The sequence below is a fragment of the Hemicordylus capensis genome, chromosome 5, assembly GCF_027244095.1.
Source record: "Hemicordylus capensis ecotype Gifberg chromosome 5, rHemCap1.1.pri, whole genome shotgun sequence".
Taxonomy (NCBI): domain Eukaryota; kingdom Metazoa; phylum Chordata; class Lepidosauria; order Squamata; family Cordylidae; genus Hemicordylus; species Hemicordylus capensis.
Genome location: NC_069661.1, coordinates 4,547,441 through 4,673,424, shown reverse-complemented (window position 1 = coordinate 4,673,424; position 125,984 = coordinate 4,547,441). Strand labels below are relative to the sequence as shown.

Sequence of the window (125,984 nt, the reverse complement as noted above, 5' to 3'; positions counted from 1 at the left end):
TCCTCTCTGTCTCTCTGAAGAACCCCCAGCTGCTTTTCACACACAAACTCCCACTGGCCCACCCACTCCCTGTGGCGGGGGAGAAGGTCACCTCCTCTCATTTCTGATCAGCAGCCCCCGAGCACCTCACAGGATCCAAGGAAGCTGCTGCCTTCTACTAGGCGAGTTCTGACAACTGAAGACTGGGTAGGACCAATATCTGGCCCCGCGGCAGCAGGAGTTGTGCTGTCAGAGCCCCCCTCGGGGAGCCATCTGAGCCCGGCAAACCGGAGGGCCCAGAGACCAAGGAAGGCTCGGAGGACAAAGGCTGGGGCCACAGGAGATGCCACAACCCACGTGGAGCAGGCTTCCGAGGAAGGCCCCGTTCCAGGATCATCTCAGGACTTACCTGCTCTCTCCCCCAAGCACAGACTCACTGAGCCCCCAAATGGCCATCCGGGAAGGGGCTATCGAGGAACTGCCCTTCCCAACTCCAGTTAGCCCTACCAGAGAAACACCTTGCTCCACCACCACCACCACCACCACCACCATCTCCCCAAACACAGCCAGAACCTGGGACTCCCCACAAGCCCCCAGACTTACTGGGACCCCCGATCTAACCCCCTCACCAACACATCATTGCACTCATGCGCATGAGGCCTTCCACCAACCCCTCAGGAGTGCTCACCTCGCAGCCAGACAGCTGGAAGCAATGGGGTCTCCTCGAGAGGAGGGAGAGCAGCTGGACTCCTGGTGAGTAAGCTCGGTTTGAATCCAGCCTCCAGGGAAAGGGTGTGGCTCTTTCCTCCCCCTGACCAGTTGCTGGCCACAACTGCTTGACTAGGACCTGGTCCGCTGAGCATCTTTGCCAGCTTGGGGCTGGAACCTCTGTGCTCCGGTCTCGGCCTGACCAAAGCTTCCCCTCTTTCTGCTTTGCTCCTTTGTTGAGAATCTGCTTCTGTTACCTTTGGACTTGGGCTCTTGACTTCAGGCCGCCACTGAGACCTCTGTTCCCGTGGAACTTCTACCTGTGCCATCTGCCAGTTAATCCATGCCTGCTACCTGGTGAGTCCTCCAGGGCTTGGCATGTGACATGGTCACCCTTCTGCTTTTTGTCCGTGTGTCAGCAAGCAACTAGGTAGGCAGGGCTGGATTCATTGTCCACTGGGCAGCGTAGGCAACGTGCCTAGGGCCGGTGAAGCTCCCAAGGGCCTACAAAAAAGGGTTTTAGGCCCCCCCAAATCACAGATGACTGAAAAATCGCAGATGAAAAGAAAACTGCTAAATCAGACTTAATAACTTGTTTTAACTGAGTTACTCTGTGTAACAAAACAGTACAATATGCCTTCTTGTGAGGAAATAATCCTAATGAATAATCCATCCACATGGATGCCCATTCTGACACATTTGATGTATTTGGGGACATATTAGGGGACCGCACCTATATCGGGCAGCAGCAATATAGGAAGATGCTGAAAGGCATCATCTCATACTGTGTGGAAGGAGGCCATGGTCAAGCCCTCCTGTATTCTACCAAAGACAACCACAGGGCTCTGTGGGCGCCAGGAGTCGGAATAGACTTTACAGAACACTTTAACTTTACCCATTGTACACAATGCAAATATTTTTCTACAGATCTATCTTGGTGGGGGCTACAGTGATGAGGGTGCCTCGGCCTTTAATCCAGCCCTGTAGGTACCTGACCTATCCAGCTTTCATACCCAGGGTTTCAAAAAGGAAGGAGGAAAAGCCATCTCCCCCACCTCCTGCCTCTCACCCAACCACTCCCCCCTCTTCCTACCACACTGAGGAACCAACGTGGTGTAGTGCTTAGAGTGCAGAACTAGGACTGGGGAGACCCGAGTTCAAATCCCCATTCAGCCATGATACTTGCTGGGTGACTCTGGGCCAGTCGCTTCTCTCTCAGCCGAACCTACTTCACAGGGTTGTTGTGAGGAGAAACTCAAGTGTGTAGTACACTGCTCTGGGCTCCTTGGAGAAAGAGCGGGATATAAATGTAATAATAATAATAATAATATCTAGCTGTTTGCTCACACGTGATTGAAAATTGAGAGCAGGCATAGCTCCTGAAGCCCGACCCAGTTCTTGATCATCAGAACCAGCCCACTGAGTCAAACCCTTCTGGCAGAGAATTCCACAAGTTGATTATGCGTTGTGTGAAAAAGTACCTCTGTTTGTTAGTCCTAGATTTCCTGGCAATCCATTTCATGGGATGACCCCTGGTTCTAGTGTTATGGGATAAGGAGAAGAATTTCTCTCTATCCTCTTTCTCCACACCATGCATGATTTTATAGACCTCTATCATGTCTCCTACAGTCTTTTTTCCAACTAAATAGCCCCAGGTGTTTTAGTCTTGCCTCATAAGGAAGGTGCTCCAGGCCCCTGATCATCTTGGTTCCCCTCTTCTGCACCTTTTCCAGTTCTACAATGTCCTTCTTTAGTTGTGGTGACCAGAATTGTATACAGTACTCCAAGTGGGGCTGCACCATCGTTTTGTATAAGGGCAAGATAATATTAGCATTTTTATTTTCAACCCCCTTCCTAATGATCCCTAGCATGGAATTGGCCTTTTTCACAGCTGCCACCCATTAAGTCAACACTTTCAACGTGTGTGAACACTGACCCTTAGGGGACAAGTCCACTTTGGGAAGAGCACCTGTCTGCTTGAGTGCAGAAGGTCCCAAGTTCCCTCCCTGGCAACATCTCCAAGATTGGGCTGCGAGAGACTCCTGCCTGCAACCTTGGAGAAGCCGCTGCCAGTCTGTGAAGACAATACTGAGCTAGAAAGACCAAGGGTCTGACTCCGTATATGGCAGCTTGCTATGTTCCTAAGGGTGCCAGTGTCAGGCCAGGCAGGAGTCTCAGCACCATGGACAGCTCCAACCAGACCAGTCACTCAGGCTTGTTCACACTCCTGATTTTTTTGGCCCTGTGTGAGTTGAAAGCTACGTCAGAGGAGGAGAAAGTGTCCTACCCAGCACATGGAGGAGGAAATGCCATTGGAGCCTGCACCAGCCTCCCACCCAATCACCTTCCCCTTCTCTAGCCTAGCTTTTAACTCATGCATGACTGAAAATCATGAGTGTGTGTGTGCCACTCCCAAAGGAGGGTAGGATGCTATTCTATGTAACGTCATGTGAACAATCTTATTGTGTTGTATGTGCATACTGGTGTCTGCACACAGGTGCACATATTTTTGCATGGATGGTGTATGTTCATTTGAAAAGTGAAGCTGGGTACAGGCCCTTCAAACACAAGGCACAAAGCAAATATCTAGGAAGGAGAAGGAAGATAAAAATGCAAAAGGGGAAAGAGAGAGAGGAAAGGTCAGCTGTCTAAATAGAGAGTTGGATGTGCAAAAAAAAGGATGTCTGAGCAAAGGAGGGTCTCCTCCTCTTGCAGGCGGGGGTGAAAAGGAGGGTTTGGGAAAGCTGAAGCCGACCAATCTGCACCCATCCCAAACCTTGGCCAGGCAGTAAACATTTCCAGCGACTCCCAAACTTCCTGTGGGCAGCCCTGCTATTTAATTTGCATACCCACAATCAAGTGGGGGCAGGTGGGGGAGTAACTGGCCAACATCCAGGGCAACATTGGGCTGCTGCACCCTTCAAAGGCAGCATCAGGGCTGTTGAGCAAGCAATGCTTCTGCAGATTTGTCCATTCAGGACAATAGCAGGAGCAGCTTGTCCTAATGAGCGGGTGCGGAGTGGGTGGCAAAGGAAGCACAAATGCCTCTCCTTCCCGGCAGTCCGTTTGCTCCTCTCTCTCTTCCATCCTGCCTGGCCCCAGCATCAATGAGAGCTGTACTGCCTGCAGGCTGGTCAATCATCAGGGAGAGCTTGCAGTATACAGCTCTACCTGATGAATGGCCAGCTTTCAGGCAGCGTGGCTGTAGGCAGAGCAGAATGGGGGCGGGGAGAAAGGAGCAAACAGAGCTCCAGAAAGGAGAAGCCGTGGCACCTCCTTTGCCTACACCTCCCCGACTCATTAGGACAAGCCACTCCTGGACAAAAGGCACATCTGTGGAACTACTGCCTGCTCAACCAGCCATTTGGGGCACAGCAGCAACACACCACAATGTGACAGGCATCTAACACTGCCCTGGAACCTGGCCAAGCAGGGGACCAAGTGCAAAATCTGGGCCAAAGCTCTGCAAATCATTATCCTCTTGTTATGGTTATAAGAGGCCAAGTCTACCAGGAGCATCTGTGTATCGGCATCTGGCAACCCAGGATCCAAGATTTCTGTAAGTGCCCATTGATAACCACCCCAGCATGGATGGGTGATGTTCATAGTGTTAAGTATTTCCCCCTTACTTCAAATTCAAGACAGCCAAGTTGTTTCTAGCAACCTCTCTGTTCCTCTTCTGAATTATTCTGAAGCGTGTCTCATTCCCAAGGCAGAAGAGAGATCCCAGCCATTAAAGCCATTACATTCCTTGGTTCCTTCCCTGATCACAACCAAATGTATTAGGCAAAGCCATAAGATGGGCCCATTCCTGCTAATCAAGACAACCCAGCTCATAACCCCAGTTGTGGATGGATATCTATTTTAAAAAATCTTGTTTTAAATATTCAACGGAGAAACTGGCAACCCAGGAAGGAAAGAGCAAACAGGCCTGGGTGGTCTCCCTTGAACAGAAAGTCCCGAGTAAGCACCAGGTTGCTAACTGGAGGCAAGAGGAGAATGCTGCTGCTCCATGTCAGGGAGAATTACGCGAAGAGTTTGACATACAGATGTAGGTCAGTAGGCATATATTGTGGTTTCCAAGAGCAACCAAGGCCCAGAAACAAAATACAACCGCAAAGACAGTTCCCAAAGGAGTTGTGCCCACCATGCCTTCAACTTCACAGTTAGAGCCATTCTAAGAAGGCAGGAACCCAGGCCGTAGTTCCGAAATTGTGTCCTAGGGAGCACTGGGGTTCCTGAGACCAATGATGCCACGCAAGTTATTATTTTATTTTTATTTTATTTTATTTTTACATTTTATACCGCGCTCTTCCTCCAAGGAGCCCAGAGCGGTGTACTACATCCTTAGGTTTCTCCTCACAACAACCCTGTGAAGTAGGCTGGGCTGAGAGAGAAGAGACTGGCCCAGAGTCAGCCAGCAAGTATCATGGCTGAATGGAGGATTTGAACTCGGGTCTCCCTGGTCCTAGTCCAGCACTCTAACCACTACACCACGCTGGCTCACGTTAGCTACCCTGAAGAACAACTTACCCACCATGGTTGATATACCTTGCAACAAAAGGAGGCAGGGAAGAGCTGGATGTGTTCTCAGTTCATGCAGGGCAAGGATGAGGCCCAACAGACACAGGAACGTAGGAAGCTGCCTTATACGGAGTCAGACTCTCAGCCTATTCACACGAGCAGTCTAACTCAGGGTGGGGCAACCCAGGACTGCCCAATGCCAGCACTGCCCTCCCTCCCGGCCAGCCTGACTTACCTCAGCGCCGGGGATGTGTGAGTTGGTGCCAGGGTAACAGAGTTGGGCACAGAGTTGGGTGCCTAGAGCACCCAACTCCCAGGGGAATCATGGGATTCCTGGAGGCTAGGTGTCCTTCCCCTGGCCTCCGCGCTGCTGCACTGCTTGCCGTAGTGGCACCCATATGGGGTGGCAGCATTCCTCATGTGGGGGAAGGCAGGAGCAATCCTGCCTTTCCATGCCCCCCCCCACTCCAAGCACAGTGGTCATGTGCACAACCACCCTTAGTCCATCTGGCTTAGTATGTATGTAAGTATGTATGTATTCATTCATTCATTCATTCGATCTCTATATCGCCCTTCCAAAAATGGCTCAGGACGGTTTACACAGAGAAATAATAAATAAATAAGATGGCTGCCTGTCCCCGAAGGGCTCACAATCTAAAAAGAAACATAAGATAGACACCAGCAACAGTCACTGGAGGGATGCTGTGCTGGGGGTGGAGAGGGCCAGTTACTCTCCCCCTGCTCAATAAAGAGAATCACCACATTAAAAGGTGCCTCTTTGCCAAGTTAGCAGAGCTTAATATTTGCTCTGACTGGCAGCGGCTCTCCAAGGTTTCAGGCCCAGGGGGGTCTTTCCCCATTCCTAGCTGGAGATGCTGCCAAGCAGTGGTGTCTGATGTCAGACGCCGGGGGTGTGGCAGGGGAGCCAGATGGCGGCTCAGGTTCTTTGAACCCCTGCGCAATGGTGCCTCCTTCCCTGCTGTCAAAGATTGTACCTGGGACATTCTGCATACAAATCGTGTGTGTGTTTCCCCAGAAGATGCCAGCATGCAAAGGGTGCCCTGAAGGCAGAATAACCATAAATATTCAAGTAAGCGGAGACAAACAGCAAGCGCTCCTGCCAAGCACCAGATCTGCTCTCTCATCTCAGATCCTAGAAAGAGGCTCTCCAAACTATTTCCCTCCCTCCCTCCCTCCCTCCGTGCTTCTGAGAGGCCACTCCTCCTTCCAAATTGTGGTGGCTTTTCACACATTCCAGAGCACCTCTGTAGGTCTCCCAGGCAGCTCCCATTGAAGAAATGTCTCCTGGCCCGTTCAGGAACAATCACTCAGCATCCTGGTTCTTAAACGTGCCTTCATCTCCTGGCTGTGGGCTTCCCAGAGGCATCTGCTGGTGGGCCACTGTGGGAAACAGAAGGTGCTGGACGGACCAGAGAGGCCTTGGGCCTGATCCAGCAGAGCCATTCTTATGCTTTGCAAAAGAAGTGGAGAGCCAGCAGTCCGTAACACATTTGTTTTAATCAAAACTTGACCCCTAATTCAATGAGCAAAACAACAACAACAACAGTTGAATGTTGCCAGCTTTACCCACAAACTAGGCAACATGACCTAGGCGTGATTGTTATGGGAATGTGTTTCCTTCTGTTGAGAGTCATGCAGAGGCACAAAGCCATGGAGGGAACGAATGAATGCCTGGCTTCCTGTACACTGAAATTCGTGCAGCAGCTCTAAGCTCATGCTCTGGCTGCTCCTATTTCCGCTGGCATTGCCTGAATTCCAGGCTGGTTCTCAGGACCAAAGGCTGGGATGGAGGAGCTTTCCGGCCAGGCTCTCTCACAGCTCCAGAGAAACAGTTGTGGGTCAGCAACAATTGAGGGAGGAGGAAGTGACAGCATCCTTCTCAGGAGGGGCTATTTGGCCAGACGAGTGTCAAGGTTCGCAATGAATATGAAAGAAACAAGCCTTTTAACCCACACACACAAGAGCCATCTGCCTGCAAGCCATTTGCGGAGTAGCTCACTTGTCCTCTTCTCTGCAGCTTAAAGATGCTAATGGTTTTCTTTGTCAGAAGTTTATCACCTCCTTAACCAGCAATAGCCCTTAGCCATGAACAAGGCAGGACTTGCAAAGATTACTGTGTTTTTAAAGATGGGTCTCCACTGTCTCCTAGTCTCATAGAGAGAAGAGCTGGTCTTATGGTAGCAAGCATGACTTGTCCCCTTAGCTAAGCAGTCTCTGCCCTGGTTGCATATGAAAGGGAGACTAGAAGTGTGAGCACTGTAAGATATTCCCCTCAGGGGATGGAGCCGCTCTGGGAAAGAGCATCTAGGTTCCAAGTTCCCTCTCTGGCACCTCCAAGACAGGGCTGAGAGATGTTTGCCTACAAACTTGGAGAATTCGAGAAGCCGCTGTCAGTCTGTGTAGACAATACTGAGCTAGATGGACCAATGGTCTGGCTTGGTATATGGCAGCTCCCTGTGTGTGAGGGGCAATGATCTTCAGTTTCTTGTAAAAATAGCATGCTTTTTCAGATTTTTCTCTTGCCATATATAAAGCAGCTTTTAAGTCATGCACATTACTGTTGAGGAGATGGGTTAATTAGGTGAACTTAATCAGATAAAGGTTTCTCCAGCTTGGACAAACAGTAAGAGGGAAGGCATGATCAAATATCAAGGATGAGAGCGCCTCTGAGCATAGAGAAAGCTCCTAACAGAAGCAGCAGCTTACATGCCCTCATGTCCGCCCCCAAGCCCTAAAACAAGGGCCCCCTCATAACGCCATTAGGTCCAGACTTTGAAATTATCAAGGTGCACCTCTGCTCTGAGCCTACTTGCTATTCTGTCTTGGAAGTCTTAAGGACTAGAAACTTGTAGGTTTTTGTGAATGGAGAAATGGTTCTCTGCACTGCAAACTTCTAAAGTATCATGGTGCAGCCATAGAATACTCCAAGTCTAGGCTGTGTCAATCTTACCTAGTTGTTCTTATGACAATCCTGGGAATGAGATAAACCAAGCAATAGAAAGGTGTGCTGTCTATATCTGCTCTGTTGGCAAGGAGAAGATCAAGAAACCAGGCACCTGAGATGCAAAACTAAGCACACTTCTAAAAAAATGTGCAGGCAGGTATGGATTTTCTCTGCTGATGGGTGGTTTCCTTGGTTACCTTCTCCCTTGGCTGAGCACTGCACCACACTTGCCTGAGCTGAACACCGATCGAAGGTTGCCACTTGCCAGTGCAATTAAAGTCTCAGCTGTGACAGTCTCCACCATTCCTTCAGCAAACGGATGGGATGCATCTTTTAGCCCAAGTGGCATGCCAGCACCGAGTGTGCCCAGGGCAGGCCTCGGAAATAAAAGCTGCCATGAAAACTAAAATCAGGGAGCAGAGTTCCTCCATTATGGCAAAAATAATGAGTCCAGAAAGACATCATCCTTCTTAAGAGGCCCAAGGGTTTCCAGTGCACTGAGGCAGGAAACCTGGTCCTAAACCAGGCACTCTCCGTTCTGGGGCCACAGGTATTGTAGGATTACAACTCCCACCACCCCAGTCACAACGGCCTCTGGGGACTCCAGGCTGAGGACATCTGTTCTAGAGAAGAGGTTACCTAAGAACAGCCCTGCTGGATCAGGCCCGAGGTGGCCCATCTAGTCCAGCATCCTGTTTGGCACAGTGGCCCACCAGATGCCACCGGAAGCCACAGGCAGGAGTTGAGGGCAGGCCCTCTCTCCCGCTGTTACTCCCCTGCAACTGGTACTCAGAGGCATCCTACCTTTGAGGCTGGAGGTGGCCCACAGCTCTCCGACTAGTAGCCATTAATAGACCTCTCCTCCATGAAGTTATCCAAGCCCCTCTTAAAGCCATCCAGGTTGTTGGCTGTCACCACATCTTGTGGCAGAGAATTCCACAAGTTGATGATGCATTATGTGAAAAAGTACTTCCATTTGTTGGTCCTAGATTTCCCGACCTTCAGTTTCATGGGATGACCCCTGGTTCTAGTGTTATGGGAGAGGGAGAAGAATTTCTCTCTCTCCACTTTCTCCACTTCATGCATGATTTTATAGACCTCTATCCTGTATCCCTGCAGTTGTCTTTTTTCTAAACTAAAAAGCCCCAGGTGTTGTAGCCTTGCCTTATAAGGAAGGTGCTCTAGTCCCCTGATCATCTTGGTTGCCCTCTTCTGTACCTTCTCCAGTTCAACAATGTCCTTTTTAAGATGTGGTGACCAGAACTGTACGCAGTACTCCAAGTGTGGTCGCACCATAGTTTTGTATAAGGGCATTATAATATTAGCAGTTTTATTTTCAACCCCCTTCCTAATGATTCCTAGCATGGAGTTGGCCTTTTTCACAGTTCCCCACCAGATGTTGCTGAACTACAACTCCCACCATCTGCAGCCACAATTGTTGCTGGGGTGATGGGAATTGTATTTCAGCCACATCGGGAGCACCCCAGGTTAGGAACCCCACATCTAGACAATATCACCTCAGGTCGCTAACAGCAGTTCACCTGTTTGAATGGTCTTCCATTCAAAGCAAATAAATCCCTGCAACATAGAAAACGTTGGGGTCTACAGCTTCTCATCACATGCTAATTTGTTATGGGCTGGTGAATTTGGATTTTTGTTATAGGGAAACATTCTGTCACGTGAGCCTGGCACCTGAAGCATATCCGCCCTGAGGTTGACCACCTCTGGGAGGACTCGGCCTTCCTCAGGCTGGTTGTGCTAGAAAACTCTGTAAAAAGGAAAAAGCCACTGTTTGAATACAAGTGTGATGTTATTTTATCACATATGTACAGTACCCCAAACTTCTGTGTGTGGGTGGTTTAGAGCAGTGTTTCTCAACAGCCGGTCCGCGGACCGGCAGCGGTCCGTGGAGGCTTGAGTGCCGGTCCGCGACTAGGAAGGCAGGGCTCCAAACTGAATACACTTGTTTTTCTATCCGCTTTTCTCTCCGCTGTAAAAGTTTTTCTCTCCCCGGAAATTCCGAGGCTCCTGGAACGTCAGTGACCAATAGGGGTGGAGCAGGGGCGGGGCTTGTGCCGAGGCGGGAAGATAGCCCAGTCAGTGAGTGAGTGAGTGGAGAAATTGGGTGGTTGCTGGAAGGTGGTTTTTTGAGATCTTTGAAGGTGAGCTGCTTAAACTTACTGGGCTAAAAATAAGTGAGGTGCTGAGGCTGTGAGTGTTTGCTTTGACCAACTGCAGGGGGGGTATATTTAGGAGGACGGGAGGGTTTACTTACCCCTCCCTGCCGCTTTCTCGCTTGTCGCCCACATGGCCAGATCAAGGCCCAGAATCGGCAGTCTGGGCCCAAATCGGCCCAGACTGCCGCCGCCACCGACCGCCCACCCAGCTGCCCCCACAGAAGCTAAAGAAGCCGCCGCCGCCGCCGCCCCCACACGACCGAAGACGGCGAAATAGGCCCAAACTCCTGCCTGCCCCAAACAACTGCCGCGGCTGCAGCCGCCGCCCAGCCACCCCCACAAAGGCCCAATTTCAGGCCAAAGAAGCTGCCGCCGCCGCCCCCACATGGCCGAAGACGGGCCAAATCGGCCCAAAACTACTTGAAGAAGCTGCCACTGAGATTGCGGTTTTTTCCCCTCTGTGCTGCCAGGGGGATGCTTGGCGCCTGACTGTGCCTGTGCCGCCGCCGTCGACTGCTTCTCCTGCTCTTCAACTATCGGGGACTCACGCGAGGGAGTGGAGAGCAGAGCATTGAGGATAAATAAGCCAGTAGTGCTGTGCATGGCCACAGAGTTGGGATGCTGCACAGAAACACTGACCTGCAAACGGAGGCAGTCCCCGGATCCCATCCCATCCCCCCCCCCCGGGAAAATGGCCCTGTTCCAAGTTTCTTCGCTCCGCACTCGACAAAAGTTGCTCCCAAAGTGCCACTCCTTAATCTGGCTTTCCCTGGCGCAGACTCCTCACCCTGACTCCGCTCTTTGCGGGCTTTCCTCCCTCGGCCCTGCCCAATCCCTGCCTCTTGTTGCTCCCTCGCCTCTCTGCCCTCAAACCCCACTCCGACCTGCTAGCCTCTCCCTTTCGCCCGCCCTCGCTCGCTCTTACTCCTCCTAGCCGCTTCTTCTGTTCCAGCCCTTTCTCTGTTTTGGCGACGCCTCGCTTCCCTCTTCTTCCGCTACAACTCTGAGTCTCCTGCAACTTTTCTTTTGCAGTCCCACGTTACGTGGGCTTAAATAAGCCAGCAGTGCTGTGCATGGCCACAGAGTTGGGATGCTGCACAGAAGCACTGGCCTGCAAACAGAGGCAGTCCCTGGATCCCATCCCATCCGCCCCCCCGCGAAAATGGCCCCGTTCCATCTCCGAGCCGCGCGGTCTGAGGGCTGCGCCGACCTGCTGCGCCTCATAAAGGAGCTTGCTAGATATGAAGAAATGGAGGATCAAGTAGTACTGACTGGGAAAGATCTGCTTGCTTGAGGATGGCTTTGGAGAACACCCTTTCTACCACTGTCTTGTTGCAGAAGTACCAAAAGTTTGTCATCTCTTTGCCATTCACAAATACAGCCCCAATATTGCTTTTGGGAGAAAGTAATGCAAGCATTCAAATAGTGCTTGAATGTGTTCTATTTTAATGATTCTTTTTTTATATGCATGTACTAAGAGTCTCCTTGGAATTTGGGAATGCATACTTTCCAGTAAGCAGACATGGCTCTTATTTATGGCTACATGGAAAGGAAGAATATTGTTGGTTTTCATACCAAGGTTTTATTTTGAATATCTCATTATCAGACTTCTTCCTCTGCTCCTAAAATATTTGAATATAATGTTCACATTAACATTGTGTGCATTTTGATATGTAAATAGTATGTAAATAAAATACAGTTTATTGTTTAACAAATTTTATTTTATGACATTATTTAATTTCTTAATTAATTTCTTGTGTAAATAGTATGTAAATAAAATAGTTTATTGTTTAACAAATTTTATTTTATGACATTATTTTAATTGCAAGTAGATGCAAGTTTTGGACCGGTATAAAGTCTTAGATATATAAAATAAAATTAAACTTGAAACCCCTCTACTAACTGCTGGTCCGGGAAACTGCACACAAAGAATGTAGCGGTCCTTGACACTCTGCACAAATGATTTAGCGGTCCTTGAGTCCAAAAAGGTTGAGAAACACTGGTTTAGAGCATACTACTGTGGATATTTATATACCACTCTTCAACCAAAGTTCTCAAAGCAGTTTAGATATAAAAATGAATAATCCATTAACATGGTCCCCGTCCCCAAAGGGCTCAGTCTAAAAAGAAGCACAAGGTAGATACCCGCAACAACCACTAAAGGGGTGCTGTGCTGGGGTTGGATAGGGCCAGTTGCTCTCCCCCTGTGAAAATTGCCGCTTGAAAAAAGGTGTCTCTACTCAGTTATCAGGGGTAAAACAAATTTAAATTGTTCAAAGGCTTTAATTTCTGTTTTAAACTACAAGCCTAGTTAAAAAGCTTGGGTAGGGAAAAAGAAGTCTTTAAGGACTTTTTTACAGTTGTCAGAGATGGGAGGCTCTTCTTTCAGCAGCGAGTGCATTCCAGAGTCTTGGGGCGGCAACCGAGAAGGCCCGTCTCTGTGGGTTGGTCCAAACTTCTGTAGTCCTGGACAGAGGTTTCACAGCCATGTACTGGATGTAGGAGTGGTGAGGTCAGGAGAAGATCTGTTCTTGTGATATTGAGCATGGATTGTCCCCTGTGTTAAGCAGGATCTGCCTTGGTTGCATTGTGGATGGGCAGCTACATGTGAGCACTGCAAGGTATTCCTTTCAAGCAATGGGGCCACAGCTCAGTGAAAGAGCATCTGCATGCAGAAGGTCCTGGGTTTGATCCCAGACATCTCCAGGTAGGGCCGAGACTCCTGCCTAGATCCTTGGAAAGGTTGCTGCTAGTCAGGGTAGACAATGCTGAGCTAGATGCACCAGTGGTCTGACTCAGCATACGGCAGCTTCCTCTGTTCCTATGAGCGCACTCCTGGTTAACCCCACACCTCTTGCACCTGCTTGCCCAGCCCAAGTCACCCCTGCATACATTTCAGGCTCTTTTCTGTGTACTGAACCACTGTTGCTCACAGTTGCAACTCCACCCCCACCTTCCTGGTGGTCTTCACCACAGCTGCAGCACCATGTGTATGCTGTGAGGGAGGGGTCCTTCCACCACCCCTCAATACTAGCATTCCAGACACTCTGTATGGAAGAGGCTCCCGAGTGCAATTCCCAACTGCATGGAGTTCACTACCCATCCACTGTGTATACAAAGTCCTTTACAGATGCTGAATGTGCAGGTACCAAAGGGTATAGCCAGTGGGTACAATCCTGCTCCCCTCTCTGTGTTGTGAGAGAACAGGCAACAAGTAAACAGGTTACCCTCACATCTTTAAGGTGCCACAAGCTACTCGGGTTCGCTTTAACTGCAGCAGCCTAACACAACTACCTTGGCACCAAAAACCACCTATGGGTGGCAGAGAAGTCCTCTTGGGGGCTAGAGAGAGCAAGTTTGGGGAGTGATGAGCATAGGTCAGGTGTTCTGAAACCCTGGCATTGCTGGAAGGATCTCAGTCAGAAACCCTGTAGTGACAGAAAGCATTGTCTTGATTCAAGCCTGAACAGACACGTTTCAATTCAACTGTCTCCTTAGGAACAAGATTTGGGGTTCATTGATTCAACAGGAGCCAGGCCTGCCCTGGCTTCTGAAACTTCATAATACACAGACTAAAGCGTGTATGTTCTTTGGTTTCGAGCATAATGATGATGAACAGAAAATTGTCTCCCAATTGACCTGTTTGTGCCTATGGCAAAGTTTGTCATGCAGATATGGCATTAGTGAAGGAGAGGGGCAGTGGTGGGAGGGACATGGAGTGCTGGCATTCTATGTTCACACTTGTGTATGTGATTGCCAGGGCAGTAGAGTTAGAGACATCTTTCTCCCCTGCACACTGTTAACATCTAGAGATCCAGGAAAAAGAAAGATCTGGAAAAACTAGTGGAGGCACACACTTTGTGGTGGTAAGGAGCGGGGGACACCTATCTCTCCCCCAAAAGCAGGGGGTGGGGTTGGTTTTCTTTTTTGTCAGAGACAGGTACAAGGAAAAGCAGGACCGCTGGAGCTTGTGCAGTTTTCCCTGTGGTGAAAGGGCATGTTGCTTTTCCAGGCACTCCCCTTTCATCCCCTGCAGCACGACAGCATATCATGCCCAACCAGACCCGCATTGAGAGGCACGGCTAATGTGCTGCAAGAACACAGCCTAAATAGAGCTTCATTAGCCAGAGCACCCAATTTTAATGACCTGCCAAACTCAGGCATGTAAGGAACTCAAGAAAGAGCCTGGAATTGATTAGATACAAATTGACAATTAGCACAGACAATTTGCCTTCTAAAGCAAACAAAAGGCACAGGGGGGATAGAGAACAGCTACTCAAGATCTGGGGAAGGGACTTCAAGTCCAGAACAAGGCAGCAAGTTCCTACGAGATACAGAAGCCCCTGCTGTGATTTAATTTTAAGAGGATAAGTCTGTAGTCCTTGTGATTGTAAAAGAAGTGTGTGGCATCTCTGGTTCAACATTAGCTCTGCGGGGGGGGGGGGGGGGCAGGGGGTTTACCAGTGGACAGAATGAGGCCCCTTTTATCAACCCCATGCCCTGTTCCTCCCTATGGCTGCAAATTCCTGCCACTTCACGCATTTTCATTAAAAAATGCTTTAGGATTTTGAAGTCCCAATCATCCTTTGGCAGTCCCCAACCACAACCAGACCAAAAGTAAAATCTCGATTTTGGGGCCCAGCCACATTTCAAAATCCCAATGCTTTTTATCATTTCCCTCTAAAGAAGAATACTCAACTCTCAAGAACAAAGCAAACCAGAAACAAAATACAGCCAAGGATGTGAAACCCACTTTTTATGTTGTTTTGTTCATGCCTGGGTTCAAACCCGCAGCAGAATAACCAATAAATACAGTCAACAGCCAACCACCTACACTTTCCAGCACAATGCCAGCATCACACATATCTGGGGGGCCCAAAGCTTCAGAGTTGAAGGACAAAAATAAACCACAAGAGGAAAGCTTGGCACCACCTCGGGGACTTGGACGTGAGTGTTCAAGGATGTAGGACCTTCCCTCTCAAGAGAGAAATCCACCCACTGGACACGGAGCACCCCTGGGCACACACCTCCCCGCCCCCAGATGTAGCAGAGAATGGCCCTGTGAGCATCAAAAGTGGGGTCGGTCCTCCGACGGTAGAACAGACTCAAGTGAGGAGTACCGAGCAACAGTGTCCTGATCTCCTGCTTGGGGTCCCCGGATCCTGTGCGGCTGGCAGAGTGTGCGGCCCTCAGTGGTTGTGTGGCCGGCCTCGCCCTCTGCCACGGCCTGCAGGAGGGGCATCCACTGTGGAGCGGGGATTCTTGATGGTCTCGTCCACAGACACGATGAGGCAAGCCGCCTCCGACGCTGCCGTCAGGGCATTGATGCGGACAACAGCCGGCTCCCACACGAAAGCCTCAAAGTTGTCAGTGATGTCTTCATTGTTCACATCCACGCCGTACCACTTCCCACCCTGAGAAGGCAGACACAATGCACTTACTGCAAGGTGCACCTTGCACCGGGGTCACGCGAGAAGACCTCCCAAAGAACACCCTGCTGGATCAGGCTAAATACTCATCTCAGCGGGAGGCAACCAGGGCTCTCCAGCTGCTGTTGAACTACAACTCCCATCATCCCCAGCCACAATGAACCATGGCTGCAGATGGGAGCTGTAGTTAAGCCAGGGGGAGGCAACCTCGCCTTTCCAGCTACTGCTCTTGATCTAGTCCAGCATCCTTTATTCCAGTGGCCAGCAAGCACTTCCTGCTTCTGCTGCCCAGCAAATGGGTATGCAAGGGCACAGACGGATACTGAACATGGAGGTTCCATTTAGTTCTCATGGCCTTTGGTCAATTGGACAGATTTTTTTTTTTTGTAAAGTGAAGTAAAGGGCGGGGGTGAGGGGTGGCCTCTGACCAGCTAGGATTCCAAGTCAAATGACAGTAACAGTAACTTTGCATTTCAAAACATATTTCAACAGTTGGAATACCACAAGGTCAACTCTAATGTGAAATTCCAAACTAACTCATGGACAGATGACAGCAGCTCACATACATGGAATCATCACCCTGGAAAGGTCCGTGTGGCTTTTTACTGTTGTGAGCGGGACCACCCGATTCTGGCCAGAATCCCAAGACGGCAACTGTCCAAGAACAATGACTGCATTTTGTAGCAGAGCAAGGATCTCATCCAAGTCCTTCCTCCATGCACACAGTGATGGGATCAGAAGCTTCCAAGGGTAGTTGGGGCAAACCACAGCTTGGTGTGGCCAGCAAACCAGGATCAGACTGTGACTTGCCACCCTGGCTGAGACTTTGCATAAGCCAGTTTGCTGGGTTCCAAGCAAGGAGACATAGCCACAGTCTCCACTGTTGTGTTTCTTTGGTGTGGCTACCAAGACTGATCTACTCGTATGTGTGCAGATGTACACACCTGCATATATACAAGGAGACTGATCTACTTGTTACAACTGATGATCTCCAAAACACATACTAGAAGGAGAAGCAGTCACATCAGAGGCTAGAAGCAGAGTTCCAACCAAGATGCCAAAGCAGCCCATCTGCCACACAGCTGGCATCAGGCACACAGAGGCTGCTGTTCTGCGAGACCTGTAGGATGAACCGCCAAATCCTCATAGTCTTGCCAAGGGAGCTTACCTGTGCATGCTTGGCTCGAAGCTTGTTGAGGATGTTGGTGGCATCGAAGCCAGCATTGTCGCAGAGCTGGCGTGGAATGATCTCCAAGGCTTTGGCGTATGCCCCGATCAGCAACTGTTGCTTCCCTGGAATGGTCCTGGAGTAATCGCGGAGATACTTGGAGAGCTCCATCTCTATTGCACCCCCGCCAGCAACAACAGAGTCATTCTGAAAAAACAGCCAGGAAAAAGGTCACTCTCCTGAAAGACTGTTCTTGCAAGCAGATCTGGTGGGCGCAATTCATGAGGAAGCCAGTGGCTGTTTGCTTAGCACAGATCTGGCTGACAGCGCTCTGGAGAGAGTGACTGTGCGTCTGTCGACTTCACTCAAGCCAATACTATCCACCAGCTTGCTGGCAAGGAAGAGAGAGGCACAGCTGTTGCATAATCCACACCCACAGTATCCTGAAATCCATGCAAAGAACAAAATCTGCCAAACTGACAGAGTCGAAATCAATAATGCACTATGTGGGGTTGTGCACAATGAGGGTTTTTAAAGCAGGGATTGGGAACGGGAGGACAGGCACTTAGGAACAGAAGAACACAGGAAGCTGCCATATACTGAGTCAGACCATTGGTCCATCTAGCTCAGTACTGTCTACACAGACTGGCAGCGGCTCCTCCAAGGTTGCAGGCAGGAATCTCTGTCAGCCCTATCTTGGAGATGCTGCCAGGGAGGGAACTTGGAACCTTCTGCTCTTCCCAGAGCCGCTCCATCCCCTGATGGGAATATCTTGCAGTGCAAACACTTCTAGTCTCCATTTCGTATGCAACCAGAGCGGACCCTGCTTAGCTTAAGGGGACAAGTCTCCTCCTTGGGGAGAAAGCCATAAAGCTAGTAAGTTGCCATAGGTTTATCAGCTCACTTCCTATGGCCAGGCCATAAGCATCACACACAGTTTAGTGCAGACCCCGCCTAAAGCTTTCTTCTGAAGAGAACCTGTCTCCAGCAAAGAGAGGCAAGAGCACTCCAACACCAGCACAGCTGAACAATGACAAAAAGAGTGTAGCTTTCCAAGGAGCTCAGCTTCCCAATGGAAACTGCTTCGGAGCATTTGGGACTCAAGATGCTGGCCAGCATCTGAGCAAATGTGGTAGAGCACACCCAGCCCTGGCTCAAGACAACACTGGCTCTCTTGTATTGAACAGGGGGAGAGCAACTGTTCCTATCCAACCCCAGCAAAGCATCCACCAATCACTATTGCTGGAATCTATCCTGTGTTCGTCTTTAGATTATAAGCCCTTCTATTTTGTTCCCTCTTCTATGGAAGCTGCTCAAGAATTTGTGTTGAGGTGGAAAAGTAGTATATGAATAGGAATCCTGTAACTAACCGACACAGTGATTCTGTCCTGAGAGAAGGAGCGAGACGTCTGAAACCCAGCCAGGCTTCAGCCCATCATCGCTTCACACGCTAGTCTAACGGGAACAGTTTGCTTTTGCGAGGATCCTGGCATCCAGCCCTCCCACCACGGTGTAACTTTGCTTCTCAGCCATCTCTTTCGTCCCAGTTTGCTTCACCAAGCAAGACTGAAGCCCTGCTGGGAGAAGCAGATGGTTCCAAGCCTGTACAGGTTGCCTCCCTCCTTTCATCCGAAACAGGCTTCTTTTAGCTTCCCTGCTGTTCCTTCCCGCTCCCCCCCCCCCCCCCGCTAGGCTCTACACATTCCATGTACAGAGCTGAATCGGGTAGGACAAAGCAACATTGGTCTTCCACAAACCTTTGTTCCCTTTGTTTAAAGAAACGGGTTCCCGGCCCTTATGGTGGAGGGAGGGAGTCCCCTTAGAAGCCTGGCAACCGCTTCCAGTGGAGGCTTCAGAGCAGGGCTGGGCTGGGCTTCAATACCTCACACCTCTTTCCTGCTCCTCTCTCCTCCTCTGCCCTCCTTTTTCTGTCCCCATAATCCATCTCATCAAAAAATCCCAGAATGCTTCCAAAGCTTGGATGGTGACTCAGTCAGTCAACATGTCAAATACACGTAAGCATAAGCAGCAGCATGCTGGCAGAGCTGGGCGAAGCAAAGAACCGTACAAAGTTAAAGAGAAGGAGGATGGGGAGCTCTTGGTTTCCCGAGTCCGGTGGCTCAGCTCTGGCAAAGAGGGGAACAGCACCCTTGCAGTGTACAGAAGCGACCTTGCCTAGGGGCCGTGCTGAAGTTGCCAGAGGCAGCCAGTGAGCTAACCCACGTGGAGATGCCCAGCAGCTCAGCCCCGCACCTTGATGGCTCTCCTGACAATCATGATGGCATCGTGAAGGGAACGCTCCGTCTCTTCGATGAACTGCTCTGCCCCGCCACGCAGGATTATCGTGCACGTCTTGGCCTTTGGGCAGCCAGTGAAAAAGTTATACCTGCCAAAGAGAGAGAGGGGAAGGTGGGCCTTTGTGCAAGTGAGGTAGGTAACACTGTAACACACCTTTCAGAGAGAGGATGTTGGTGAGGAAGGCAAAGATGTGCATCTGCATATTTTTGAACTCATATTTATCTCACACTGCTGTTTCACCAAAGTCTCCTGGACAAAAAAAGCTGTAGACTGAGTGAAATGCACACAACTGCACCCTTGAACTTAGCCATTTCCTCTTAAAGTCACAAATTTACATGATACAAAGTTCTACATGGAAATCATCCCAAAAACTCAAGCACAGCAAGTAAACAAGCAGTTCAGGTACAAACTAATGCACTATTTTCTGTGCAGCCACCATCTTGGATTGGGGTAAAGGACGTCATCACAAACCACGCCGTTTAGGAGTCCCTATGTGGCACATCTGTACCAGATTTGGTGCAGGTATTGCAACATATGGGGGGGGCCACAGGAGACACACAAACAAACCACAAGGCGATCTCATAAGGGTACTTACTTTCCAAGCAGAAAGCAGGCTAAAAACACATCACCACTAGGGGTGTGCATGGAACCGGCTTTAAGGGCGGGGGTGCACTTATCCCTCAAGCCACTCTTCCCCCGCTGGTGCTCGTTTTTTCAAAAGTCCATGGGGGGGCAGCAGCGTACCTCCCTGCCGCCCCATTTACTAGGGAGGTATGTTGCCGCCCCATGGAGTTTTGAAAAACCAAGCGCCAGCGGAGGAAGAGTGGCAGGAGGGATAAGTGCACCCTCCCTCGCCTTTAAATGCCCCTCCACCGCCTTTGAGGCCCCCACCCCACAGGATGGTGCTTAGCTGCTTCCTGCAAAGTGACTGAGCTGCAGTTGATAGAATTATAGTGAAGTTGCAGGTTAGAAGTTTTAGACATGCCATCCAGGGATAGTGGTTAGAACCAAAATACACGCAATTTTCACAAACGTAAACAGGTTTCTGACGAGAGGTGCAAGGCTCAAACCTGCTCAGAATATGCATGGCCTGGCTGCTGGACACCACGCATTGTTCCATCCAACCCAAGGCTGGCCCCAACAAGGCAAATTGGGCCAACTGGCACACAAGACATTTGTGAGTTTTTAAGGAGGAGCTGTGATTTCAGAGACTAGCTAAGGGAGAGGGAGATGATCTGCTAGCCTGGAGCAAGCCGGTCCTCCAGCATCCCAGCGGCACTTACCTGTCTCCTCCAATCTGCGCCTCCTCAAAGAGTGCGCACTGCCCAAGGACATCATCCGTCAGGGCATTTGCACTCGTCTGGATGGACCCGCCACAGGCCTACAGTGCATGCAAGAGAGGTTCAGTATCGGATCAATAACCATTGATAAACCAAACCAAGTCCCACTCAGCTAGGCTTGCCTCTTTTAAGTATTCAAGATATGTAAAAACGAAATGACCTTTTGCTATAATTCCTGCTCTGCTTATGCCAGGTCAACATTTATCCTAACTTCCAGTGAGTGGGGTTTTGGTTGCAACTATGTAGTCAAGCAGAACTAGACTACGTACTGCAAATATTCTACTAATCTTGCACCAATGGCAATTTCCTCCAATGGTTAGACACAGCAAAGCGGAATGTCTCATTTTGCTATTTATAAGTCCAGAGCAACCGGCAGAGGCCCCTGGACACCCTCTGCTAGGAGAGCAAACACAGCACATGCCATTCTCAGCAGTGTGCAAAGAAGCCTCCAGTCCCAGGTGAAGGGTGGGAAGAAAGACTGACCCACTACCCCACCTTAGGAACAGAGGAAGCTGCCATATAAGGAGTCAGACCATTGATCCATCTGGCAGCGGCTTCTCCAGGGTTACAGGCAGGAGTCTCTCTCAGCCCTATCTTGGAGATGCTGCCAGGGAGGGAACCTGGCACCTCAGATGCTCTTCCCAGAGTGGCTCCATCCCGAGGGAATATCTTGCAGTGCTCACACATGTGTCTCCCATTCAAATGCAAACCAGGGTGGACCCTGCTTAGCAAAGGGGCAATTCATGTTTGCTGCCTCAAGACCAGCTCTCCCCATTCCACGGTACTAGGGAACCAGTGACGCATTTCGAGAGCCATTTGTCCTAAATGTAAGGTGTGGTAAAAGAGACGTAGTTACACCTTGCCCAATTAAATGCAGAAGGGGAGGTCACATCACTTCCCAGACACATCACAAGGTAAAACCGCAGGCAGGGGCCCCAAACCCAAGCTGCCCTCCATGAAAGCCCCTCTCCCTTTGGTCAAGAGAAGAGAGTTGTCACCACTGCAAGCTTGCAAGATGGGTTCAGCCAGAGCATGCTTTTATCTCCAACAAATAAAGTGTTTCCTCAAAAAAATGTTTCAGAAGTAGGGACAAACTCCATCTGGAACATCTCCAGTGCAAGAATCCACTGAGATAAATAAGAGCTGTACAGGACTTTCCGCCAAAAGGATGGCTTTAAGAGGGGGTTTCGAGAAATTCATAGAGGGCAGGTCTATCAATGGCTCCTAGTCCAGTGGCTATAGGCCACCTCCAGCCTCGGAAGCAAGATGCCTCTATATACCAGTTGCAGGGGAGTAACAGCAGGAGAAAGAGCATGCCCCCAGCTCTTGCCTGTGGGCATCTGGTGGATGCTGGACTAGATGGGCCTGGGGCCTGATCCAGTAGGGCTGCTCTTGCAAGGTGTGTCAAGTCAGAGCTGAGGTGGGCAGGTGGAGGGCATTCTGCCAAAGCCTTCATCAGAATCAAGAGGGCCTCTTCCCCTTCTGGAGGGGGGGGCGGAAAGCCATTGTGAGAGGGCTGAGAAACATTCTGAGAGTGGTCTCTGGCTAAAAGCCACCTATGTGAGCCATCAGCACTCTCTCTGACAGGCATCATTAAGAAGCCAACCTACAGCTAGAGCTGGCTGGCTACAGAGCTTTGCAACTTTATCACACCCAGTGCACAATTTCCAGTGTGCTCAGATCCTACAGGGAAGAATGAACCAAAGTAAACAAAAAACCTGAGCAATAACAGGTAAAATACTAGCTGCAAACAAGCCACAAAGGGGTGGGCACACCCACAAGCATCAAGTTCAATGTGCTTGCCTTGAAAATAGTGGAGAGCATTCAGCGCAGTACTAATGGCAAGACGCAGGCAGACACTTCCTGCCAGAGCAGCTGCACTGCACACGGAAAAGCCACACCCACCAGGGAGCCTGGGACCCATTCGCATCTCTTGCTCCCGAACTGCATCACTGGTTCTGATAACACCACCCTAACAGAGGCAGCATTCGGGAGGAGGGCGAGAGGGAGACAACACCCCCCCTCCCACTGCTGGACCCCTGGTGTAACTTGAAGGAAAGACACTTTTTACATACTCAGAGAGCATCACAATACATAGAGAGCTATTCCCCACAGACTCACTACTGTCCATGTTTAGAATGGGAGCATTAACATGAAATACATTTACTTTTCTTTCAGAAATTTTAGGTGTTTGACAAGTTAGCCCCACCCCCCACCTGAAACACATTTCGCCCCTCCCATACCACCTGCCCCATATAATATCACTCACACACACACACACACACACACACACATATGTATGTTTCCCTGGTGCCACTGCTGCATCACATTTCTTTCTTGTACAGGCAGACCCACCCAGACACCACCAGTCAAGGTGAGCAGAGACCCTTACCATCATGGTCCTTTTGAGGTCCTCTTCGGGGACTCGGCCGGCACAGAACATGTCCCTGTCGGCAAAGTACTGAGTAGCCACATCGCCAATGGGAAGCTTGGAGAGCACAACTTTGGCCCCCGACTTGTGGATCTTATCCAGCTTGTCATACAAGATGTTCCACTCGGCATCCACAATGGCTTGGTAATCCTGCAGAGGGAGATTTGGGCAAGACGTCTCAGTACAGCTCCCTTGGCAGAAGATTCAGAGTTTACACAGAAGAGCACCTCTCGCTTTCCTGGAGCCGCCCCCCCGGACTGCCTCCAATCCAGACATCTGCACCCAGCAGCCAGTTTAGTGTGCAGTGCCAGTGCCCAGGTCAAAGCAAGCGGCTTTAGAACACACACTCCTCCCCGTCAGAAAGGCCAAGCCAATTACCCGGGACTGGGTATGCAGACTATCCTGTTCTCCATCACTCTTGCCCACCTAACAGTTCTGCCTCAACTGAACAGATGGTGGGGAAGAGGCAGTCCACGAGTAGCAGCAATCCTGCAGCCTTCTGCTCTGCCCATGGCCCTCAATACTGAAGGGATATGCAGGTGACAATGAAGGCTCCTAAGATGCCTACACCCCATTGTCAGGAACAGGTCCATGAGCTCAGCCCTCCCCGTGGACTGCCCTGACTCTCCTCCATGAGGTGCACAGCAGACATGCAGCTGTTGCTATCCTCATCAGGAAAGCAAGGGTTGAAGCCAGCCACTAGCACCACAAAAAGGTTCACAGAGCTGGAGCGGTGTGAAAGCCCCATGGCTTTGGGACAAGCACAACCAGAACTGCAGCTGGGGAGAAGCTCCTCCACTGAAGGGAACTATGCATGAGGTCATTTGCATAGCCCTACCTCCAAAGCTAGTGGGAGGAGCAAACCACCCCTGGATGACCTTCAGCACTCAAGAACTGGAAGCAGAGCAGCTGTCCTGCAGCCTTCCATGGCACCCAGGTGCCCAACTGAGCAAGGGATGATGAGAGTGTCTACTGTCACCTGGATGAAGCACTGTGCAGTACCCGTTACTTGCGTCAAGCACTTACACCACGAACCCTTTGGGACTAGAGGCTCACAGCATTTTATTTCCACAGCTCCCACTCTTGATCAAGCCCTCACCTCCACAGAGTTGACTCTAATTTCGGCGTTGTCCTTCTCGGCCTTGAGCTCCAGCTCGATGTTGAGCAAGGCTATCTTGGGCGACTCGTACTGCTTAGGCTGCATCTCAAAGCCAGCGTAAGAGAAGGTTTTCTTGAAGGCAACTCCTGCCACCAGCTGGGATTCCTGGGGAAAAACAGTTATTTCAGCTGGATGTTGCCAGAAACGGCAGTTCTAACCCATCGGAGGAGTCCAGCTCTCAGACCACAATCTATGGCACTACTTAGCTAGCCTTGGTTATTTCTTTAACTACAGATGGTTCCCAGAACTAGAGTGGTCAGAGTCAGTTCAAGGTACTTAGCTTCAGCTGCATTCAAGGTACATCTGGGTGTGCGTGCATGTGCCTGCGTCCAAGATAGGACTGGTAGACATGCTGTGACATTTTTTCCAGGACAACACTTGTCAAAAAGCCAGAGACAACACCCTCTGGTAAGTTTCCTAGAATTTTAACAACCTAATCCCATGCATCAAAAGTCAGTCCAACAGAGTTTAGAAGGTGCAAAAGATTGCATCCTCAGTGCACAAAAGGATTCCACCATCTAGTTCTCTTTCCTTTCCATTTTTATAGCTAGGCACCCTTGCTCAGGGCTCCAATCTAGTTCAGTCTAAACCTAGATGCCTGCCTTCCATCCCCTCTCTTAGCCCGGCGTGTGTGTGTGTGTGTGTGTGTGTGTGTGTGTGTGTGTGTGTGTGTGTTTCTCCAAACAGAAATAAATCAGAGTCTATCAGCTTACTTCCAGGCCTCCTCCCTGCACCTTCTTGATCCCAATCATTTTGATCTGTAGCAGCTCATCCAGCATCATGACAGCATCTACCACCATCCTGGCAAAGAAGTCCTTATGCTGGGAGATCAACTTGGAGCTCAGGGCTGTGGATGCGCATTTCTCTAGTAGGCTTCTCAGCTCCCTATGGAGGAAGACAGGATGGACTAAGGCTGGCATACTAGTCAACTGACTGCTTACAGCAGGAACCAAGGAGTACCAGTTTTGTAACTGTAGGCAGACCCGGGAGTTCCAGGGTTAAAGTCAAAGAGAAATGGTCAGTAAATCATTTGCTTTTATAGAAGCCTTAACTAGCACACCATTAAAAGCTCTAACAATAAATTAGTTTAGCTTCATTGTTTTACAGTAACTTGCATAGGTATCAAAACCATTGGCGATGAAAAGTATCCCTTTTGTTCTTCCAATAAAAACAAAGTTTTAAAAATATTTAACTGGGATCAATACACATATTTTGTTTGCTCTCAAAGCACTCTGGGAGCATAACCAAACCCTGAGCTAAAAAAGCATCAGCAGACAGACGAAGAACCACACAGCTGTGCTCATGACTTGAGTTTGGAAGCTCAGCTTTTCTGCATCCTGCCCCCACACCTTTCGAAACTTGCGGTGCTTACACCTCCAGGATCAGCATACTTTGCTAGGCACCTAAGGCAGCAGTTACTTTTCATTAACTCACGCACATGGATCTGGTATGCTGCTGTGAAAATGGAATGACTGGAAACAGTTCCGAGGACCTCAGATTTCTTGCTATGAACACCATCACATTCCACACATAAGGACATGATTTCTGGGGAAAGTAATGTTTCCCTAGGAACAACATATGGATGGAGTGCTCAGAAATCAGCATCCCCATAACAGAAAGGCACTCACTGTGTAAGAAAGGCTCCTAACCCATGCACATTAACGCAAGTGCAATTAACTAGCATTTGCCTGAAGGGCTCATGTCCAAGTAGGGCCATGAGACAGGAGGCTCACTGAAGCCTTTCATGAAGAGTAGCAACGAGACTGTCAATTTGACAGCTTGAAGAACAAAGGCCAGGCTGCAGTGGAGCAGACCTTCTGCATAGTAATGGTGGCAGCCCTGTGCTTCTTGAAAAGCTGTCAAGAGATGGAAGCAGAGCAGCAGGATTCCTGTCAGCTGTCCTCCTGTGGCTCAGAGAGGCAGGAGAAAGACACCAGCCTGCTTGCCCTGTAAGAGCAGCACCACACCTCAAGGAGTTCTGCATGGCCTCCTTCCAATGGGCATCAGATACAAGCCAAACCCTCCCTATCAGCTAGAAAGAAATAATGCATGCTGGGGTCAGATCTGAAGTCTTTGGAGAGAGCCAGCTCACCTGGGTGACCCTTTCTGGACAACACGCAAGCAAACCAATCCCTGATTGGATGGGGGTACTAGATCCAACAAGAGGTGTGCCCTCCATTCTGCAGGCAGCAAGTCCATTTAAACACAGACTTGCATTAGGTCAATATAAATAAAGACACAACTCAGTCACATGGGCAGGGAGCAGCAGATTTATCCCTTCTAATCAAGATCCAGAAGAGAATGGGAACTTACTCGTGGTCCGTCTTCTTGACTGTCACTGCAATTTTCTTGATCTTACTTACAGCCTGTCAACACAAGGCAAGAACCAGAATTAGCATATTTATTTAACATATTTGTATATTGCCCACTACCTCTAGGCAGTTTACAGCAACAAAAGCAAAGAAATTTAACAATCAGAACATATGAAAAATCAAATTAAAATACCCATAAGAACTACCAGACAGCTAAGAGGCTTGGCTGAAGAGATGTGGCTTTAGTCAGGGCACTCCCCCCCACTGCCAAGACCATGCTGTTTCGGCCATTGTTCCAATCTGAAATCCTCACCATGGGCACAACCGAGTGGGAAGTTCTCTTGGGTCAGCCCCACAGAAATCAACAGGAGCTATGAGCATGGCGGCCTTGTAGTAGCAAACATGAATTGTCCCCTTTGCTAAGCAGAGTCTAGCCAGATCTGCATTTGAATGGGAGACTACATGTGTGAGAACTGGGAGATATGCCCCCATAGGGAATGGGGCCACTCTGGGAAGAGCGTCTGCTTGCTTGCATGCAGAAGGTTCCAAGTTCCCTCCCTGGCAGCATGTCCAGATAGGGCTGAGAGAGACTCCTGCATGCAATCTTAAAGAAGCTGCTATCAGTCTACGTAGACAATACTGAGCTAGATGGGCCAATGGTCTGACTTGCTAGACGGCAGCTTCCTATATTCCTCAGTATCTGCACTGCTTCCATTCCTGCCGTCATGAAGCAGTATTACAGCCACTGCTGAGCATGGAAGAGGGGCAGAGAGCAGAAGCTGAACAACACTCTCTAGAGTATTCATTCTACTCCAAGCCCCATGTAGACAAGATCACTAAAGAAGGTGCAAGCCAGAAATGCAGGCTTGAAATACATCCTACAGTTCCACAGCCACTCTTATAAAAGAAGACTATACTTTAGAAAGCAATCCCAGTGGCTAGTAGACTCTGATCAAAGTAGCAACTTATGTTATAGTTAATAAATTTAAGTAGCTGCTTACATGATATTTGTTAAGTTGTAAACCGCCCTGAGATTTTATATAGGGCAGTATAAAATTATAATAAGATATATTTCAGACAGATCACATTTTAGTTCCCCAACCCAGGCTTGAGACCAGAACCCATTCCAAGTTCTTCTGCCTTATTCTTTCGTTCCCCAACACATCAGACACATGATGAGCTTCTAGCTAAAGCAGCACGTCGGTTCACAAGGAGTGCTGGGTACCCTTACCAGCTGGGTTGCAGTACGGAAAGCACGGATGATGATCTGGGGGTGCAGGCCTTCTTCCACATATGGCTTCACTTGCTTTAAGAATTCAGCAGCCAGGAGAGTAACAGAAGTTGTGCCATCACCAACCTGAAGCATTGAGAAGGAGTTAGACACAGAGATTTTCTAGGAGACTCACTAAACAGCCAGGATTTCATCCCTTGCCTACTTCTGCTTCCCAATTTCACCCCAAACAGTCATCTGCTCCCAGCCCCAACTGCCTCTTCCTGCTCTCGCTCACATCCTAACCTTTCAACTGATGCTACAGGCAGAGTAAATGAAACATCAGAAGATCCTGCAAATTCTTTGCCAGGAGAAGACATCTGGATTATCACCAGGCTCAAGATTTGCCTGCAGAGACATTCTGCAGACCAACAGAGAACCTATCTCCTCCAATAATAGCAACACCTTCTTGGTTCCAGCCAACTCTGTCATAGGTTGATGTCCACGAAGCTGTTGCCTCCAGCCAAACAATTACTGAACTTCTCAGAATCTTGCCCACTGAGACTGATGTCTTCTGCCAGTTGTGTAGCATAACTGTCGAGCCGATGGGCATGGGAGAGTCTCTCCCCCCGCCCCAACTCCGGCTTGGGGCAGCCCACTGGTACCCTGCTACTCTCACACAGAAGAACTTTTGAGTTATGGGCCACACAAAACTTGAAAGACAGAAGTGTGAACCAGAGCTCTGGGCACTACCCATCAGCCTTTTACCCCACTTGTTTGAGAACTGGCACACTTCCCCTGCTCACCTCTGCATCCTGGGATTTAGCAATGTCCACTAGTGTCTTTGCAGCAGGATGTACCACATCAAGAAGCTTCAGGATGGTGGCGCCATCATTAGAAATTGTTGCTTTACCTGCAAAGATTAACAAGGGCAAAATTTAGGAACAAGGCCTGCAGTTACATGCATTCACAACACTGGAACAAGCCAATCAGGATTCAGCCAAAAGTTAGAGAACAGAAAAGCCTTCTGGGATCAGACCACATGGCCCCGCATTCTGCTTCCTACGCATTTTTGACTGGACATGGTAGCCAGACAAAAAGTGTGCTCATCAGCCAACTCTGCCAGCTCCCAAGAGAAAGGGCAGGCTTGGTTTGCAATCTCACACAGAGCTCCAGAAGAGCTCTGAGCACCTCAGGTCCAGTGTGCTTAGGAGGATTGGGAGGCACAAGCACCACCTACCCCTTCCGTCAACCCCACCCCCAATCTCCAAGCTCGGGTATACCAGATGGAAAGGTATAAGTGAGAACATTTATTAAAAGCCTCCACCCAAGCCAGGAAGGTGGTAGATCTACATGAATCTATGCTAAGCCTCAGAAAGCCCCCCTCTATCCAGCTTAGCACACAATCACAGGGAACTAGATCAAATAAGAAGGGGGTTAGAGGTTCTTCTGGAGCAGGGATTCTCAAACTTGGGTCCTCAGGTGTTATTGGACTTCAACTCCCATAATCCCCAGCCTCAGTGGCCTTTGGTTGGGGATTATGGGAGTTGAAGTCCAATTACACCTGAGGACCCAAGTTTGAGAATCACTGTTCTGGAGGATTTGGGGACTCAGCCTTTGGCATACTACAAGGAAGGAAATGCAGCAGTTGAGGAGCAACACCAAGAATCCTGCACTCCTAACACAGCTCACATAGGCTGCCCAGGATTGTGCATCTATAACCTACACTGACGGTTCTTCAAGAGTTTGAAGATTTGAGAGTTTTATGGCTCAGTAGCAACCAGAAACACAAGTATAAATTTGGACTAAATAGCAGCAAAGGAATAAAAAGGACTCAAAATGGCAGCAGCAATACCAAGCCCAGACCCTCTCTTCCGCCAGCATCCCTATATAAAGCAACCCAACAAACACCTCATGAATTGGTTTACAAAGTTTAATTCCACCAGAGTCTTAACTTTAAGAAAAAGAGCTTCCAAAACTCTGGCAGGGGAGACCAGTCGTCAAAGCCCACGGAAAACCAGGGCTCCCAATCCTGGCTCCGTCCTTACTACGATCCTCCCACATAAAGCAAGCTCAAAATAGATCGTCACCCAGCATTCACCTGAAGGTAATCCAGAACACCACCCGCCATTCCTTTGCTTGAACCTGAAGGGCAAGATCCAACCTCCACAAATGTGCAGGCTATGCCACTCCCCGATCAAAATGGCTTGAGACAGGAGTCCTCCAACTTAGGTCTCCAGATACTGCAGGACTACAGCTCCCATCATCTCCAGCCACAAAGGCCAATGAGTTATAGTAAGGAGCAAGGAGCCACTGTGACTGGGGATGATGGGAGCTGCAGTCCAGCAGTATCTGGAGAGCCAAGTTGGCGAACCCCTGCCTTAAGAGAACGTGCCACTTCCACACAGCAGCTGCTTGACAGCCAGCCTCAGAAAGGCAGGGCCTGATTACCTCGGTCATCAACGATGAGCTTATCCATGCCCCGGGGCCCAAGTGTGGTGCGGACAGCTTCTGCAATGACTTGGCAGGCATTGATGTTACTGACCAGCTGTGGGGTCCCCTGAGAGGTGTCTGTGCCTTCCTTCAGCAGGATAACAGGTGTGGGCTGCAAGGAAAGAGAAATGTCAGACCAAGCTCTTCCAATCCAAGGCCCAAATGGCCAACAGTTTGATCTAGTGTTCCCTCTAACAGGGATTTCCAGATGTTGTTGACTACAACTCCCAGAATCCCCAGCTGCAATGGCTTTCGCTTGGAGATCGTCTGGGAATCCCTGTTAGAAGGAACACTGGTTTCAAAAGCAGTACACTATAAAGCACAACCATGAATGTTCTTTGCCCTACAAAGCACAGCATCTACTGTTCATTAACGCAAGAGCTGGGCCTGTTTGGTTTAGGAAAGGCTATGACCACTGTCTGCAAATGTTACAAACTGTTCTTTAACAAGCTTAAATTGGGAAATTAATGAGGGGTTAATGCCATTCCCTTTATACAGGCACAACACAAAGACACAAGAAAGCATAAAACAGAAAGGCAGGGGCAATACTTAACGGCTTTGCCATTTTACTGCTTAGCATTCAGTCCCATCAGCTGCAAGCAGAGCTGCCCAGTCACTAGAATTCAAACTGCTCAGTCAATGACAGGATGCCCGTTTACCCCGAGAAAGCCTGTGAGTGCTCACAACTAAATACAGTAGGGCTTGCTTCTGACCAAACGTGGCCAGGATCACCCAGGCTAAACACAGGAAGCTGCCTTGCAGAGTCAGACCCTTGGTCCATCAAGCTTGGTACTGCCTACACTGACCGGCAGCGTTTCAAACAGGAGACTTCCTGGAGATGCCAGGGGCTGGACTTGGGGCCTTCGGCATACTAAGCAGAGACTACACCACGGAGCTATGGCCCCATCCCCAAAAGCTGCCTTAAGCCCACTCAGACCCTCATCCATCCAACTTAGTGCTACCGACAATGACTGGCAGCAGCCCTCCAAGGTTCCAGGAATCCTTCCCAGGCCTGCCCGGAGATGCTACCAGGGGCTGAAGCTGGGAGCAGAAGAGCTCCTCACTGGCCAGGAGCTGCCCAAGGCAAGGCAGGAAGCACCCCCCTTGTGGAAAGACTACAGCCCCCAGCATGCACCGCACAGCTGAGCAGGCGCCCCAACTGCTTGTGGGTACTGTATTTTATGGACTATAAGACTCACTTTTTTCCTCAAAAAATATCCGCCAAAATTCAGGAGCGTCTTATATGTTTTAACAGTTTAATATGTTAAAACTCTGAAAAACTGGATTAAAATTAAGGTGCGTCTTGTAGTCCGTAGCGTCTTATAGTCCGTAAAATACGGTATTGGTAGCGGCACAAGTTCTCGCCGCGTGCCTCTCCCCAGTTTGTTCAGGAACGCCCGCCCGCCTATGTCTGACCGGGGAGCGGGGAGGAGGCCTCCACACTTCCTTCCCCGCCACTGAGCTCCCGCCGAGCCCCTCGCCAATATCGCTCTATCCCCGCAGGGAGACCCGTTCAGGAAGAGACCCGTCCAGCTACAAGAGCAACAGGGCCGCCGCCGTGGCGGATGGCCGCGGATAAGCCCCATCCCCTCCCTCGCCTTATCCATTCACTCACCATCATCTTGGCGGCGCCCCTATGGCTAACGGTCCCTTCCCAGGATGCAGCGCGCGCGCCCAGAAGCTTCCCGGCGCCTGGATGGGCGGAGTAAACGGAGTGGGCGGGGCTTGAAGAGGAAAAGGCCGATGTTGTCGGTAGAGCTCTATGGTAACCCGAGCAGGCAAGAGCGGCGACCGTGAGCCCCTCTGTCTTTCTCCCGCTCGTCGCCGACTCGCCGCCATAGAGATGCGGGAGGTCTTCCCTAGTCTTGGTCAGGCGGAGGCTCGTCTATGGTTTTGTTGTTCGGGCCAAAACAGTAGGGATAATAGACGCTAATAAGGATACAAGGCTGTCCAAGCGTGGGGAAAGCAGGGTCACCACTTCTTCCCGTCTTCCTGCTATGCGGCTGCATCAGACCATGTGCAAAAACTCAACAGGTCGTGTTTTCCCCTGGCATAGAGAGGTAGCCATGCTTCACACTGTTGAATTGCTGTCTGCCATGCAGAGATGACATAAGCAATATGTGTAGTTATTTATTTTTTATATATTTATTTCACTTCTATGCTGCCTATCCCAGAATGGCTCAGGGTGGTTAGCACAACAATATCAAAATAATATGACACTTGGAAATCAAAATAAAATAATAAAAATGGTTAAAATTAACATAAAACTCCCTTTTAAAAATCATTTAAAGCCAATTAATTATTATTAAAATTATATAAACACAAGGGCCAAACCACGCATGTGCACACACACAGACAAATCACAAAGTGTTGGTCCTCAGAATCTTTTTTTCAGCCTGGATGTTAAGCAAAAAAAAAAAAAAGGTGGGGTGGTGCGGGGGGCAGACGAGAGGAAGACGGGAAGGACTTCTTTCTGGGCATGATGGAAGCCTTCATTTGCAGCATGTAATTAACTTTAGTTGAAACAATCCCCTTGTAGCACATTAAAAGATGATGATTATTTATTTTATTAAGACTATATATTGCTTTTCAACAACAAAAAAGTTCTCAATGTGCTCTATATAGAAAAAGTTTAAGATGGTCCCCCTGCCCCCAAAGAGCTCACAGTCTAAAAAGAAATGCAAGGGAGGGGAGCCAGCAGCAGCGAGAGACACTAGAAGCAGAGTTGGTCTTTCCCTGGCTGTAGAGATCCACCACTTTAACAGATGCCTCTTTGCTCAGCTGGCCGACTAGCAAATGTATTTCAGCAAAAGACTTTGTGAACTCCAGTCCTCTTCATCAGATGCATGAAATTGTTTTTCAAGTTCTTCAAGATACAAAAACAGGCCAGACTGGATTTGGTTGTCTTCTCCTAACCGCCACCAGCTGGTAGAGTGATACTTCGCTATGGTATGTGGATGTGCACGAACCATCCGACTGACGGTTCGGCGGAGGGGGGTGGGTTACGTTTAAGGCTGCAGCATATCTCTTTGCTGCCCTGCGCCCATGATTTTGGAGACAGAGCTGGTGGGGGAAGTGTGGCTGGGAGGGTAAGAGCATCCTCCCAGTCCTTTAAAAGTAATCCTGCCGCCGCTGAACCATCCAGACCGCCGAACCAGTTCAATAGGCCAGAAAAGGACCTCCGAACTGGTCTGTGCACATGCATGCGTACACATTCACACATGGGGACAGCTAAAGCTTTTAAAGGTGAGGTCAAAGGACTATAGGGTGGAAGAGGTAAATAAGTGGCTGTGGTTCTGCAAAACATTAAGATGTAAGACAGAGATAAAGAGATGATCCACATAACAGCAGGGATTGTGGACATTCCTGACTATGCTGAGCGGTTTTCCTGGCTATGCAAATTCCCAAATTTGGATCCTCAGATGTTGTTGGACTACAACTCCCATCATCCCCAGCAGCAGTGGATTAGATTACCTCCAAGCCCCCTTCCAACTCTAATATTATGAGCTAGCCACACACTTCTAGGATTTCTGGAAAGACTTCCAGGACAGAGGCTCTCTGACTTTCCAAAGGAAGCATGCCCATCACAGTGACTCATGCAGGGATGCAATAGGGAACCTCCTTTGAGAGGGGGCTGTTATGCTGACTCTATATTTGGAGTGATTGAATTCTGCAGCCCCACCTGGTATAGGCAAGGGGCAAAGCGGCCCCCTTTCAGCAGAAGCAAATTGGAAGGCGAGGAGGCTAGAGCAGTGATTCGTGCAGAGTTGCAGCAGGCTTCATAAGGAGGGTCATTATACTTTTGTCTTCCTTCACGTGATGTTTGTCAATCTGATCGTGTTCAAGTTCCCCTTTGTCCCAGGCCTAAGAATTTTCTCTTGAAAGAACCACATAAATTAAAGCAAACATTTTAAAGGTGGTGTGTTTCCCTCCCCCCCCCGCCCACCGCCCCCTCTTTCCTCTCTAATAGAAGCTTGTTGGTAGACTGAAAACTCTGTGGAGGAGAAAGCCACGTAATGGACTGGAACCCTCGCCAATGAGATCAGCGCAGACTTGGGCTCACCCAGTGAGAGAAACCTGGGAGGCGGGCCTCTCCTTCAAAGGACCGTGTGAGCTGTGGATGGCTGATGAGCCGCCAGGGAGAACTTGCAGGAGGAGGAGCAGGAGCAGGAGGGGGTGACGGCTGCAACCCAGTAATGCTCCCCCGCTGGCCTGCATGGCTGTGCCTCTTGCTATGCCTTTGCCCAGCTGCTCGTGGTGAGTATTCTCCCTATGCATTTGGCCAAGGGACCTTCGGGTTGTCGCTTCTGCATGCTAATCCCGACTGTGGCAACTTAATCGGAGCATGTGCTTTGTGCCCCTTTCAGACTCCCCTTCCAAGGCTCTGGGTCATCCAAGGGAGGCTTCCTTGCAAGAGCCCTCTTGGTCTCTCCTTCTTCTTCTCTCCCGTTTTGGTGCCTTTCCCCCTGCAAACCTAGTTGTGGGACTAGACTGTTTCTCCGCCCAGAGTTGGCCTCTCAGGACTCAAGCCCCCGCCCCGTGTCCCCCCAACCCCGTACTTGTGAGTCCCCCCTGGTGGTATTTGCAGCCAGGACGGGCTGAAGTGTGGCGAGTGGGAAGTGGGATTCCCCTCCCACCCTTCTCAGGTGCCCCCCCCCCCGTTGTAACGGTGGCTTTAAAGAGGTTGATTTGCAGGTGAGAATAGCTCTGTTCAGGCAAGAGGGCTCATCCTCCATGGCAGGATATGCGTGTGGCAAGCTGTGGACCTGGCTCTTTGGACTTCTCTGCCTGCACGTTGAAGTGCACACCGGCACTTTCATGCACACACTGCACTCCCTGAAATGGGGAACTCTGAAAAAGCCAAGTGTCCAGTCATGTGGAGCACTGCTGGTACTTGAGTGCCCATTGGCGCATGGCAGAGGGGCAGCATTTCAACAGGTGCATGGCGTCAGGCAGAGCCTGCTGTATGTATGTTTGTTGCACTCCGGGAGAACAAGCTCTGCTGTTTGAACGGGGCTCTGGTTTGTCCATGTGCTGAGAAATTCTTCACTTGCTGATCTCTACCTACCCGAGCTGTTGTTCAAGATACAAAAGCAGGCCAGCCTGGGTTGGGTCACCGTTTTTTACCCCAATCAGTTGTCTGCCCTGATCTTGATCTCCCCACCACCACCGTGAGCACACACCCACCCACACCCACACACAGCAGGGCTGGCTCTTCCTGATGAGCTGGGGGCGGGTGACTGCCAAGAGAGTCACAGCTCCCTCTGCTTCCCTGAACTTGGTTTACTCCTTCCTTTTCTGCCCCATGCTGCCTGCAGGTTGGCTATTCATCAAGTAGAGCTGTGTGGTTAACCACACAGTTCTACCGGATGAGGGGAGGAGAGCTGGTCTTGTGGGAGCAAGCATGAATTGCCCCCCTTTGCTAAGCAGGGTCTGCCCTGGTTTGCATTTGAAAGGGAGGCTTCATGTGCGAGTACAGTACTGTGAGAGACTCCCCTTAGGGAATGGGGCCATAACTCAGTGGTCAAGTGCTTGCAGGCAGAAGGTTCCATGTTCTCTCCCTGGCAGAGAGACTCCTTCCTGTAACCTTGGAGAAGCCGCTGCCTGTCTGGGTAGACGATACTGAGCTAGATGGGCCAATAGTCTGACTCAGTAGAAGGCAGCTTCCTCTGTTCCTATGAGTGGTCAGCCTGCAGGTAGCACAGCTCAGGGCAGGAGTCAGGGCAGGAGATAGAGGAGCCAATGGAGGGAAGCAGAGGCAGCTGTGCCTCCTTTGGTGCTCCCTCTGCTCCTTGGGACAAGCCACTACACACACACACACACACACACACACACACACACCTTTTCTATGCAAGCATGGGCAGCAGGAGGATCCTCATTTGTGGTGTTGTTGGGTATCCTAATGGCACTGTGGGGAAGCAACTTGCCTAGAGAGCAGGAGGTTGCTGGTTCGAATCCCCGCTGGTGTGTTTCCCAGAATATGGGAAATGCCTGTGTCAGGCAGCAGTGAGATAGGAAGGTGCTGAAAGGCATCATCTCATACTGTGCAGGGGAAGGTAATGGTAAACCACTCCTGTATCCTACCAAGAAAACTACAGGGCTCTCTGGTCATCAGGAGTCGACACGGACTCAGCGGCACAACCTTTCCTTTTCTCCATTTGGTTATCCAGGAGCAGGAGTGCAAGTAGCTGAGTTGGCGTGCAGAAGGATGGTCTCTCGCATGTGGCCAAAGTCCTTCTCAATGCTGAGCCCTCGTGCAGAGCAGCCCTGCAGGCGTCCACAAAGCTGCTCTGGAGTTTGTGGTGTGTGGGCTTGCAGTGCAGAGTCTATTTATAAAGCCTGTCTTTTTAATCCGGCTATTTCCAGCGTGGCAGCAGCCCACTGCATGGAGCCCAGCCAGAAGCCTCCTCCAGTCTCTGTTCCTGTTCTACAATTGTGGGTCAGCTCACCAATCCAAGAGTGATCCAGTGGTGATGATGCCAAAAATACTCAGGGCAGCAGGAGAAAGAGAGGCGTATCCAGTTATGATTTTTACCCCAGCAATAGTATAAAGCACTCTTCTTTAGCATTCAAAGCAGTTACATAAACTAGCTTCAGGGCTCAATTGAAGGGGCAGGCAACCAACTGAGGCAGCAGGCTACTGGGGCACGGGGCATTTTAATTATTCTTAAAAATTGTTAAAACAAACTTCTATAGAATTAGGAGGAACAAATTTTGTTTTTGTTGCTTATGGCATGCGGAAATACAGACCTCCGGATTCATGCATGCAAATTGTCATCTTGTATGATAGGGATAAGTCATAATATGGGGATGGGGCCATAGCTAACCGGTAGAGCTTCTGAGCTATGTGCAGGTTCATTCCCTGGCAGCATCTCCAGGTAGGGCTGGGCAGAATTCCTGCCTGAAACCTTGGTCAACTGCTGTCAGTCGGTGTAGGCAATACTGAGCTAGTGGTCTGACTCCCTGTGTTTCCTATGTATCATGCATTAATGTTATGAAAGATACTAAAAGTGCAGTTTTAAAAAGGCATTCAAAAATTCAAGAGGTGGAAAGATGCATATAAGAACAGCGCTGCTGGATCCGGCCCAAGGAAGCCCGTCTAGTCCAGCATCCTGTTTTGCACAGTGGCCCCACCAGATGCCACTGAAAGCCTACAGGCAGGAGTTGAGGGCATGTCCTCTCTCCTGCTGTTACTCCCCTGCAACTGGTACTCAGAGGCATCCTGCCTCTGAGGCTCGAAGTGGCCCATAGACCTCCAACTAGTAGCTGATGATAGACCTCTCCTCCATGAAGTTATCCAAACCCCTCTTAAAGCCATCCAGGTTGTGGGTTGTCACCACATCTTGTGGCAGAGAATTCCACAAGCTGATTATGCGCTGTGTGAAAAAGTACTTCCGTTTGTTGGTCCTAGACCTCCTGGCAATCAATTTCACGGAATGACCCCTGGTTCTAGTGTTATGGGAGAGGGAGAAGAATTTCTCTCTCTCCACTTTCTCCACACCATGCATGATTGTATAGACCTCTATCATGTCTCCCCTCAGTTGTCTTTTTTCTAAACTAAAAAGCCCCAGGGGTTGTAGCCTTGCCTCCTAAGGAAGGTGCTCCAGGCCCCTGATCATCTGGGTTGCCCTCTTCTGCACCTTTTCCAGTTCTACAATGTTCCTTTTTTAGATGTGGTAACCAGAATTGTACACAGTACTCCAGGTGTGGCTGCACCATAGCTTTTTATAAGAGAATGATAATAATAGCCGTTTTATTTCCAGTCCCCTTCCTAATGATCCCTAGCATGGAATTGGCCTTTTTCACAGCTGCCACGCACTGAGTCAACACATTCAGCAAGCTGTCCATCACGACCCCAGGATCTCTCTCCTGGTCAGTCACCTTCTGCAGCTCAGACTCCATTAATGTGTATGTGAAGTTAGGTTTTTTTGCCCCCCAACATGCATCACTTTACACTTGTTTACACTGAACTGCATTTGCCGTTCTGTCATTCACTCCCCCAGTTTGGAAAGATACTTTTGTAGGCTTCTAAATGTCATGGAATGTGACTCTAGGAGTCTAGACCAGGGGCGAGCAAACTTGGCCCTCCAGCTGTTCTTGAATTTGTTTGTTTGTTCGTTCGTTCGTTTAGCATATTCTGTACCGCCCAAAACTTGCATCTCTGGACAGTTTACAATTAAAATCATTTAAACATTAGATTTAAAACCCAACCTTAAAAATATCAAAACTATAATCTAATGAAAAGCCTGGGTGAATAAATGTGTTCATTGACATATACAGCCGAGAGTGTTTCCCACCACCCTCCGTAACCTCCAGAGCTGCTCTGTGATTCTTTGGGCAGCCAGCTCTTCTCCAGGGACCAGATTTGGTGCTTATGTGGCAATCCCACAGATGCACAAATTGCAGGCCTTTTGTCACTGATGTGCTCACAGACTTCAGGCAAACACTAGCCATGCATTCGCCGGGGTGGTGTGCAGCTGTTGTGCACTTTTTTGTGTCTGTTTCCTCGGTGACAGACACAGGAGCACAACTGAGGAGGGTAATTATGCTGCAGAAATGCAAATTAGAGCGTGCTGCCGTCTGAAAACATTTTCCATATTTATTTTAAAAATCTCCAAATCCATCTAGTCCCCTTTGTCCTGCATCTGCCTGATCTCCATATAAAAATCGGAATTACACCACAGACTGAATCTAGTTTGGGTCCCTGTTGCAGAGTGGTGCTAGTTATGTAGAGAGCCTAGGGATTGCTAACAAAGAATTCTCAGCTTCTCAGCAAACTACAATTCCCAGGATATTTGGAGAGTGGGGGGCGGACAGCCAAACAGGTGTGAAACTATAAGTTGCTAAGGAACACTTCTTTTAAAAATAAATGACACACTTTAAGCACACTTCTGTTTTGGGATACTTAGGCTCACACAAGCCTTTCAGGTTGCAATGAATTTATTTCTCACAGCACGCCAGGAGGGGAGAGTAATCCGCAAGCACATTAAACCAATGCTTCCGGGTCCTTAGTTCTTATAAGTAGGGTTGCCAGCCTGCAGCATCTGGTATTTTTGTTTTGAGTTCAGTGTTCGGTATCGACAAGTATGGACTCCCTACCAGGCTTCCCCAACCTGTGGGCCTCCAAATGTTGCTGAACTACAACTCCCAGCATACCCAGCCACAATAATTTGTGTCTAGGGATGCTGGGAGTTGTAGTTCAGCAACATCTGGAGGCCCACAGGTTGGGGAAGCCTGCTAACAACTTAGGTCCTGGGTATTTAAGAGAATGTCATCTTCTCCATGATCCCCACAGCCCATTGAGATCATCCAGAGAGGTTCATTTACAGTTGGCACCGGCCCGTCTGGTGGCCACTCAGACCCAGGCCTTCTCTGTTGCTGCCCTGAGGCTTTGGCATGCACTCCCTGCTGAAATAAGGGCCTCCCCCACTTTAAGTGGCAAAGCGGGGAAATGCTAACAAGCAGAAGGTTGCCGGTTCAAATCCCCACTGCTACTATATTGGGCAACAGCAATATAGGAGATGCTGGAAGGCACCATCTCCTACTGTACGGGAGGAGGACTTGATGGCACACTTTACCTTTACCTTCTCTGACAACTTGTAAAAGGTCAGTCAAGACACATCTGTTCACCCAGGCTTTTAATTAGATTTAGATTTATAGTTTTAATAGTTGTTAATACTTCTAACATGTCTTAAGTTTTAAATTGTTTTAATGTTTTAATTTTGTTTTAATTGTATGTTTTATTGTAAACTACCCAAAGACATGAGTTTTGGATGATATAGAAATTAAATAAGAAAGAAAGAAAGAAAATGAATTTCTGGATGAACCGCCCAGAGATTTGTGTATGGGGCAGTATAGAAATGTGTTAAATTTCTTTCTCTGGAAAAGTGTTTGTTTTTGAATACTGATGAATATCAATAAAACTATAATGTCAGTTCTTATAAGCTGTATTGGTTTGTATTTTTTCCTTTGTTCCTATTATTGCTTTTGTTGCTTTTTCTGGTCTTAGACTGTGATAAACTTAATCTGAGGTGCCTCTTTGCTCTGCTAGCAGGGGTTTCTTCCACTTCTGACCCGGCCATTTCCCTTCCTTCTCAACGACTCGACATCCTTCAGCTCATAATGGAAGAGGTGTTGCTTCACCTCAGCCCACCTGCGTGCACCTGCAGCCTTTCTCTAAAAACAACGCCCCACCCTCTCTCGGCAATCAAGATGCTGTGCGAAACCTAATACCACTTTTCTCTTTTTCTGGGAAAGGTCATCCATGCACCCTGCCGTCACTCGAGTTTATTCTCTCTCTCTCTCTGTGCTCTTGACTCACAGGTCTACGCATCCAAGAGTACCTCTATTTCCAGGTGCTGAGCCCCGGGGATATCCGCTACATCTTTACCGCCACACCGGCCAAGGATTTTGGGGGAGCATTCGTAAGTATGAGCAGGAGACCTCTGGCTGGCCCTCTTGGCTTGCTCCTTGCCGTGGTGCCTGTGGGCAGGAGCCACCTTTGCGGGAACGGATAAGAAGGATCGCATTGTGAGAGGTGCATCCCCTTTAGAGCTTTGATATAGTGTGGCCATTGATGAAGGACAATGGGCATTTGATGGGCACTTCCCAGCACCTGGGATGCGCGTCACACCTCTTGGCATGCAAGATGTGAGGGGAACTGAAACCAGATTGCCCAGAAGGATCTTGTGGGAGCAGACGCGAAAGCAGTGGTGGGCTGTGATGTGCTTTAATATTACAGAATGCCGGGGCAGCCCAGGGTGTTGTGGTGGCACCTGAGGCAAGACACCCAAGGCTGTGTTGCCCCTGGAGGGGGCCAGCCCCCTTTGGAAACAAACTCTTGCAAGCTTGGGACATGGCACCAGGAGGGAGGGAGGCTGCCAGCAGCCGCCTCTTGTGCTTCTGGCAAGCTTCGCAAGGAGTGTGAGGAGAGGTGTTCTTTGCAGGGTCAGGTTGGTCCCGAAATGCTGCTCCAGTGGCAGCAACAGGAGGCCTCTTGCCACTCTACTGCCGCCCGAGGTGACTACCTCACCTTGCCTCATCCAAGGGTCGCCTGACCCTGTGTTGGACTTGGCGCCGCCTGCCTATTGCTTGCTTCTGTGCCCCAAAATCCCTCTGCGTGAAAACACTGAGAGGTTATGAGGAAGGTTTCTGATGGTGTGGCAACTGGCACTGCCAGTGCTTCAGCCTGATGTGAAACTCTGAGTCATCCCCCCTCCTCCACAGCCACCTTCTGGTGGTTCTTGCATTATGGGAGGAGGTATTTTAGAGTTTAGAGCCTTCCGAAAGCTGCAGTCACTTCACCACCTCCCCCATGATAGGGGAAAAAAATTGTGAGTCAGCTTTAAGCCGCAGACATTTGCATAGTGCCTTTGATCGAGGGGAGTGGACTTACAGAATCGGAGGCAGGCCGGGGTGGTTTTCTACATCTGTGTTCTGTGCAGAGCTTGGGCTTTTCACAGAATATTAGAGCTGGAAGGGACCTTTTAGAGGCCTTCCAGTCCAAGCCCCTTCTCAGCCCAGGAGAACATAAGAACAGCCCTGCTGGATCAGGCCCAAGGAGGCCCATCTAGTCCAGCATCCTGTCTCACACAGTGGCCCACCAGATGCCACTGGAAGCCTATAGGCAGGAATTGAGGGCATGCCCTCTCTCCTGCTGTTACTCCCCTGCAACTGGTACTCAGAAGCACCCTGCCTTTGAGACTGGAGGTGGCCTGTAGCCCTCCGACTAGTAGCCATTGAGAGACCTCTCCTCCATGAAGTCATCCAAACCCCTCTTCAAGCCATCCAGGTTGATAAGACGGACAACATCTCTTGACAGGAGGCCATTCAGCCTCTGTTTGGAAACCTCTGGAGAGCCCATCACTGCACGTGATAGACCCGTCTTATTGCTCCAGTTTTCTTTATTCTGCACTGGCTACTAATCATTTCTGCCTTCCACTGGCTTCTTGGCATTTTTCTTGCCCCTGTTTGGTGCTGTCTTCTTTCCATTGTTCTAGTCCATGAGGCAGGCCCACAAATGTTGGCCTTTGGTACTGTCTCAGGTGACGAATGCGCGGAGCGTTTTTTGGCAACGTCTACCTCCCTAGAGATGGAAAGGAGGGGATAGGCTTGTTGCACTTGCAGCTTTTCATCCCTTTATCCCTGCCCCCAAACATAGGGTAAAATTGCAGTCAGTTTTGCACAGAGGAAAGGGTAAGGTTAGGATCAGGGTTAGGATAATCATGAACAAATCATTGTTCTCTCTCCATGGAGTAATCTTTGGAGGACATTCCTGCCAATTTTCATGTCCATTCCTTTGACAACATCCCTTTTAAAAGCTTTTAAAACACCATTGCAAAGGTGGCCACTGCAGACCCAGTGGTCAGACCAATAGAAGCATGAGAACACACCGAAAGTCTTCCAAGGTTATTGCCTGTTTGCCATCTCTAGGGGTGTGGTCTTGTCAAAAAATCACCGTGAGCATGGATCCCCTCGGATGGGAGTGACCACTCCAGCTGGCTCATGGATTGCTCCTAGTGCAGGACCAGATTGAGTTCTTTATGGCTGCTGCCCCTCCATTTCTCCCCAGCCTCCCCCAAAGAAAAGAGAGCTGTTCCTTCCTCAGGGAAAGAAGGCTGCTTGCTGACATCTGTGAACTTTAATCCTCCTCCTCCTCCTCCTCCTCGCAGGACCCAGAGCATTCCCACCCACCCCCAATGCCTCCTCCCACACCCAGCTGCACTCGGAAATAGAAGATACTTGATTTTAAAACATTTTACATCTTGCAAAAGGGATTCCTGACATGCTGGGAAAGTGTCTTAATTTTTTATCCCTTTATAAATACTTTCCTGCTGCTTCTCTGCTCACAACTACTAATGCTAATTAGAGAACATATCCCCACACACTTTAAAAAAAAAAGTTAAGTGTGTTGACAGATTTGTGCGTAGGGTATCAACTCTTCCAAGAAACTCCCAACCAGTCTTCCCTCTAAGGTGCATGCATGTGCTTGCGCTCACACAATTTTTGATGTCCGCTCAGTTAATTTAGATCCTGCTCAGGCTGAATCAGGAAGGCCCCACTGAACGCACATTGTGCATACACACTGCCTAGATACTGCCGCCCAGAACAAAACTCATTCTGCACACAGATGAAAAAAATTAGAGAGAACACTGCTCCCAGCTTGGGGATTCTCAAGCTTAGGTCCTCAGATATTGTTGGTCTACAACTCCCATCATCCTTGGGATGGCTGGGGATGATGGGAGTTCCAACAACATCTAGAGACCCAAACCTGAGAACCCCTGCCCCAACCCACTTCACGCCCAGTGCTGAAATAACTGCCTGGCTATTGCAGCTTCATATGGGAGGAAGAGCTGGTCCTGTGGTAGCAAGCATGAACTGTCCCTTTGCTAAGCAGAGACTGCCCTGGTTTGTATTTGAATGGGAGGCTATGTGTGTGAGCACTGGGAAGAGCCTTGTGTGCTTGCATGCAGCAGGTTGCAAGTTCCCTCCCTGGCATCTCCAGATAGGGCTGAGGGACTCTTCTGTCTATAACCTTGGAGAAGCCACGGCCAGTCTGTGTAGACAATACTGAGCTAGATGGACCAAGGGTCTGACTCGGTAGAAAGCAGCTTCCTATGTTCCTCTCTGCCTTCTCCCCTTCCTCCTCCTTTGTGCCAGCAATCTGGGAAGCAGCAATTGAAAGTTGCCCATACCAGAGTTTGCAGCTCTATAGGACCAGGTGAGAATCTACTTGCCCCTTCTGTCACCTGATCCCTTCTGAGCTGTTAGCTGTAATACTACCCTTTGCCACTTGCAGTGGTGGCACTGCAGAGCAGCAGAATGAGCCAACCAATCCCATCACCAGCAAGCTCCCACCATAGTATGGAGACACCTCACTCCTGCTCTGAATGCCTCCTGGGGTGTCAGTTAAATCCTTTAAAGTTTATATTGTGGATATTCCATAGCTGAAGGAAAGGAGGAAAAACAAAGAACAAGCTTCAGAGATTCTCTAGCCTCACCATTCCTGCTTGTGACCTTCAGCTCAAGGTTTTATTTGTCTGTGTTTGTTTTCTTTCCCCCCTCTAAGAATACAAGATACGAGCAGATCTTCCTGGTGCCTGCAGACCCTCCAGAAGCTTGTGGGGTGTTAAACAACGGGGTCTTCATTGAAGGTCAAATCGCCCTGGTGGAGCGTGGGTGAGTCCTTGGTGCGAGCAGAGGAGTGAGCTCTCTCCTGATGGGACTGCAGGCCAAAAGGGCTGAAATGCAGCAAATGGCAGATGACCAGCTCACACCTGGATGGAACTTCTGTATTTACCTGAATCCAAGACTAGGGTTTTTCCAAGTTCTTTCATGTAGGAAACCAGGGAGTCATCTTAAATTCAGAGTCCTCTTGCTTTTGAGTCAATATGCATATATAACCTGTATTTGACTTCTGTTTTTTAAGGGGCTCATCTTAAACTCAGAGTTATCTTGAATTCAGTTAAATATGGTACGGTGGCCAGTGCCCATAGGATTCCCTGCCAGATCAAAGACCAGGTCCATCTGGCCTTATGTTCTCTTTCTAAGAGCAGCCACCTAGATGTTTTGGGAAATCCCCCCAAACAAGGCATGAAGGTGATGGTCTTCTCTCTCTCTCTCTCTCTTGTTTGTCCTCAGCATCCAGTGCTCAGACATATATTGCCCCTCAATATGGGGGTTCTACATAGTTACCGTGGCTGATAGCCAGGGATAGATCTCTCTTCTTTCATTTTGATTAACAGATTTATAGCCCACCTTTCAACACATTCTCAGGGCTATAACACAGTTATACTGTGTTATATAACAGTTATATAACACAGGGCTATAACACACCTTTCAACACAGTTATTAAATAAAACTACAAAATAGCAATGGCATAAAAGCAAAACAGGCAGGAGCTGAGGGCAGGCCCTCTCTCTTGCTGTTACTCCCCTGCAACTGGTACTCAGAGGCATCCTGCCTCTGAGGCTGGAGGTGGCCTTTAGCCCTCCGACTAGTAGCTGATGATAGACCTCTATTCCGTGAAGTTATCCAAACCCTTCCTAAAGCCATCCAGGTTGTTGGCTGTCACCACATCTCGTGGCAGAGAATTCCACAAGTGGATTATGCGTTGTGTGAGAAAGTACTTCCGTTGGTTGGTCCTAAATTTCTTGGCAATCAATTTCATGGGATGACCCCTGGTTCAAGTGTTCTGTGAGAGGGAGAAGAATTTCTCTCTGTCCTCTTTCTCCACACCATGCATGATTTTATAGACCTCTATGATGTCTCCCCGCAGTCTTTTTTCTAAACTAAATAGCTCCAAGGTGTTGTAGCCTTAAGAACAGGTTATTGGCTTTCCTCATAAGAAAGGTGCTCCAGGCCCCTCTTCATCTTGGTCGCCCTCTTCTGCACCTTTTCCAGTTCAATAATGTCCTTCTTTCGATGTGGTAACCAGAATTGTACGCAGTACTCCATGTGTGGCCACACCATAGTTTTGTATAAGGGCATTAGAGTATTAGTCATTTTATTTTCAATCCCCTTCCAGCCGATTCCTAGCATGAAATTGACCTCAGATCCCATCAGCGTATACTTGAAGTTGGTGTTTTTCATCCCAATATCCTTCTATGTCACCTCAGCGACTAGTGACCAATGGTGAGGGTTGATGGGAGTTGTCATTCAGCTACATCTGGGGAGCCAGATTTGCCCACCCCTGTTACAACCCTTGGGCCTGCACATTTAATCAGCACAGGCAGATCTGTTGACTTGGAAACTGTGAAACTCTCTTCGTTGTTTTCTTCCAACAGGGACTGTTCGTTCTTGTCCAAGACCCGCATCATCCAAGAGCACGGGGGCCGTGCAGTGATCATTGCCGACAATGCCTACGACAATGATAGCTCCTACGTGGAGATGATCCAGGACAGCACCAAGCAGACAGCGGACATCCCTGCCCTCTTCCTGCTCGGGAGAGATGGGTAGGTTGCTAAGAAGTCCCACATTCAAATCTTCCCTTTGTTGAGAATTCGCTAGGTCAAGAGGTTCCCAGCCTGTGGCCCTCCAGATGTTGCCATCATCCCCTGCCACAATAAACTGTAGCTGGGAATTATGGGAGTTATAGTTCAGCAACATCTGGAGAACCAGAGGTTGGGAACCTCTACACTAGCTGGCTTCAGTCTCTGCCTCCTCAGCAGGAGCTTTCCCAGACAGCAGGCTTTCCCACGGTTTTATGGGAGGCTTTACAGTGAGTTCAACATTGCCAAAATAAAAACCAGGCGCAAAAGGTAGATTTTTTTAAAACCCCAGATATCATTTGGGCTACATTCTTAACATGCAGTGAAAAACCCAAATTGTGTGTGAAGTGCTCCCCAATAGCCCACAGGGAATTTGGGGTAAATTTGGCCGGTATGTGAACACACACATCTATCTATCTATCTATATTTCTCCTGGGTGTGCCCAAGGAAAATGCATCCCGGCAGCCCAGCTGATTGGCTGGGCTGCAGGGGGCGCCTGATTGGTTCTAGCGGCACACCCAGGAGAACCAGCGGGCCAGGCTGTGGGCGGCCATGGTGGCTGCAGAGCCGAGGCGGCGGGCCTGGCCGGGCAAGGCGAGGAGGCGGCGGGGGAAGCCGGGCGAGGCGGCGGCAGGCCCGGGCAGCGGCGGGTGGCGAGCCCGGCCGGAGCCCTACTAGAGGCACAGATGCTCTGTGCCCGGGCCCACTAGTTATTATTTATTATTTACATTTTATATCGCGCTCTTCCTCCAAGGAGCCCAGAGCAGTGTACTACATTCTTAGGTTTCTCCTCACAACAACCCAGTGAAGTAGGTTTGGCTGAGAGAAGGGACTGGCCCAGAGTCACCCAGCAACGATCATGGCTGAATGGGGATTTGAACTCGGGTCTCCCCGGTCCTAGTCCAGCACTCTAACCACTACACCACGCTGGCTGTCTGGAGGAGATGCAAACTTAAAGCCAGATGTGGAAAACTTCCATGTGCATATGGGGTGACAATACAAATCTAACTTCCACAGGTGTTGTAAGGATTAATGAGGGAATGTGTCTGAAATGCGCTACATTAGTCCAGGGTATACAATAATTACAGCATTATGGGGAACTCTCATAAAATTGTAGGTAAATAGAACTCCCTTCTGGCAAGAAAGAAAAAAGATATTTGTGAATGTCTCAGGATGTGAGAAGCTGGAGGTATCAGAGATCAGGAAAAAGTTCACACATTTTTGGGAAAGCTGTAAAAATGCAAGATGATAATAGAAGAAAGTGAATGCAATGGACAGTGTAAAAATAGTGGGTTGTATCATCCCAGTTTTTCTGCTAAAAACTTGATTGGATTTTATATGTTAAATCTGAACACATAGATCTGGTGGGTAATCTGTTGCCAGCAGCAAAAGTCTTAAGGGGGTTAACTCTCCTTCTGCAGAGGAGTGGAGAATTAATTGGCAGAGCTTATTCATGAATAAATTCCTCTTTAAAAAAATTATGGGGAAGTAGAGCAAGCACAAGCTGTTCTCCTTCCAAAAAGGGCAACCTTTTATTAGGTTTTGGAACAAGATCAATGGAAAATATCAACAGACACGAAGTATTTGCCTGGTTGCTAGATACTAGGGAGAGTATTCTTGTTTCATGTTGCAAGTCTGAGTTACCTAGAGTGGGAGGACTCAAGATAGATGGTTGATGAACTACTGCAACTATGGGTTCAAATGATGTGCAGCATGATGTCTCTGACTGTAAAACACTACCCTAGGGTTGTCGTGGAGCCCTAAGCAACTGCTTGTTCAGAGCAGCGTAGGGTTTTTTTAGGAGTCTGCGGCAGCCCTTGGATGGGGCATTACAGAGATGTAATCTTGTGCATCCTGTATGCCAGTGTCGGACTAGATCAGGCCTGTACAACTGATGGCCTAGAGACCAGATCTGGCCCGCGGGGACTTTTTTCCTGGCCCCACAGGAGCCCAAAGTATCGTGGTGCCTGAGGTGAAGTGCAAAATGCCACCTTGCCCCATGGCTCTGGTGGGTTCAGCTCCCTTTCAGAATTGACCTTTGCAAGCGTTGGAAGTCAATGGGAGACAGGGAAGAGGAAAGGTTACTAGGAGCCTCCTCATGCAGTGGGTAACTAATTGTTTTCATTACTATTTTTAGCCAAAAATTTACCTTGGCCCCTGCATACCAAGTTACGGTTGGTTCTGGCCCACCAGGACTTGTGCACCCCTGGACTGGATGGACTTTGGTCTGAATCAGCAAGGCACTTATGTTCTGGAGCAGGAGTGCAGACTCAGGACTAAGCACAGATTCCCAATTTGGAAGCTCAGGAACAAGTTATGGGCTTAAGTGTGCTCTCTTTCCCTCTCGGACATGCCTTTGTAGAAGACTTCCTGGTTTCCTCAACCCAGTTTGCTGAGGCATACAAGTCCACGAGCTCTGACTTGAGCAATCGCTGCCCAAGCCAGGACTGCAAATCATGTTTTGATCCTGGTTTGGAGGGATAGCCCAAGCTGGAGTTTGCTGGTTCAGACATCACAGCCAACTGTGGTTTGGAGAAACCAGGAAGTCTTCTCTTAAGGGGTGCACAAGGAGGAGGGATGTGGGGAGACCTTGAGCCTGATACTCCAAGGATTAGGGATGTGGCATTTGAATGCAGCCCCCTGGTAGAGGCACTCTTGCTTGTAAAATCCATGTGTGGATCACAGAGATTATAGCTTCTGGGAGGGGTTTTGTGGCTTTTAAAGAAATCATTCAAGACTGAAATCAAACCCATCCCTTATCTAGACTATAAATGGATTTGGTGAAGTATGTGATGACTGTAATGTTGATGTTAGTTATCGAACTAGAGATGTATATAGCAGGCGGTATATAAATATGATAAATAAATCTGCCTGCAATTTAGATTGGATATCCCTGTGCATATTGAATAGTTTCTACCAATTCACTGAGCTTCCATTTACTGCCATCTTTCCAGATACATGATCAGGCGCTCCTTGGAGCAGCACGGACTTCCTTGGGCTGTCATCTCCATCCCTGTGAATGTTTCCAGCATCCCGACCTACGAACTCCTGCAGCCTCCATGGACCTTTTGGTAGCAGTGAACAAAGATGACGAGGGATGACCAATGAACTGGAGCCCAAAACTCTAGATCCTGTCATGCAAATGTACTGGATCAGCTCTTGGGGGAGGTGGGGAGGATGCTACAATCCAGGCAAGCTGATCTCCTCCAAGTCCCGGATCCAGATTTTTGCATTGTCTTTGGTAGATTAAAGGTGCCCACAAGGGGATGTGGCTGCTTACCTTACCTGGCAGTGGCTGGCCAGGATTCCAGGTGCAGGTCACTCCCAGAGTTTTAACAAGATGGGTGAACCTGAGACCTTCAGCATGGGAAGTGTGGGTCCTACCACTTGACTTCAGGACACATCTTTGTGGAGCTGTAGGCACTGGCTAGACTCCCACAAGCCCAAGAGGGTATCAGGGCAAAGTATTTGGAAGGCAAGCTGGTTCCGTCCCTTAAATATCTGCTTTAGGGTGATCATACTGCCCCAGAAGACTTGTCCGTGAACCAGAGTGGGCGTTTCACCTCCCCACTCCCTTGATTTAAAAGACACCAGCCCTCTCCTGTTCTTGTCCAGCAGAATTCTGGCTTGCGAAAATGGGATCCTGTTGGCTTTCTCCACAAAGAGCCCCCAACTGCTGTTCCCCATCCATATAGCTGATACTAACCCCTAATTAGAAGTAGCTTAAAAAACAAACCCAACCACTCTGGAGTTTCTAGACTTAACAGGCAGGTCTAGGTTTACAGGTTTGCTCAGGGTTTTTTTCTTCCCCTTTAGTTAACCATGAGGACTAGAAATTTGGTAAAGAAAGCAAGCTGGCACTCTCAGGCCTACTCATTCAGCATCAAGTTATAGACCCCTCAAGTTGTGTTGGGCATTACATAAGATTATGCTCCCCACATCTCCCCAAACTCAGGCTAGCCATTACACCACGGCCCCTACCAGTGGTGACCTGTTGCTCAGAAATCCCTGTAGAAACCCCTGTTCCCTTCCTTGGAACAAAGAGGTCAAAAACTGTAGTGTGCAGGCAGAAGGCACAATCTGTCGGTGGGATGGAAGTTCTGTTCAAGTTTTTATGAAATAAACGAGTTGTTCGGGAGTATTATGGGGTTACACCCACGGTGTTTGATTTCACGCAATTGACTCTCCACAGTGGCAGAATGCAACTGGAAACCCTGCCCCTACAGGAACATTAAAATCAAACTAATTACAAGCTCAGCTTCCCAGCATCTGGGGTGGGCCACATTAGCTCTGCAGCTGCTGCTGAACCACTCCCAACTTATTGCAGCTGGGGATGATGGGAAGTGTAGTTCAACAGCACTGGGGTGTGCCTAGAAATAAAGTGTGCTGTCAAGTCGATTTCGACTCCTGGCGCCCACAGAGCCCAGTGGTTGTCTTTGGTAGAATCCAGGAAGGGTTTACCATTGCCTCCTCCTGTGCAGTATGAGATGATGCCGTTCAGCATCTTCCTATATCGCTGCTGCCCGGGGATTCAAACCAGCAACCTTCTGCTTTAGTCAAGCATTTTCCCACTGTGCCACTTAAGGTGACCTGGGGTGTGCCTACCTTTTTTATTTTAAAGTGTTTGGGTCTAGGAAGGAAAACTGGGATAATGCCTACATGTACGTGGATGTGTATCTATTAGAGTGACCATCCAAAACTCAGTCAGCAGTATCGTGCCATCCCCTGAGGAGTATAATGAATATAACCAGGAAAACATGTGTCCCTGCTTAAGTTGAGATACATGCAACAAGGGAAGTAACCTCTGAGTTTCTAAACCTTTGCAAAAGGAGTTTGAAATGCAATGGCTATTGATCACAACAGCTACGCAAGACCTCCCAGTTCAGAGGCAGTCTACCTGTGAATAAGGGTTGCTGAGGAGCAGCAGCAGCCAGCTCATAGGCTGCCTGGAGGCCTGCTGCCAAGGACTGAACTTGCGACCTCTTGCCTGCAAAGCAGATGTGCTACTCCTGAGCTGTGGCCCCAGCCCCTAAGGGGAATATTTTACAATATTTATATTATATTCCCATACTCTATTCCCCAAGGGGGATATTTTACAGCAGCGTTTGTGCCTCACAGATGTAATGCCACTGCCAGAGGCAGGGAACCACGAAGGTCTTCCATGTCGCAGCCAGCACTTTTGGTCCCAACCTGAGATCTCCAGCTGTTGTTAGACTACAACTCCCATCATCCCCAGCCACAATAGCCAAAGCAGAGTTGTGGGGCCCCAAGGCTGAGAACCCAAACCCCCTGTGCAAGGGAAGCCCTATGGCCTGGAAGCCACAGCCCCACCCTCAAGCCTTGACCGACCAGCCAAAAGAGCCAGTGTGGTGTAGTGGTTAGAGTGCTGGACTAGGACTGGGGAGACCCGAGTTCAAATCCCCATTCAGCCATGAAACTAGCTGGGTGACTCTGGGCCAGTCACTTCTCTCTCAGCCTAGCCTACTCCACAGGGTTGTTGTGAAAGAGAAACTCAAGTATGTAGTACACCGCTCTGGGTTCCTTGGAGGAAGAGCGGGTTATAAATGTTAAAAAAGAAGAAGAAAGGTGAGTCCAGGAAGCCACTATTATCTGGGCTACGCTGCAGCTCCAAGGGAGGATGGCTGCCTGTCATTCTGGGAAGGAAACAGCTCACACCTTTTGAATGTACACCTGAAGTGTGACCCTGCTTTTAATACAGGCTCCACAATTTAATCAGCACATAAACTAGCCAGTCAAACCCAAAGCGTACCAAAATGTCCTCTATTCAAGATGACCCAGCTTGAATGGCCCAGTGTGATGGCCAGCAAGAACGGAGATTCCGATCCCGTGGTTCCGAGTATTAGGAGGTTGAACCTGGAAAGATTTTGCTGAACTGATGGAAAGCTATCAGTGGATCCAGTTTTAAAACTCAGCTACTGCATGGTTCCCACCCTTGCAAGTGCACCCAGGCTGAAGACTATAAAGAAACCAAACGACCCAGCAGGCACAGAGGCAACAGCAGACCAAGTGACTTAATAAACAGGCTTCCAAACAGACGAGGCTGGTGAGAGAGAACTCAAGGCACAAAAGAGATGCACGAAGCTTGGAAGAGGAGAAAAGAGTATTATTGCCTGTGTCACATTTCCTGTCCAGTCTCAGTGTGACACACCGGCCCTTCCCAAATGCAACGGTCTTTGCATATATTATCTTTGTAACACTCTGCTTAGCAGTCCCATGCACATAGCTAACGATGCTGCCTTCTTGTTCACTGTCCCAAAGACAGAGCCACAGGGGGGCAAAGGAACTCAGCCAAGCCCACACTGCAAAGGCAGTGTCGAAGGTCAGTGGCCAGTCAGGCCTCGACTGCTTGCATAAGGCTTGGTGTTTGGATAAGAATATCACAATAAGCTTTAAACATTTCCCAAAAGGAGATTTCAGACTACTGTCAAGGGAGGTGGAGGCCATGCTTAAATTTTAAAATCCGTGTGGTCAGGCTTGTGTTTTGGCAGGGCTCCGCTCCATGAGGCTCCCTGCTTTTTAAAGACAAAAACGCTTCTTTACACAAAGGACAGCTTGTGGAACTTCATGTCACAAGATGTGGCGATGGTTGCTGGGTGAGATAGCTCTAGAAGGGGATGGAGGAAAATTCACGGAGAGATCAGCCAAATAGAGCCTCCATGTTCAGGGGAAGTAGGCTCCTGAATATCATATGCTGGGGACGGGGCCACAGGGCAGGCAGAACTATTGCCATCACGCCAGGCAGGGCTGTCAAAACTGGGTCTGCAGAGGAGGGTGGACTACAATTCCCATCATCCCCAGCCACAATGGCCAAAAGGGAAGATAGGACCTATAGAAGATAGGACCTATAGCACCTTGGTGGGGGGCGTGCTTGAGGACCCCCCAGTGTATACAGGCTTCTTTCTCGGCAGCGTCCCTGGCCCGTCGGCATGGACTGGTTGAGCCTTCACTCCAACCCAGTTCTCCTGGATAGTCTCCATTCGAAGTGTGAGCGCAGCAGCTGCAACTGCATGGGGATGCTGACTGGCATTCTGCACATGTTCAGAGTTACTTTTCATTATCTATTACTTCAAACCTGTTTATTTAGAGAAAGTGGCGTGGCCACAGGCGGGGGAGGGTGTTGCTACTGAGTGTGGGTAAAAGGCCTGCAAACCCAACAGCGGCTACCAGGGATTCCTCACACACACAGCCCAAATGCACGGATCCAGACCCCGGCTGCCACCTGGCTCAACAGCTGAGCGGTGAGAAAGAAGCTCCCCTCTCCCAGCAGTGGGGGCAGGTGCTTGCTTCCTCTTGCAGCTGGGGAAAAGCAAGGGCTATGCTGGACCAGAAGCACATCACGTCTTCTGCACTCGAGCCGATCTCTGTTGACTTCACCCAGCAAGCTGGACTTGGGGCAGCCAGAAGACAGCCACTGTGAGTCAGACAGCAGCAGCAGCAGCAGCAGATTAATTCCATGCATTCGCTGCTGAGAAAAGACGGCACGAAGTGGCCCCTCAGCCTCTGGTGAAGCCCAAAAGGAAGTTCTTCACGTAACACCAACACTGACTTGCGGAACTCACTGCCACAAGAGGTCACAATTGCCTCTAGCTCTATAAGGCGATTGCTCAAGTTCACCGAAGAGGATAGATTAGCTATTAGTCACAGTGGCTAGATGGAACCTTCAGGTTCACGGGCAGTCTACCTGTAAACATCAGCTGCTGAGCAGCAAACAAGAGGCAAGGCTGCTGCCTATGGGTCCTTCTTGTGGGGGTTCCTAGTGGCAAGTGGTGTTTATGAAGCGGAAAGCCCAACGGGCTTCGTGCATGCTTGAACATGCTCTCCCGATACAGATGCCGCCTCGGGGGCATTACGCATACCTCCAACCACCTCTACCCATGCAGCTGGATCGGACGGAGGGGCTGTCAAAACTCAAGCGACCGGTCTGGGTTCGCCCCCCCCCCCCCGAAAAGCCGCCATCTGCACTGTAGATTCTTCACCGAGCCCGTCTGCAGAGAGAGCCCCGGCCAGGTCTTCCCCCTGCTGCCGCCGTGACGGGGAGCTTAGTCTGCGTGGCAGATGGCGAGGACCGGATTTCTTCCGACACGGCTCGGGCCAAGCCTGCCAAGATGGAGAGGGAAGAGACTCCAGAGCCAGGGACACACCTCCGAGAAGGCCAGGGGCAAGCAGTGGTCCCAGCGCCCCCCCGCCCCCTTGGCGAAATCTCAGCCCCTTCTTCCTCGGCCCGCAGCAGTGGCTTGCCTCCCAGCAGCCTGCTGCAAAAGGAAGCCGCCGCGGCCCGCAGGAGAACCCCCTCCCCAGATCCCCAAGATCACACGTCGGTCATCTCATCCTCCAGCTCCGCGTCGTCCGGCTCCCCTTCGGCTTCCTCCTCCTCCTCCTCCTCCTCTTCAGACGTCACATCCGGGTCGTCGGCTTGAGCCAGGCACTTGGGACAGGAGCAGACAAACAGATAGTTCTCCCTGGGGAGGGGAGGGGAGGGAAGAAGAGGATTTTGCAGTTACCAGCCTTGGCGCCTACTGCTTTTGCATCCAGGATGTCAGCAGAGCTGTCAATCTCCTGGCTTATGCCGGCTGAGGGGAGGGCGCCGATGTTCCCTTCATGCCGATTAGGCCGGGAGGCCCCATCTCAGAAAGGAGGCCACACAGCTCCCAAAGAAGCAAAAAAGAGCAGCAAACATGATCAGGGGCCAGGAGCACATAAGAACAGCCCTGCTGGATCAGGCCCAAGGAGGCCCATCTAGTCCAGCATCCTGTTTCACACAGTGGCCCACCAGATGCCTCTGAGAAGCCCACAGGCAGGAGTTGAGGGCAGGCCCTCTCTCCTGCTGTGACTCCCCTCCAACTGGTACTCAGAGGCATCCAGCTTTTGAGGCTGGAGGTGGCCTATAGCCCTCCAACTAGTAGCCGATAACAGACCTCTCCTCCATGAAGTTATCCAAGCCCCTCTTAAAGCCATCCAGGTTGTTGGCTGTCACCACATCTTGTGGCAGAGAATTCCACAAGTTGATGATGCATTATGTGAAAAAGTACTTCCATTTGTTGGTCCTAGATTTCCCGACGTTCAGTTTCATGGGATGACCCCTGGCTCTAGTGTTCTGGGAGAGGGAGAAGAATTTCTCTCTCTCCACTTTCTCCACTTCATGCATGATTTTATAGACATCTATCATGTCTCCCCACAGTTGTCTTTTTTCTAAACTAAAAAGCCCCAGGGGTTGTAGCCTTGCCTCATAAGGAAGGTGCTCTAGTCTAGGCCCCTGATCATCTTGGTTGCCCTTCTCTGCACCTTTCCATCTAAGGAAAGACTACAACATTTGGGGCTTTTAGCTTAGAAAAAACATGACTGGGGGCGGGGGCGGGGCATGACTGAAGTTTACAACATGATGCAGAGTGGGGAGAATATAGATAGAAAAATTACTTTCCCTCTCTCCTAATACTAGAACTTAGGGCCAGCCAATAGAATTGATTAGTATAGATTTAGAAGAGATAAAATGATTCATTTGGGTCATTATTCTGGATTGCTTAATTTGTTTATATCTTATGTGATTGTTTTTACTTTATTTTGTGAAATTTTAGCTGTTTATTTTGTTTTATATTGTGTTTTAAATCTTGTACACTGCCTAGAAATGTACATATCAGGCGGTATAAAAATATGGTAAATAAAACACAACAACATTAATGTACAGTGGACCCTCGACTTACGAACTACTCGACATCCGATGTTTTCGACTTACGAACGACAAAAATGGCCGCACGCTTATGAATTTTTCGAGCTACGAACGGAAACCGTTGGCGGTTTAGCAATAGCAATAGCAATAGCAATAGCAATAGCACTTACATTTATATACCGCTTTATAGCCGGAGCTCTCTAAGCGGTTTACAATGATTTTAGCATATTGCCCCCAACATTCTGGGTACTCATAGATGCGGTTTCCTCGGCTTACAAATTTTTAGATGCGGCTTACTCGACTTACGAATTTTTTTAGACCTCCGTGGGTGCGCTTTTCGACTTACGAAATTTTCGACCTCCGAACGTGCATTCGGAACGGATTAACTTCGTAAGTCGAGGGACCACTGTATAGTTAATGTATAGAGTTCTCTACCTCAGGGGTTCTCAGAATTTAGTCCTCAAGTGATGTTGGTCTAGAACTCCCATCAGCACCAGCCACGATGTCCAAAACACTGTGGCTGAAGATGATGGGAGTTAGGAACATAGGAAGTTGCCATATACTGAGTCAGACCCTTGGGCCATCTAGCTCAGCACTGGCCACATAGACTGGCAGCGGCTTCTCCAAGGTTGCAGGCAGGAGTCTCTCTCAGCCCTATTTGGAGATGCTGCCAGATATTGAACCTGGGACCTTCTGCATGCAAACATGCAGGTGCTCTTCCCAGAACAGCCCCATCCTCTAAGGCAGGGATTCTCAACATTTGGTCCCCAGATGTTATTGGACTTCAATTCCCATCATCTTCAACCAAAGGCCACTGGGGCTGGGGATTATGGGAGGTGAAGTCCAATAACATCTGGGGACCCAACGTTGAGAATCCCTGCTCTAAGGGGAGTATCTTACAGTGCTCACATGTGTGGTCTCCCATTCAAATGCAAACCAGGGAGGACCCTGCTTAGCAAATGGGACAGTTCACGCTTGCTACCACAAGACCAGCTCTCCTACCTGCAGTCCAACAATTTCTGGGAACCCACATGTGAGAGCCCCTGTTCTTCCTCAACATAAAAGGTTGGAAAGTGACTTGGAGGAGAATGAGTGACCGACCCCAGGACACCTCTGAGTACCAGCTGCAGGGGAGCAACTGCAGGAGAGAGGGCCTGCCCTCAACTCCTGCCTGTGGCTTCCAGCAGCATCTGGGGGGCCACTGTGTGAAACAGGATGCTGGACTAGATGGGCCTCCTTGGGCCTGACCCAGCAGGGCTGTTCTTATGGTCAAATCTCACCTGTCCCAGACACTTCCCAAATTGGCCTTAGGCAACACCCCCCCACCCCCTAAGCTCTCCATCCACAATATGCAGAGTAGCACTGGCCTGCTTTACTGGGTTGTTGTAAGGATTAGAAGAAGGATGCAAAATGCCCTGAAGATCAAGGATGCTATACAAACACAGAGCTATTCTCCTTCAGTCCATCCAGGGGACTCTCTACGTATCAGAGTACAGAGCTACCTCCAGGCTCAGAGGCAGGATGCCTCTGAATCCCAGCTGCAGGGAAGCAGCAGCAGGAGAGAGGGCATGCCCCCACCTCTTTCCTGTGGGCTTCCCAGAGACCCCTGCTTGCACGCCACCCTGCCCAGGCTTACCGCAGTATCTTGTGGCGGCTGTGCCGACTCCTCTCTCGTTGGCAGCAGTCCAGGTAGCTGATGCAGATCTCCTGTTCAGACACGAGCAATCATGCGTGAACGGAAGGCAAATGCTTCAGTCCAAGCCGAGATGAGCACCATGGCTCACAAGCCTGTTGTGAAGACGGCCCATGAAAGGGATTGTGCCCCCACCAGCCCACCCCACAAGTGTCCCACGTCTCAGGGAATCTCAACCATTCCTTTTGCAAAGCCTTTTCATTCTGCCCTTCCCACCATCCGACCACACTTCTCAACAGGAGCTGCTCCAAAAACTTCCCCAGAGAAAACATCACATCTGATAATGGCAAACAACACTGAAGTGAAGGCTATTTCCTGAAGCCATCTCATATGAAGCTGGCTTGCGCAGAGTCAGACCCTTGGTCCATCTAGCTCGGTATTATCTACACTGACTAGCAGCGACTTTCCAAGGTCTAGCCCAGCCCTACCTGAAAATGCTGCCAGGGACTGAACCCGGGACCTTCTGCATGCAAAGCAGACTGTAATGACCAGCCTCCCTTCCCACAAAGAGTTAAACGGAAGTGAACCTTGTCTTGACTGACAGGCCGGTGAGCTCAAGGGCTCAGCTAATCAGCACATCAGGTGGGTGGGACTGTTGCCAGGAAGAAGGGGGTCTTTGTTAGAAGAATCTAGACGGGAGGGTGCATAGGAGGACTTGTGGCCATGGAAGTTGACTGCAGGAGGATGACTGCAGCTCTTGGAAGACAGAATTGCAGGGGCTTGATTCTCAACTGGTGTTTGGTGAGTTCAAGGGAAAAGGAAGCCAAGGCTACTGGCTTCAGAAGTTTAGGACAGGAGAAAGTGGTTTAGTAAGAGTTGGCGTTAGAATTTGTATTTCTTTGGTGAGTGAGCTTCTGCATATTCCTGATACGGTTCTATTCTCATTTACCTGTAATATAATTGAAATAAGAAACACTAGCCTATGCCCATCCTACCTAAGGCACTGCAAAAGACTAGAAACATTTAAGCGTGCCGATGACAACCTATTTTTGGAACCTACTAAGTATTTTTAACTGTATGTAAAAGCTGAGAAAGCCTCAGGCGGAAGTAGTCTGTAGTAATTGAATAAAGCTGTTGTGGGGGGGTTGTTCTTTTCTTTTACACGCCTCTCCAAGTTGGTTTTTAACTCAGGAAAAGCAGGGTGGGCGGGCAAATGGGGATTTCTCTCATGCAAACACATCCTCAAACACTCAGCAACTATCAGTTTTCTCGTTGTGTGTAGGCTTGCACATGGAAGATTTTTTGTACTTGTCCCAAGCCAAATTAAGAGAGGTTTTTTCCCTGGGTATCCCACCCCAAGCCCAGAGAGTTTCTGTAGCCAAAAGGGGGGGGTGTGTGTCAGCATTTTGATCCTACTGATAATAGTTTTAGGAGAAGCATAGCCAGGCAGCTCAGCAGGGACAATTCAGCATTTCTTTCCCTCGTGTGAGTTTGCTCTGAGACAAAGGCTTTAATCCGCGACACAGACAGTCCTTAATTCCAAGTGTGTGACCACCACCCCACTGAGCTGCCTTTTTTACACCTGGATTTACAGCTGAATGTCTGCAAAAGGTGTCAGGTAGACCAGAGAAGTACCATCCTGGTAACAGCTGGTATATGTGATCTGGTCCAAGTTGAACTTTTCTAAAATAACTGGACCAATGAAAATGTCCCAGGTCCTCCCCACTCCCGCAAAAAGTCCAGCTGCCCCTCACCTCTCCTGGCCTGATATCTTCCAGGGCTGTCAGGTGTAGGAGAAAATTGTTGTCTGGGAACGAGGTCTCAGCATTGGGAATGCAGCTGTGATTACCTGCAACAGGCAGAAGGGAGCAAAGTGTCACTAGGGTCAAGGGACCAGTCCTCTGTGATCATTTCCTGCTAAGTGCTCAAGGCCCCTCAGCAAGTCATTCTTCCCCAGTTACTTACAACAACTCTGAAGCATGTAGAGGCCTGATCCTTCGCAATTCAGGAACTCCCCTGTCTCTAAATCAAAAAGAGAGAGAGAGAGATTGGGGTGCCATGTTGAGCTTCCTGAAAATCTTCCTTCAAAAGAAGATGCTTACAGCAAGGGAAACTTAGGTTTGCAAAATTAGGCACAGTGTAGAGAGAGAACTTTTTCTTCCTCTTGTAGAGCACAAGACCTTGGAGTCACTCAATGGCAAGAGATTCGGGACAGACAGAAGAAAGTCTTTCTTCAGACAACAACTTATTCTCATATGGAACTGGTAGCCACAGGTTTTGATGGCTTTTAAAGGGGATTAGACGAGGGGTTCTCAAACCTGAGTCCTCAGATGCTAGACTACAACTCCCATCATCCCCTGCCACAATGGTCAAAGAACTCTGGGGATGATGGGAGATGTAGTCCACCAATCTCTGAAGAACCAAGTTTGAAAACCCCTGGGGTAGACAAACCCATACAGGAAGATAGTTCTTTCAGTGGATGGTAGCTAAGTGAAACCTCCATGTTCAGAGGCAGCATGCCACAGAATACCAGTTGCTGGGAGCAAGAGCAGGAGAAAGCTATTGCCTCCATTCCCTGCTTGTGGGCTTTCTGAAAGCATCTAGTGGCCACTGTAAGAACAGGAAGCTGGACTAGGTGGGCTTTGGGCCTGATCCAGCAAGGTGCTCCTTATAATCCCCAGCGGGGGATGGACTTCTAAATGGGCCAGCCACTGCCTCCACACTCTTCAACTTTTCACAGGAAGCTGCCTTTATACTGAGTCCGACCCTTGGCTCATCAAGCTCAGAGTTGTCCACACCACTGACTGGCCGAGGTTTCAGACAGGAGCCTTTCCCAGCCCTACCTGGAGATGCTGACAGGGAGGGAACCTGGGTTCACTAGGCATATTTTTAACCCTCATTTTATACTGCGATCCTTTTGTTTTAAATTTTGTAAAAGCATGTTTCATTTTATATTGTGATGACTTTGGTGTTAAGCAATCAAGAACTGAACTTGAACTGCATGCAAAGCTGATGCTCAACCACTGAGCTATGGCCCTATCCCCTAAGGAGAATACTGCAGGCAGGACTCTATCTCAGCCCTATCTTGGAGATGCTGCCAGGGAGGGAACTTGGGACCTAGATGCTCTTCCCAGAGTGGCCCCATCCCCTGAGGGGAAGATCTTCCAGTGCTCACACTTCTAGTCTCCCTTTCATATGCAACCAGGGCAGACCCTGCTTAGCTAAGGGGACAAGTCATGCTTGCTACCACAAGACCAGCTCTCTTCCATACGTGGCCACCCATCCAAATGCAAACCAGGGCAGACCCTGCTCAGCAAAGGGGCCAATTCATGCTCACTGCTGCAAGAGCAGCTCTCCTCCTGTGTCAAGAGGAGCACTCCACCATCAAGTGACGACTGATACCTGGCACTACCCACCACTAAGGTATCGCCATCCTGCAGTCCAAGACACTCACCCAAGGGACCCACCTTTCTCAATGTCCTTGTAGAGCTGGTCTATGAAGGCGTCCAGCTTCTCGCGTTCCTGCGGAGGGAGTTCTAAGGCATCGCAGGCATGGACCCATGGGCTCAAGGAGCTGAGTGGGGAGAGGAAGGAGCCCCATAAGCCAGGGGGTCTCGAACTGGGGTCCCAATTCGGCAACCTCTCTACACATCCTTAATGCAAGGGCGCACCTCTTTGGCGGGTGAGAGGGAGAGGCACAGTACCACACACAGAGCGCTCAAGCCTCCCCCTCTGACCTGTGGAGGCCTTACTGGACATCTCGCCTGGCTGAGATTTGACCAGTTGTTGCTCACAGACACTTAACTCTGTTAATAAGCAATGGGGCCATTCACACGACTGGGCCGGGGGGCGGGAAGGCTGCTCAAGCTCACCTTCCCCACAGATGAGCACAAAAATGCTGCTGGGAGGGTGGGCCGCGATTCCAGCCAATCTGTGCTGCAGAGCTCCCGAGGCCAGACTCCGGATATCCCACAATGCACTGTGCTATGAGTGTGGTGCATTGACGGGATCCCCCGTCAGACAGGTGCTCTAGGCGCCCATCTGTGAGCCAGCCTGGTGTAGTGGTTAGAGTGCTGAACCAGGACCTGGGAGACCCGAGTTCAAATCCCCATCCAGCCATGAGACTCGCTGGGTGACTCTGGGCCAGTCGCTTCTCTCTCAGCCTCTCAACCTACTTCACAGGGTTGTTGTGAGGAGAGGCTTAAGTATGTAGTACACCGCTCTGGGCTCCTTGGAGGAAGAGCGGGATATAAATGTAAAAATTAAATTAAATTAAATTAAATTAATTAATTAATTAATAAGTACATAAATAAATCAATAAATCTGTGTCCCCTGCAGGTTGCACGCAGCCCAAGGAGAGGCATGATCCCAGCATCACTTGCTCCCCTCACCTCAGCTTAGAGCCCGGCTTGGGAACAGGGTTAGGCTGGGCGGGAGCACTCCACACTGGGCGAGGCTGCTCGTGAGAACAGCCTCCATGTTTCTAGAAGGCCTAGAAACTTGACTCATGTTAAAGCCTCAAAAACAACATGCTCAGGAGGCCGAACTCGGTATCCAGCAGAGATTCTGTCATGACTCAATTCCAGAATGCACGTTTGTCACGTCCACTCATTCTCCTCAGTGGCCACACTGAGGGGCAGCACAACCAGCCCCCAGGAACCGTGGCGGTGCAGAGTTTCAGGCCACGTGGAAATCCACCTTTGCATACAGCCCAGTGCAAGCAGTGTGTCCTTTCAGACATTCAGCTGCATGCATCAACATCACAGCAGCCCCAATCCTGCATGAGGAAAACGAACCCATGGAGCGACAGTCCTAACCAATCTCATCGAGAATATCCATACCCCAAACTGAACGTGGCATCCCCAGTTAAGGCCTGCAGCTGTTGTCAGGATTAGGACAGGTGCCTCTTCAGTCTTGGAAACATTTTTCTCCTCTGCATAGCTTTTTGTGCCACCGCATCATGTTGTCAATTCACGTGCCATTTGGGGATCCAGCAGACCCAATGGGAATTTTATGCAAATGAGAAAAACGTTTCCCAGAAAATTTTCCAATCCAAGTTTTCCTGGAAAACCCACATCTCTGTGTAAAACGAGGAATCCATCTCTCTGGCATCCCAGGAAGGACACGTGGTTCTGGAGTGGCAAGAATCCACCTCGCTTACCTTGTCCCTATGCCTTGGCCATTGGTACCCACCAAGGCAAAGAGTGACCGGAAGCCTTCAGGAGAAAACCACTGTTGGAGAGAAAGTCAGAGCAAAAAAGAGGGTTACACTTCCCATCATGGTTGCCCATGATGCAAGCTGCAAAAAAAACCCATGTCAAAATTCAAGAATTCCATACAACCGTCAATTTAACCCATGACCTTTGGCCGCTGTGGCTGAGGCATAAAGGGAGTGTGAATTGATTGGGTCCCCAACAACAACTGGAGACCCAATCAATGCTCCCTCTGATCTTTTTCATCAGTGTGCGGAATGAGATTTGTTCTGGGCGGCAGTATCACGGCAGTGTGCACGCATGTGCATTCAGAATGGGGCCTTCCTGATTCAACCTGAGTGGAGTCTAAATTTAACGGAGCAGACATCAAAAAACTTGAGCAAGTGCATGTGCGCACACTCACAAGGTTTTTTTAACGTCTGCTCAGTTAATTTTAACTGAGACCACTACCCATTGAGATCATCAGGAGAGGTCCATCTGCAGTTGCCACTGGCTCGTCTGGTGGCTACTCGGGGACGGGCCTTCTCCGCTGCTGCCCCAAAGCTTTGGAACACACTTCCTGCTGAAATAAGAGCCTCCCCATCTCTGACAACTTTTTAAAAGTCTTTAAAGATGCATCTATTCACCCAGGCTTTTATATTTTAAAATAAATATTGTTTTAATAGTTTTGATGCTGTTTTAAAATTTAAATTGTTGTAATGTTTTAACTTTTACTGTATCATTTATTTTGTTTTAACTAATGTTTTAATTTTTGTTGTCATTTATTCTCCTAAACATACCCATCACTAATCCCATGCGTGGCAACTCTCGCGACAGCAGCTGCCTGAGGATAGCGATGGGGACAGGAGATCATGGTGGCGGCAGCGGGCCAGAGTGACCCCATCCCCTAAGGGGAATATCTTCCAGCGCTCACACATATAGTTGCCCTTTCAAATGCAAACCAGGGTGGTCCCTGCTTAGCAAAGGGGACAATTCATGCTTGCTACCACAAGACCAGCTCTCCTCCCTACAGAAAGAGCCAAAAATACATCGTTCATTTTAAATATCACAGTAATATTTTTAAAATCAATTATTAACAGTGTTCAGGTTCTGTTTCTTTTCAAAAGAATCCACTCCATAGCAAAGAACATCTTTTGCCCGCAGGAAGCCCCGGTTTAAGGATCCAACATCTCTGCTTGAACTCACTGAGGCCGAGTCTGCATCTTACGACAGACTCGCAGCCCATGCCAGCCTCAGTGGCCTTGCACCCACCCCCTCCTTTCTTCCCTAGGAACATCTAGAAATGCAAAATGGATGATGTGACTTCATTTCACTGCAATTTTTACAGTTACCCAGGTCCACTTTTTAAATGAACACGTGCACAATCAGCCATTCACACAAACACATGTACATGTGCACAGACAACTTGTGTTGCATGTGCATTGATGACCAAATAGGGCTAATGACATCGTGTGCTTTGCATTTTTAAAAGTTTCTGAGGGAAAGAAAGGGACACAGAACTGGCACTTTCAGCAGTGGCCGCAATACGTAGATTTGGCCTCAGCATCCAAGGAAGGGTTCTTCTTCCCATGATGCCAAATACTTACTGGGTTTACAAGAGAGCCAACTCAGTATAAAGCAAATCCTTTGCTCCAGGGGCATTTGGGAGCCAGAAGAATTAATCAGAGAGAGGACTAACGACTCAGGACAGAAATCAAACAGCTGCATAGATTGGAAGGTTAGTCTGCTTTACTGCAGCAAGAAAGTATTTCTGAACAATTCTGGGAATACGGGAATTTTTCCCTTGAAAAAATACATGGTATTGCAAAACAGAGTGGGAACAAAGACCAACCCATGCTGCTGCTTGTGTACTGCACTGGGCACTTCTGACAAGTGGCTTTTGAGAACGAAGAACTGCAAAGGGTCCTCAGAGGCCATCTAGCTCAGCCTCTCGTGGAGGAGGAATCTTTAGGCCTCCCTTGCAGGAAGTGGACTGGAGATATTGGACTTACTCTGCCAAGATGTTCGTCGTAAAGTGCTTCCGTGAAGAGTCCACGCAGGACTTCCAGCTGGCCCTGGAGAAACCAATCACACAAAGAGGGAAACATGCATTGGGCATGATTGAACACCAAGAACTCACCAGGTTCTGTACAGAACACAGGACAAAATGCACCTGGTAAGCAAGGCCAAGATGGGGACAGAGGGGTGTTTTCTATAGGATGCTCTACGACCACAAGAGAAGTCCGTGCTGGCACCAGAAGGAGCCCGGTTTAGGCAGAGCAAAGACTGTGGGGGCTAAACCAGAAGGGGGCCTTTGCAGCTATCCCCTCTCTAGGACGCTCTTCCCAGAGTGGCTTGCCTGGCACCCATTTCTTCAGGTCACTTTTCCTATCAGTTGAACTGGATTCTAATCTGTTGTTCATGTCTATTTCATCACCGCACTGCAGGCCATCATTTTATTATTTCTACTAACAGTGAGCCTCTCAGACGAAACCTTTTTGCTGAAGGGATGGGCATCAGTTTTTATATATAACTAAATAAATACTCTGGGCAGCATTTTCAGACTAGTCAGTTGTGACTAAGCATCTCTGAAATCAGTGTGTTAGTCCTGACGAACTTAAGTCCCATTAATTTCAACTGGGCTTTGTTATAACTAATGTAGTCTGGATACTGTAGTGAGACTTCCAGGAAACAATTTGTTATGGGGCGACTAACAAATAAAGTGTATTATTAATTATTATTACTGCCCTTTTAAAATCCAAATCTGCACTAAATTAGGCCAGATCAAGTAAACCACAACAGGATTGTGCAACCTGGTGAAATCATGCAAATTAGCACACCACTGGGTTACTTTGCAGAATTTATTTGTTTTTTCTAGCCCAGGGCCATGCAAGGCACTCAAGGATCTCCCTTCTTATCCCTGAAGTCCTTGCTCAGCCCTCCACTTTTAAAAGACCACAAGGTGCTGCCAAGAGACGTGAAGGCCTAGGAAAGGGGGAGGCTGGAAATGAACAAAAAAAACAAAAGGGGAAAAACTGGTGGGGGGGGCAGTGTTCTGGAAAAAAATTAGTTTCCCTCCATTTTTTTCTATGCCTTCACAATGGCCTTAGACATTTTCAAGGTTTTTTCTCCAACCATAAGGACTGGAAAATTAGTTTTCATTACACTGAATCAAGATGCTGAAATCTACCCTGGAAATAGGCATGGCCCCTCTGCCGTGGCAAAATTCATGAGAGGCAGAGCCCCAGAGCCAGACCAGACCATCACCCACTGGAATCCCTCTCCCTTTTCCTAGGTGCGCTGACCTTAAATTTATCTCCCAGGAGCTTGTGCACAATTTCCTCCTCCTCGTTGGCAGTTTTGCTGCAGAACTGAGAGAAGAGCTTGACCCAGCTGTCTTTCTCTTTAGCCTGAAAGAAGAAAGCAAGAGACACCTTCACTTCTCTTTCTTCCATGGAAGAGGGAGGAGGCTGGAAGGAGGGGCAAGCAGGCGGGGGAGACACATGCACCCCCATCATGGGGTAGCAGCTGCAGCAGTAACGTGGTAATAATAGCCACGGTGACAACAGAAGTTTCCTGAATGATGGCAGGGAGGGAGATTAGCAGACCTGGCTTTTAGCAAACCACATGTAAATCAGTTTGTGCATTGCCTAACCCGCAACAGGTGATGCTTTCCCTTCTCCGTGCTGCACTGCTTGTAAAAGCTGCACCTCCAGAATTCTTCTTGCAAGGCACCTCACATGGAACAGAGCCCCTGCCGCTTTAAGGGCCCTTTCGCTCATTACCCAGAACCAACCAGAGGTTGCCACCCAGAGCACACTCCGCAGGCAGCTGCAACCAGACCTGGCTTCCTGGCAAGTAGACCTGTAGTGTACAGAGGTGTGCAAATGTGCACTGGCTGCATTCATAGGTGTTAGGGGTACAATTAAAAGCGTCGTTACATGCGCAGCGGCCCTATGAATTATATTGAAGGGAGAAGGGACTGCTTTCTCCTGCGTTTGTTTGTTTTTTAGTTATTGCAACAAGCTTTAATGCCTAGGAACATAAGAAGCTGCCGTCTACTGAGTCAGACCATAGGTCCATCTAGCTCAGTATAGTCCACACAGACTGGCAGCGGCTTCTCCAAGGTTGCAGGCCGGAATCTCTCTCAGCCCTATCCCACAGATGCTGCCAGGGAGGGAACTTGGAACCTTCTGCATACAAGTATGCAGATGCTTCTTCCCAGAGTGGCCCCAACCCCTAAGGGGACTACTTTACACTGCTCACACCTACCGTCTTCCATTCAAATGCAAACCAGAGTGGACCCTGCTTAGCAAAGGGGACCATCTCTCCTCCTCAAGACTTCCCCCACAGCTGCCCACTCTCCACACTAGAACATAACTGCCCTGCCAGACCAGCTTAAGGGTAAATCTAGTCCAGCACCCTGTTTCCAGTAGCGACAAACCAGATGCCTCCAGCAAGGCCATACGGAAGGCAAGAAACCTCTGCATTTTGTTCCCAGCACCTGTCACTGAATGGTATACTGCCTCTGATCATGGAGGTTCTATGTAGCAAACCACAGCCAGTACCAATTGATGGATCTCGCGTCTTCCATAACAACAATGAAGAATATTTAGATACCACTTTTCAACCAAGTTCCCAAAGCAGTTTATATAGAGAAATAAAAATAAATAAAGATGGCTCCCTGTCTCCAAAGGGCTCACAATCTTAAAATAAACATAAAGGTAGACACCAGCAACAGCCACTGGAGGGATGCTGTGCTGGGGATGGATAGAGCCAGTTGCTCTCCCTCTGCTCAATAAAGAGAGTCACCACTTTTAAAAGGTGCCTCTCTCTGCTCAGTTAGCAGGACCATGACTTGGTCCAAACACTTTTAAAAAGCCATCTAAGTGCACAGCCATCACCACATCTCGCAACAGGCTATGAAGGCACGGCCACCGTCTTCTCTCCATACCAGGCTGCATTCCTACCTCTTGGCAGCTGAAGCCCAAACACGCACCTGCTTGACGGTTGCAACCATTCTTGCCATCAGCATGATGCTCGAAGTCTCTGGAGGATAATGGATATTCCTAGAAGAAACAACAGGAGAAACAAAAGTCCCCCCCCGCCCAAGTCATGAACTAAAGGACTACGTAGGCCAGGGCGCACAACTTTGTCTCTCCTGCAGATATTGGACTACAACTCCCATCATCCCTGACTACTGACTGGGAGTGATGGGAGTCGTAGTCCAACAACAGCTGCAGGACCACAGTTGTGCAGCTCTGATCTAAGCCAACCTTTTGTAAAGGCAGAGACATCCCTTGCTTGCCACCCATGTGACAGTCTATGTCAAGGATTCTTAAACTCGGGCCCCAGATGTTGCTGGACTATAACTCCCATCATCCCCATCATGGCCTTGGGATATTGTGGCTGGGGATGATGGGAGTTGTAGTCCAACAGGGAACCAAGCAGTGTTCCTGTAACAGGGATTCCCAGAAGTGGTTGACTACAACTCCCATAATTCCTAGCAAAGGCCATTGCAGCTGAGGATTGTGGGAGTTGTAGTCAACAACATCTGGAAAACTCTGATGCAGGAAACACTGGATTGAGAACCCCTGATCTCTGACATCCACAGCACAATATGTGACACAAGCAGGTACCAAGTGTATTACAGGGAAAATGCTCACCAAGCAAGCAGCTTACAATGGCTCACACAAGCAAGGCAAGCCACACAAGGAAAGGGAAGGGGGGAACACACACACACCCCTCCTGCTGAGACACCTTATACAGAACCAGGGATTCTCAATGTTGGGCGCCCAGATGTTCTTGGACTTCAACTCCTGTAAACCCCAACAAAAGTCACTGGGGCTGGGGATTATGGGAGTTGAAGTCCAACAAAATCTGGGGACTCCACGTTGAGAATCCCTGATCTAGACTGATACCCTTTATTATTATCATGGTTTTATCTATCTATCTATCAACCAAATTTGTAGACTGCCCCAAACTTCCATCTCTGGGCAGCTTACAACCACAAAAAACAAATTAAATGAAAACCTAAAAACATTTCAAAACCACAGTCAAGTTAAAAAGCTTAAGTGAAAAAATAAATCTTTAAAGCCTTTTTAAAAGTTGTCAGAGATGGGGAGACCCTTATTTCAGCAGGGAATGCATTCCAGAGTCTCAGGGTGGCAACAGAGAAGCCCCACCCCTAATAAATAAGCTGGTAGCAACTGCAGAGGAACCTCTCCAGATGATCTCAATGGGCAGTGGGGCTCATGGCGAAGAAGATGTTCTCTCCTGTACCCAGGGCCTAAGTTGTTCAGGGCTTTATAAAGTATAACCAGCACTTTGTATTTTGCCTGGAAACCTACTGGTAGCCAGTGCAGTTCTTTTACTACAGGAGTAATATGATCCCTTTGAGATGACCCAGAGACCAACCTGGCTGCAGGATTCTGGACCAACTGCAGTTTCTGGACTACGTACAAGGGCAGCCCCACAAAGACCTCATTGCAAAAGCCAAGTCTGGAGGTTACCAGCAGATGTGCCACTGTTCTGAGGTCATTTCTCTCAAGAAATGGACGCAGCTGGCGTATCAGCTGAAGCTGATAGAAAACACCTCTGGCCACTGCCTTAACCTGGGATACCAGGGAGAGGTTTGGATCCAGAAGTACTCTCGGACTGCAACCCACTTCCCCACTTTATAACTCCACAACAAGGAGTTCCCATTCTTTTTGCTCTGTAAATCCTGTTGAGAAAACTGTTCTCTGTCTCAAAAGGGCTCAGAAAGGAGATACCAGCAGCAACAGACACTGGAGAGATTCTACGCTGGGCTGAGCAATTACTCTCCAATAGAAGAGTTATTACAGTCCATGACCAAATCAGAACTACACAAAACCAAGACACACACATACAAAAAAACACACACAAAAAAACACATTTACCTTCCAGACATCAAACCAGATAAACTCCCACATGCTTTGATATTCAGTCATTACATTCCAACGGAACACCCTTTACAATCTCTTGGCAAACTCTAGAATAGGAGAGAGACACCACTTTGGATGGTGCCTCCTTGTCCAGGTACCTTTACCCTGACAGGCAGGGAGTTTTTCCGGGTCCCAGGGAGTCTTTCCAAGCCCTTTTACTTGAGATCTTTCAACTAGAAATGCCAGGAATTCAACCTGGGATGTTCTACATGCAAAGCATGTGCTCTGTTACTCAGCAACAGTTACCCTTCAAGGTCTGAGGCTGAGGAGGCCTTTCCCAACCCCACTATCCAAGACATCTTGTAAGAAACTCACCAAGGCCCTTCTGCAGGCAAAGCAAATGCTTTATCACGGAACTATGACCACTTTCCATAGATCAGAGGTTCCCAACTTGTGGTCCTCTAATGTTGCTAAACTACAACTCCCATCATCCCCAGGGGCGGATCGGGGGGGTGCAATTGTATCCCCTGTGAATTAATGATGAGTCTCTTGGAGGTCAGCAGGAGCAGAGAGTAAAAAGAGGGTTGACATTTCTCCCAGCCCTATTGGTTCTCCTGGGGTCTTGTGCTCCTCGCCTGCTTGGAATTCATATGCAACTATGCAACTTCAGAGCCCAGAAAGCAGGCTGTTGGGCTCCCTCCAAGAAGGAAAGGAACACATTTTGTAAAAACCAACCCTTTGCTGTTTGTTTGGTTTGTGTGTGATTTCTTCCCCTTGGTCAAGCTACCATGTTGCGCGCTCTCTCTCCCGCCAGCCCCATGAACCATGTGTGTGTTGTACCTGTGTGAGAAGTCCCATCCCGTGTGTGTGTGTGTGTGCGTGAGAGAGTGAGTGAGAGAGAGAGAATTTTAAGCTTTAAAAAAAAAAAACATTTTCAAAGTATGCCAAAACTGTTCTAGTGCAAACTTGTAAGAAAAACCCTCCCCCTCCCAACAGTATACCTTCTTGTGAGGAAATTAGTCAGTGTAAAAGTACTAAAAGCTTTGAAAAGAATTGGGGGCGGGGGAGGAATGCTCTGACAAAATGGATCTGTTTGTGTTTTTGTTCCTGAAGATACACTGCTTCTAGCTCTAACCTGGTCTCTGTGCGTGGGCTTCTTTCTCTCCCCCACCCTTATTAAAAATATTTATGTCTGCTTTTTTAGCAACAGAGTTCTCAAAATGGCTTAAAAAGCAAAATATGAGGAAATGGTTCTCTTAACATGTTTCCCCTTTTAAACCTTATGATTTTATTTTATTTTGCTTTGTGCTTGTAACATGCTCCCCCACCAAAAGGCTATTTTTGTACACTTGCTTCAAAATAAGGCTTTGCAAATCAGTTCACAAGAAACCGAATAATCGACCTGACCCACAAGGAATTCTTTTAGAGGTATAAAATCTAGTCTAATACCACTGCAGGCAATTATTGCAATTTGCATTCCAATCAAATCAGCGGGGGGAGGGGCAGATCTCAAGATGGATTCCTATTAGACCAACAACTCAGTTTTAAAAGTCTTAGTTGAGTCATAGTATGCAATTTGAAACAACTGAGTTTGCAATAAATCAATTCACTAACTCTGAAGGAAAAAAAGACATGTCAAAATAGTGCTTGTGGGCACCATCTTAGCAGAGGCAGCATTCCCTACTGTGCAAGCAAGATGTGGGTCACCTCTTCTAAGAAGAAGAGTTGCAGGTTTTGCAAGAGCTGGTGAGAATATAATCACTTTAACAATCGCAACTTCCTGATGGGACACCTTGTTAGTCAATTCAGGAGGACACCTTGTTAGTTAATTCAGGAGGTCCCAATCTTAGGTCCTCAGATAATGTTGGACTGCATTATAACTCTCATCACCCCCCACTATAATGGCCTTTGGTCATTGTGGCAGGGATGATGGGAGTTGTAGTCCAACACTGGGAACCTCCTAATGGACTGATTAAAAACCATTTGATCCAATAGATAACTAAAGACTGCAGGCTACTTCCAGCTAGATGACAGGGGAAATCCCTCGCTCAGCTCCAAATGGGACATGGATCCAAGTCCCCTGGTCTCCACCACAAGCAGCGCCACCCACTTACCTCCATGCCTCCTCCAGTTTGTTGAGAGGGTGATTGGGGTCCTGTCTGGAAGGTCCCAGGCACAACACCTGATGATACTGTTCCCAGGCAGCTTGCCGGCATTCTGAACTACAATAAGTTACCTACGGAAAACAAAAATGGACCCCAAAAGGGAGTATTCCCCAAAAGGGAAACGTGGGAAGTGGGGAGGAGTTAGAGCACTCTCCCAAGTCCTTAAAGTTACCCCTACCCCACCTTCGAACCGGCAGTCGCTGGTTCTGTGCACATCCCTACTGGAGAGCTCTGCTTTGGAGACAGCTTTCTTTCTTTCTTTCTTTCTTTCTTTTCTTTCTTTCTTTGATTTTTAGACCGCCCTTACAAAATAGCTCAAGGTGGTTCACAAACATCAAAGACCCTTTAAAACAATTTAAGAGCACTGGAAGGCCAGGCCGAAGAGGTAGGTCTTTAGGGCTCTCCTAAATGCCAATAAAGAATTCAAGTTACAGATGTCTGCAGGGAGCGCATTCGACAGTCCAGGAGCAGCTACAGAGAAGGCCCGTCTCTGGGTCGCCACCAGACAAGCTGGTGGCAACTGGAGCCGGACCTCCTCAGATGACCTTAGCGTGCAGTGGGGATCAGACCGAAGAAGGTGCTCTCTAAGGTAACCTGGACCTAAGCCGTTCAGGGCTTTAAAGGTAATAACCAGCACTTTGTATTTTGCTCAGAAACCTATCAGCAGCCAGTGCAGCTGTTTCAAAACAGGCATAATATGGTCTCTCCGAGTTGCCCCGGAGACCAGCCTTGCTGCTGCATTTTGAACTAACTGAAGTTTCCGAACTACATACAAAGGCAGCCCCATGTAGAGTGCATTACAGTAGTCAAGCCTGGAGGTTGCCAGCTGGTGCACCACTGTTCTGAGGTCATCCTCCTCAAGGAATGGACGCAGCTGTCAAATCAGCCTAAGCTGATAAAAAGCACTCCTGGCCACAGCCTCCACCTGAGATACCAGAGTGAGGCCTGGATCCAGGAGTACCCCCAAGCTGCGTACCTGTGCCTTCCAGGGGAATGTAACCCCACCCAGCACAGGGAGATCTAACTCATCCCTCAGATTCTGAACCCCTACAATGAACACCTCCGTCTTGCTTGGATTCAGCTTCAATTTGTTATCCCTCATCCAGCCCATTACTGCCTGTAGGCAGGTGTTTAGGGAATGAACGCCATTTCCTGATGAAGCAGATGAAAGAGAGAAGTAGATTTGGGTGTCATCAGCATACTGATGACACCCAGCACCAAATCTCCTGATGACCTCACCCAGTGGTTTCATGTAAATATTGAAAAGCATTGGTGACAGAATGGAGCCCTGAGGGACTCCATATAACAATTTATGTCTTTTCTTGATCCATGGCACATGACAGAGTAGATAATTTGGAACTCTGTGTGTGTGCGTGTACATACACACACGAGGGAGAGGGAGGAAAATCTGCACGTTTGAGCTCCAACTCTGGCTTCCTTCCTGCTCCACAATTCTCTCCCCATGAAAAAGAAACACTGGCCCCAAATCCTCTGTCATCTTCTGAATCCCCCAGAAGCCTAACATCACTCCCATTTTTAAAGAACCAAGGAACTGGCCTGCCCAGCTACTTCTGCCTCCCGCCCATTCCCAAGTGCCCCCTTACCTGGCAACTGTGGCAGGGCTGATGCAGGTCCTTACGGATGCTGCACTGCTCCGGATGAGGCAGGACCTGGAACTTTCCCAGCAGCCTCTGCGCGTTTTCTTCCGCCGTCTCCAGCGCTCGCAAGCAGTGGTCGCATGCTGGAAGTGGAGGAGAAGCATCCTGATGGGAACATCATCTGGGCCAGAATTTTACTTGCTGCATCCCACCCATCCCCACCAAAAAAAAAAAGTTTGTTTTTAAGCCTGCCACCGGTTTTTCACAAGTACTGCACAAAATAATGCAGAACACATCATTAAGACTGCTGTGTTTGGACTTGGGTTTTCCCAGATATCCACTGGCAGAGGGGGTGGAAGGAACTGCAGCAGAAAAGCAGCTGGCAGAAAAAGTTTTAAGCACCCTCCCAAAGGGGCTTCTCTGCAAAATGTCACTGTTCCCTTCTACTACTGTTCCCTTCATCAGCAGTGACTGTCGAGGCTTTCTTACACAGGTGCGTATGGAACACAGAAACAGACACCCATGTGACTTTTTAACAAAGGTTAGACAAATTCATGAAGGATAGCCATTGATAGTTAAATGGAACCTCCAGGCTCAGAGGCAGGCTACCACAGAATATCATTACCACTGATAGTTAAATGGAACCTCCAGGCTCAGAGGCAGGCTGCCACTGAATACCTGTTGGAAAAAACAACAACAACCTGGTGTGGTGGTTAGAGTGCTGGACTAGGACTGAAGAGACCTGAGTTCAAATCCCCATTCAGCCATAAAACTAGCTGGGTGACTCTGGGCCAGTCACTTCTCTCTCAGCCTAACCTACTTCACAGGGTTGTTGTGAAAGAGAAACTCAAGTATGTAGTGCACCTCTCTGGGCTCCTTGGAGGAAGAGCGGGATATAAATGTAAAAATAATAATAATAACAACAACAACAACAACAACAACAGGGTAAGGGGTCTATTGCCTTCATGTCCTGCTTGAAGCCCTTCTGGGGGCATCTGGCTGAATATTCTTGGAGATGGGATACAAGATTAGATGGACTCACCTGGTCTGATCCAGCAGCCTATATTAACTTATAAAGCTGGCTTCTACTAGGTCAGACAACTGGTGTCCATTCAGTAATGCCCACACTGGCTGGCAGCAGCGCTCCGAAGTTTCAGACTCGGGAGCCTTACCCAACCGTGTTACCTAGAAAGGCGGCCAGGGATTGAACACGGGGCCCATGGCATGCAAAGCAGGTGTCCTGCTACTGAGCTATGGTCCTTCCTCATGGAGGATGCCTCATACTGAGTCAGACAACTGGGTTCTACCGAGATCATTACTGTCAACACTGGCTGGCAGGAGTCTCTCCTAACCCTACCTGGGTCCTTCTGCAAGCAAAGCAGCTGCCCGGCCCCTGGGCTACAATCCTCCTGGTCATTCAGTGTAAAGCATGATTCTAAATGTACTTCAAGAAATAGTGACCCGCACAAAAAGCAACAGAGAGCCCCCTCCACAGCGGATGCGCCCCATCACCCAAGAGGAAAAGGCAGCGACCAGATCTCAGCTGCCCGTCCATCCAGGCCCCAAAGAACAGCTTCTTCCCTCTGTCTAAAGAAGTGCTTCCCAACCAGGAGTGGGGGGGGGGTCGTCCTCCAGATGTTGCTGAACTACAACTCCCATCACCCCAGCCACAAAGTGTAGCTTGGGACGATGGGCGTTGTAGTTCATCCACATCTGGAGGACGCCAAGTTGGGAAGCATTAGTCTAAAGCTAATATTGTGAGGCAGCCTGACCTCACCAGGCCTCTCTAGTGGGCCAATCCCACGATTCTGGCACCACCACAGAGGAGGCCCTGAGAGGAGGCCTCCATTTGCTTTCCCCTCGCGGTGCTTCCAACCCTCCGCCATCACTCATGTGGCAAATCCATCTGCAGTCATCCCCTCCCTCACTGACTCTCACAAACACCCTAAGAGGTGGGACAAGGCTATTCCTGTTTGTATGGGTGAGAAACTGGGCCTTGTACACATCCCCAGGACACCCAGAAGAGTCCAGGCCAAGGAGAGATTTGAATCCAGGCCTCCCAATTCAAGGACAACTCTCTATAAACCTGACTCTCACAGACCCAGACATTTTAGAGATCTGCACGGAACCGGCAGGGGCCGGTTCGATGGCGGGGGGCAGGGTAACTTTAAGGGCAGGGGAGGGTGCACTTACAACCACCACCACCACCACCTTTCCCCCACCAGCACTCGGTTTTCTAAAAGTCCATTGGGGGTGTCAGCCCTGCCACCCCGATGTCCGGATGTACCCAGCAGTAGCTGATGGGCCTGCTTCCGGGTACATCCAGACAACGGGGAGGCAGGGAGGCATGCTGCCACCCCGATGAACATTTAGAAAACCGAGTGCCAGAGGGTGAAACACAGCAGGGGGTAAGTGCATCCTCCCCCGCCCTTAATGTTATCCCCACTCCACCCCCACTGAACCGGCTCATAAAGGGCCTTCGAACCAGTTCCATGCACATCCCTAACACACTTCTTAAGAAGCAAGGACAAGGTACTTGTCCTCAAGGACACGGGATGGAGAACGTAGTCTTGATTCTGAACTGGGTCACAACTGGCCCACCCCAAGATCTAGCGGATCTGTGAAGAAGGAGCCAGACACCACAGGGGCTCCCAGCCTTGGATCCCCAAGTGTTGCTGGACTACAACTCCCATCATCCCCAGCCACAAGTGGCAAGAGGGATGATGGGAACGTAGGAAGCTGCCTTCTACCGAGTCAGACTCTTGGTCCATCTAGCTCAGTATTATCCACACAGACTGGCAGCGGCTTCTCCAAGGTTGCAGGCAGGAGGAGTCTCCCTCAGCCCTATCTGGAGATGCTTCCAGGGAGGGAACTTGGAACCTTCTGCATGCAAGCAAGCAGATGCTCTTCCCAGAGCGGTCCCATCCCCTCAGGGGAATAACTTACAGGGCTCACACATTTAATCTCCTATGCAAATGCAAACCAGGGCAGACCCTGCTTAGCAAAGGGGACCATTCATGCTTGCTACCACAAGACCAGCTCTTGTGTAGGTGCAATTTAACAATATCTGGAGACCCAAGACTAGAAACCTCCTATCAACAGTGACAACATCATAGAAGGGAAAAAGATATTAGATGGTTAAAAAGAAAAGCAACTGGGCCCACCAAAACCCAGGCAAGAACCCAAATCTCCTCACCTTTATATTTATAGAGGGCATTCCAGAGGAACTGGGCAGATACCACAGGCTTCTCGACAAAAATGATTTCTCCTTTCTGGATATTTCTGGTTGCAAAGAGTCCTTTTCCCTTTAAAACGAGAAAGAGAATAACAACAAATATTTATATACCGCTTTTCAACAAAAGTTTCCAAAGTAGTTTACATAGAGAAATAATAAATAAATAAAGATGGCTCCCTGTCCCTGAAGGGCTCACAATCTAAAAAGAAACACAGATAGACACCAACAACAGTCACTGGAGGAATGTTGTGCTGGGGGTGGATAAGGCCAGTTGCTCTCCCCCTGCTCAATAAAGAGAATCACCACGTTAAAAAGGTGCCTCTTTGCCCAGTTAGGAGGGAGAGGGAGAAGAAGAAGAAGAAGAAGAAGAAGAAGAAGAAGAAGAAGAAGAAGAAGAAGATCTGGAGAGTGGAAAAGCATATATTATCTGCAAAATGAACATAAGCGTAGAACAAGCTCAAGCATTGGTCACCAATGGTGAGCTAAGAAATGCCTCCAGGTGACCAAGTGGAAACATTTAGTTCTTTTGAGGGGAGCCAGGACAGCACTGTTCCTTCTAAGGCGTGCGCACATGCACGCGCTCACAAATTTTCTAATGTCTGCTCAGTTAATTTTAGATCCTGCTCAGGTTGAATCAGGAAGGCCCCACCCTGAATGCACATGGTGCGCACACACTGCCTTGATACTGCCGCCCAGAACTAAACTCATTCTGCACTGAAATTTAAAAAAAATTAGAGGGACCGCTGCAGGACAGGCACTCCGATGCAGACCCGTGGTGGAAACACGTCGCTCTATGACTCAATGCAGGTTACCATTTTGCCACACACCCCGTACGTGGCAGAAATTCACCATACTTCTCCGCAGGAAGACAGACAACCCGAATGCACATGTGGGTGAAAGAACTCACCCTGGGATCAGTTTGGTGTTTTGTATAAGCTCTCACATAATGAAGTTGCATAACTGGCAACGCATGATTAATTTATGGAATTCACCACCCCAAAGTGTATGGTGGGGGCGACACTAGCTTAGATGGCTTTGAAGAGGATTTGGACAAGCTCATGGAAGAGGGAGGAGAGAGGCCTCTTAATGGCTATTAGCCATGATGGCTCTATAGAACCTCCATGCTCTGAGGCAGTCTACCACAGAATACCAGTTGCTGGGGAACAAACAGCAGCGGGTTATCGCCTTGTGGGTTTCCTGGAGACAACATGCTAGCTAACATGCCCAGAAAGGAGGCTAGCCTAGGTGAGCGGTGTGATCCAGCAGGCTATTCGTGTTCTGTTGGGTCCCCATCCAGCTCCTGCTAGGGACGCCTAACAGTAAGGACTGAGGGACAAGACCCACAGAAATCCAGCAGCCCAGATGGTCACTGCTGACCAGCGCCTGACTTTCAGAATAGCCAGAGCTTCTGTGGAACAAAGCCCTACTGAGTTAGACGGACTTACTGTCAAGCAAGGGGGAGTCATTCGGGGGTGGCCCATGGGGCACCTCAAATTGCTCAGAACCCTGAATCTCATCAGCCCCCCACCTCCCTTCCTCCTCCAGGACCTCTCCCTGAAAGGAAGGGCAGCCATGGAGGGACCAGCGCCAAGCAGAGGGCAAAGCACTCCCGACCTCCCCTGGCCCTTGGCTGCTTCCGCCTTCAGAAGGGTTGCATTATAATAATAGAGACTTTTAAAAACATGCATAATTATTCGGGGGGGGGGATACAATTGAGTTTAATTATCAGAAGTGGGAGCGGTGGGACCAAATCCCACATCTTCTCAATGCCTAACCATGCCCCTGTCAAGCAAGGGTGCGCAGAACCACTGCAGTCCTCCCTATGAGTAGCTGTAGCTGGATCAGGGCCTCTGTGTGCATCTGTGTTTGAGGAAAGTGGAGGAAGAGGAGACTCCCGTGAATAGCACCAATGCACACGCCACTCCAAAAGCCCCCCAAACACACACACAACACACACACACCCATCTCCCCGGGCCCTCTCCTCCTCCTCCTCCTCCCCTTCACTCCAGAAGGCCAGGCCTGCTGCACTTGTGAACACTGAAGAGAGCTCCAGCCAGGCCACCCCAGAAGCGGAGCCATCGGAGGATACTCCGCGGAGGGCTTCCCCCTCGTTTGCAGAGGCTCTCTCCGTCCTACTCAGCACAGCAGCAACATGCCAGCCCCACTGCAGAAGCCTTAAAGCACCCTGGATGGGCTCGGGTTGACTACTCCAAGGGCCCACGGGGGGGGAGGAGTGGCTTGTCCCCCACTGCCCCGCCCCTTTTTGGTTCAGAAATCCAATATGCGCGGGGACACACACAGAGACACGGAGAACTCCAGGGGGGGCAAACGACCCCCCCCCAAGTGGCTCCCCCCCAACCGCCCCCCATTTCTGCTTCAGGAATCCAAGATGTGGGGCACCGCCCGCCGAGAAATGCATTTTGCCCCTTCTGTGATCCCCCCCATTTTCTTTTCCCCCTGCTGGTGCCGCCAGCGGTCTACTCGGGAGTCAGCCTGACTGCAGCCCACGGAGAGCTCAGCCCAGGCGGCCACCTGATCCTGCACCCCACGCTGACGTCCCCGGGGCTGACTCGCGAGGGAGCAAGCAAGCAAGCAAGCACGCGCCCGAGGGCGGCTGCCCTGTGCCCAGCCCTGCAGGGGCGGGGGGGGCCTTGCTCTTCGCCTGCACCGCCCGTGGACTGCTGCAGCGGGGCTGACTCGGGAGCAAGGGCACGGGTCCTCCCTCCCCCGCCCCGCTGCTCCTCCGGGGGGGGGGGGACACGGGGCGGCTGCTGGCGCCTCCTGCCAGCCTGCGCCTTGCCGTTGCCGCAGGGAGGAGGGCTTGTTGCTGCTGCCGCCCCGCGCCGTGACCCCCCTCGCCCCTCACCTTGCTGTGGCTGATGAAGCGGACCTCCAGCGCCCGGCGGGCTTGGCCGGGGGCGTCCATACAAAAGGAGAACGTGTCACACATGGGAGCCGCCATCTTGGCCCAACTCTGACCTACTCAGGAGGAGGAGGAGGGAGCGAGGGCTGGCTGGGCTGCTGCTGCGCCGCCGCCGCCGCCTCCTCCTGCACCGCCTCTTCCCGCCCCCCAATGCAAAGCGGAGCAGACCCCTGCAGGGCAGCTCCCGGGGGGGCGGCAGAAACCTGAGCAGGGCTGTGGGGTGTGTGCAGGGGGCAGCAGCAAGAAGGGGCCTGCTGGCTGCCGGTGGCGGCTGCACATGATCAGCAGGGCGGGGGGGGGGTTTCCATGAGCGGCGTCGGTGCTTGCGCTGCATGTTTTCATGCTCGCTGTGAGCCGCCCGGAGATCGCTCTGTCCTGGGGCGGCTAACAAAAACGGTTTCGTCACCATCGCTGCGAAACAGAGGGAGAGGCGCCACGTGGAGACCTCCCGACTTGAAACGGGGCATTCCGAAGGTTTTCGAGCTTGGAGCAAAACCACGCCGTTTTCTGAGCCGAAAGGTTTCCGATGCCCAGAGAGCGACCCCGTTTTGGAGGGCTTTTGCCCTTGCGGGTGGGTTTTCTGACACTGGCTCCTGATTGGCTTGCCATCTCCTTGGTTGGCTTATTATCATACACATCAAGGGTTGTCATGGGCAACTGTGCCCCCATTGGCTGGGGGCAGGAAGTGAGGCGGGGAGCCAAAAGGAGGGAGTTTCAAAATGCATTTAAAAGCATTAGGAGGCAGAGAGAGCCCTTGTAGTGTACCTCTCTTGACAGGAGCGTAGCGGGGCTGGTGGTGGCCCATGTGTGGCTGTGGCAGCTCCAGCCCCATGTCAGACACAGGGGCACGGTCGCTCTCCCAAATAGGGCCGTGCATTGGGCAGAGTGGGCCGGAGCGACTCTCCCTGCCAATGCAGCACAGGCTGATCTTCCTCCTGAAGGGGGCCGTGTAGCATGTGGGGTAGAAATGTTAGGTGATTACGTTTTTGCTCTTTAGCAGTGCATGCATTATTGCTGTGCGGTCCAACTACAGTCCTATGTAGCTGTCTGGAGCCTTTTGTCTATGTGCTATAAGATTACCCAGAAGCAGGGAGCTTTTTCTCTCTCAGCCCATTCAGAATAAGCAGCTCTGCCTTTTGGCCTTAGTTCAGATTCCCAGGGCTGCCACCATGGGGCAAATGCTCTCTACGGTGCAGCCTTGTAGTTAGAGAAAAGTAACATAGGAAAAGCCTGCATGACTTTTCACCTAGCAATCATCTTGCCGCAAAAATTCATTCTCTGGACTTTGATCTCCATTTGAACAGCAAACCCCTACAAGCTGATTATCCTCTTGAGAGTCATTTATTTTTTTAAAAAATGATTATTTGATCTTATGTATGTATAAAATATATACATCTCTAGGTGGTCTATGCAATCTTCTCAAGGGGTTTCTTACAGATAAATGAAACTTATGTGTCTCCTTTTTCCGCACTTCCCATGACAAGTGAGGCTCCTGACTCCAGGTGTCTCCCCACAAAAAGGACCAAAAAAATCTGGATAAGATTGGGCTCTACTGGGCTAAGAAATGCATGGAGGTGCAGTTTGAGATTCTCCCAGATTTTTTCTGCACATTCCTGGAGATGTGCAATATGGAAGTCCAGGCAGCTTCGCTGCAGGTCAGTCCTCCCTGGTCACAAGCCCTAGAAGCCCCGGAAAGGTTTCCCGCCCTTTGTGCCAAAGAGGACGCAGACAGGATGGAAGTGTCTCTGTGCCTTTGCCACCTATCATTCCTCTGGGGCAGAGCTACTCAACTTTGGCCTTCTTGCAGATGTTGGCCTACAACTCCCATAATCCCTGGCTATTGGTCACTGTCCCTGAGGATTATGGGAGTTGTAGTCTAAAAACAGCTGAGGTGGGCTAGGTTGAGCAGGCCTGCTCTGGGGGCATGCTGTGCAGAGCCCCTGCTGCGTGCAGTTCTGCCCTGCTCTCTCCCACTTTCTCAGATGCCGAAGAGCTGCTCTCGGGTTCTCACGAGCGTGGGCCCAGTCTCTTCAGGAACAGGTCCAAGACAGCGTAGAATTGCACATTATGACAAACATAAGAACAGCCCTGCTGGATCAGGCCCAAGGAGGCCCATCTAGTCCAGCATCCTGTTTCACACAGTAGCCCACCAGAAAAGGCAACAGCATGAGTGGGGTTTCCTAGTGCTCATCTCTCAGGGTCTTCATGCAAGATTTCCCACGGGGCCCTGGCTTGCCTTGACTTGCTGCAGGGTCTCTACGGTGTGTGCTGGCAGGCCTAGCCACCACAATGGTGTGCGCTGTAGACCCCCCTGCCCCCACATGCAGTCTTTTCTGGAAGAAATAAATGCTGCGTTCCCAGAGAGATCTCCGCCATGCTTAAGAATGCTAGGTGCTCCCATTTGTCAAAATTCAAAGAGAATCTTTCTCCAAATATAGTGTTTGTCTCAGTCCTCCTGGACCATGTGGGGCTGGAGGTAGGGCGCATGTCATTAAGGGGATTATGGCCTAACAAAATGCTGCCATGAATGTTGCACCTGGGTGGGTACACTGTCCACGTTTTAGGAATATAGGAAGCTTCCTTCTACCAAGTCAGGCCAAGGATGGACCTAGCTCAGTAGTGGCAGCAGCTTATCCAAGGTTTCAGTCAGGAACCTTTTCAGCTGTACCTGGAGATGCTGCCAGGGGGTGAACTGGGGGCCTTCTGCATGCAAGCAAATGCTCTTCCAGTGAGTGATGGCTCCATCTTACAGGGCTCACATGCAGTCACCCATCCAAATTCAAACCAACATGGACCCTGCTAAGCAAATGGGATAATACATACTTGCTACAAGACTGGCTGTCCACAAGCATGGCATGAAGGCAAGTCCTTCCCCAGGGTCTGGCCCAGGGACCAGTATTCAGAGGTAAACAGCCTTTGAACCTGGAGGTTCCATTTAGTCATACAACTGTGGTGACAGAGATCCCCCAAGTGGTGGGCAGGACCATATTATAAAGATGAAGGGATTAACAGTCCCATAAGCATTACCTTGTAGGATCAGATGCAGGGTCCATCTAGTTCAATTTCCAACAGAGGCCAGCAAAATGCCTCTGGCCACTTAAGACACAGGGCATGATCCATCCATTTCAAGTCAATACCCTTTCTAAATGAGCACAGATGCAGCTTTTAAATTGGCATTTCTCTTCTGTTTAGCAGGGGGAGAGCAAGTGTACCTATCCATCCCCATCACAGCATCCCTCCAGTTATTGTTGCTGGTATCTACCTTATATTTTGATTTAGTCTGAGAGCCCTTTAGGGACAGGGAACGACTTTGTTTATTTTTCTGTTTAAATCGCTGTGAGAACTTTTGTTGAAAAGCAGGATATAAAAATGCATATTGTGAATGAGCTACGGCAGGTCGTGGGCCCATGTGCTCCCTGCACGCAAGGGAAGAGAGAGTGAAAGCTTCCACTTTCGGTTTTGGATAAACCATCATTTCCAATTGTGTCCAAACTCAGGGAAACTGTTTCTTCAAATAAACCAGGGCCAACCCATGGTTTCATATCCTGGTTTATCTGAACCAGTTACAATAAGCCACAGTTTCCCTGACTTCAGACACTATGGGAAGTGTGGTTTATTCAAAACCAAAAGCAGAAACACGGGCAAAGGAGAGGAGAATGCACAAGCGCCTGAAATGCACTGCAGCCTTTTCAAGATAATCTAAGCCAGGGAGGGCCAACCAGAGACTCTTCAAGTCTTGCTGTAGCCCCAGAAAGCGGAGTTTTATGGAGCAGGTACACAGCTACTTACCTGCTCCTCTACCGTCGTTCCACTCGCGGTGCTGCTCAAAAGGTGTGGCTTCTTCCCTGTTCCCAGCAGCCTGCGCGTGGCATCAGCACACACATGGCGTCCACGCATGCCTGCTCCTTAAAGCTACCGCTCACCCTCCACTGAAATGTTTAGGCTGCAGCAACCCAAATCATTTTGGCACCTCTCTAATGAGGCACCGAAACATTTTGTGCACATCCCTAAGGCACACCCAGGAAGCCTCCCACAAGACCTTGGGCATGTTAACCACTCCCGTCTCACTCTGTCACCACACAGGCAGTGTCCCTGGGTTAGATCGGGGTGGTCAACCTGAAGCTCTCCAGCTGTTGTCGAACTACAACTCCCACCAGCCCCTGCTACCTCCTCCTGATATCGCCTATCCCACTGCGGCAGCCTGTGGAGTTGCAAAGCCTTTCTGGACCCTGAACAGACGCCTCCCACCTTTCTTGGGACTCCAGTGCTCTGCCACTTGTGATGCCGTGGTGAGGGTGCTGGGCTAGGCCCTCAGGCATAACGCCCCACGGGTGAGCCTGGGCAGTCAATCTTTTGGCTTAGCCTGCCTCGCAAGGCAGTTGCAGGATACACGGGGGGGAGGGGGGAGAGTGAGGGGCAGCAAAATGTAAAACAAATGCCCTACGTTTGCAGGGCAAGAAAAAGACCCGACGTCACTCAAAGCAAGGAGGAGTCAACCTTGCAACAGGGGTGCGACTTCTTTATTCCCTTTCACAAACCTCCTCTCACTTTACAAATCCACCAGTAAACATGTAAAAGGGGGAAAACAGGAGTCTGGGCCTCTGACTTGTGGCCCCCCTCAGCCACCACACAGATGCACCCCACTTCAGCCCTGCTCCCCTCCCCTCCCCACACCCCTCCTCACCACACACCCAGCAGATTTACTGCCTCCAGAAGCAGTCACTGGCCTCACCGGTTCCTGCTTTGCAGGGCAACACAGTTCCTCTCCCCGACCCCAAGTAATGCAGGGCTGCACAACTTCGGCACTCCAGCTCTTGCTGGACTACAAATCCCATCATCCACAGTGGCCAATAGCATAATGGGAACTGGAGTCCATCTGGGGACCCAGGCTGGGCAGCCCTGGCCTAGAGAAAGGCCGGGAAGCCAACAATTGCATCGTGGGGAGAGGGGGGGGATAGAAATGAGCAGCAGGAGCAGGGAGGTGGGGGGGCGGGGTTGCCATCAGTGCTCGCCAGAAAGAGGGGTGGCGGGGAAAGAGGACCCAATGCTGAATGCTTGCCCTGCAGCTGGGATGGAGCAGAGGCAAGCCATGACCCGTGGGGGTCTTGCCAAGACAGCAGCACAAACCATGCAATGGAAAGTGGCGGGGAGGGAGGAGGGTGAGTTTGCAACTCCCCCGTCTCACCGACAGCCATCCCTGAACAGCAAAGTCAGAGCAGGAGAGTCCGGGGACGGGAGAACCCCCTGCTGGAACAGAACCCACCCCAGCCCGGCAGCCAGCCCCTGCTCTCTGCTCTGGGAGAAGGACTCGCATCCCAGCTCACGTCTGCGCTGGAGCAAATACTGGCACTACAGCCAGCCACCTCCTGGGTTTCGCTGCTGGCCCAGAGGGGAGCCCGCCGTGCCTCGCCAGCCGGGAGGGGGCTTCACTTCTTCCCAAGCTGTGCCTTGGCATGGTTGACTTTGGCGGCAACGGTGGCTTCGGTGGTCGCAGTGCACTTGGACAGGACGAGGTTCATCTCGGCCTCGTTTTTGCGCTCGATGGCAGCTTCAGCAGCTTGGTCCAGATCCCTGTGGGGAAGGCAGAGGATGGGGAGCGCGGGCAGGGCATGCTCAAGAGCCCCATCAGGGAGAAGAGGAGTGGCAGTCCACATCTTGGGGATTCCAAGGACTCTTAACCCAGACTTCTCTAACTTGGGTCCCTGGACATGACTGAACTACAACTCCCATCATCCCTAGCCACAAAGGCCTTCCACATCGTCCAAAAACATCCCACATTTGAGAGCCCTCAGCTGATGAGATGCTGCAGCCCTTGTTTTCTGTGTCTGCACTCCAACCATTCTTGAAAGCTTTAATACTAAATACAGAAAGAATTCTAGGCGGCCCAGCAGTTCCAGAAGCCAAGCCAAGGTTTCTCTCTGCCCCCAGAAATCCAAAACACCAAACCCTCCCAGCACCGCTCTCTACCTCTCACACAGGAGATACTTGGCCCCACCCTCCAGAGACCACAATCTTCGCTGCCACCCGCTCAGAACAGAGGACTTGCCACCAGGGAGGAGAGCTGGTCTCCTGGCAGCAAGCATGAATCGTCCCCTTTTGCTAAGCAGGGTCCACCCTGCTTTGCACTTGAATGGGAGACTGTAAGATATTCCCCTCAGGGGATGGGACGGGTCGCTCTGGGAAGAGCATCTGCCTGCATGCATGCTGCAGAAGAAGGTTCCAAGTTCCCTCCCTGGAAGCATCTCCAAAATAGGGCTGGGAGAGACTCTTGTTTTTTCTGAGGCCTTGGAGAAGCCACTGCCAGTCTGTGTAGATGATACTGAGCTAGATTCTGGCTTCATCACTTTGTTCTTTTAGATGCCAGGTAAAGACCCTTTTGTTCCCAGATTTATTAAATTTTAAATTTTCATTTTAAAACAGTTTTAAAATTGCTCTGTATTCCCCTGTCCCGTCCCGGTCTGTTTTGATTTAATGTGTCGTGCATTTTTATTTGATGTTTTAATGCTGTGTTGTGAGCCGCCAAGAGAACAATTTGTTATGGGGCAGCGAACAAATAACACCTCCCACATGGCACCACCCTCCTTGCAACCTGAACAGCCTACACAGTGAGCTCTCTGCTCCCTCCCTGCCCCTTTTCAGAACATGCCCAGTTACTGTCTATTTCATTTTTATATAATTTAACCCAGGAGTCTCAAACTGAGGTCCTCCAGCTGGTTTTGGACTTCAACTCCCATCATCCCCAGTCACAATGGGCCAGTAGCCAGGGGTGATGGGAGCTGTTGTTCAATATCTGCAGGAGGGTCGCAGTTTGAGATCCCTGCTCTAAGTCATCTGTAAACGGCTATAAAGGCACCCCAAAAAGATGCTCCAGCCAAACTCGGGTGCTCCAAAGCAACATCCTCCCCATTTCTGTTCCTTGCACCAGGGGTTCTCAAACTTGGGTCCTCAGACACTGATGGACTACAACTCCCATCATCCCCAGCCATAGTGGCCTTTGGCCATCATTTGAGAACCCCTGCCTGGCATCAGGCCAACCAGAGTGCATCAGAAACAGGGAGGAAGAGCCGGTGATGGGCCTGCAGGACGACTCCAGCAAGTGCGTCACACCAGATGCTGCAAGAGAAGAAGCTCCTACCCCACCAGGATGAAGGCCTTCACCCTCTGCTCGGGGGCAACGCGGGGGGCAAACTTCTTGGCCTCAAAGCGGTTGTGGTGCTTCATACAGATCTCAACAAAGGGCTGCCGGAAAGAAGGGGCCGAAATGCAGATTAAGACACGTGCCAGGGGCTGCACCGGACACAGAAGTGCTCTGCCTCTCCAACGCCATCCCTTCGCACCTACACCTTATCTTCCATTCTGTGTTTGTATCAATGAAAAACATTTTTAACCGATAAATGCAATCACATGTCCACCATTTGAGCACTTTGAGACATGGACCCGTCGGTCATCTCCGTGTGGAGATGGTCTATGGGAGGAGAGCTGGTCTTGTGGGCGCAAGCATGAATGGTCCCCTTTCCTAAGCAGGGTCCACCCTGGTTTGCATTCGAATGGCACTGTAAGATATTCTCCGTAGGGGATGGGTGGAAGAGCATCTGCATGCTTGCGGGCAGAAGGTGCCAAGTTCCCTCCCTGGCAGCATCTCCAAGATCGGGCTGTGAGAGACTCCTGCCTGCAACCTTGGAGAAGCCGCTGCCAGTCTGTGTAGGCAATGCTGAGCTAGATGGACCAAGGGTCTGACTCAGCGATGGTTCCCTGCTCCTCAGGTAGCTGAAGGGCTTGCCGCTGGTGCAGCTCATAGGAACAAGGAAGCTGCCTTTGCTCAGTGGCAGAGCCCCCAGACCAGCCCCTGCCCCAGCATCTCCAGACCAAAGAGCATCAGGCCACAGGGCAGGGAGCGACTTTTGCCCGAGGCCTCGGCAGCCCTGCCAGTTAGAGCAAGCAGCACCAGCCTCACCAGTCTGGCACAGGCCAAGGCAAGTGTCACATGGCCATGCAAAGGGCAGTGGAGCCGCTTGGCAAAGGATCTAATCCAGGAGTTCTCACCCTTGGGTCCCCAGGCATCGAAGGCCATTGTGACTCTGGGGGCAATGGGAGTTGTAGTCCAACAGGGACCCAAGCAGCGTTCCCTGTAACAGGGATCCCCAGATGAAAGAGGAGGAGAGCTGGTCTTGTGGGAGCAAACATGACTTGTCCCCATAGCTAAGCAGGGTCCGCCCTGGTTGCACATGCATGGGAGACTAGAAGTGTGAGCACTGCAAGATATTCCCCTCAGGGGATGAAGCCGCTCTAGGAAAAGCAGAAGGTTCCAAGTTCCCTCCCTGGCAGCATCTCCAAGATAAGGCTGAGAGAGATTCCTGCCTGCAACCTTGGAGAAGCCGCTGCCAGTCTGTGTGTAGACAATAATGAGCTAGACAGAACAATGGTCTGACTCAGTATGTGGCAGCTTCCTATGTTGTGGACTACAACTCCCATGATTCCCAACCAAAGACCATTGTAGCTGGGGATGCTGGGAGTTGTAGTCCACACCACCTGGGAATTCCTGTTACAGGGAACACTGCTTTGAACGGTCCATTCTTCCCAAGACTCGCCCGCTCCATTGCAAAGCTGTCTGCTCTTTGAGGTCATCCGGGGACGTCTTTCTTGGGGTATCCCGACAACTGAGGTGAGGTGGCTGATGATGACCAGAGACAACACCTTTCTCTATTTGCTGCCCAACGGTGGAATGTCCTCCCAGGATTCTGCACTGGCACCTAGCCGCACAAGCATCAGGTACCAGGTAACAACCTTTTTGGGGCCTGGCCATTCCATCCAATTTCCACCTGGATTTATCTGCTTGCTTTCCCCCTATTTTATTATTTGTCGTGGGTTTTTGTTCTAGTAATATGTTTCATTGCTTTATTATGCTTTATTATATAAAGGGAGGAAAGCTGGTCTGTGGTAGCAAGCATGAACTGATCCCTTTGCTAAGCAGGGTCTGCCATGGTTTGCATTTGAATGGGAGTCTACATGCAGTGTTCACTCTAATTTTTTTCCATTTGTGTGCGGAATGAGTTTTGTTCTGGGCAGCAATATCATGGCAGTATGCGCGCACATGCATTCAGAGTGAGGCCTTCCTGATTCAACCTGAGCAGGATCTAAAATTAACTGAGTGGACATCCAAAAATGTGTGTGCGAGCGCATGTGTATATGCCTTAGAGGGAACACTGTCTACATGTGAGCACTGTAAGATATCCCCCTTACGGGGATGGGCCGCTCTGGGAAGAACACCTACATGCTTGAATGCAGAAGGTTTGAAGTTCCCTCCATGGCATCTCCAGATCGGGCTGAGAGAGAATCCTGCCTGAAACCTTGGAGAAGCCACTGCCAGTCTGTGAAGACAATACTGAGCTAGAGAGACCAAGGGTCTGACTCGGTATATGGCAGCTTCCTATGTTCCTCCTTCCAAAGGGCCATAGGAATGCATGGAATTTCCAAATGGCCATTAGCCACTCAGAAATTCAGAGTATTCAGAAGCCATTCGGAAAGCACCAGGGCTTTTCAGTGGGCATCCCCTGTCATTCATTTTAGTACATTCCCTGAAGCATCTGCTTTGCATGCAGAAGGTTCCAAGTTCCCTCCCTGGCAGCATCTCCCAGATAGGGCTGAGAGAGACTCCTGCCTGCAACCTCGGAGAAGCCGCTGCCAGTCTGTGAAGACAATACTGAGCTAGATGGGCCAAGGGTCTGACTCCGTATATGGCAGCTTCCTATGTTCCTATGGGTGCTGCCTTGAAGTTGCACATGGTAAGGCAGGACATAGTTCTAATAAATGAAATAAATTCATTTTTACCACTCAGTGCAAAAAACAGGGTGGGGGAGGGTCACAATAGAAAAACTTAAACCAAATGTCTACACCGAGCAGGGAGCCACTCTGCAAACTATGGTGTGGAGCAAGCGTCTCATGCATGCAGCAGAACCATTCCAGGCCGCCGCCAAAGCAACCCCCTCAGCAAGCCAGAGAGATCCCCCTTCCTCACCAGGTAGCCAATGGGCGACTTCTTGCCCTTGGAGAACTTCTCCAGCTCCTCCCAGTCTTCTCGCTCGGCCAAAGCGGAGATCTTCAGCCACCAGAACCTGTCGGGGCAGGAAGGGAGCATCACCGCGGAGCCACAGTGACCAGGGCCCCAGGCCAGGAAATGGGAAGTGAACAGGGGCTGGGCCACCAGCCTTCCAAGACCCACAAGAACGTGCAGGGATGGATGGCAGATCCGGAAGCCGTGTGGTAGGATTTCAGCAGCGGAGCGGAGAGAGCAAGAGTCGGCAAAGTCCAAAGCCCCTGCTCAGACACAGTCACAGGTTATGAAAAGGCTGGGCATCTTTTTAAATGAAACTTAGTCACAAATGACACTTGCTTTTTACATCTCCAAATAAACCCATAGCGATGTTATGAACACAGGACACACAGAAGGCACTTTTTCCTGAGGCAAAGGGGATTTCTGCTTCGAAAAAGCACACTGCACTTAGGGCCATGTAATTTACAAACTATAGCTATTCAGTGTGTGCAACCTGTCTGTTTAGGGAGAGGTATTTGGTAGGGCTGTGCAATTGTATTGGACAGATACAAATATCGGACTGATATACCCACTATCCGGCATTATCAGAAAGATTTCCAATATGACAGCACGGATCCCCGATAGTCAGAATTCCAACTAAAATCCCTGCTGTCTTACCGGAAATCCTCCTACTTCCAATACTAAGGTCAGACCAAACCAGCCTGGAGTCTGGGAGAGATTCTCCCCACAAGCTGGCTTTGGACTGGTTTTTAAGGACTGCATTCCCAAAATCAGTGGGTGGGGGGCAACAGTAACTCCCCAGGAAGCACCCACTCTGCCAGCCAGTGGATGCTTCTTGGGGGGGGGGAGTTACCTTGCCCCCGCCTTCCCCCGATTTTGAGGGTGCAGTCTTTTAAATCAGTTGGCTTGGAGAGATTCTCTCTCCAAGCCAGCTTCCAATAAGGATAAGTAAAATATTGGGCAATGCCAACCTGAAACCAATAATGATCATGTTGGGGAGGCCATATCAGCCTTCCTGTTTTGTTTTTGCATATCTTTATCCAATATTTCTGGAGGTGCACAGGCTTAATATTTGGTGCTTCTCAAAAAATGATAAAAGGAGAACTTAAACCAAGGGCTTGCAATGGGGACAGTCTGCCCTTCCATCCCCCCCACCCCCCAAAAAGGGCACTCCTGACAATATGCCTTAGGATAAATGCCCATCAGTAGACCAAGAGGCCTGAGGGGGGTGATCCATCCATCTGTCCTGTTCCACAAGCAAGAGCGGAGATCTGGAAGGTGGCGAGGTGGGTTGCAGCACCATGGACAGCTCTGCAGGACACCGTATTCCATCACCAGAGAGAGGCAGGTGGAGGGGCAGGAGACCGGCCCTCATCCTCCTCCTCTCATTCCAGTGCTGCCTAGCCAGTTGCCAGCATTGGCCTACAGATATTGGGAAACAGCGTGGGAAGGGCCAGCTCTTCAGGGAGCACAGGCTCCAAGGGTGCTTTCAGGCTTGATTGGTGTCAAGACCTGGGCCTAATGCTGGTCCTGCTGCCTCCAGGGTCACTATTCAGGGTGAGGTTACTTTATTGGGAAGCCACCACTGGAAAGGTCTGTTCTCTTTTCTCGGATGGTGGAAGCACCCAGAGAAGGGCCTCCAATTCAGACATTAATGCCCAAGGGGTGTGAAAGGAGGTGGCCCTCCAGGCCCCTTCCAGTCATTCTGTGCACTGAGGCAGATAATACACCCCGCCTGCGGAGGTCCACACCCCCAAGCCCGGGCGGTTGCTCCAACCGTTTATCGGGGATCTTGAAGTCGCGGTACAGCTGCTCGGCTCGCTTCTGGTTCCCGTCCAGGATGAGGTTGTAGACGGTGTCGTGGAGGGAATAGTCCAAGTAGGGCTTGTCGAAGTCGTCCTGCAGGCGGCGTTGCAGGCGGAGCAGTTTGATCTGATCCTCAGTGGCCTGGGGGGTGGATGGGGAAGGAAAAAGGAGAGAGGAAGCTCCAGAGAGAGAGGCAGACGGGGGGGGGGGTGACTTGGAAGACTTTGACCAGGTGTGGGGCCCCAGAGTTGGGGGCACGGAAGGGACCCCCTGCAACCCTCCAGGGGAGAGTCTGCTCACTCGGGTGAATGTTAAGGACACAGGCACATGCAGGCTTCTGGGTGCCAGCACAAACCAGAAATGCACTGGGAGTAGCTTGCGGGGGCAGGGTTCTGGCACAGCCCTTCTAAAATGGCAAAGGAGAGTGGCGTCTGTTTAGTCCACGTGGGGCATGGTTTGGCCTGTTGAGTCTCACTGTTGCTCCTTGTGGCCCAAGAGGGCCCTCCAGACCACATGCCAAACCTCCCCAACAGCTGCACACTGGAAGGGAAATTTGGTAGGAGCAGCAGCAAGCGAGTCGTCTTTCAAGAAAGCTCGAGATACAAGAAAGCTCGTTGGCCATTCCTGATCTTCCTGCAACGAGCTTCCAAAGAACCCTGGGGTTTCCCTGAACGCTGTCTGAAAACCGTCCTCTGAACAGGCTGGAATTGCCTGGACTGTACCATGTGGGCAGAACGACAGAATCCATAAATGTGATGCAGAGGGAACCTACTGCACTCACCTTGGCCGCAAACTCATTCTTGGCTTTAGAATATTCGTCCGCTGCATTCTGCAAACTGCCCACACGCCCCTCGATCCGCTGAGGAGAAAATAATACCGCACATATTTTATCTAGTCAAGGAAGACTTATCCACACCTGTTCCAGTATACGCAGTAGCTGTTTTCCCTAGAGTGACACACACGCCCCGTCAGGCATCAGTGATCAACCTCATTGCTCATATGGAGATCCCCATAATCTCCAGGTCCGAGTATGCACTCTGCTTAAATTACAAACAAAATCAAAATTCTATGCCCCATGTTTGCACGCAAAGTTGCTTAATTTGCACACAGTTGCTTATTTCATTCTGTTTCCTATGCGAAGCCATTTATGGTTCAAGTACCCACTGAAAATCCCATTCAGCGGCTTTCCTCCTGCCCAGCCAGCATTGTTCACACACTTACAAGCTGTTCTTTGCAACCCAAATGGCTAGAAACCTGGGGTGGTTTGGGGTGGTTTTTTTTAAAGAAAGCCAAAGAGGAACTTGGACACTGTCCAGAGAATGCAGCTGGTTATCAGAATGGAGCAGCCAGATTAATAGTGCCTAAACCACAATGAGTCCAACACACCTGTTCTGAATGTGCTCCACAGATTGCCTATTTGTTTCCAGGCTAAATTCAAGGTTCAGTTATGCACCTTGAGAGCCTTGAATAGACTGGGCCCAGAATACCCAAGGGCCCAGAATACCCAAGGATGCCTTCTTCCAGGTATCAGTTTCCTGGCCTTTAAGATCTGGGGATATGAGCCATCTGAATCTCTTGCCACCTGTTCACCTGGGGGTCATGGCCCATGCCACAGACCCTTTGTGGTGGTAGTGGTGGTCCTTAAGTTTTGGAAACAGCTTCCCAGTTCAGTACAGCAGATGTGGCAATTTTCTTATCTTAAGGGAAGCAGTAGAGACCCTTCAATTTACAGACCTTTGACTGGTTTCAGCGCTGGCTCTGGATTTTATATGGCCCTCCTGCCGTTTTATTGTTCCTTTGTTTTTTCATTTGTTTTCTTAAATTTAAAATTAGATTCCTCTTTGGAAATGAACAGGATTCAAAAGTGAGCCACAAAGAGCCCACAAGAAGAAAGAAAAAAGATTCTCGGGTTGTTCAGTTCGGGCCAAATATTACAGTACTTTCTGAGTTTCCACAACTGTGGAATGCAGACACCCCCCAACACACACACCCATCTCCCATCATAGCCTCCTTGGATCTGCCCTCAAGAAACAGCCTTTTGTCCTCTCCTTCCCAGCAGCCTCTCCTCCCTGTCCCACCTTCCTCCAGCCAAGATCCACTAGCACCCACCTTCTCACTGACATAGCTGGAGCGTACGTGGAAGTTGCCGAGTTCCTGGTGGTCATCATCTTGGTTATAGAGATCTTTGAGCGTATCCAGCTCTTGGTGTTTGCAGAACTGGGGATTAGCAATCCAAGCATCAGTATGCAACAAGCCCAAGAGGAGAGCTGGTCTGGTGGTAGCAAACATGACTTGTCCCCTTAGCTAAGCAGGGTCCACCCTGGTTGCATATGAATGGGAGACTTGATGTGTGAGCACTGGAAGAGATTCCCCTCGGGGGATGGAGCTGCTCTGGGAAGAGCATCTAGGTTCCAAGTTCCCTCCCTGGCATCTCCAAGATAGAGGACTGAGAGTGATTCCTGCCTGCAGCCTTGGAAAAGCCGCTGCCAGTCTGTGAAGACAATACTGAGCTAGATAGACCAAGGGTCTGACTCAGTATATGGCAGCTTCCTATGTTTCTATGAAGGGGATCTCCTCCCTCACAGAGTGGTTATAGTGAGAAATGATCCAAGTCAGGGATTCCCAACCTTGGGTGCCCAGAATTGATGGAGTTCAGCTCCCATCATCCCCAGCCACAAAGGCCATAGGCTGAGGATGATGGAATTTGTAGTCCAACAACATCTGGGGACCCAAAGTTGGGAGCCCCTTATCTAAGTAATGAAGAAGGGCAATAGCTCAGTGCTTACATACACAAGCTTCCAGATTCAGTCCCTAGTGATATGAGGAAGCCAAACTGACTCCATTTTGTGTGCAAACAAGCTTCTCACCCCCTGCCTAGTTATTTGCAGCTTGCAGCTGACAGATAAGGGCTTTATGATCAAAATTGCTTAAAGGATGGTACAAGAATAGCCACAACTGACATGAGGGTTGCTGCAGTGTCTGGAAAAAGGGGAAGTGGGTAATTAGGCATTGCTACATGACCTCATGCCAGTTAGACATGATTGCATTAATGTGCTCTTTTGAAATTGCTGATATTAACATGAATATTTAGGGAGCATTAGGTAATGGTTGGGAGGGGAAAAGGAGGTGGGGGCAGCTTGTCATGTGTGAAATGCTGTAATCATTTAAAGAAATGTTTAAAAATCCCCTCTGAGAAAGGAGGGGTGCGCTTTTGCTTTGTGAAATTATTCCCCAAGTGCCACTTTTGCTATTCTGCAGAATAAACTGCTTTTTAGTTTGAACCTCCACTCTCTTGGTGTGTTAACTGGACTGCACGCCAGGCAAGAGCCCGGCTTTCCGGGCTTCAAACCACATGATCTTGGGCAGCAGCAATCCTTGCAACAGCCCTGTAAGGTTGGTCACCATCTGCATAATCACAGAGCCTGAGAGTCGAACTGCAGGCTAGCCTGTAGCTCATGCTCTCAACCATCATGGCACACTACCTCCCTAGTCTGTCCTGCCTGGCAGTGACTCTCCAGGACAGCCCTCCCAGCCCTTATACTTGAGATACTTTAAGGGGAGAGCGGAGAATTGCACCATGAGAGGCAGTGCGGTGTAGTGGTTACTGTTCTGGGACTAAGGGCAGGGAGACCTGGGATCAAATTTCCACTCAGCTCCCTGAGTAACTAGTCACTATTGCGCAGTCAAACTCACTTCACAGGGTTGCTGGGAAGAGGGAGGGTAAACCATGTGCAGTAGGAACGTGCACGAACCGGTTCGGAGGCCCTTCTATGAACCTCCGAACTGGTTCGAAGGTCCAGCAACAAGGAGTGTGTGTTACCTTTAAGGAGCAGAGAGGATGCTCTCACACACACTCCCTGTCGTGTTTCCCCCGCCGGCGCTGTGTTTAAAAACGGGACCACGGGGCATCAGTGTACCTCCTTGCCTCCCTGGTGTGCGTCGGACCGCAAGTGCCCAGTGTGTGCATGCATGTCGCGTGCACCAGGCACTCCTGGCCTGACGCACACCGGGGCAGCAAAGGAGGTACGCTGTCGCCCCATGGGGCCATTTTTAAACGCAGAAGGAGGGTGATGTAAGAGCACCCTCCCCGCTCCTTCAAGGCAACCCCGCCACCATCGAACCGGCTGCCGCCAGTTCCGTGCACATCAGAAGAATCATCACCAGTTGGGATTCTTCTACATACAAAAACATGCGTGAGCACGCAGCTTGGGCCGTCCCCATGGGCTTCTCCATGTCAAGCAGACTCCTCTTTATCCTCACAACTGAGCTGCCTGGGTTCCCTAGCTGCATCTGCAAGCAAAGCCAGGGCTGAAAATCATGCATGCGCTCACACACACACACACACACACACACACACAGAGCCTTCCAACGCCTCACCTGGCGATAGAGGCTCAAAGCCACCGGCTGGTTCTGCAGGGTCATGAAGAAGGAGCCGCGGTTGAGCTCGTTCTTCAGGTGCAAGACGACCGTGTACACTGGGGAGGGGAGGAAGGACAGTGGTGAGGCTACTGAAGAAGTGGCTCAAGGAAAAGGCATCACGTGAACAGCCACCGGCAGGGAATTCTGCACAAGCAGCAGCTGGCCAGGGCGGCCTCTTTACCCAGGTCGGTGTCTCCGCTCTCAATGGCTTTGCTCAGCGCCAGCTTACTCCGCTTCATCTTCAGCAGCAGGGGCACCTGCTTCCCGGATCGGGGCTCATACTCCAGCAGCTGCCAGAACAGGCATAAGGGGAAATCTATTTAGCGAGGGGAGGAAGTCTCCACTATCCCCATCCTTAAAGAGAACAAAACCAAGACATGGTGCCCAGGTTGCTCAGGGCCAGGGCCAAATGCTGCAGCCTGCATACATTAGGCCGCTTCAACGTATCTGTGCGCATTCCCTTCTTTGCGATACTCGTCTTTGCTTCTGCAAGCTAGATGGCAAGGATGACACAGAGCACTGCAAACCACACACTCCCGACGACTCCTGATCCCCTTGGGCAACTGAGCTTTCTCCAGATATTGCCTACACACTCGCAAGCCTACCTTCAGGACTAGAAGCTTGGCGTTCCTTTTTAAATCCAAAGCAACCTTTACAGGATGTTGGATTCTGCGACCAGGGTCAGAACTTGCATGGCAAAATTCGAGCAGACATACGAGTTCTGGGAGTTGTCCCTCCCTCCCTCCCATCCCCGGGTGATGGGTGAGCCAGGCCTTCAGCAAAGAGACACTTTGAGGGAGCAACTGTAGCTTAGCAACAGAGCGCCTGCTTGAGAGCACCAAGTTTAAGGAGCCCCACTCTGAAGCCGAGGCGGGGCAGGGCCGCAGGGCCCCCTCCTCCCCTTGTACCTTAATGGCCAGCTCTGTCCGGCCACACTCATAGGCCCGGGCAGCGATCTCCGAGTACGAGATGCCCGGGGTGTCGCCCAGCTTCTGGTTGATGGCCTGGGCCACTTCTTCCTCGGACATGTCTTTCTGCTGCACCTGGAAACAATTCCAAACACATCACAGACCTGCATGAGAACCAAGGCCCCAAGTCCAAGAGAGGCCAAGATACTGAATGATACTGAACATTTATCACAACCCTTTTGAAAAACAAACCTCCCGATTTGTATTTGTTTATTGCAGTTCCTGCCACGCATCTTCCCAGGAGCTCAGGGAGGTCACACGCACCCATTTCACTCTCAACAACCACCCTGTGAGGTAGGTTGTGCTGATAAAGTGATTGGCCCAGTGAGCTTCATAACAGCGTGGATTTGATCCCGGGTCTCCCCTGTCCTAGCCCGATGCTCAGACCACGACACCGCGCCAACCCCTAAGGTTCCATCAACCAATATGTTAACAAAACCACTTCAGGAGGGAAGGAATTTAGTGTAGAAGGGTGGGAAAGGGTTAGGGGAAAGACAACACTTATTTAACATATTTATATATTGCCCAAAACTTGCATCTCTGGGCAGCGAACAACAAAAATGATACAAATTAAAATTTAAAATGATTAAAACATTAAAATCATCTAAAATGTAACAGCCATTTCCCTGTGACACAACGCATCCTCCCAGCAGAAACAGCTTTGACCCCTGCAAGGTTAAGCACCCCCCACTCTATATTCTCCCTTGAAAAACGCATTCACTTTTTCTTTTTTTAAAGGCATCAGGGCACTGTGCTGTTTAACGAAGCGCATGCAACCGATGCCTTCGCTCCGAGTGCTCTGGTACACTGCTGAAGTAGTCAGTAGTTGAAGAGCTGCCACATATATGACGGAGCAGACCTTTCTGTCCTGCTCTGCCTCGTGCAGTGGAAGGCTCTCCTTGACCGGAGGTCCTGACCATCTACCGCAGGGATCCTCAACGTTGGGCCCCCAGATGTTCTTGGACTTCAACTCCCATAATCCCCAGGCCCAGTGGCCTTTGGCTGGGGATTATGGGAGTTGAAGTCCAAGAACATCCGGGGGCCCAACACTGAGGATCCCTGATCTACCGGATATGCTGTAGCCATCTCCTCCACAATCTCCTCCGCTGTGCAGAGATCCCTTCCAGCTCTAACCTTCAACAATTATATTATTCCGGTCCTTACAATAACACAGTTCTAACCTTATTATCTCCATGACACAGATTGTGGGGTGGGGGTGAGGCAGAAGGGATTGCCTAAGAGCACTGAGTTCATGGGAGAGGTAAGATTCAATTCGCAGATCTGGCTCTTCATCACTACACTATCACCAAGAAAGGACGTTTCTGCAGGATGTTCAGTCTTGGGGAAAGGGGGAAAAAGCATTCCAGTTGGGCGAGGCCAACAAAGCCTCTACATCGGCTCTTACTTTGTAGCAGGCCCAGTGAGCCAAGATGCGGCTGATGCCCTGGAACTCGGAGAGACGCAGGTACTCGCAAATCTTGATAGCGATGGGGTAAAGTCTCCGCAGAACCAGCCTAGGGCACGAAAGCAAAAAAGTGTCACACCTCTGTGCTACTGACACCAGGACGGTTGTGGATGCTCTGTGGAAGACAGCTCTATCAAAGAGCCATTGACCAAGATCACAAAAAGTGGGGGGAGGAACCTCTCTGTTCAGGGGTAGTATACCTCCAACTAGCAGGCACAGACGGGGGGGCTGCCCCCACAAAGCCCAGCTTTGTGAGCCAACACATCTGCCTGCTGCTGCCTCTGGAAACAGAACACCGAGCTAGACCTTCTGTCTGACCCACAGTCAAGTTGCACCAACTTCCAGCGCTGGACTCAGCAGGGATCTCCTTGGAAGACAATGCCAAGCCGCTGGGGCTCTCGCCCTTCAGTGGAGGCCCACATTGTCAGCTATGGACAGGAGCCCAGGGCCCGCCAGAGCCAGGAGATGTCAACACAACATTGTGGGGATTCCGAGACAGCAGCTTACAATCCACACACACCCCTGCGCCTCAGTCCTGGATCCTGCCGGAGGCCAGCTACACATCCACAGGCCCACCCATGCTCCCATACAGGAACCGCCCCCCGGCCAGGACTGCTCATCAGATACCAGAAACAATTAAGCTGATGGGTCTGCAAGCATTGAAAAGCTGATGGGTCTGCAAGCATTGAAAAGGTGGAGTCTCTGCCTCACAGCACAAGCGCTTCCAGCTGCTAGCACTGCTTCTGAGGAAAGGCCTTTGGCAGGAGTGCAACCCAGGACTGCACCTCCCACACCCCCAAGTGCACCAGGAAGTGGTCAGACAGAAAGTGCTTCAGTTGCCGCCTGGGTGTTGCTGGTGCAAGGCCACCTTCTGACCAGCTCTGGTCTCTGCCTTCAGGCTCCAGCTACTTGGGCTGGACAATAGCCCTTCCTATCTCAGCAACCTGAGTTAAATTGTCAAATTGTTTTAATTTTTTTGTAAATGTTCTTAACTTGCTTTATGTTATTGTTAACTGCTCAGAGATGAAAGTTTGGGGCGGTGTACAAATTGGGGGGCGGGGGGACCTTGCCCTAGAACCTGCCATGAGCCCTGCTCTCTCTTGCCTCACTGGTATACGGGGCGGTGGGGGTGGGTGTCCAAGTTTTGGAGCTCAAGGACTGGCAAAGATGCAGCAGCAGCCACCAAGACAATTCTTACCCTCTCCTTATTAAATGCTAAAAACCAAGGGTTCTGGGTTTCTCAGACCCCAGATGTTGCTGGACTACAACTCCCATCAGTCTACTGTGGCTGGGGATGATGGAAGTTGTAGTCCAACAACATCTGGGGACCCAAGCCTAAAAAACCTTGGCTTAAATTATCCCAGTGCCACATCATCAGCCCACAGGAAGGCTAGATTCTGAACCAAGATACAAGCCCAACGGTTTCCATGCACCGACTTGCACAGCCGGACACCATCTGCCAGGACAGTTCCCTTGACCTTCCACTGCCCCAGAAGATGAGTACATCCCGCCTTACCTCCTCACCCGGCTCCAAGCCACTCAGGGGATGAAAGCAACCAAGCACTTGGTCCATTAATAAACCAATGCAGGTTAGGCTAAGGTTGAGACTAAGCATTCCGGAATTCTCCTATCCCTCCCTGCCCACCAACCCCCTGGGGGGAAAACCAGCCCGCAAGATCCACAGCCTAGCCCAGAGGGGTTCTTACCTGTCCAGCAAGACTTCAATGGTGAGCTGTGTGTATCTGCAACAGGTCGTCAAGGAGAAGTTCCTGCAGTGAATTTGCACAGGGCTTCCAATGGACCTCGGGTGCGCCAGGTGAGTCCATCAAATCACACCCAGTCACACTGCATCTGTGCCAATCCCCACTAAATCCCAAGTGTGCCAGATCTGGGATCTGACCCTTTGTTTGCTTTCACATGCCACTGCAGCACCTGTGCAGACCCACGTTGCCTATAACAGGGATTCCCAGATGCTGCGGAATAAAACTCCCAGAATCCCAGCCAGAGGTCATTGCAGCTGGGGATGCTGGGAGTTGTAGTCAGCAACGTCTGGGAAACCCTATTCCAGGAAACACTGGTGCTGACTCCCCAACTCCAAGGTGGGTTCTCAACCCACACACACCTCTGCGGTTTTCTACATAGCAGAATGGAATTGCTGGATGGTGGAGATAGCAAAACAGATGCTGAAAACCCCATACAACATGCTGCGCTTCTCCCCTCTCCTGCCACAATACTGGTTTTTATGCTCTCCCTCTAAAGCAGGAGGCACCATGGACTTGAAACAATCCTGGAGCAGAAAGGTGCCTAAGGAAAACATTACTTGGAAGGGAAGTATGTGTCTGCAAACCAGTTGCTGAATGCAGGATAGGATTCATATGCATTAAAATCTATATACATATTTCTCTAAGACAGGCCATGCTTGGGGACGTGGCAGAAAGGAGGTGATTGGCTGACGGGGGGCGGGGGAGGAAAGGAGGCGATTGGCTGACAGAGTGCAAGAGTTCGGAAAGCGAAAAGGCAGCAGCTGGAGAGGAGTACAGGTGGCCGCTTCGGAAAGCCAGGGAGTCTGCCGGCTGGGGTCATGAAGCAGGGAGTTTGGGGACTGGGGACGGAGTTTGTGGAGGACCAGGGAATTCAGCAGAAGGGGGCAGGTGGCAGTTCGCTGCCTCAAAATGCACCAGGGAGCTTGAGGGCACTGAGGAAAGCGGTTGGGCAGCAGGGAGGCCGTTGTTAGTGCCCGCCTGCCACACCTGCCGTCGTGAGGGAGCTTGACAGCTGGGGTCGGCTGCACGAAGGTGCTGCTTAAAGCGGAGGAAGGTCATTGTTACTGCCTGCCCACCTCACCCACTGTAGGGAGGGAGCTTGCCGGTTGGGGTCGTGAAGCAGCGAGTTCGGGGGCTGGGGATGGAAGGTGTTTGTGGTGGGCTGCTACATAAAGCATCAGGGTCGGAACGGGGCGGGTGGCAAAACACACCAAGGAGCTTGAGGCCGGCATGAGGACACTGCGGAAAGTAGCTGTTGTGAGTGCCCGCCCGCCACACCTGCCGGCGGAGAAATGGAGACTGAAGGACAGTTGGACAATGACAGGTCAACACAGGCGAGCGAGAGAGTTGTGGGGGGAGAGAGGGAGCAAGAGAGGTGAGGGGGAGAGAGCGAGAGAGTTGTAGGGGGGGAGTGATGTGTGGGGATGTGGCAAAAAGGAGGTGATTGGCTGATGGGGGAGGAAAGGAGGTGATTGGCTGACAGAGTGGGGGGAGGCAGTTGGCTGAGAGAGAGAGAGAGAGAGAGAGAGAGAGAGTTCGGAAAGTGAGAAGGTAGCAGCCGGAGAGGAGTGTGGGCGGCCGCTTCGGATCGTGAAGCAGAGAGTGGGTGGGGGAGAGAGAGTTTGCGGGGAGGGAGCAAGTTGTGGGGGGAGGGAGTCAGCGAGTTATGATGGGGATGCCACAGGCTCAGTGCATGACTGCACAAATGCTCTCTGCGGGGTCAGCTAGTATGATTACTATTTTAGGTAATCTGATTGCTCCTTTTGGTACTATTTTAAGACAACAACAATAGCAGCAGCGAAGGAAACCATCCTAACCTTTAGGGATGTGCATGGTCCGGAGCGGTCCGGACCGGCACTGAAGGGGGGTCTCCCCTTAAGGGCGGGGAGGGTTTACTTACCCCTCCCGCCGCTTTGCCCCCTCCAGCGCCCGTATTCTTAGTAGAAGCCGCCCCTTCTGCCTCCTCCAGTGCCAATGCCGCCTGGGCGCGCGCGCGGCTTTGCTTTTAAAAGTTCCTTTTGCTGGCGCTGAGGGATTAAACACCAAACAGAAGCCGGCAGAGCACCGCGCCGGCCGGCGGCTCCCCCATGCTCAGCCGCCCAGCAGCCACTGAGAACGCCCAGCGAGGACGCGCCGTCGCCGTCGCCGACGCGCCGCGGCCCCCAGGCAACCCTCACTTCCGGCCTCCATGCGACTTCCCCCCCGCATACAGAGTGGCAGAATGCAGCCACTCTGTATGCGGGGGGGAAGTCGCATGGAGGCCGGAAGTGAGGGTTGCCTGGGGGCCGCGGCGCGTCGGCGACGGCGCGTCCTCGCTGGGCGTTCTCAGTGGCTGCTGGGCGGCTGAGCATGGGGGAGCCGCCGGCCGGCGCGGTGCTCTGCCGGCTTCTGTTTGGTGTTTAATCCCTCAGCGCCAGCAAAAGGAACTTTTTAAAGCAAAGCCGCGCGCGCGCCCAGGCGGCATTGGCACTGGAGGAGGCAGAAGGGGCGGCTTCTACTAAGAATACGGGCGCTGGAGGGGGCAAAGCGGCGGGAGGGGTAAGTAAACCCTCCCCGCCCTTAAGGGGAGACCCCCCACCCGAACCGAACCGGCCAGGGGACAGACCGGTCCGGACAGTTTGGAGGCCTTTGCAATGGCCTCCGAACTGGTCCGGACTCATCTCTACTAACCTTCCCCAATTGGATCGCCAAATCTCTGGCACTGAGTTCCATAAGAACAACCCTGCTGGATCAGGCTCGAGGCCCATCTCGTCCAGCATCCGGTTTCCCACAGTGGCCCACCAGATGCCCTTGGAAAGCCCACAGGCAAGAGCGGAGAGGGCATGCCCCCTCTCCTGCAGTTGCTCCCCTGCAACTGGTATTTAGGGGCATCTTGCCATCGAGGCTGGAGGGGGCCTACGGCCACCAGACTAGTAGCCATTGAAAGACCTGACCTCCAGGCATTTGTCTAAGCCCCCTTTAAAGCCATCCAAGCTGGTGGCCATCACCACACTGGGTGGAAGAGAAGTCCTTAGGTCAGTTATGCTCTGTGTGAAAAAGTGCTTCCTGCTGTTGGTCCTAAATCTCCTGGCTATCAGTTTCATGGGATGACCCCCGGTTCCAGTCTTGTGAGAAAGAGGGAGAGAAAACTCTGCCCACTCTCTCCACACCATGCATAATTCTTCAGCCGTCTCTCATGTCTCCCCTTAGTCGACTTTTCTCTCAGGGCTCAGCTGCCCCACAGCCTATGCTCAGTATCAGGGTTCAGCCCCGTAACATACAATTGCCCACCCCTCCGCTACAGAGAGAGTATCTCTATAGCCTGCAGCCCAGGTATCGAGGAAGAGGCAGCAGCCCATCCAAGGAGAGGGGAACCCAGCATCTTCAAGTTGGGAAGTGAAGCCATAGGTGCCACCTCTGTTACCCCTGCACCCACACGGCTTCTCCTGGGGGCCACTGGCAAGCCAGTCTTGGCCACAATATTTCCTTACCGCGCATGCGCAGTGCCTTTGCATCCTGCACATCAGAAGTGATGGGGGGCACCAGTTCTGGGACAAGGGCAGCCCCTTGGGAATATTCAAGCGTGCTGGATGGGGAAGGCCCTGACGGGGGGCAGGGCAGGCCAGGCAGAAGGGCTGACCCACCTGCCCATTTAGTTTAGCAACACAACTAAAAAAGAGGATACTGATCGAAGCTGAGGGGGATCCCAATCTGGTAATCCCGGATGGCGTTGAGCACCCGAAGGTCCCGGCATGTCTTCACAAACGCCTCGGGGGAGAACGTCTCAATGAAACATTTCCCAAAAGAAGCCGCCTGGAGGCACAGAGAAATAACAAAACTCAAAACATTTTTTAAAAAATTAAGCAAGTTTCTAGCTCTCAATGGCAGCTGGAAAGCAGGGAGACGATGGCTGGTCGGATCTCAGAAGCCAGAGACTCCAGACCAGACTTCCAGGGGATGGGGGCAGAAAGGGGGCCCTCCGGCTCCACCCACCATGCCTCCCAGGCACCTTTCATAAGAGCCTAGTCTGAGTCCTTGGCCAAAGACTCCTCTTCGCTACTCACCCGGAGGAGAGATTTCTGGATTTCTGGCTCCTGCTCGTAGCTGGCCGCTTCAATGCACTGCCTGACTGCCTCTGGGAGCAGATTCTGGTCCTTGATCTCCCGCAGATATTCATCGGTTTTCTGGCTCTCTTTCTGAAGGTGGAGGAAGGGAAGCGGGAAAGAGAGAAACTTCAGAGCTCTACAGCAAGGGGTTCCCCAGCCGTGGGTCATAAGAACAGGCCTGCTGGATTAGGCCCAAGAATGCCCCTCTAGTCCAGCATCTCGTTTCACACAATGAGCCACCAGATGCCTCTGGGAAGCCCACAGTAGGGATGTGCACGGACCGGTTCAGAGGTCTGGAGTTCAGGCTGGTTTGGGGGGGGGGGGGGTTACCTCTAAGAAGCACGGAGGGTGCTCATCCCCCCGCCTCCGACCGCATTTCCCCTGCCAGCCATGCACACTGGCTACTTCTGGTCCAACGCTGACTGGGGCGGCAAGGAGATATGCTACCGCCCCATGCCAGCAGTTTTGGAGACAGCGCTGGCAGGCGAAGTAGGCAGGGGATGAGCAACCTCCCTGCTCCTTAAGGCTCACACACAAACACCCCGCCGCTGAACTGGCTAGGTGCTGGTTCGTGCACATCCCTAGTCCACAAGCAAGAGGTGAGGGGATGCCCTCCCTCCTGCTGTTGCTCCCCTGCAACTGGTATGGAGAGGCATCTTGCCTCTGAGGCTGGAGGGGGCCTATAGCTCCAGATCTTGTTGGACTACAACTCCCATCGCCCCCAGCTGCAATGGCCTTTCAGCTAGGCAAGATAGGAGTTGTAGTCCAACTTGTGGGGACCTAAGGTTGGGGAGGTTTGGAAACACAGGAAGCTGCCTTCAACCGAGTCAGGCCATTAGTCAACCTAGCTCAGTGTTGTCTACACAGACTGGCAGCAGCTTCTCCAAGGTTACAGGCTGGAGTCTCTTTCAGCCCTACCTGGAGAGGCCAGGAACCGAGTCTGGAATCTTCTGCATGCAAGTATGCAAATACTCTCCCACAGAGTTATGGTCCCAACCCCTAAGTGAAACTGAATAAATGAATGAATAAGTGGAATATCTTACAGTATTCACACACAGCCTCCCATTCAAATGCAAACCAGGGCAGACCCTGCTTAGCAAAAGGGACCATTCATGCTTGCGGCCACAAGACTTCTGTCAGGGCATTAGGCTGACACAGATTAAGCTGGCCGTTCCCCCCACCCTCAATGCTCCCTGCGTGCTCGAAGTCACTGAACACAAGCCCTGGTCACTAGTGTATTTCTACGTGGCCCTGATTCACTTCCAAGCTGACCGGCATGGGACCACCCAAGTTAATCATTAAAAGGAATGGTGATGAAGGCCTTCCCATTACAACCAGTGCATCTCCAGGCACAATGGAACGTGCTGGTTTTGCCCTTTACAGTCCTTTATGGCTTAGAGTCCAGTTACCCAAAGGACCACCTTCCCCGCTTGGGGGGCAGCAACTCAGTGGAAGAGCATCTATATAACCTCTACAGAAGGGAGAGGGAGGGGAGGATCAGGGGTGGAGTCGCACTGTATATTAAGAAAGGGAGAGAATCCAACAAGCTAGAAAACCTTGGAGGACCGGAGACCTCCACAGAATCATTATGGGTGACAACACGAGGACTGAAAGGAAATGTGTTGTTATGGAGGTGCTTTCGCCCGCTGGATAAAAACACTGAGAGTGACCTGGAGCTGGAGAAGCAAATAAGAGGAGCTGACATTGACAGTGACTCGATAGCACAATCTTTCCTTTCCTTTTTCAATTACCCACTCATGGACTGGTTACATTCACATACAGGGACTGAAAAAGAGTCCCCCCCCCCCAAAAAATGCTAGTATTGTAATGCCCTTATACAAAACTATCGTGCAGCCCCATTTGAAGTATTGTGTACAATTCTGGTCACCACATCAAAAGAAGGACATTGTAGAACTGGAAAAAGTGCAGAAAAGGGCAACCAAGATGTCCAGGGGCCTAGAGCACCTTCCTTATGAGGCAAGGCTGCAACACCTGGGGCTTTTTAGTTTAGGAAAAAGACGACTGCGGGGAGACATGATAGAGGTCTATAAAATCATGCACCAAGTAGAAAGAGTGGTCATAGAAAAGTTTCTCTTGCTCTCACACCACACTAGAACCAGGGGTCATCTCATGAAACTGAAGGTTGGGAAATTTAGGACCGACAAAAGGAAGTACTTTTTCACACAGCGCATAATTGATCGGTGGAATTCTCTGATATGAGATGTAGTGATGGCCACCAGCTTGGATGGCATTAAAAGGGGCTTAGACAAATTCATGGAGGTCTATCAATGGCTACCTCCAGCCTCAGAGGCACGATGCCTCTCAATACCAGTTTATTTTATTTTTTAAAAATCTGTTCATTTTATATCCCGCTTTTTCTCCATGGAGCCCAGAGCGGTGTACTACATACTTAGGTTTCTCCTCACAACAACCCTGTGAAGTAGGTTAGGCTGAGAGAGAAGTGACTGGCCCAGAGTCACCCAGCAAGTATCATGGCTGAAGGGGGATTTGAACTCAGGTCTCCCCGGTCCAGCACTCTGACCACTACACCACACTGGCTCCAGTTGCAGGGGAGCAACAGCAGGAGAGGGGGCATGCCCTCACCTCTTGCCTGTGGACTTCTCAGAGGCATCTGATGGGCCACTGTGGGAAACAGGATGCTGGACTAGATGGGCCTTGGGCCTGATCCAGCAGGGCTGTTCTTAAGGAAAGATTCCTCTTGAAACCTCAGAGAGCCACCACCAGTCAATGTAGACCAGGGCTGCACAACTAGCCCGCCAGATATTGTTAGACCACAACTGCCATCATTCCGGACTATGGCTGGGGTTTATGGGATTTGTAGCTCACCAACTGCTGGAGGATTGAAGTTGTACAGATCTGATGTAGGCAATATTGATCTAGACAGACCAACGGTCTAACTTAGTATAAGGCAGCTTCCTATTAATCGGCCAGCCCTACAGAATCTTTCAGAGAGGCTCTTTCATGTATCCCACCCCCTTCTGAAGCTTGACCAGCAGGATTGCATGACGGAGCCTTCTCTGTTAAATCTCCCTTTCTCTGGAACTCCCACCACTTGATTTTTGGATGGTCCTTCCCTGGCAATTAAAAAAACAGAATCCGAAGACACTTCTCTTTCAGCAAGCCTTCCCCAATACCCTGAGGGCTAGTTATTGTTGGTTTCTCCCTTTCTGCCTTTTGCCACCTTATGTTACCAAGGTGCAGTCATAGTCATTCTCATTCTCTCTCTCTCTCTCTCTCTCTCTCACACACACACACATGTACGTATGAACGTACAGACATCTGTACACTCATACAACGAAAGGTCTGCATTGGGCTATTGTTAGAGGCCAATATGTGACACTTGCCCCTATTAGCACCGGCCACCCTCCCATCCCACTGCACAGCTCAGTACGGAAGGGGTAGAGGGACCCATCTCAGCCTCCACCACTCTTCCCCATTGGCCAACCCATTACCTCATACTCCTTTTGCGCCTCCAGTAGCAATGCCCCTGGTGCCATGGACGCAATTCTGAAAATCTCCTCGCTGGCTTCTGAAACAGAAGCAAGAACAACAACAACAACATTTATATACTGCAACAAACAGTTATATAACGCATCTTTCAACAAAGATTTCCAAAGCAGTTTACATAGAGAAATAATAAACAAACAAGTTGTTCTAGTAAGAACTAATCAGCCTCCTTTCTTTTCACTACATATGGACTAAATTTGGAGCGAATCAAGGTCCACAGGTTAGATCTCTTGCGCCTCAAATGTTTATGTGTCCGCCATCTTGGATCGGGGTGGATGTCATCATTACAAACTGCACCATTGAGGTGTTGCTGTGTGTCACTCACTATAGCTGTTCCAAATTTGGTTCAAATTGGTTAGACAGTCCTCAGGTTAGTGCACTTGTGCCTCGGAAGTTTATGCATTCACCATCTTGGATCGGGGTGGGAGACAGCATCACAAACTACACCATTGGGGCATCCCTATGTGTCCATTCAGCTAAGGCAAATTTGGTTCAAATCGGTTAGACTGCCCACAAATTAGTGCACTTGCACCTCAATCTTCACTGTTGAAGCGTCCCTATGCAACCCTATAACTGCAGCAAATTTGGTTAAACTCAATTAAGTGGTTCACAAGTTAGCCCACTTGCGCCTCAAAGATTTACGCGTCTGCCATCTTGAATCGGTGTGGATGACATCATCACAAACTATACCACTGAGGTGTCCCTGTGTGTCACTCACTGCAGCTGTACCCAATTTGGTCCAGATCAGTTAAGTGGTTCACAAGTTTGCTCACTTGCACCTCAGAAGTTTACGCATCCGTCATCTTGGATCGGGGTGGATGACATCATCACAAACTACGCCGTTGAGGTGTCCCTGTGTGTCCCTACAACTGTACCCAATTTGGTTCATATTGGTGCAGGTGTTGCAAAGTTGATGTGGGGGGGGACACACATGAATGGACACACACATACACACACAGAATGCCAGGTGATCTCATATGCCCACTGGAAAACAGGCTAATAAAATGGCTCCCTGTCCCCAAAGGGCTCACAATCTAAAAAGAAATACAAGACAGACACCAGCAACAACAGCCACTGGAGGTACTGTGCTGGGAAGTGTAGTGGTAACTGTTGGAGATGTAAACTCCAGAAGGCATTGACTCTCTGCACCAGCAAATCCTATGGATCCGTAGGGGCATTAGGAGCAGAGGTGGCAAGTTAGGGGGCCCTCTCTGGCCTCGTCTTTGTCTCTGCTCTGACCGCCAGGAGTTCGGTTCCATTCTCTTACCTGAGAGCCAGACTTCCGTCTTCCTCCTTCTTCCCTCATCCCTTATGCAGTCAGCAGCAGTAGCAGCAGCAGCATATCGGCTCTCTCTGTCAAGTTTGCATCCCCCCAATAAAGGTCTTTGCTTTGAGCCTTCACTCCAGGGCTCTAGCTCTTCTCAGTTAGCAGGGCGCCTCTCACCTGTGCACCGTCTGCTGCAGTTGAGGCAGAGAAGGCATCTACCCCCCTCCAAACTCCAACAGGAACTCTGGCCGGGACACCGACTCTGGGGCAGGTTCCCCAAACGCTCCACTTTTTGAAATGGAAAAAAATTGTAGGTGTCTCCGTATGCCCAGCAGGCTCACCTGGAATCTCGTGGAGGAATTCATGGGTGGTACGGGAGAAAATCCGGACGCCATCAAGCTCTGGCACAAGGTACGAGTCCTCATCCAGAGGATACCTGCAGTTGGCATTAAGGAATCCCAAGATAACAAGACAAGCAGTGGCACCAGAGAAAACATAAGAACACACAGGAAGAGCCCTGCTGGGTCAGGCCCAAGGAAGCCTTTCTAGTCCAGCAACCTGTTTCTCACAGTGGCCCTCCAGATGCCTCTGAGATGTTCACAGGCAGGGGGTGAGGGCACGCTCTCTCTCCTGCTGTTATTCCCCTGCAACTGGTATTGAAAGGCGTCTCAGGCTGGAGGTGGCCTATAGCTCTCAGACTAGATAAGAAGAGACTTTGGTCCATCCCCTAAATGAGCAAAGAAGCCCCTTTTAAAAGAGGTGATTCTCTTTAGCAGGGAGAGAGCAACTGGCCCTATCCACCCCCAGCACAGCATCCCTCCAGTGGCTGTTGCTGGTGTCTATCTTATGTTTGTTTTTTAGACTGTGAGCCCTTTGGGGACAGGGAGCCTTATTTATTTTATTTATTTATTTATATCTATGTACTTTGGGAACTTTTGTTGAAAAGCAATATATACATATTTGTCTTATTCATACAAAGAACAGAACCAAGAGGTCAAGCCTGGGCTGTACCACTTCAGGATGTAGGGGAAGGGAACAAACAATTTGTATAGCCCTTCCTGCATATGTAGGAGAACAGTGCATCAAGCATAAGCCAAGGCAGAACCACTGACATCCATCCATCCATTTAAAATTTCTTATATACTGCCTCCTCCAAAGACTCTAGGCAGTGAACAACAATACCAATAACAATTAATTAAAATAATAAATAATAATAATAATTAAAGGGCAAACGCTTGGTGAAACAGGTGGGTCTTAAGAAGGACCTTAAAAGCAGCCAGGGAGGGGGATGAACGAATCTGGGGTGTTCCAAAGAAGAGGGGCGGCCACAGAGAAGGCCCTCCTACAAGTTAGCTTTATGCCAGGGGTTCAGCCAAACCCTACCATGATACACAATTCTCCTATATGCAGCGAGTTTTGTCTTTCCATGTAGGCAACTCCTCCCCCACACCAGCATCCTGAAGTGGTTCAGTCCAGGAAAACTTTACATCAGGACTCTGCAGAAGATGGAGATCCTATGCTTAATTATCTGGAAGGAACCAAGAACCCCTCTTTGGGAGGGGGCAGAGAGAGCACAATTCAACAGACCCCTCCCTTTATGCTCAAAATGGCACACTCCTCTCACACCAGATTGCAAGGCACCTTTCAAAACTGCAGAGAGCTAAACAGAGAAGAGATTTTTACAAGCCGCTCACCATCCGTTATAGGGGAACTGCTGTCCAAGACGGGGGCAGGAAGACAGGGACAGGAGAGAATTCTCTACTGCATGAACAGACTCCTCTCTGGCTTCTCTGGACTGCAGCCTACCCATTCTATAGTGGCAGGGGCTTCCACTGGCAACAACCTTCTGCTCAAGAAGAGAGCTGGTCTTGTGGTAGCAAGCATGACTTGTCCCCTTAGCTAAGCAGGGTCCACCCTGGTTGCATCTGAATGGGAGACTAGAAGTGTGAGCACTGGAAGATATTTCCCTTAAGGGAAGCTGCTGCCAGTCTGTGTAGACAATACTAGATGGGCCAAGAGTCTGACTCAGTATATGGCAGCTTCCTATGTTCCTAAGAGGCAAGAGCAAACCCTCTTTCCATGAGTATTTCTGTATAAAAGAGGTTCCCAAAATGATGCCACAGGACACACATGAGTGTGGTACAAGATCTGCTAGCGTGCCCCAAGAGACTTAATCCAGAGATCCCTGGGAGCCCAAAGCATCCATCCACCGAGGAACGGCCCATCCACAGCACCTCTGACTGAGTCACTGTTCTAGCCTTGCTTCCTTCTCAGCAGCCTCCTCTGAGAACAGGTCAGCCTTCCCAAAAGCATTTTCCACCAAGGATACTGAATGCACTGCTCCGAGTTCCCAGCCACAATGAGGCGCCGGTCCCAGGCCATCACTACCGCACGTTGCTTGCTTCGGGTCCGGGTACACCTGCCACATCAAGAGACCTGCGGAGTTAAGCCCTGGGTGCCTTAACACCAGGACACACGCCTGCTTCTCCCATTGCTCAAATCCACATCTCACACCAGCTCCCTCCACCTCAGTTTTGGGTGTTGAGAAATCCTGGCGGCTCCATTCTGCAAGCCGACGGCTCACACCAGGCTCACCACCAAGCCTCGCTGGCCTGCTGGAGGAGCCCCAAATCTCTCCCTGGTGCTCCCAGGATCACCAAAACCCAAGGCTAGCCTCCAACCAGGTGACCCTGTACACAGGGGCCATCATAATGACAGCAGCCATTTTCTTTTAAACAACACACACAGAGAGGGTGCATCATAAGGAGACGCAACCGCCCAGACTGGCACCTGCCCTGCACCGCTTGGCAGCCTGCTGTACACAACAGGCAGGGTCACGCTATTCAGAGCCACACCTGGCAGCTTCCCACAGAACCCTGCAGCATTTAGATTTTCTACACTGGTCTAGATATGGAGTTTCTATCGATGACTGTAGCTAATAGATTTATGCTTCACAGCCAAGGGAAGAGGCCACGAGACTGGAAGTGGAGGCAACATTTGGATGAACGGAAAGAGAAGAGTGGAGTAAAGAAAATGTAGGCAGAAGGGCGAAGTGGGGGTGAATCAGAGTTCATCCTGAATCTGGCCAGTCCTATCATTTTTCTCCTTTCATGGCTGGCATTAACTCCCAGCTTCTCATTTCCTTCTGATATTGCCCCACAGAAAATGTGGCACCTGTCCCCTATAACCTCCAGCTGCTTTGGATAGTGCTGCCAACGAAGTGAGGCACCTTCACACCAGCCACTCAAGGTAGGATTCTTTAACAAAAAAGTGCTCTGAATGAATCTCACACACACACACCCCAAGATCTTGAGTTTGGATTCAGTGCCCTCTCTGGACCAAGGGAACTAAAATCCCCCCTCCCCCTTTTCAGGCTGCCACAGAGTGTTTGAAATCTACTGAGAAGATCACTGGGATGCAGGTCCTGGTAGCTGCAGGACCATTTCTTCAGTCTGGCACAGCAGGACCTCCAACCTGCTCTCTGAAAGGGCATCACACAAGGGAGGGGAGAGAGAGAGAGAGAGAGAGAAACCACAAAAGGCAGGCACCAGGGCCCAGGAGCAGAGAAGAAACCCACAGAGGCAACTCTAGATAGACTGCACTCACCAAACCATCTGTTTCGGCGGGGCTCGGAACTCGCAGGTGAACTCCCCCAATTTTTCCTGCAGGAAGGCAAAGCAGAGCAATGAAAAGATGGGAGGGACACCACAGACCGGCTCATCCAAGGCAGAGCTGCTCTGTATCTGGGGTGCCGTGTTTACTGCAGAGAGTGGCAGCAGGCATAGGAGCTCAGTTTTTGTTTAAAGCTCAAGAGCAAGTTGCTGGTCCTCAAGAACGTGCTTTGAATCATGCCAGCCATGCCTGCTGAAGCCTTAGCAGTCTGGGAGGGAGGAGGGGCTGAATGAGCATTCCAGTGGCGAGGGAGGGGCGAGGGAGGACCCAGCAGAGCCCCTTGCCCCTCCCCACAACAAGGAAAACCAGAATTATGCAAAATAGTAGGAGCAGCAGAAAGCTTTATACAAAGTTAGAGGAAATATGCCCATGTGGTTGACTTATAGAAACTGCAGGATTTGAGTGCCTTGGCACAAGAGTTCTCTGTTAAGAGAGAGTCACACTCTTGCCAAAAGGTGTACTTTCTCCTGCCATTAACTGGACAGGAACTGGTGTAGGTGTGTGTCTCTCTCATTCATTCATTTGACGTACCCTGCCCTTAAGAATATCATACTCACAAGGAGGCTAACAAATAGAGAAGCTGCAACACACACCACCACATAACACTAGAACTACAGTAACCACAGGGGAAATTCCTCCAAACGGACTCTCTTGTGTGTGGTTAGAAAGGGGTGGCGTGCAGTTTGCCGCCCCTTCGGCCAAGGATTAGGCTCAAGAGCACCCCAGAGGAGTAGACGCCCTCAGCAGGGACGGGGATATCCAAAGCAAGACTCATTCCTCTCTGCAAGCGAGGTCTGACCGGTCACCGCATTCACCCCGGAAGTGAGAAATCCCACCCACTCCAATCCGGAGCTCACCTTTAAGTGGGACCTCCCCATCCAGATGTAGCCAGTGTCAGTGAAAAGCGCCAGGTAGCGGTAGTTGAAGGAGACAGCCATCTGCAGGTAGGAGCCGGCTTGCGGGCTGAGCCCGGGCAGGGTCTAAGCAGGACAGGAAGACGAGACAGCCAGGAGTCACGTACGGCCAATTCCACCCACGGTCTACGTGTCTCCCCCACATCTCTTCCTACCCATCTTACTGCAAAGGAGGCTTGTAGTCCTCCCAGTGGATCATGCCCCTCATTCATTAGCAGAATGGGGACCTGCCATTTTGATGAGCCTCAGTGGGCACCACAAGGTCTTCAGACATTCTTCCAAAGTACTTGGTGTTGAATTACCACCCCAGTGATATGGGAAATGGGTTCTTAATGTGGGTCCCCAGATGTTGGACTACAATTCCCATCAATCCCAGCCCCAATGGTTTCAGCCAATCTTTGGCCATTGTAGCTGAGGGCAGCTGGTCTTGTGGGAGCAAGCATGACTTGTCCCCTTAGCTAAGCAGGGTCCACCCTGGTTGCATATGAATGGGAGACTTGGTGTGTGAGCACTGCAAGATATTCCCCTCAGGGGATGGAGCCACTCTGGGAAGAGCAGAAGGTTCCAAGTTCCCTCCCTGGCAGCATCTCCAAGACAGGGCTAAGAGAGACTCCTGTCTGCAACCTTGGAGAAGCCACTGCCAGTCTGTGTAGACAATACTGAGCTAGATGGACCAGTGGTCTGACTCAGTATATGGCAGCTTCCTATGTTCCTATGATGACAGGAGTTGTAGTCCAACATCACCTGAGGATTGATACAGAGACTACACAAGACTCAGTTTGGATCATACGAGGTTCCAGTTTGAAATGTCTCCATCACTCCTTGATTAAAAAGAACACACACACAAAGCAAGCAGGGCTCAATATTAGGCACTCAATATTAGTGCCCACATAAATGAGCAAATTCTGTTTATTCTCAAAAGCTTGACATCTAGCTCAGAGCTGTCTACACCGACTGGCAGCGGGTCTCCAAGGTTTCAGGCAGGAGTCTCTTCCCAACCCTACCTGGAGATGCTGCCAGGGTTTGAACCTGGGACCTTCTGCATGCCAAGTAGATGCTCTAGGGAATATACCAAAATGAATGACGGGGAATGCCCACTGAAAGCCCAAATGGCTTCCAAAACCTTCCAAATGGCCATGGAATTTCCTAATGGCCAATGACCATTTGGAAATTCCATGCATTCCTATGGCCCTTTGGAGGAACAAACGTAGAGGCCTTCTGCCGAGTCAGACCCTTGGTCCATCTAGCTCAGTCTTGTCTACACAGACTGGCAGCAGCTTCCCCAAGGTTGCCGGCAGGAGTCTCTCCCAGCCCTACCTGGAGATGCCAGGGAGGGAACTTCGAATCTTTCCATGCAGATGCTCTTCCCAGAGCAGCCCCATCCACTAAGGGGAATATCTTGCAGTGCTCACACAGGTAGTCTCCCATTCAAATGCAAGCCATCATTGACCCTACTTAGCACAGGGAGGCAATTCATGCTTGCTACCCCAAGACCAGCTCTCTTCCCATAGAACCTGGACAGATCACAGACATCTGGACAGACTCCAGTAACAGCCAGCACCCTGAAGCGAACCCAGGTGGGAAGGCAATACAGTTTATGCAGGACAGCAGTTAAGTGTCCCTAGAGGCCCTCCTCTGCAATCTGGCCGCAGCATTTTGGAACCATCGTGCTTTCCTAAGGCTCTTAAGGGCACCCCCACAGAGAGTGCCTTGCGTTAGACTAGGGTTCCCACCCAGCCCTACACTGTCGTTCAAGGGTTCCCACGCAGCCCCCTCTCCACTCACGCACCACCGGGGAGCAGGCTGTGTTGTCCAGAAGGTACAGGTCTTGACCGATGGCGAGGAGGAGGATGGTCACTCTGTCTTGGCACAGGACGGCCCAGCAGGAGGGGGGCTTCTGAAGACCTGTGGTGGAGTGGAGGACCAGAGCACAGAGGTTAAGACCTACTCATGAGGACACTCAGAACGAGATCGGCCCACTGCAGCCTGTGCCAGATAGAGAGGGCTTCCTTTCAGACCACCGGACATTAAGATCATCGAGAGAAGTCTGTCTCCATATACCGCCAGCTCATCTGGCGGTGACTTGGGAGGGGGCCGTCTCTGTAGTTGCTCTTAGGCTGTGGAATGTGCTCCCTATAGACATTTGTGGTTTAACATCTGTACCAGCCTTCAACCGGTCAACCGGTGTGCTCTTAGCTAAGCGGACCCTGCTTAGCTAAGGGGACAAGTCATGCTTGCTACCACAAGACCAGCTCTCCTCTCTAAATCTCCTCCTATGATTTTCCAAACGCCAAAGCCATGAGGTCTAGCTGGTTTATTGTTTGCAAGACATGAAAAAACCACGGACAGAAACAAGTCATGTTTCTAAGGCTGGAATTACATCAATCTAAGGCTGCAACTTCACAAGAGGAGAGTGAGGTTCAGCGCTTACCTGGCACTTCAGGCAGCCTCCGGAGCTTCAAGTCTTCAATGTTGGTAGCCATGATGAACCTGTGGGCCCCTGTGAGGATGGCCACACCTGTGCCATACTCTGTGTGGAACACCTTGGCCTCCAACACGTGGTTCTGTAGCACCTCCTGAGGGACAGAGAGAAAGACCGTGCTGTGCTAGGTAACAGTGAAAGAGTCTTTTTCCATGTGGGGAATGTTTGGGGGCTTTGTTACCATACCCTTCAGCCCATGTGGGATCTTTTTCCATGTGGGGAGTGGAGAGAGAGACACACATTCATTTAGCACAAACCCCTGGTCCCCATGCCTCACTGTAAACAATCCTAAGTGTCCCTAACTACAACAGCAGCATATCCTTCATTCTTCCCATTTACCCTGCCTCCATTTCCCTTCCTTTCCAGTGTCCTGTGCTGAACTGTAGAGTGTAAGCTCCATGGGCCTATCCTCTTGTACTTTGTAAAGAGCCACACATATTGATGGCACTACAAAATATTTATAAAGAACAAAGAATCCAAGAAACCATATATGGAATACTGTTATTCCTGTACAGAAAGTGTTAATGATATTGCGTATAGAAATTAAACCAATATACTATTGTTGTAAATCAACAACAACCCTTGCCAAGTGTAGAGTTGCCACATTCACACTAAAATACATTCAAAAAATGCTAACTGTAATCCAAAATATATCTAAAATCATACACACAAACAACACGTTGTTATATCACAGTGTAGTCGGAGAAGATCTTGCCATAGAAGGACAAAGATGAAAGTCTCTGTTGGAGAAAACGGCCATTGCCAGAAGATGGTCATGTACTTCTGGAAAGCAGACAGTCCATATAATCTCTAGAGGAACCAAACGCGTTCTGACCATGGGCTGGTCTTCCTCAGCGGCTAAATTGTAGAGTTTCAAACTCCCAATAGTATGTCCAATACACGTAAAGAGGTCACCTCTCAACCAATATCAATACTCAAGTTGCAATATGCATGGAGAGGTTGCCTCTAGGAGATAGGGATGTGCACAAACCGAGTTTCGTGCACAGGTTCAGCACCGCAGGGAGGGGAACGAGATCTTTTTTTTTTTTTTTAATAAAGAGAGAAGGTCCTTACCTGCTCTCTGCTGTTGCATACAGCTTCCTGCTACGGCAGTGCTCTTCCCAAGTACCCGCGCACAGTGACAGCGTGTACATGGCACATGTGTGGATGCCATGTGTGTGTTGGTGCCACGCGCAGCTACTTGGGAAGACTGCTGATTGACTGATTGATGATCAAACTTCTATACCACCCAAACTTTTCATCACTGATGGAGCAGGAAGCTGCATGCAGTGGCAAAGGGCCTCCCCCCAAACTTTTTTTTTTTTAAAGATCCCACTCTCTGCTCCCCTCCATACGGCACCGAATGAACTGGTTCAGACGTCATCTGAACCAGTTTGGCACCAAACCAGTTCAGACCTCATCTGAACCGGTTCGGCACCAAACTGGTTCGTGCAGATCCCTACTAGGAGAGTATACAGGTATAACAGTATTGCATATATGGTTTCTTGGATTCAGTGTCCCCCCCTAAGGCCTGTGCATGTGCATGCGCTCACAAGTTTTTTTAAAAATGTCTGCTCAGTTGATTTTAGATCCCACTCAGGTTTAATCAAGAAGCTCCCACTCTGAATGCACATGGTGCACATACACTGCCTTGATACTCCCGCCCAGAACAAAACTCATTCCACACACAGATGAAACAAATTAGAGAGAACACTGCTTGGAATCCTGATGTATTGTGCTTGCATATTTTGAATCCAGTAGACACAAGCTCCTTTTCTATTTATCTAAATAGCAATACATACTAAATAGCAATACATAAAACCGGAGGGCAGAAATCCAGAGAACACAAGCAGCTGGTTGACTAGCAGCTAAGAGGGCAAACGAGGGGGACAGAAGACAGCCCTTTCCCTGATATCCCTTTTGGGTTTCAAAGCCTTCAGTGCACAAAACCTCCTCACTAATCCTCAGCAAGCATGATTCCTAGAACAAGGTTCCCAACTTGGGCCCCCAAGAAGTTGGACTACAACTCCCATCAGCCTTCGGCCACTGTGGCCGGGGATGATGGGATGCTGTAGTCCAACGTCGTCTGGGGACCCAAGGCTGGCAACCTCAGGCCTCCATGTTTGTGTGAGCATTTAAACAGAAACGGGCATACCAAGGAATGCTCCACTCCACAGAATACTCCGCCCCCCGTTTACAGCCAATGCCCAAAGGGAAAGGTCATGTTCCCTCCACTCAGCACCACTTACATTGCCCATGCTGAAGCGACGCTTGAACTCACAGAAGAGGCTGTAGACGAGGACCGAGCCATCCTCCTGGATGCAGAGCAGCTCTTCGCTGGTCGTCCAGCCAAGATGCACTGCCGGGCTGTTCTTCCACTGTGGGCGGGAGGCACACACACTCATCACACAGGGCTTCCTGTTTCAACAGGAAGTGGCTCGAATGCACCAAGCCAGAAATCTTTTCCAAGCACAAATTCTGCTACTCTATGGTCAGTAAAGTACTCAACAGATGTAGTCCCTTAGAGTAACTCATAAGATGGCCCAAGAAGGCCCATCTAGTCCAGCATCCTGTTTCACACAGTGGCCCACCAGATGCCACTAGAAGCCCACAGGCAGGAGTTGAGGGCATGCCTGCTCTCCCGCTGTTACTCCCCTGCAACTGGTACGCAGAGGCATCCTGCCTTTGAGGCTAGAGGTGGTCTATATCCCCCTGACTAGCTGCCGTTGATAGACCTCTCCTCCATGAAGTTATCGAAACCCTACTTAAAGCCATCCAGGTTGTTGGCTGTCACCACATCTTATGGCAAAGAATTCCACAAGTTGATTATGTGTTGTGTGAAAAAGTACTTCCGTTTGTTGGTCCTAGATTTCCTGGCAATCAATTTCATGGGATGACTCTGGGTTCTAGTGTTGTGAGAGGGAGAAAAAGTTCTCTCTACCCGGACTTTCTCCACTCCATGCATGATTTTATACACCTCAACCATGTCTCCCCGCAGTCATCTTTTTTCTAAACTAAAAAGCCCCAGGTGTTGTAGTCTTGCCTCATAAGGAAGGTCATGTTGGTTGCCCTCTTCTGCAACTTTTCCAGTTCTACAATGTCCTTCTTAAGATACGGTGACCAGAACTATATGCAGTACTCCAAGTGTGGCTGCACCATAGCTTTGTATAAGGTCATGATAATATTAGCAGTTTTATTTTCAATCCCCTTCCTAATGATCCCTAGCATGGAACTGGCCTCTTTCACAGCTGAAAAGCTGTTTGACACAGCTGAAAAGCTGTTTTCACAGCTCACATTGAGTCGACACTTTCAATGAGCTGTCTACCACGACCCCAAGATCCCTCTCCTGGTCAGTCACCGACAGCTCAGATCCCATCAGCGTATATGTAAGTATACTCCTGAGTAGTATTACTGAGTAACTTAGTCTGGATGTCAGACACTGCTTACATATAGAGTAAGCTCCTTGCGGCAGAGACCCAAGACCCTCTGCAAAATGCTTGTAACAGATGGTACTACCATTATTGACAACATCAAAAGAGAATCCTGATCCTACAGTCTAGCTCTTGTATTCACATACCGGAATGCTGGCCAAGAGGACCCCAGAGGCAGAATAGATTTCAAGTGGTGGCCGAGAACTGGGAGATTTCTCTTTCCTGGTTTTCAGCAATGCTAAAAGAAAAATAAACATCTGTGAAAAGCAAAACCTCCAATCAGCTCAGTCCTAACCCCTCACAATTGTTTTTGTGTGTAGATATTTCTGTATAAATTTAAGAGTGGCTTCTTCATCAAAGACACAAAGCCATCTACAAACACCACAGAAAAAACACCATCTCTAGGTGGAGTCTCACACCTTCGTTTTCTAAATGCAGGGAGATTTTTCTCCCTTCATTTAGTTCAAATTTACACCCCACCTGCAGTCTAAAGCAGTCCCCTTAGGGCAGGGATTCTCAACGTGTGGGTCCCCAGATGTAATTGGACTTCAACTCCCATAATTCCCAGCCAAAGGCCACTGGAGCTGGGGATTATGGGAGCTGAAGTCCAATTACATCTGGGGACCCACACGTTGAGAAACCCTGCCTTAGGGGATGGGGCCTCTCTGAGAAGAGCACCTCCATTTTTTTTTTAAAGAACCAGAAAATGCCGCTCTCTTCTCCTGCTTTTATGCTGCTGTGTGATTTGCTTTCTGATGCCGATTGTTTCTTGTGTTAATGTTGCAAAGGCTGTATTGTGACTTTAGATTTGTAAGCTGCTTCATGAAAGCTCCCTGTGATTAAAAGGCAGGGTATAAATATTTTAAACACACACAATGATAAATAAAAGCTCCCTCAAGCACCCCTCCTGCCAGGAAATGAGAGACCGCCCCCAGGGCCCCTGTGATGCTTGCTTTCGGAGTGGCCACCAGCCTCTTTTCCCACTGGAAAACAGGAGACAGCCAGGTGGGGATGTTGGCCTCTGCCAATCCCTAGGGCCTGGCAGGTGCTGACCATTGAGCCCAAAAGAGAAAGAAACAATGGACACAATTTCTCCCTCTGCCCAAGAAGATCTGCTGGGCCCCCAGTTGCCATACCTATCGGACCTCCATAGGGACCGGCAGCCACCAGGCATTCACGCAAGCCCTCCCTCAGGTTCCAGTCCATGGTGTACAGTTCAAGCTTCCTGCAAGGGAGGGGCGAGAAGAAACAAGGAGGAGGAAATCACGGTGGAGAAAAGTCAAAATCATTTCCCTGCTTCTGCTTGGTCTGCTATAAGCTGGGCTCTCAGCATGCTGAGATTCCGTGAAATTACAGACAGTGATATCGGGCCAGGGTGGACAAATATTGGCTAGCCATATTAGCCAACTATCGCTTATGGTTGCCACCAAGCCCCTTCCCCACTTCTGAGTCTTCCTGCATCCCTGGAAGGCTCAAGAGAGAGGCACGGTCTTCTTTCATGGATGCTGGGCTTTGGAGGTGGGTAATCTCCAAATGGGCTATGAACCACACCTCCCACTGAGATCATCAGGAGAGGTCCGTCTGTAGGCTCATCTGGTGGAGAAGGACGGGCCTTCTCCGTTGCTGCCCCAAGACTTTGGAACATGCTCGCTGCTGAAATAAGAGCCTCCCCATCTCTTTTTTAAAGGCAGTCAAGACACATTTGTTCACCCAGGCTTATAATTAGATATTATTTTAACAGTTTAATGGTTTGTGATAGTTCCAATGTTGTTTTAAATTGTGGTAATGTTTTAACCTTTTTATTTGTTGTTTTTATTGTATTGTAAACCACCCAGAGACTTGTGTTTTGGGCGGTATACAAGTATGTTAGATAAATGAATAAAATAAGAGCATCAGATTCTCCTCTTCCAAGCAATCCAAGAAACCTTCTGTTGTTATTTCAGATTTTTTCTGCAGTTTGCTGACAACTCGGAGAGAGGACCAGTGTGCTGCTGAGCATTCTGCCTGCCAGAGGGTCTGGGATACTCCCCACTAGGCAAGCAGACTTGCAGAGGCTTATAGGGCACAACATTCAGATTCTCCAAGAACTGCAGTATTCATTTTTTTCTTTTATTACGAGCTTATTTCTAGAGCTACGGGAAGAGACCACCATACTCAGTGGCAGAGCACAGACTTTGTATGCCAAGGTCTGCGGTTTGATCCCTGACATCCCCAGGCATGGCTGGAAAATACCCTTGCTGAAACCTTGGAGAGCTGCTGCCAATCTGTGCAGACAATACTAAGCTAGATGGACCAAGGGTCCGACAGCTTCATATGGCACTTTTTTTTTTTTTTTAAACGGGTAGGGTTCATAGTTCAGTGGTAAAGCACCTGCCTTACTTTCAGGTTCAATCCCTGGCAGCATCCCTAGGTGGGGCTAGGAAAGACCCCTGTGAAAAACCTGGAGAGTTGCTGCCAGTCAGTGTTGACAATACTGAGCCAGATTGGTCAATGGTCTGACTCAGGATAAGACAGCTTCCTATGTTCCCTGTGTTTTTAAGGCTGCAAAGATATGCAAGAATGTGTGCAGGCAGGGCTAGCTGAAACTGCCGAAGCCAGAGGGGTCAATGAGCAAGATGTCCAGTGGTGGGAAGTCTCAGCTCCATGCCCTTCCCCTATGGTCAGCAAAACCAAAAAAACATCACAACGTTTGAGAACATATGCACGCCCATACCCTAGTAGGGATGTGCACAGAACAGGTGGTTCTGCCAGTCTGAAGGTGGGGGGGGGGATCTCTTTAAGGAGCGGGGAGGGTGCTCTTACCCTTTCCCCCCGCAGTTCCCCTGCTGGCACTGCCTTTTGAAACAGTCCAGCGGAGCGGTAGCATTCCTCCTTACTGCCCAGGTGCATCCTCAGGCCAGAAGTTGCCACTGCGAGTGCACATGATCCCCCCGCCACCTTCAAACCAGCAAGCGCCAATTCCGTGCACACCAGTACACCCTACTGTAACCAAGCCAGAGTACATGTAATTGAAATAAGCACATTTTTCCCATTGACCCAAACTTTTCTCTGTTAAGGTTTATATTTGAATGACAGAAGGAAGTGGAAAGAACAGTTTTAGGGTTATGTGCAAGGTGTGTGTGTGTGTGCCTGCATGCATGTTTGAGCAGAGGTTCCCAATGGCAGGTCCCCAGATGTTGTTGGACTGCAGCTCCCTCTGATATGCTTTGCGAACCAAAGTGACTCCATTTTGTTTCCTAGACTCCATTTTAGCTTACAGAAATATTCTTGTTTGTTAGGGGCATGAACTTTCCAAGACCTGTAGGGACCCCCGCTTTTGCATTCCTGAATGTACACAGTTTTCAAACTCCGCGTGTTCTAATAACAAAGAACAAGGCCTTCAGCCTTGAGGATAAGGGATGAGCTGAGAGGCCATCTCGGATGTAATTCAAATGTAACAAGTCAGTGCTAGAATTATACAAAGGATAAACGAAAGACAGGAACAGGGTCATCAATGCCAGTTGGGCCTGGATCTTCTCTATTGGCCCGTCTACGCGGGCCAATACACACACACACACACACACACACAATGTGCCACAATAGAACATCACCCTAAATTATTATTTTTTAAGTTTTTGTAAATTGTGGACGATGCAAGTCATTTAATGGTACTAGAGAAAGACATGCTGTTCTGGTAGCTCCAGGTCTTAACACTCACATCAATTTCGGAGGATGAATACAACCGAAGGAAGCCCAGGAGGGTACGCAGCTGGGGGAGTCAGTCATGTGACTTGCCTCTGCCCCCCCCAGGCAGTGGGCCCCAGACAACTGTCTCCCCTTGCCCTATGATAGCTACGCCCCTGTGCCTAACAGCATCTAGGGACCCAAAGTTGGGAAGCCCTGTGTTGGAGAACAGAAGGTTCCAGGGGACCCCCAGGGTTGTGATGGAGGAGGAAGGGGTACATCTGTGCCGAATAAGGGGGTTATAGAGGTGCCAGTGTAGGAGGGAGAAAAACAGTAGACCGTACATGCAAGAGCACATATTCTCTTGTTTCAGTTGTGGGGGAGTCACAGCAGGAGAGAGGGCCTGCCCTCAACTTCTGCCTGTGTCTTCCAGCAGCATCTGGTGGGCCACTGTGCGAAACGGGATGCTGGACTAAATGGGCCTTCTTGGGCCTGATCCAGCAGGGCTGTTCTTAGGTTCTCCTGGTTGAATTTCAGAGTTTTTGTCCAATTTTTTAGTTTTAAAAGCTACTCCCCCCTCAGAGGCAGCGACAAGCCAAACTCAAACCACATAATATTTTTAACCACATCGATCTTAAAGCAAAACCCAATCCTGGCACACCTTACAAAGCTGCTGTAAAGGGTTAGTGAAAAGCGCTCTGAGAGTATAAAGTCCCCAGGACTGGTTCAAGGGCTTTTCCTTTTCCCAAGCTTTTAATATGGAACACACAGTTATTTATTTATTAAGATAAATTTAATATACCGCCCAATCCACAGACTCGAGGCGGTGTACCAACAAGAATAGCATTCGAGATTTGCCGGGGGGGGGCGGCGGGGGGATAAACAAACAACAACAACAAAAATTAAAGGGCAAACACCTGGCGGGGAAAAAATGTCTTCAATAAGGTTTTGAAGGCTGAAAGGGAGGAGGTAGAACGAATTGGGGGGGAGAGAGAATTCCAAAGTGAAGGTGCAACAACAGAGAAAGGCCTTCCAGGGACCCCAGTACTACGGAGTACTCTCTAAGACCAGGGACTGAAAGAAAGGCAACCTGAGAAGATCTCACAGGTCCTGCAGGTAAGCAGGTACTAAGCCTATTAACATAGTTTATTGCTGTGTTTACTTTGCAGTTTTTGTTATTCTGCTCTCATGTTATTGCTTTACTGACGATTTTATTTACTGTTGTAAGGTTTCAGATCACAGCTCAATGGCAGAGCACTTACTCGGCAGGCTGAAGACCCCAGGTGCGATGCATTCCCAGGCTGGGAAAGACCCCTGCCTGGGACCTGAAGAGCTGCTGTCAGGGCATGTAGGCAACGCGGAGCTAGGTGGGTCTTACTCAGCCAGCGTGGTGTAGTGGTTAGAGTGCTGGACTAGGACCGGGGAGACCTGAGTTCAAATCCCCATTCAGCCATGAAACTAGCTGGGTGACTCTGGGCCAGTCACGTCTCTCTCAGCCTAACCTACTTCACAGGGTTGTTGTGAAAGGAAACTTAAGTATGTAGTACACCGCTCTGGGCTCCTTGGAGGAAGAGCGGGATATAAATAAAGAAATGAAGAAAGAAAGAAGATAAAAATAAGTAAAGCAGCTTGGTATTTGGGGTGGGTGGGCCCATAGCGAAGGACCCATAGCGAAGTACTGGAGCACCTGCTCTGTACCCTGAAGGCCCCAGGCTCAGTCTCTGAGAGCATCTCCAAGATAGGGCTGAGAGCAACTCCTGCCTGCAACCTTGGAGAAGCCGCTGCCAGTCAGAGTAGGCAATACTGGGCTAGATGGAGCAAGGGTCTGACTCGGTATAAGGCAGCGTCCCATGTTTCTCTACGCATCAGTTCGATGCATATTTTTTGCTTCTTCTTGTTGTGTTGCGGTTGCAGACTTGGGGCTGGTGAATTTACTGCACCCTTAGGTGAAGCAAAAAAAAAAATGCTGTTTCTAACCCCTTTGAAGCCTGGCTGGGGAGGAGAGACACTCTGCAAGGATTTTGCAGGAGATCAGAAGGGGGGGGCAGGTGGGGCGGGGGACTTGGGGGGCAGGGAAGGAGATGGGGAGTTCAGTGGCATCTGCTAAAGGATTAGACCCCTGGGCAACCGCCCCCCGCTCCAAGGCCGAGGGGGCGGGAGCGAAGGTCACTGACCGGTAGTAGGCGGCGTCCCCCAGGGGGTCCCAGTTGGCCGTGTAGCAGTCCATGGTGGGGCTCCGCGCCGGCCCGGGCCTCTCCCGCCAGCACTTCCGCCCTCACCGCCCAGCCCAGGTAAGCGGAACGGAAGGAGTGAAGTCGCCGTCGCCATCTTGAGTGAGGGCACAGGCTCAGCTGTCCGGGCTTTTTGCTGCCGCTGCCGCTGCCACTCCCGCGCGGGTGGGGGGAGCAGGGGGTTAGGAACGCCTCCCCTGGGCTCGCCCCCTTCTCGTTTAGAACATTTCTTTCTTTCTTTCTTTCTAAATATTTTTTTCTTGTTAATATAGGAAATATTAACAAGAAAAGAAACATATTAAAAATATTCTCCCGTGTATTATCTTATTTCTTTCGTGCTTTCTTTCATTTCTAACACTTCCCTTCTAATCTCTCTTTTGCATGCTCTTGCTTCTTTCCCTTCCCTCCTAATATTTCCAACTAGCTTGAAGTACCCGGCGGGCGTTGCTCGGGCTTAGAGTGCGACGTTCTCCATTAAACTCATGACTCTTTGTTATTGCACCCATACGCTTTGTGGCTCTACCCGTTGCATGTCTGTCTGTCTGTCTGTGCGAGCTGGTTGTCGGGGTTCCCGGGTACCGGATGTTACTCGTAGGGTCCTAGGAAGTCACTTTGACAAGTTTGGTCCTGATAGCTCAAAGGGTGTGGGAATGTATAGGGAACAGACAGACAGACATTCAATTTTAGGTAGGTAGGTAGATACTAGTAGTTGAGGCCTGTC

The 125,984-nt window shown here is 50.0% G+C and overlaps 4 protein-coding genes and 1 long non-coding RNA gene across 9 annotated transcripts; 2 read left to right on the top strand and 3 right to left on the bottom strand.

Moving 5' to 3' along the window:
* Positions 1–10,239: 10,239 nt before the first annotated feature.
* LOC128326871 (uncharacterized) lies at positions 10,240–12,151 on the top strand. Its single transcript, XR_008308314.1, has 2 exons — positions 10,240–10,338; positions 10,824–12,151. It is a non-coding gene; the product is annotated as an uncharacterized LOC128326871 (long non-coding RNA).
* Positions 12,152–15,082: 2,931 nt separating this feature from the next.
* On the bottom strand, positions 15,083–31,963 carry CCT7 (chaperonin containing TCP1 subunit 7). Of its 2 annotated transcripts, XM_053254622.1 has the most exons (12): positions 31,809–31,963; positions 30,152–30,305; positions 28,507–28,613; positions 27,722–27,847; positions 26,492–26,544; positions 24,892–25,063; positions 24,119–24,283; positions 22,981–23,169; positions 20,532–20,629; positions 19,204–19,336; positions 16,951–17,157; positions 15,083–15,767 (listed from the first exon to the last, which is right to left on the bottom strand). In XM_053254622.1, the coding sequence occupies exons 1-12, from the start codon at positions 31,812–31,814 to the stop codon at positions 15,543–15,545; spliced, it is 1,635 nt and encodes a 544-aa protein (XP_053110597.1). In that variant the 5' UTR covers positions 31,815–31,963; the 3' UTR covers positions 15,083–15,542. The 2 variants fall into 2 exon arrangements, with proteins under 2 accessions (XP_053110597.1, XP_053110598.1); XM_053254623.1 differs by lacking the exons at positions 26,492–26,544; positions 28,507–28,613; positions 30,152–30,305; positions 31,809–31,963 and having other exon boundaries at positions 27,722–27,783.
* Positions 31,964–34,208: 2,245 nt separating this feature from the next.
* PRADC1 (protease associated domain containing 1) lies at positions 34,209–50,323 on the top strand. The gene is made up of 5 exons (XM_053254624.1): positions 34,209–34,450; positions 40,517–40,617; positions 44,262–44,371; positions 45,979–46,146; positions 49,137–50,323. The coding sequence occupies exons 1-5, from the start codon at positions 34,321–34,323 to the stop codon at positions 49,255–49,257; spliced, it is 630 nt and encodes a 209-aa protein (XP_053110599.1). The 5' UTR covers positions 34,209–34,320; the 3' UTR covers positions 49,258–50,323.
* A 1,966-nt stretch (positions 50,324–52,289) lies between these two features.
* On the bottom strand, positions 52,290–80,119 carry SMYD5 (SMYD family member 5). 3 transcript variants are annotated; one of them, XM_053258190.1, is made up of 13 exons: positions 79,925–80,119; positions 76,557–76,665; positions 73,367–73,503; positions 71,712–71,833; positions 67,692–67,761; positions 65,998–66,102; positions 64,705–64,767; positions 62,662–62,732; positions 60,968–61,074; positions 59,466–59,522; positions 59,255–59,349; positions 57,504–57,574; positions 52,290–54,662 (listed from the first exon to the last, which is right to left on the bottom strand). In XM_053258190.1, the coding sequence occupies exons 1-13, from the start codon at positions 79,925–79,927 to the stop codon at positions 54,512–54,514; spliced, it is 1,161 nt and encodes a 386-aa protein (XP_053114165.1). In that variant the 5' UTR covers positions 79,928–80,119; the 3' UTR covers positions 52,290–54,511. The 3 variants fall into 3 exon arrangements, with proteins under 3 accessions (XP_053114165.1, XP_053114163.1, XP_053114164.1); XM_053258188.1 differs by lacking the exon at positions 79,925–80,119 and adding an exon at positions 79,462–79,898; XM_053258189.1 differs by lacking the exon at positions 79,925–80,119 and adding an exon at positions 77,503–78,869.
* Positions 80,120–84,023: 3,904 nt separating this feature from the next.
* On the bottom strand, positions 84,024–125,353 carry VPS16 (VPS16 core subunit of CORVET and HOPS complexes). Of its 2 annotated transcripts, XM_053258113.1 has the most exons (24): positions 125,207–125,353; positions 120,506–120,594; positions 119,516–119,607; positions 118,188–118,316; positions 115,888–116,032; positions 115,246–115,361; positions 113,400–113,522; positions 112,477–112,532; positions 111,200–111,289; positions 109,212–109,306; positions 107,549–107,625; positions 104,034–104,165; positions 103,655–103,782; positions 99,934–99,969; positions 98,168–98,276; positions 96,703–96,837; positions 95,976–96,084; positions 95,753–95,850; positions 93,485–93,592; positions 92,157–92,234; positions 91,347–91,516; positions 89,534–89,630; positions 86,654–86,757; positions 84,024–85,089 (listed from the first exon to the last, which is right to left on the bottom strand). In XM_053258113.1, exons 1-24 carry the CDS (start codon positions 125,257–125,259, stop codon positions 84,945–84,947), a joined length of 2,514 nt encoding a protein of 837 aa, XP_053114088.1. In that variant the 5' UTR covers positions 125,260–125,353; the 3' UTR covers positions 84,024–84,944. The 2 variants fall into 2 exon arrangements, with proteins under 2 accessions (XP_053114088.1, XP_053114089.1); XM_053258114.1 differs by lacking the exon at positions 84,024–85,089 and having other exon boundaries at positions 86,750–86,874.
* Positions 125,354–125,984: the final 631 nt, after the last annotated feature.

Bases quoted from the DNA above. Each gene is read 5' to 3' on its own strand.
- VPS16 (XM_053258113.1), bottom strand. From the start codon at position 125,259: ATGGACTGCTACACGGCCAACTGGGACCCCCTGGGGGACGCCGCCTAC. The intron at 118,317-119,515 runs GTATGTGAATAC...TCCCGCCCACAG, and splicing joins TCCTCTTGGCCAGCATTCCG to TGGAAGAACAGCCCGGCAGT. The intron at 98,277-99,933 runs GTAAGAACCCCT...TTCGTGCCCTAG, and splicing joins ATTGAAGTCTTGCTGGACAG to GCTGGTTCTGCGGAGACTTT.
- PRADC1 (XM_053254624.1), top strand. From the start codon at position 34,321: ATGAGCCGCCAGGGAGAACTTGCAGGAGGAGGAGCAGGAGCAGGAGGG. The intron at 40,618-44,261 runs GTAAGTATGAGC...CCCCCCTCTAAG, and splicing joins AGGATTTTGGGGGAGCATTC to AATACAAGATACGAGCAGAT. The intron at 44,372-45,978 runs GTGAGTCCTTGG...TTCTTCCAACAG, and splicing joins ATCGCCCTGGTGGAGCGTGG to GGACTGTTCGTTCTTGTCCA.
- CCT7 (XM_053254622.1), bottom strand. The intron at 28,614-30,151 runs GTAATCAGGCCC...TAATCTTTGCAG, and splicing joins GCTCATCGTTGATGACCGAG to GTAAAGCAACAATTTCTAAT. The intron at 27,848-28,506 runs GTGAGCAGGGGA...TCAATGCTTCAG, and splicing joins CTAAATCCCAGGATGCAGAG to GTTGGTGATGGCACAACTTC.
- SMYD5 (XM_053258188.1), bottom strand. From the start codon at position 79,557: ATGGCGGCTCCCATGTGTGACACGTTCTCCTTTTGTATGGACGCCCCC. The intron at 66,103-67,691 runs GTGCGTGTTTGG...TTCTTCTTTCAG, and splicing joins TGGTTGCAACCGTCAAGCAG to GCTAAAGAGAAAGACAGCTG. The intron at 59,523-60,967 runs GTGGGTCCCTTG...TTTTTGATTTAG, and splicing joins CTACAAGGACATTGAGAAAG to AGACAGGGGAGTTCCTGAAT.